Below are 144,179 nucleotides of genomic sequence, written 5' to 3'. Positions count from 1 at the left end.
ATGGACTTTCACAGTAGCCCTGAGGAGCACGTTTAAACCGGAAGCTGCGACCTCCAAGAGAGAAGCCGAAAAGGTCTCTGCTTTCTTTGGCAATCGGAATGCTAAAGAAAGCATTCTTCAGATCGATCACCGAGAACCATGATGCAGAAGCTGGAATCAGAGTCAGTAGCGCCGTGATGTCAGGCACAACAGGGAACTGAGGAATCACAATTTTATTTACCTCCCGTAAATCGATAACAAAACGATAAACAGGTGGTTTAGAAGGATCGGTACGTTTCAGGATAGGCAGGACAGGGCTGTTGCACACGTTTCCCCGAGTCTCCTCAATAACATCCTTCTCGATCAAATCATAGATGATCGCTAACAATGCTCGTTCACCGTCAAGAGAGATACGATACTGGGGAATACGTGGCAATCGCACATTAGATTTCACGTGGACAACATAAGGGGAGATGTCGAGCAGGCCCACGTCATTGGGACCTGTTGCCCACAAAGATGCAGGAAGAGAACTCAATTCCGGTGGAAGCTTATCGAGAGACAAATACATAGGAGAGACAACTCTCTCTCCCAACGTAAGCTTCACTCCCGCGGGAGAACAATACAAAGTCGCATACAAACGTTTTAGCAAATCCAGGCCCAAGAGATTTTCACCACAACCAGTGGTCAAAATCAGCAGAGCTTCAAGCTCACGTGGCCCAATTGTGAGTGGCAATGGGCACGAAACCGGATTGCTAACAGGGGCACCAGAGAATCCAACGGAAACATTTGTTAAGCCAGACAAAGGTGCGCCAGGGAGTTTCGAATGCATGATGGAACTTTTCGCTGCACCAGTGTCCAACAGAAAAGGCTCAACGACGCCCGATGTGGCAACTGCGACGTAAGGCCCTCTCTGATCAACCGGAACTGATACCACTCGCTCTCCTTGTCTACGGCTGTCCTAGTAATTACCGTCGTCAGTTCCCTGATCGACGTAATAATCATCTACATTGTACTGCGCAGATCGTCCTTGCGATGATCCAAGTTGATCAAAACAATTGTTAGAATTCGACGAATTGTCTGAATGATCATTGGGAGCACCACGACCTCTACCACGTGATGTCTGCTGAGAACCACCGCGACCTCCTCTAGATGTGTTACCACTATTTCGCTCATTTAAAGCAGGACAATGGAATTTTAAGTGACCCTCTTGTCTACAATAGGCACACTGATTGTACCCTAACGATGATCTCTGCGAAGAGGAGTCATTTCGCGATTGCGACCTATTAGATTGCGACTGCGATCGATTACGTTGTTGCGACTCATTCTGATTCGAGTGCGGAGGATACGCTTGCTGCAACAATACTTTAGTTTTAAGTTCTTTCGTCTTTTTATCAGCACGGTCGTTCTCTTCTTTCTCCCTATTCTCATAATACTGGGCCGTAGCCAATATTTGAGCAGATGTAGAGACAGCCCACGCACTCTCAGAATTCTTCAGTTTATTGCTCAAGTCGGGCAATAAGTTTGAGACAAATTTATCCACAAACAACCGCTGACCACCCTCAGTACTCATATCCTGACCACTGTGGTCAATGAATGCCTCCTCAAATCTCGTAAAGAAATCGGAGACACTCTCGTCTTTCTTCTGTCTGCAAGCTGACAACTTGTCCCAGTTCACCCTCATAGCGGGCATAAGCGTTTTCATTAAGGTAATGATTCTCTGAGGGAGAGCAGTAATGAGCTGTTCAGGCTTAGCCCCACCAGTTTGTAGTGCGTCTGCCGCAGTAAGAGCAGCCCAATCGCCACCCAATTCGTTTGCATGATCTTCGTGCCGAATCTTAGCCCATACTGGTTGCGGTACAACATTGCCAAACAACATATCTATATCGGCAAGATTCATTATCGTCGCGTCTACAAGCTGCGACAACTCCTTGTAGTACCCTGCGGGATTTTTACGAGGGTCAGGCAAAGATTGCTTTACCTGTAACACTTCCGATCGTTTCCATGGGAGATGTATCCATACTCTCTGGAAATGTGCCAGGACGGGAGGAACGGCAGTAGCATCACCTGGCATCCACACTGGTGGAACTTCACGCATGGGAAACTGACCAGAAGGATCTAACTGTCTCTCAACATCCTCAACGAACAATGCTCGAGGTATTGGAGAGGGACGAAGAGATAACAATTGCTCAACAGCGCGTCGAACATTAGTATCCACTATCATTCCGCTCGAGAACTGAAGCTGTAGATTAGTCAAAGCGGTTAATACATCTTCCGATGCATCAGCCGATATTTGGTCACGTAGAACTTTACACATCTCTTCGAAGACATATCTTTGTGTCGGTATATTGAATTGGCAGAACGTATCAAGCACAGTACGTGGAGGATTTCGAAAAGGGTGCGTCATCCACCCCATCGCCATATTATACAGCGCAGCACGTTCCCTATTACCGGGAAGTTGGCTACGTCTTTGAGGACCGTCCGAACCAGCGGACTCAAGAATAGGTCCAAGAGAATTAAAGAAGCTAGCGGCAACAGAAGGAGTACGACGTCTAGTAGTTGGAGAAGTATACGATAAAGTAGAAACAAGAGAAGGAGTAGAAACAGCAGGAGCAGTAGGCGTAAGTAGAACAGGAGCAGTAGCGGGAGCAGGAGTATGTGGAAGCACAAACGGAGGAGCAGTAGGAACAGCAGCAGGCAAAGGAGCCGGAACAGTCGGAAGAACGGGTACAGGTTGAGGAACAGGTTGGGGAACAGGCACAGGAGCAGGGGCGGGTGAAACCACAGGAGCTGCGGTACCCTGTGCGTACGGAGGAGGTGATTTCATAAGATAGGACATTAAGGGATCCTCAACTAATTCCTCCTTCTTATCCGACTCCGTCGGCAAAGCGGGATAACATTTATCTATAGACATACGCTGAAGCCTATCAAAAACTTCCTTTTCCTTTTCCTCCTTATCACGCTGAAACTGCTCTGCTTTCTTTACGATGGTAGCAACACCATCTCTCTGATTACGTTTAGTCTGTCTGATCTCTTTCTGTCGGGCTTCTTTGCGCCACAACCGAAAGGCATCAAACATGGCCGGCCTTGACTTTTTCTTGAACAATTTAGCCTCGAGGTTATCTAAAATGGGGGTCTCGAAACTACCGTGAGGTGGCCAACTAAGGACACCGTCTTTTTTAGTATAACGAATCCAATATTCATTAAAGGTGATCGGACCTAACCCATGTTTACTGTAAAGCTCATAAGTTGGAGTTCCAACCGGAGGTATCGGACACGAGTCCTCCAGTCGGGAATCCATACCACAACGTCTGAAACAACTGAACAAAGTACTACGACCAGGCATCTTGCACACTAGCCAAGTTTCACAAACGTCAAGGGTTATGGGATTTACCAAGTCCCAGCAAAGAGCGAAAACCCTCGGTTTTTGGCGACTGCAGACGTCAAAGAACACAACAAAGAACCAAGTACTAAGAACCACAAATGCAATGGAACCATGCAACAACTAAGAAACACAACTAAGGACTCTGGGAGCGACCCACGAATACTTAACTCAAAGATCGATGGCGTCACCAGGAAGGCCCGTCAATCGTCTCGCTGTACCAAGGTCTACGCCAGGCGCCAAAACAGGTCTACAGTCAGGGCAGCAGTCCGTCGCAGCCGTCAGGAGGCGGGAATCTTCGCGGGAAAAGTCGTCGGGCCACTTATTTCGACAACAGGATCGATGAAGCGGGGTGCACCTTCCCTCGGAGATTTCACACGAAGTTCCTCGCGATCGTCGGGCTTGGACCGGTACCACTGATGCAGCCCCACGAGGGCGCCAACTGAAGGACTGGGTTATTTAAGACCCAGCGGTGCCAGGGGACAACACCTGAAACCTTCGTGGGTTACCTGTTCCGGCGTACAAATGGCAGAGACACGGGACACTTCCTTCGGCGTCAAAGATTCAAGGTTTATTTACTGCAGGGAACACAGAAGTCACAAGAAGTACAACGGGTGTAAGTTCTGAGAGACTGCTTCAATTTGCCACTGTGGATCGCTCCTTTTTATACACGTTTCTCTCATAGGTTAACATGGTACACAAAGGTTTACAACTTGGTTCCCATAATTATCCCCGAGAGGGGTCGCTTTGATGCATTCAAGGTCCGGAACATAAGCACAGAAACATTTGGCGGTTCCCAACTGTAAAAACCCATCTTCCCACCATTAGTATATTCCAATCGGCAGTAAAACAGATCGAAGAAGGAACAAGAACAGGTGTAGAGGAAGGCAGATACAGTGGGGAGATCGCAAAGGGTGTAAAAAGGGTGGTATCGGGAAACACGAGCTACAGGCATCAAAGAGACGTGCCTAATGAGATGCACGGCTGAGACAATAGTCCGGCACGGCAAGATGAGCCTCGAGCGGGGCCATCTGCCTTACAGTATCATCCCCCTCATCATAAAGACACTTTCAAAGGAAACGTGTCTTCCGCAAGAGTCTTGGGAATCCCAGGGTCGCGAAGCGGACAGCGTCCGTTCGTTGGCTACTTGAGGGCAAGAGACAAAATGGATGCCATATCTAAGATGGAACCCGTGGGTACAGATATATAAACCCACGAAACAAACGAACGGTTTAGGTTAGCACAGCGAAACTGCGCACACCCACTAAACTCGTCATTTGCGGTTCATAGATACCAGACTCAACCATATTCGTGCGAGTCGAAAACACCACTTACGATCGTCACGTAACCTCACCGCCATTTTAGAAAAGTCGTGAAGGATCTGAGTACGGTGTGTGACGGCTGCGTGTTGTTCAGTTACATCATATACATTTAATATTATGTGATGTGCGCGATTGGTATGCGACTCCTGCTCCAGCGCATTCGCGACACATGCACATTACGGTACACGATGCTTGGGGTGGCGGGTCCTGGGTGACATCATATACGTGCTGTGGTGTGCTGGGTGCGCCACTCCCGCAAAAAAATATTATGTTCTAAAATGATATGCATGTGTCTTTAATATACATATTAGGGCAAGATATTATCTAAGATATTCATAAAAATAATATATTGTATTTATAATAAACTTATATTATTTTTAAATATATTTTCGTGAAGTCGCGTCATGTGCGTGCTTCATGAGCGCAGAGTGCACGGATCCCATGTGACCTCAAAAAAAAGATTTCATTCGTTCATAACTTTTCCCACAGTAACTATTGAAGCACCCCACCCATTTTAATCATTCTTGTTGGAGCATCTTTAAAGAGACATGTCTTTTCCTACAGGATCCCTTTATGCATGTTTTCTTTTTTCTTCTTCAAAAATATAAAAAAATGGCATCTGGACAGCAGCAGCAGCTGAAGAAGAATTCTTGCAGGAGGCACCACTTCTACAGAGGTCGTAATCTTTTGTGTGGAAACTCTTCACTTTTCCACCTGGAGAGAAGAACCTAAATGCGAAAAAGGTGACGTGCAAAATTTGTGACCGAGTCCTGTGAAGAGGCAGTGAAAAAAAATACTCTTGTGGCACTGCTTCTATGTACAAGCTTTAAACCCCTCACCTGCTGTGGCAAGTATGTCTGGAGCATCCTCATAAACACCTACAATGGACATTAGGCTAGAATTCGCTTTTCTCGAGCAACACTGCGTGAAGTGTAAGAAACTTATATGCTTCGGTAAGCAGTCGGTGGATGCAGTTTGTGCTGCGCAACACAACCATCGTTAAGTTTTTTTGTTTTTTGTTTTTGGAATGATAAGTAATTCCAAAAGTTTCCTGTTTTATTGGTTCTTCTTTTTTGTAAATTTTTTGGAAAAACACCAACACAAATACAAAATTGTTCAAAAAAATAAAAAAAAATGCAAAAGAAATATAACTATAATTTCAAGGTAATGTGTGAAAGTTTGGTTGAATATATGTATACAGCATGATTGACTGAAAGAATGCATTAATAGTGTATGATGAATTTAAAGGTGAAGATTTATGAGGAAGTGCTGCAGCCTGACACTGAAAGCTCTTTAGCTGCACTGCACTGTGGCACTTCCGAAGCACAGGGATGTGACATATGTACATGAATATGTTGCAACTCTTTGCTTTCCTCTGAAATGCTGCACAAACTGCAGCCATGCAGTGACACAGGCACCCTTGCACCATGGTGCAAGGATGTCTGTGTTGTGCAGAGAGTGCTTAGGTATTGGCAGACTGATACAATAAGAACTTAGGGCCCGATTCACAGAATGAACTTAAGACTAAATCCTAAATTTACTACTTTTTAGTATTCACAGAATGCACTTACTACGTTTGGCATTCACGGAGAGAACTTACAACTTTCGGGCTTCACAGAATTAACTTACTACTTTCGGTATTCACAGAATAAACTTACGACTACTAACTTTATGTCCGCCGCCGTACCGGAATTTACGGCTCTCCGGCAGAATTTACGAATCCGGCCCGCAATTTCCGAAATAGCGCGGGAATTTACGATTCCGGGCCGGAAATTCCGATTCCGGGCCAGAAGATACAAATTTTGGTAGTTGGTCATGTTAGCCAAGGGTAAACACCTGTTCAAGTGCCTACCATCCCCCACCATCGATCAGCTGACACACTGCAGCCAATCCCAGCCCACCAACATGGATAAATGCAGAGCAGACACAAACAAACCCTTTCAGGATGTCACTGAGTGTGTTCGTAGCACTGCCCCTTGCCATGCAGCAAAACTACTTGAGGAGGAGGAAGTGAGCGGAGAGGATTTTCAGGCAGAGGATCAACCTATTTGGAATGACCAGCCAAGATGTAAGGGCCAGGTACCGTTTTCCACCAGAAGTCATCTTGGATATGGTCTGTGAGTGGGAGCAGGAACTTGATTCTGTGACCTGCTGCTCACATGCAATACCAGCATATCTCAAGATCCTCTCTGCTCTCCACTTCTTTGTCACTGGGTCTTTTCAAAGGGTCACCAGTGACCTTGTGGGCATTTCTCAGGTGAGCCAGTTGCGGTGCCTGCATCAGGTACTGAGATGCATCACTGCTAGAGCCCGCAACTACATACAAATGCCCCATACACTGGCCATGAGAAATAATGGCAGCAAGAGATTTTTATCTCCTTGCACAATTCCCATGTCTGCTGAGTGCAATTGACTGCACCCATGTGGCCCTTGAGCCACCCCGCTACATTTCACACATCTTCTGCAACAGACAGAGATGGTATTCCATCAATGTGCAAGCTGTCTGGGATGCCAATGGGAGGTTCATCGATGTGCATGCAGTGTTCCCGGGCAGTACGCATGACAGCTTCATATTCCGCATGTCACCTCTTGCCCGGCGTATGGCTGCAGGAGAATTTGGCAACATGTGGCTAGTGGGTAAGTACCAAGCACTAAAAATGAGAGATATGTGCCATTGAAATGTCTGAATGCCCCCCAATATTCACCATTGTAAAATGAGAATCATGGCCCAACAGACACTGCATGTACAAACGTATAGATCATGTTCTGTGCAAATCAATGAGGGAAATGTTAACAACTGCCCTTTCTTCCCTCCTCAGGCAACGCTGGCTATGCACTCTTCCCACATCTCCTCACCCCTTACAGGCGTGCAAACACTGTACCTCAGCATAGGTACAATAGGGCATACATACGGACTCGAGCCATCATAGAGCGCACTTTTGGGCTGTTGAAGTCGCGATTCAGATGTCTCCACCGTACAGGGGGTGTGCTGCAGTACTCACCAGAAGTCGTGTGCAAGATTACATTAGCCTGTGTGTTTTGCACATCATTGCTTTAACGCATTGCTTACACATGCCTCTGGAACCTCAGCTAGCTCTGAATCTGGGAAACCGGGTCATTGCACATGACCGACGGCAGGGCGTGCAAGTCCTTGATCAGCTCATTGCCACGTTTTTCACATGAGCAACCTGTAGTGTCATGGACAAAATGTGGTTTGCTGTCTGTTGTCAATGATGAAACTTGAATAGACACGACAGTGTCAATAAATCCCACCCTGACTCCATGCAAATCACAGCCGCTGACATTAGTCAAAAGGTGGAGTGAGCCTCTGGTCATGTGCCCATGTCAGCGATCAGTGTCGTAGACATCCCTAAAACCAACCATTCACGCTGCTGACAAACAATACATGTCCTGAGAGACATACCTGGACCTCAAAAGGATGGGTCACCAATTCACAAAAGGTTGCATACTTAGGCCTGTGACCTCAACAGATTTGACTCCACCACAAATGATGGGCCCTTAATGTGAGTGATGATATCATGGGAGAATCAGGCACCATGGGGCAGATTTACAATAACGGTTGCATCCCTGCATATCAGCAGGGATGCCCCAGTTATTGTGCCTCACAGCAGACACCCCTAGCGCCATCATGGATGCGCTGCATTTAGAATGCGGCGCGCCATGGGGCAAGTATAGACAGAAGCGTGACGCATATGCTACCATAAAGGTGAAGCACTGCTGGAGTTGCATTGCAAGCGCAACGCAGCTCCAGCAAGGCAGGCGGTGACCCTATGCCTAACATGCTGCATCAATCCTTACGCCTTCAACAAGCAGGCACAGGGTTCTGACGCAGCATGGCCATTAATGTGACTGAGTGAAATCTATTAGATTTCACTCTGCCACTTTTAGGAGGCGTTCCTGTGCTGGAACCCCCCCTGCGCAGGAACGCTCAACTGTGGCGCAGGGCCTTACAACATGACACATTTCCCAGATGCGTCACGTTGAAAATAACCCACATCATGGCGTTGGCTTTGCGCTGCCGCTGCGTCACAAAAATGACGCAACTGTGGCGCAAATGTGGCATACAGGGCTCGTAAATCTGCCCCCACGTGTCTGTGACATATCCACACTGCTCCACACCAATGTTACGTAACACATCACACAACTCTGATACTGATCACTCAATATGGACTACATGTCCCATAATGCAAAGTATGAGAAAATGAAACTGGGGTCTGATGTTGTGTCAGCCCCCCCTGCCTGTGCAGAAATGTCATGAAATGATCTGTTCCCCCCTAAGATACATATTCATGATTCACACCTGCACTGTCATTTCACTTTTTACTACAACAGAACAACAGGATGGCAGTGGATTTGATTACTGATTGTGGATGGACCATGATGAATTCAAAATGGCTCCAAATACTTCCTGTGATGTATTTCCTGTCTCCCACTTCCTGTATAACATCTCCTGTATGATATAATGTGTTCCGAGTCATTTTCTGAGGATATTACTTTTGTAGATCTTCATTTTTACTATACACCTAAGGACCCCAAGAAAAATTGGCCACGTGAATGTCACTGGCGATCGTGTTTGCGTTTCCGCAATAGTGGGGGTGATGAACGCGGTGAGGGGTGAGGTTGAGCTTGTCTCCTTCGTGTATGTGGGTGTTTTACAGGGTGATCAAGAGGTGCAGGTGCAGACGTTGTCTACACATTTGGTGTCCGTACCTGGACAAGGGCTGGTTGTGCAGGTGATGAAAGTAACTATCCAGAGGTTGGGGGTGTTTGTGCAGGTGGTGGGGGTGGTGGGAGTGACTGTCCAGAGGTTGGTGGTGTTTGTGCAGGTGGTGGGGGTGGGGTGGTGGGAGTGACTGTCCAGAGGTTGGTGGTGTTTGTGCAGGTGGCGGGGTGGTGGGAGTGACTGTCCAGAGGTTGGTGTTGTTTGTGCAGGTGGTGGGGTTGCATGTTCAGGGCGCGGGTGTCTTTGTGTACCTTGGCTGTGGTGCTGTGCAGTTGGTGTTACAGGTGTGTGGATGTGCTGTCCTGCAGGCCGATATGATTGTTCCCCTCCCTGGGTTGGCCGTGAAGGGAGACTTTGGATCTTTATGGCCAAGGCATGGCGTCTTGCACTCTCATCCCTTTGGATGGATATCAGGTCAGTCATATTCCTAGACATTTCCTGCCAAGTGCTATCTATCCTATCCAAAGCTTGGGACATCCTGTCCACCCCCTGAGGGAATTGGACAATGTCCTGCAGGGACCCTGACATGACATAACATTAACATAATTATCAATTAATCAATTTATTAAAATTAATTTCCAATTATATTTTAATTAATTACCTATTAATAATTAATTAACAATTAATTAAAAATAAATACCAATTACTAAATTAACATATTTAATTAATTATAATTAAATTACTTCCCACCCTATTCCCCTATAAACCCACAACCCGCTACAGAATTATATTACACAAAAATTGAACACCATAAATTAATTATTTACAATAAATTATAAAATAAATATACACTTTTCACACATATACTAACATAAAAAACACTTTAAAAATATGGAAATTATTAAAAACTATTATTAACTTACTTACCTTAAATTCGATATTTTTGTGGTCTATATTCTGTCCATTCAATATTTTTGTAGTCTATATTCTGTCCATTCTATATTTTTGTTGTCTATATTCTGTCCATTTGATATTTTGTCCATTCTATATTTTGAATTCGATATTACTGCTATTCTATTCAATATTTTTGTAGTCTATATTCTGTCCATTCGATATTGTGTCCATTCTATATTTTTAATTCGATATTAATGTAAATTGATATTAAAAGCTCCATATTTTGAGTATATACCGAGGATCATGTGATCTGGCTAGGGTACCACCACAAATGACCGCTCACACCATAGCACTGAGGTGTTACACAGAGATGTACATAATATTAGCAAACTCACCAGCTCCAGGCACAACTTGCTGTCCCTTCGCGTTCCCCCCTGGTGTATCCTGCTGCACTTGTCTCCTCATAGTTGTTGTAGACATAGCTGTAGAGGGTAGAAACTACATTCTCACTGATCTGCCTCACCAATTGACAGACAGCCATATGTGACACTCATGGTTTGTATTTTACTTTGTAAACAACAACTGTTGATTCCATGCAGAAGGGGATCTCGATCTCTGTCATGGCTTAGTAATCTAAGCTGGTGACACACCTCATGCCCGATTTACCTGAAGAACAGGTGTGCGACGATTACACAGCTGCAGCGAGGATGTCATGCATCCCCCGAGATGTTGTCCGCTGCAGTGGTCTCATCCTGTCAGCACCTGTGATGAGAAATACATGTCCATATTTTAGTACAACAGATTGTAGCTATGAGCCAACATGTCATTCTCATTAACCATTTGCGGATAATCAAGGACGATGTGCAGCATGTTTACCTTACTGACTTTACATGTGGGCACCTGCTCACAAGCAGCATTTGACAGCTGTTACATCCATGCAACACTGACATCAATAAGATGACACATCAACTGACAAACTTGTAGGAGAAGGTTACTGATATTTCAAGGATGGAGAAATATGACTGTGACTCATCTGCATCACACTGATTTCACCTTACCATTGAGACTAACTTTTATCATGGGTGTAATGTTGTCTGTTAACAAGTCAGAAAGGAGTTCATGTGTGAGATGTGCAGTTGTCAGGGACATGATGTTGCCCATTTGTGCTTCCCTACCCATGAGGTCACACAGCTCATTTTTGAATGAGAGGACACAGATTACTAATGTCCATCCTTTGAGTGTTCTCTGTTCCCATACTCCATTTCCAACATCATGGTACTACTTACATGACAACAGATGGTGTCTTGTGCAGCAGACATCCAAACCTCATATGTCAAACACTCACCTACACATGTGAATACGATAGAAGGGAGGCAAGCAGAAAACAACATTTGGTTATTATCACACATTGCAGATGAGGTGAGAAGCTTTTAGGCTTTCCACCTGCACTGGATTATCGTGTTGCTGTTTAGCCAGTTCATTTTGCAGTTGTAATTGCATGAAGAGTCACCTTAGTAGCCCCTACACCCATCTGAAAGGTACACAACTGGCACCAGTGTGTTTCTCAGCCATACCAATTTCATTTTGATTTAACCATGTACAGTTTGTTAGGGATTCATCCGTTCCGTCACGAGCCTCGGGTGGGCTGTGCTGGTGAAGGAATTGTTCCGTCACGGCCCGCTAACCGCGCCTGCGCGGTGCGAATTCCGCGCCTGCGCTGGACGTTCTGAAGAGCGGGCGGGGCCGTGACGGAACCGTTCCGTCACAAGCACAGCTCACCCGCGGGCCGTGACGGAGCGGTTCCTTCACAAGCAGGGGACCCCCACGCGGCCCCACCTCCCCCTTAGCGTTGCAGCAAAATAGCCGCCGTAGCGAAGGGGTTAAAAGACTGTATCAATGTAGCTGATTAGAGGTCTGCATGCATAGTGCACAGAATATTGTAGCTTTACTAGCTTTACTGGCTAGGCCATTCCTTAGGTACATGACTAGTGACTATAATAATTCCAGTGCTGCAAAGAGAGTACATGTTGAATTGGTATTGGTGGAGTAATATGATAAATAGCTAGTGCTTGAAGGGTGATTGGAGAAATGCATGGGACAGAGAAGAGCGTATCTATAGTATGTAGCTGGTTAAGGGTCTGCATGCATAGTGTACAACATATTGTACCTGCACTTGTATTAGTGGCTATGCCATTCTTTAAGTATATGATTAATAACTGGAGTAATTTGAGGGCTGCAAAGAGAGTACATGGTCAATTTCTAAGTGCTTAGGTTTTGGTGTAGTGATAGGATATGTAGATAGTTCTGGATGGATGAATGGAGAACTATATGGGACAGACCGAAGGACTACTAGACTGTATAGGTACTAACTGATTATTTAAAAGACTGTATCAATGCTGTTGTAGTTGTACTAGTTTTTCTGGCTAGGCCATTCCTTAGGTACATGACTAGTAACTAGAATAATTCCAGTGCTGCAAAGAGAGTACATGTTGAATTTAAAGTGGTTAGGTATTGGCGGAGTGATAGGATACGTAGATTGTGCTGGATGGGTGATTGGAGAAATACTTGGCACAGACAGAAGGATTCCAACACTGCTAAGTATTAACTGGGTATTTAGAAGAGCGTATTATTAGTATGTAGCTTGTTAGAGATCTGCATGCAAAGTGTACAAAACATTGTACCTGTACTTGGTTTAGTGGCTAGGCCATTCCTTAAGTATATGACTAATAACTGGAGTAATTTCTGGGCTGCAAAAAGAGTGCATGCTAAATGTATAAGTTCCTAGGTATTGGCCGAGTGATAGGATACGTACATAGTGCTGGATGGGTGAATGGACAAGTGCATGGGACATACAGAAGGATTCCTAGACTGCAAAGTTACCAACTGAGTATTTAAAAGACTGTATCAATTCTATATAGCTAATTAGAGGTCTGCATGCATAGTGCACAGAATATTGTAGCTGTACTTGTATCGGTGTGTCTATGGTTTCGAGAATGGTAGTCTGTATTTTAGGATGTGAGGAGGTGCATCAGATGATCACATGGATGATGTCATCAGTGATGTAATTTGAGATGTCATCAGTGATGTAATATGTGACGTCATCAGCAGTGCATTGCAGGGAGCGAGTTATAGTTAGCACAACTAACTATAACGGCTGAATTTCTCTTGTTTTGTACGAGTGAAATGTCCAACTAACTATGACGTCCATGAAAACTGTGTTTTTTTCAGTGAATTCCTGAGGCTTTTTAAATGCTAATTTCTAACTATAATGCCTGTGAAACTTGTGTTTTTTTTCAGTGAATTTTATATACATGTACTTAATCTCTTCTCACTCTTACAGGGAAGGAATCAGCACTCAGGTTATAGTTTGGAAGTATTTAATCTGCAAAGGACATGATCCACATGTTTCGGCTCATCCGAACATTGATAACGATAAAAGACGTAATTGTAGCATCCTTATTTAAATGAACAAATGCCTCCAGTTGCCAACATTAATAAAGGACTACATATTACTTTAATCCAAAAAGCTGGCAGCCATATTGGCCTGGTCACGACCTGAAAATTCAGAAATTGAAACAATAAAGAAAAGAAAACAAGTGTTAATATGAACACAATGTCATTTCAGCATAAATTGCTCTGTGACCGTCATACCTGTATGTTCATCAACGTGACTTATTCATAATAAACATACTTAAGATTGTAAACATCAACATAAACAATGGACTACACATTACTTTAAAGTGAAAGGCTATAGGTCATATTAATCTGGGCATGTTGCATATTATATGTAAATTGTAAATGTAAATGTAAATTGATACTTGTATAGCGCACTACTCACCTGCAAGGGTCTCAAAGCGCTTGCACGAATACCGCTGTGGAACCCATCCTGGCTTTCCCTGTGAGGCGTCCACTCCTGGGCCCCCCAAGGTGGAGGCCAAGCATCCTTAGCGTTGTGTGGGCCTTTGTGGAGATTAAGCAAGCTATTGCCCAGAGTTACAGAGTGGGACTTACACAAAAGAAAAGAAAAAAAGGGGTGTTCTTATACACTAAATATCCCTGAATAAAGTTCTAGTGATTATAGTTCCATTCCATTCAGAGCTCATTTGAGGTGTCATGAGTGATGTCATGAGAGATGTAACTGACCATGTCATGAATGATGTAATGTCTGAGGTCATTAGCAGTACATTACGGGGGCGTAAGTTATAGTTAGCTCAGGTAATTAGAACTGCTGAATTTCACTGGTTGTGTATGAGGGAAATATGAGTCTAACTATACCGTTACTGTACTCTTTGTTTTAATCAGCAAATTTCTAGTTTTTTTTAAACCCTAAGTAAGATGCATATCACAATGGATGGTGGGGGTTTGGAAGCAGGGCCTGGCATTGTGCTGCCCAACACCAAGCTTGCTGCTTCTGCCTTCCCTCGTCCTAGCCATCAATTGTACAAGTCCATGTCCCTGCTCCCTTATTACAGCTCTGTGTGGCTGTTGTTCTGCCACTGGCCTTCCGGCCTTCTCTGAACAGTTAGCTTGTGGCACCATCCACCTCCTCCCTATCCTCTGTTGTCTGAATCCATGGACCAGCCTCCTCCCTCCTACCATGCATGGTCTGATGTGCTGCCACAGCCCTCTATTTGGCATGATGTAACAGTCCACACCTCCTGCCCTCCATTGCCCAATTATATGACCATCATTGACCTCCTGCTTAGCCTCTGTGCTTAGCTTGCTGCCCCTAGTCTCTTTCCCCCTGCCCTCCGATGTCTGTGTGCATGCCCCTGCTCCATCCTTTTTGCCCACCATGTTCCATGGACCTGCCACTCCTATCTACTCTGAGTGTTCTGTTGAGCTGCCACTCCCCTCCCACCTGCCTAGCATTGTCAGATGACTATTACCTGTCCCTGCCACTTCCACCCTGCCTGTCCACATTCCATGCCCCTATCCCCTTCCTCTCTTCCTTTATGGTGCATTTTACCGCCACACCCTTCTGCCCTCCCAGGTCTGTTGTGCTCAACTGCTCCTCCTGCCTGCCTGCCTGTTGTGAGGCCCCTTCCCCTGAACTTTCTTGTCTGTGCCCAGGTACTGACCCTCCCTTCTATCCTCCATGGTCCTTTGTGCTTTCCCCTGCACCCTCCTTCTTGTCCATCATAGCCATTGTGCTGCCACTAACCCTTCTGCTTGCCAAGCATGGTCTTCTGTGCTGCCACGGCCCCTCCTACTTTCCCTGTGTGGTCAACTAGCTGCCGTTGACTCCCTCCCACCTTCCCTCCATGGTCTGTGTTTATGCCATTATAGTATCACTGTTGCTCTCCATGGTGTGTCTTGCTTCTAGTGCCCATTCTGCCTCACCTATGTGGTCATCTTTGTGTGTGGGGGCAAAATCCATTCCGCTCGCGGATTTTGCGGATTTTCAGCAATTTCGCGACCATGCGAATCTCACGAAATTGCTGAAAAATCCTCCCCAGAGCGGATTTGCGGATTTTGGCAACACAGTGGCATCTTCGTGGATAAATATGCAGGAAGGATTCATTCTGGCACGATGCTCCTGTCACAACAATTAAACCTCAACAGGAAGGACTTCCAGATATAAATAAAGCTGGTGCCCGAGTTGAAGCTCAAATTCAGTCACGCATTATAATCAGCTCAAACAACTAGTGACGTAGTGAGCATGGTTGAGGCTATGCAGGTGTGCTTCATCCCTATATCTAACCCCTACAATTAGATGTAATCCTTGATGGAGGTCTTTGCATCCACGAGTTTCTTGATCGCAATCCCCGTGTTCTTCCTATGACCTGGAGGCTGCTTCCTTCTCATCTGCTGCTTTGATCGGCCTCTGACCCTTTATAAACAAGAGGTATGTGAACTTGCATAGAATCCCCGCCCGTTTAGCCCTGCTCACCCCACAATAGGGTATGGAACATCTACCCGCCCTTTCCCCCACTGTGATGGACAGCTCACTTGAGGGACCTCGGCGCCTATCGGTGCAGTGACAAAGGTACAGACCACGTGGTCACTGGAAACAACTCTTCTGGCCCTTTGAGCAGCTGTAGTGTAGCAAATGCACTATACATTTACCCAACGAGGTAGCACTTACTGATTAGCCAGTAGAAAGTACTCCAGTTGAATAGAGGTATGGCACAACACAGTGGCCTCTTCGTGGATAAATATGCAGGCATGATTTATTCTGGCACGATGCTCCTGTCACAACAATTAAACCTTAACAGGAAGCACTTCCGGATATAAATAAAGCTGGTGCCCGAGTTGAAGCTCAAATTCAGTCACGCATTATAATCAGCCCGAACAACTAGTGACGTAGTGAGCACGGTCGAGGCTTTGCAGGTGTGCTTCCTCCCTATATCTAACGCCTACAATTAGACGTAAACCTTGATGGAGGTCTTTGCATCCACAAGTTTCTCGAGCACAATCCCTGTGTTCTTCCTGTGACTAGGAGGCTGCTTCCTTCTCATCAGCTGCTATGATCAGTCTCTGACCCTTTATAAACAAGAGGCATGTGAACTTGCATAGAGGCCCGCCTGTTTGGCCCCGCCACACACACACTAGAGTATGCAACGTCTTCCCGCCCTTTCCTCGCTTTCATGGACAGCTCACTAGAGGGACCTCGGCGCCTTTCGGTGCGGTGGCAAAGTTACAGACACCCGTTAGCACATATTTTTGCAAATGGCAAAAAACTCCGCGAGTTAGCGGGAAAATCCGCGAACTCGCGGATTTGTTTGCTATTTCACGTGAATTTGCGGACCGCGAATCCGCAAAATTCACCCATACTTACATCTTGCTGCTCCCGCCCTGCCCCCTTGACCCCAGCCCTCTGTTCCCATGTGCAGACCCACATTCTCGCCCTCCTGGCTTGTCTGTTCTATTGTAATGCCCCTGATCCGTCCCTCCTGCCATTTATGGTCCATTATGCTGCAGTTTTCTCTCTTGTCTGTCCATTTTGGTCAGCTAGCTATCACTGCCTCTTTCCCCTCTATTCTATGTTGTACATGTGCATGGTCCTGTCCCCTCCCTATTGCTTTTTATGGATTGTCATGCTGCACTCCAGTCCCGCCCTATGTGTTGTATTGTGCTGCTGCACCCTTGATGCCTGCCTTGTAGGGTCAGTTTGGTGCAACTCTCCATGTCCCTCCTGTCCTCTGTTACCCAAGTCCATGTCCCTACCCCAATTCCTCCTGCCTTCCATGATTCAATGAACCGTACTTGCTAACACTTTGAACTCGGTAAGAGGGAGTGTTTGAAAGAAAACTGGGGTATTGATTTTACCCTTTGACTTACTTTGAAAAAGAGGAGATTGTCGACAGGAGACAGATCAAATAAAGCCCGTTTGGGCTTAAAAACATTGGACGTTTCCTGGCTGAATCGGGTCTGTTGGCATGCATGGTTGTACTACCACTGCCTCTTCCTTCTGCCCACAATGGTCTAATATATTGCCACAGCCTCTCTTGCCAGTCCTGTATTGTTGGTTTGTTGCCCCTGCCACCCTTTCCACTGCCCTCCATAGTCTGTTGTGCTGCCACTGTCCATGCTGCCTGCCAAGTGTGGTCGAATTGTTGCCTCTGCACCCTTCTACCTGCCTTCAATTTTCAGAGTCCGTGCCCCTGGCCTCTGCCTCTCAACAGTATCCTAATGAACAACTAGATTGCTAACTTTCTATATTTATTACAAACGTGTAGAACGCCTGACTTCATCTTGATGTAATGAAAACTGTAATACCTAGAGCAATTCATTTTGAAATTACATAAATGAGAAGGTCTTATTTGCATTAAAATTATGGTTAGAGGGGGAAGTAATTCCCCTTGAATACTGGGGGTTTCTGGGGGCCAACTAGCCCACCTGGTACCTTCAGTAAGCGCCACGGAGCTGCATTGCAGAGTGTTGTAAAAAAGGGCGTGGCCTCATTACACCTCTCTGCAAGGCAGCCCCCTGGCACATACTGGAGGTTCCTGACCCGCTAGACCTGCTCAGGGGGTCCCACAAGGACCCCCAAGGCCCCCCAAAACATTTTTTGTTGAAAAAATCCTGGGATACGCGTAGGGTACGCTCACCCTGCCGATCCCCCGAAACAAATTAACGCACCACTCCGCAAACGCGCCTCCTGGTGCATTTGGAGAGGGGGGAATTAATTCCCCTTGAATACTGGCGGTCCCTGGGGGCCAAGTAGCCCACCAGGAACCTCCGGTATGCCGCAGGGGCTGCCTTGCAGAGACGTGTAAAGAGGCCGCGCCCCTTTTTACACCTCGCTACAAAGTAGCCCCCTAGCGCATACTGGAGGTTCCTGGTAGGCTAGTTGGCCCCCAGGGACCCCCAGTAATTAAGGGGCATTAGCTCCCCCTTTGCAAACGCTCCAGGGGACTGCCTTGCAGAGACATGTAAAGAGGCCATGTCGCTTTTTACACCTATCTGCAACGCAGCCCCCTGGCACATACTGGACGTTCCTGGTGGGCTAGTTGGCCCCCAGGGACCCCCGGTAATCAGGGGGAATGAGTTCCCCCTCTGCAAATGCACCAAGGGGCTGCCTTGCAGAGATGTGTAAAGAGGCCATGCCCCTTTTACACCACTCTGTAATGCAGTTTTTACACCACTCTGTAATGCAGCCCCCTGGCGCATACTGGAGGTTTCTGGTGGGCTAGTTGGCCCCCAGGGACGCCCAGTATTCAGGGGGAATTAGTTCCCCCTCTGCAAACATACCAGTGGGCACATTTGCAGAGTGGTGCAACCAGTCATCTCAAGCCCCGCCCCCTCCCTGCACTACTCTGCAAACGCGCCCCATGGCACATTTGCAGAGGGGGAAATAATTCCCATTGAATGCTGGGGATCCCTGGGGGCCAAGTAGTCCACCAGGAATGTCCAGTATGCGCCAGGGGACTGCCTTTCAGGCCACGCCCCTTTTTACACCTCTCTGCAAAGCAGCCCCCTGGCGCATACTGGAGGTTCCGGGTGGGCTAGTTGGCCCCCAGGGACCCCCAGTATTCAAGGGGAATTAGTTCCCCCTCTGCTAATGCGCCAGGGGGCTGCCTTGCAGAGACATGTAAAGAGGCCATGCCCTTTTTACACCTCTCTGCAATGCAGTTCCCTGGCACATACTGGAGGCTCCTGGTGGGCTAGTTGGCCCCCGGGGGTCAGTATTCAAGGGGAATTGGTTCCCCCTCTGCAAACGCGTCAGTGGTTACGTTTGTAGAGTGGTGCAATCCGTCACCTCAAGCCCCGTCCCCTCCCTGCACCACTCTGCAAACACACCCCCTGGAACGTTTGCAGAGGGGAAATCATTCCCCTTGAATACTGGGGGTCCCTGGGGCCAAGTAGTCCACCAGGAACCTCAAGAATGCGCCAGGGGGCTGCCTTACAGAGACATGCAAAGAGGCAACACCCCTTTTTACAATTCTCTGCAACACAGCCCCCTAGCGCATACTGGAGGTTCCTGGTGGGCTAGTTGGCCCCCAAGGACCCCCAGTATTCAAGGGGAATTAGTTCCCCCTCTGCAAATGTGCCAAGGAGCTGCCTTGCAGAGACGTGTAAAGAGGCCACGCCCCTTTTTACACCTCTCTGCAATGCAGCTCCCTGACACATACTGGAGGTTCCTGGTGGGCTAGTTGGCCCCCGGGGACCCCCAGTAGTCATAGGGAATTAGTTGCCCCTCTGCAAACGTGCCAGTGGGCGCATTTGCAGAGTGGTGCAATCCCTCACCTCAAGCCCCGCCCCCTCCCTGCACCACTCTGCAAACGCGCCCCTGGCACGTTTGCAGAGGGAAAAATAATTCCCCTTGAATACTGGGGTCCCTGGGGGCCAATTAGTCCACCAAGGAGCCTCCAGTATGCGCCAGGAGGCTGCCTTGCAGAGACGTGTAAAGAGGCCACGCCCCTTTTTACACCTCTCTGCAACGCAGCCCCCTAGAGCATACTGGAGGTTCCTGGTGGGATAGTTGGCCCCCGGGGACCCCCAGTATTTAAGGGGAATTAATTTCCCCTCTGCAAACGTGCCAGTGGGCGCATTTGCAGAGTGGTGCAGTCCCTCACCTCAAGCCCCGCCCCCTCCCTGCACCACTCTGCAAACGCGCCCCTGGCACGTTTGAAGAGGGAAAAATAATTCCCCTTGAATACTGGGGTCCCTGGGGGCAAATTAGTCGACCAAGGAACCTCCAGTATGCGTCAGGGGGCTGCCTTGCAGAGACGTGTAAAGAGGCCACGCCGCTTTTTACACCTCTCTGCAGCGCAGCCCCCTAGAGCATACTGGAGGTTCCTGGTGGGATATTTGGCCCCCAGGGACCCCCAGTATGAAAGGGGAATTAGTTCCCCCTCTGCAAACGCGCCAGGGGGCTGCCTTGCAGAGAGTGTAAAGAGGCCACGCCCCTTTATACACCTCTCTGCAAGGCAGCCCCCTGGCACATACTCGAGGTTTCTGGTGGGCTAGTTGGCCCACAGGGACCCCAGTATTCACGGGAATTTGTTCCCTCTCTGCTAACACGCCAGGGGGCTGCCTTGCAGAGAGTGTAAAGAGGCCATGCCCCTTTTTACACCTCTCTGCAAGGCAGCCCCCTGGCTCATACTGGAGGTTCCTGACAACCCTAGATATGCTATGGGGATCCCACAAGGACCCCCAGTATTCAAGGGGAATTAGTTCCCCCTCTGCAAATGTGCCAGGGGGCTGCCTTGCAGAGACGTGGTACCGCGGCAGTTAGAAGTGAGGTGGCAATCAACGTGGATGGCGCGCCGCAATCCTCCCGAGCAATACGGAAGACAATAGCCCCCCCATTGAGGAAAAAACCAGAGCCGCGGGGGAAGGTAAATACAACCACCGGAGGCGTACAGTGCAGCCCTGTGGTCCCAAAGAGCGCAATCTTGGTTAAAGCGGGTGAAGGTGGCAGCAAGAAAGCTAAAGGCAAAGAAGCAGCGCTGCGTCAACCTACCTTAGTAGAGGTGTCTCTCCGAAGGCTCCAGGACAAGCCGAGGGAAGCACAAACCGCAGCGGTGAGACAGATGCCGGTAAGAGCGCCCTCGAGGACACTGAGGACGCAGTGAACGCCGAGCTCAGGGTTGCTAGGCAACGCTCCAGCCCCGACTCACTCAGCAACTTCGCTCCACTCGGGGAGACACCGGCAGTACAGGCACGGGCCCTTAGCAGAAGAAGCTCTGCTCCAGGCTTGGTAAGCATAGAAGGAGAGGTTGGGCTGTACTCACATGAGATAGGGAAAGTGGACATGCTGGGAGCCATAATGCTGGTTGAAGCAGAGATGAGCACTGCACAAACATCTGGTAATATCTGGGGGAGTAACGTTAGCCTGGCTAATAAGAACACAGTAGTCAGTAGGAAAATCCACGAAGGAATGGAAAATGGAGAAGGAGCTTCAACTGAAGGAGACTGCTTCTTCTCCCCTACCGAGGACACAGAATCAGACCAAATTACTGAGGGAAGTTCTGATGAGCTTACAAGCTCAGGATTTAGCACTTCAGGCAAAGATACTACCCGGAAAAAAAGAAAAAAACAGCAAAATTAAGCAGGCAGCATACTGAGTTACCGGGGGGCACAGGGAAACGTTTAGTCTGGGAATATTCTGCAGTTTCTCAGACGTATCAGGAGGAGGATAATACAATGGAAGCATCCCCCGGGTCTGTAGCGCAACCTGCCCCTTTTGATCTTTTGTTTAATACCCTCAAGCAAATGCAAGCAGAAGCTAGGTCAGAAAGTCGGAGAGCAAGGCAGGCTTCGAAAAAAAAATCCAGAACACGATGAGGAAAATGAACAAGCTATATGATGAAATAGCAGACAGAGTAACAGAAGTTGAGGAATGCACGGGCAAGCTAGAGGATGACGTTGGGAACTGGCAGACTTTCAAGACAACACAGGAAAGATATCTGAGGACTTTCAGTGGATAATGGAAGACTTTGAAAATCGCCAGAGACGTATAATAATAATGTCAGGCTACTGGGTGTGGCGGAAGGGCTAGAAGGGCAAGACATAAGGCATTTCGTTGTAAACTTATTAAGGGGGGCATTCCCGGAGTCTGAGTGGCAGTGGGAGAAGGAGGTACAGCGGACACATAGATTCCCTTTCACGCTGAAGAAGGAGTGTGGAGCGGGGTGGGGTGGTCAGGGGCCTTTGCCTAGGGCGATCCTACTAAATATAGGGAATTTCCTCTTAAGACAGGAAATCATCGACAAAGCTAGACCCGATAGTAGGCGCACATTTGAGGGCACCACCTTTTTCGCCAGGCCAGATTTTTGTCATGTTACAGTGGAAAAAAGGTGGGAGCTCAGGCAGATGATTGCAACATTCCAGGCACAGGGCTCAGAAGCCTATCTCCTCTTTCCCGCTAGGTTGAAAGTAATAACGAAGGGGAAAGCTAGATTGTTCATGTCAGAGATCAAAGCCCAGCAGTTACTAGACGAGCTCAAAAGTCAGAAGGGGGGGTAATGCATTAACGCATTCCTGATGTCTATATAAGAAATGTTTTTTGCTAGTAAGGCTCAAGGGTTATCTTGATCAGGACCAGCGGCAAGGGGGATATCATTGTTTGGTAGGATGTCAGGTGGGAGGAGGGTGCGACTGTCACAATCCAAAAGTGGCCACACATAGGTCATTTGTGACCTATTTGCCAGTAATGGGGGGGAGGGGCCAGAAGGGGTGGGAAGGTTAAGGGGGTTAAAGGGGGAGGTGAAAATGGATCAAATGTTCAATTTTTTTTATTTGTTTCAGCACATTGTAATTGTTATTTGGGTTAGTACAAAGGGTATATGGCATATAAAAACAGTAACTGGAAGCATAGCTGCTGTAGCTACAGTCCGTGTTCATCTAATCTGTTTGTCTCCGCAGGCGTTCTTGATGTATTTTAATGGCTTGTAAGATCACTTCGATTAATGTGTGTGGGCTCAACGATGTTAATAAGAGAGTGAGAGTGGCGGCTCTGCTTAAAACTCTACACTTAGACCTAATATGTTTACAGGAAACCCACATAGAGGGAGCAAATTCATACCTTTTGGGACAACTAGGGTTTACAGTTTTAGCACATAGCAAACAAGGGAGTAAAACTAGAGGGGTAGCGGTTTTGGGTAGAAACAAGGACGTAGTAGTTAAAAGGAAGCAGGAGGATCAATGGGGCAGATGGGCGAAACTGGAAATAGAGTTTAAAGGTGAGAATCTAACGTTGGCAACAATATATGGTTCTACGGAGGACGATCCAGATGTTTTTCAATTTCTGGATGCAGAATTAGCACAATGGCCGGAGCCCATAGTATGTTGTGGTGATTTTAATATACATGACCAAGATAGCTCATTTGTACAAACACAGAGTAATTACGTTGGGAGGAAAAAGAAAGTCCACAGGGCACTCTCGGACATGGTGCTACATAAATCTTTGTGCGACCCGTGGGTCAAGCTACATCCCTATTTGGATGGCAGCACTTTTTTTTCGGCTCCTCACAAAACTATGGTTAGGCTGGATTATTTTTTAATCTCCAACTCCCTATTTCCAGGTTCTAGGATGGTGAAACATCCCTGCATTGTTTCGGATCATAGTCCTTTGGTGTTGACACTAAAGCTGGGCCAATCTCCTAAAAACACTGTGCAATGGACCTTTGAGAGAGCATTGTTAAAAGATCAGGCATATGGAGAATACATGGTAGTATGGATTAAATCTTTTTGGGATATTAGTAGAGGTACAGCACCCCCCGGGGTGGTTTGGGATGCCTTTAAGGCCGGGGTTCGGGGCGAGACACTGAGTTTTGTTCTAGCAAGACAGAAGAAGGAGAAAGCGAGGATAGAGGAAGTACAGCAAAAGTTGCTAAAAGAGGAAGAAGAACTAGCTTTAGCTATACTTCAAAACTACCCACTTGAGCCGCATTTACTTAAAATAGTGGCGCTCAAAGCAGAAGCCATAGAAGGTATTGCAAAGAAAGCAACAGATAATTACCTTGCCAAAAAAGAAAGCACCTACAAGTTAAGCGAAAGGGTGGGGCACATTCTTGCTATATGAACTAGACAGAGATTGGCTACAGCCGATATTAAAGAAATCTTGGATATACATTGTAACCTAGTCACCAATCCTGATTTGGTAAGGGAGGTTTTTAGGAACTTCTACACAGACCTCTATGCCTCAGATAACTTAGGGGGATCGGCGGGTATAGAAGATTATCTAAGAGAAATTTATCCCCCAACCTTGTCCCAAGAAGAAAGAGAGATGTTAGATGCCCCATTACACTTGGAGGAGTTTATAGTGGCTTTAAGCAGTCTACCTTCGGGAAAGGCAGCGGGACCAGACCAACTTCCGGTTGAGTTCTATAAAGTTTTTAAAGAAGCACTCCTGGTGGATATGTTTAACATCATGCTGCAGGCACAAAGGGGGGAATCGAGCCCGGAATCATGGGGTGGGGCAGACATCATTGTAATCTTAAAAAAAGGGAAGCCGCAGTCGGTACCCGGCTCCTATAGGCCGATCACCCTGATGAACTTTGACGTGAAAATGTATTCTAAAATGTTAGCAAAGAGGTTGGAGGGGATCATTGAGAACTTGGTAAGCCTGTCACAGCATGGGTTTATACCAGGTAAAAGTACAACACAGCACGTTAGGGTGGTGGTCACAATGTTTGATGCGGTAGAGGTCCCAGGAGATCCTATGGCTGCCTTGTTTTTAGACGCAGAGAAGGCATTCGATAGGGTCTCCTGGGACTATTTATGGTTAGCTATGGAGTGGTGTGGTATCGGTGAAGGCTTCATAAAAGCTATTCAGGTTTTATATCATGAACCTACCACCAGGATTAGAGTTAATAGGGGACATTCGGCAGTAGTTAAGATCGTCTCAGGAACTAGGCAAGGCTAACCTTCATCGCCGCTGCTGTTTGCGTTGTATCTAGAGCCTTTTCTGCGTAGACTTGAAAGCAATCCTGGGATTACACTAATGAGGGTAAATGGCTGCACGGTGAAAACTCTGGCTTACGCCGACGATGTGGCTATACTAACTCCTAATCCATCATTGGCTATTGTTGAAGTGGAAGCTGAGGCCCAGCTATTTGGACAGGTCTCTGGATACAGCTTTAATAGACCCAAGACTCAAATAATCCAAAATCAACATTCTAGCTGTAATGATATAAGAGTGGTCAGTTCAGCAGTTTATCTTGGGGTGGCAATATCAGCAAACTTAGATTTGGTGGTTGAGAACAATATAGCTCCATTGCTATCCAGGGTCAAGTCGGATTTGGAAAAAAATAATAACCTACATCTTTCTCTAGTGGGTTGTACTAATGTCATAAAAATTATGATCCTGCCTCAGTTTCTCTCTTTTTTTAGGTCTATTCCTTTGTTTTTTTAATCTAAATGGTTCAATGCTTTAGAGATTACCTTGAACAGATTTATTTTGGCCCATGGCAAGACCCGGAGGGCTTATAGATTCATTTCTCTCCCAAGGGAGAGAGGTGGTTGGGGGGCTCCTGATTTTAGACTTTATTATTTGGCTGCAGCTATAAAGTATATGCAGGGATTGATTGGTGGTGGGGGTACTGAGAAAGGAGCTACAACTACGGAAGTGTATATAACAGTTTTGGCAGCAGAGGCAGAAAACTGCTTTCTAAATAGTATTGAATGTGGGTACTATAAGAGGACAAGATTTAAGACGGTTAACGCAGCAATAAAAATCTGGAATTTCTTCTTGGAAAAATCAGGGTTAGGGAGGTAAAATAGATATATTAGGTTATATAAGAACAGATCTTTCCCAACTGCAGTTTTCGCTGATCCAACAATGGCTGGGTGGATGGAAAAGGGGAGTGTACAGATCGGAGACCTGAGAGACTCAGAAGGGATAGTACAATTTTCGGACCTGATATCTAAGTACGGCATCGATAGAAGGGATTTCTTTAAATATTTGCAAGTTAGGAGCTTCCTAAGTAGTAAGCAGGGTGGTCCAGCAGGATACGACAGCAACAAAATCCTAGAGAAGTTCAAGATAGGCGGGGACTGTACGAATACATCATTTTATGCAGTTATGGTAAAGGGGAAAACTGACGATATGGATAAACATAGTAATAAATGGGCTGAGAAACTGGGTGAAGCTCCTGTAAGGTTTGAGGAATCATTGGACCTGGGCCGCACAATCTTGTGCTAAGCTCCTCTACAGTCCCAGCATTATAAAACCCTCTTTTCACTAGATTTTACCCCAGCTAGGATTGCAAAGTGGGGTGGGGTACGACAGGTACTTCCTGCCCTCGCTGTAACTTACCAGAGGCGGATATTATCCATATCTTCGCTACCTGTCCACAACTACATACTTTAATTAGAGATATTGAGCTCTTCCTACATAGGTCACTAGGTATACAAGCAACTTTAACTCTGGCTTGGATATTGATAGGGGTAGACCCAGTGGGGAATAGCTAACAGAAAGAATATATGTTTATGGCTACTGCAGTATATAGGTTGAACGTAGTTAGGGCATAGTTAGATAAACCCCCCCCGCATATGCGCACTTGGCTTGCGTACTTATTGGCCACCTACAATCTGGAGAAATCTATATATGCACGGAAAGGCAGGAGGGGTAGGCTCCAAGGTCTAAAAATTTGGGAACCTATAGATAGTTGGAAAGAGGCTTTGAGGCAGCATTGATTAGGTCTATAGGTACTGCATAGAGGTTAGATTGGTGATAAAGTAAAGTTGTCTTAAACTGTATTTTTTGTTATTAGTATTATCTTTTTATCTTTTGTGTTATCGTTTTTTCTTCCTGCTCCCACTAGATTCTATTACGTTGTAATTTACTGCATTTACTTGATTGTTTATTTCAAGTGTACCAGTAGGAATATGCACTGTTTATATATAGAATTAATGGCTTAAGAACTTAAAATAGACACAAATATGAAATGGAAAATGTACAATGTGTGTATTCGGAAAAAATAAAAATAATTAAAAAAATAAAAATCCTGGGATACGCGTAGGGTGCACACACACTGCCGATCCCCCCCCCCCCCCCCAAAATTAAGGCACCACTCTGCAAACGTGCCCCCTGGCACATTTGCAGAGGAGGAAATAATTCCCCATGAATACTGGGGGTCCCTAGGGGCCAAGTAGCCCACCTGGAACTCGTTTGCAGAGTGGTGCACGCCTGCAATCCACTGCTGATGACGTCACATATTACATCACTCATGACATGGTCAGTGACATCACTCATGACCTCACTGATAACATCTCAAATGACATCACTGATGACTACATCCAGTGAATGTGTGTCTTTCTGATTTTTTTTTATATATGTATATCTAAAGGTCGATGGAAGAATAAATGGGTAAATAAGTGTCTAAATGGATGGGGTTTTTTTGTAAAATCGATTGTATAACTGACTTATTAAGTGTATCTTAGTACATGTATTAGCGAGTTATTTTTAAATATGTAAATATCTGTATCAGTGTTTCACTTTGTCTATAAGTGGCTGCATGGGTTGGTGAGTAGCTACACGAGTGTGTATATGGGTTATTAGTTGGTTTTTTGAGTATTAGTATGAGTGTCTGTATGGTTTGGTGGGGGTATTACTTAACTCATAGATGATTTGAAGACAGCATGTGTGCAGGACTGTATGGGTGGATGAGTGTGTGTATGGCTGTGTTAGTGAGTGAATGCCTGTCTCAATAGTATCTTTATGAGTAACTACATATATTTTAAACTAGTATATGTCAGTATTGATATATAAAAGTGAGTATATGTGAGAGTGAGAGATTGGAAGAGTTCCTTTATATATAAGTGTGTGTTTCTATAAGTGATTGTATGTTTCTGTAGAAGTAAGTGTAGTGGTGTGTGTATAGCTGTATATGCAAGTAAATGGATGTTTGATAGTTTATTTGCATGTGTGTGAGTAACTCTATGGATGAGTATTGGTGTGTAGGAGGATGTATAGGTGTATGAGTACATATGATGAGTGAGTACATGTATGAGTGACTATATAGAACTGTTGGTGAATGAGTGGATGTGTATGTAGATGTTGGAATTACTGAATAGGTTCTTCTAACTGGTATTGGTATCTACATTTTTTTGAACATTTTAGTTCCTATTTTTGAAGGTGTGTATCAAAGGTTATATTACACTGAGAGGAGGTCTGCCACTCTTTCACAATGATGATGTCATCAGTAATGTCATCAGTGATGTCAATTGAGATGCCATCAGTGATGTCATGAGTGATGTCACTCACCATGTCAATAGGGATGTAATATGTGACGTCATCAGCAGTGGATTGTGGGCGCGCTAGTTATAGTTAGCTGAACTAACTATAACGGGGGAATTTCAATGGTTTTGTATGAGTGAAATGTCCAGCTAACTATAACATGTGTGAAACCTATGTTTTTTTTGTGATTATATATATATATATATATATATATATATATATATATATATATATATATTCACTGAAAAAACCATAGGTTATAGACCATATATAGTTAGGAATTCGCATTTACAAAACCTTATTTTACTCACACAAAACCATTGAAATTCCATATATAGTTAGTTGCACTAACTATATATCGCGCACCCGCAATCCACTGCTGATGATGTCACATATTACATCATTCATGACATGGTCAGTGACATCACTGATGACATCACTGATGACATCTCAAATGACATCACTGATGACATCTCAAATGACATCACTGATGACATCACTGATGACATCTCATTTGACATTACTGATCACATCACTGATGATATCATTCATGTGATAATACGATGAACCTCTTCAGACTCTAATATAACCTTAGATACAATCAGTGTAAACAGACACTCACAGACTGTCACTCATCCATGGAGTTACTCACACACCTAGTCAGTCAATCAAAGAATCAATCACACCTCCATTTCCTCAACTATACAGTTATACAAACTTTACTTAATCAAACATATACTAACACATATTAACTCTCTTATACAATCCCTGATACAAGTTCACAATGATCCATACAGCCACTCACACATTCACTGGCTCTTATGCACAGTTATTTATATATGTCAACTCTCACATGAACTGTGTTTTACATATGTACTTACTTTGACATGTAGCAATGTAGCACTGAGATATCCATTCACTCACCAATACACTCATGCACACAGTCAACCGCCCATACAGCTGTTTCCACATGCACTTTTGAAACCATACATCTAGTGAATCAACTGCTCACACATCTATGCACAGAGTCATACACCTCCCAGCCACCCAGACACACACTCAGTATCCCATACAAATACTTGGGCAACCAATCAATAACCCATATAGTTACTCATATAGCTACTTATCAACACATGCAACAGTTTACAGAACAACAGACATAATGATGCACAAATTAAGACAGTTTAGTCACTAACCCATGCACTCAGTGAGACACATTTAATCACTCACTCATACAGTCAGTCATGCACCTACTAAATCCTTCATCCAGACACTTATACATCCACTCATTCTTCAATATGTAAGACATATTTTAACTTTACAGAACCATACAGTCACTGGATGTTGTCATCAGTGATGTCATCAGTGATGTCATTTGAGATGTCATCAGTGATGTCATCAGTGATGTCACTGACCATGTCATGAATGATGTAATATGTGACATCATCAGCAGTGGATTGCGGGTGCGCGATATATAGTTAGTGCAACTAACTATATATGGAATTTCAATGGTTTTGTGTGAGTAAAATAAGGTTTTGTAAATGCGAATTCCTAACTATATATGGTCTATAACCTATGGTTTTTTCAGTGAATTTTCAAGGTTTTGTAACTGCTAATTCCTAACTATATATGGTCTATAACCTACGGTTTTTTCAGTGAATTTTCAAGGTTTTGTAAATGCTAATTCCTAACTATATATGGTCTATAGCCTATGTTTTTTTCAATGAATATATATATATACATACATATATAAACATATATCATCTGTATATCTACATATAAATACAAACATAAATGCATGCATACATATACTTATATGCATTTTAGGGTTGTTAGGGCGTTTTCGTGTGTATTATGTTGCTTTTTTAGGGCTTTTGGGTCAATTAAGTAGGGTTCCCGGAGCCTAGGGCTGAGGGGCCGGTTCAGTTTCGTGCGTATTGGTGTTGGCAAGGTTTTGAGGGATTTTGGCGGTTTTTGGTCGAGATTTGGCCGTTTTATGGCTTTTTTTTGTGTTTGCGGGGGGCGCGTATTCGGGTTGAAATTCGTCCCCGTTCCAGTGGATGGATTGGGCTGATTTTCGGTGAGATGTTAGGGAATAGCTGGAACTAGTGTCCAGCCAAGTTTGAAGCGGATCGGAGCAGTGGAAGTGCTTTAAAGAGCAATTTTTGTGCGGAGTAGCGAATTGTCATGTTATTCAATGGGAGTTTTTGGTGCGCATGGAGAAGGTGAATTTGGGGTGTTCCAGTTGCGCTAGAGGGACGGGGCTTGGGTGAGCTGTAGAGAGATTGGATCGGCAGGTGTGCCGAATTTTTGGGATTTGTTGGCCGAAGGGAAGGGTGTGCTTGGGCAAAGTCGATTTGGTGAAAACGGTGCGTTATTTACATGAAAGTTGAAAAAACACTAATAAAAGCAAAGCTAAAAAGCCACCTCATTACAAACAGAATGGCTTTAACTTAAATGAGGGCGAGATCTATTGCATTTTCAATGCTTGTTTACTTTGGTTCCATCAAGAAGGCATTCAGATGTGTCACACATTTGCCATAAATTCTGAATGTTAGCACTCTAGTTGCACATTAGATCACTGTAGTAAAGCTACTGCTCACCAGGGACGTCTGCTGCTGGTATTCAAAGTGCATGTTTCAGTCTGCATGTCAGAATTTTTTTAATGAAATAGAAGAGGATTTGAGAAGTCACTCAAAATGATCCCTAATTTTTCTTTCTGAAGCACTAATCATACTTTCTATGGCAAAATTAACCCCCTCATGTTGTTCCTTTTTACATTGAGTGTTTTCAGACTTACCACTTCATTCCAATCAAGATGGCTTCTGGTGTGCCATACTTTTGTCATAAGTAAGACTGTTAGCGCTCTAGTTGTTCTTTAGAACACTCTGGGACATTCTGTCATTGGGCTATACTTGGGGTACATCTGGGTGATATTTGGGCTACATTTAGGCTCTTTTGTCTCTGGTGGCCATCTTGCGAGACTATGTCAGAATTTTTTAATGAAATTGAAGAGGGTTTGAGAAGTCACTCAAAATGTGCCCTAATTTTTCTTTCTGCAGCACTAATCATAATTCATATGGCAAAATATACCCCCTCATTTTGTTCCTTTTTAAATTAAATGTTTTAAGAGTTACCACTTTATTCCAATCAAGATGGCTTCAGGTGTGCCATAACTTTGTAATAAGTAGGACTGTTAGCGCTCTAGTTGTTCTTTAGAACACTCTGGGACATTCTGTCATTGGGCTTTACTTGGGCTACATCTGGGTGATATTTGGGCTACATTTGGGCTCTTTTGTCTCTGGTGGCCATTTTGGGAGACTGCATGTCAGAATTTTTTAATGAAATAGAAGAGGATTTGAAAAGTCACTCAAAATGTGCCCTAATTTTTCTTTCTGCAGCACTAATAATAACTTCTATTGCATAATATACCCCCTCATTTTGTTCCTTTTTAAATTAAATGTCTTAAGAGTTACCACTTTATTCCCATCACAATGGCTCCAGGTGTGCTATACCTTTGTAATAAGTAGGACTGTTAGCGCTCTAGTTGTTCTTTAGAACACTCTGGGACATTCTGTCATTGGGCTATACTTGGGCTACATCTGGGTGATATTTGGGCTACATTTGGGCTCTTTTGTCTCTGGTGGCCATTTTGGGAGACTGCATGTCAGAATGTTTTAATGAAATAGAAAAGGATTTGAGAAGTCACTCAAAATGTGCCCTAATTTTTCATTCTGCAGCACTAATCATACTTTCTATGGCAAAATATACCCCCTCATGTTGTTTCTTTTTAAATTAAATGTTTTAAGAGTTACCACTTTATTCCAATCAAGATGGCTTCAGGTGTGCCATACCTTTGTAATAAGTAGGACTGTTAGCGCTCTAGTTGTTCTTTAGAACACTCTGGGACATTCTGTCATTGGGCTATACTTGGGCTACATCTGGGTGATATTTGGGCTACATTTGGGCTCTTTTGTCTCTGGTGGCCATTTTGGGAGACTGCATGTCAGAATGTTTTAATGAAATAGAAAAGGATTTGAGAAGTCACTCAAAATGTGCCCTAATTTTTCATTCTGCAGCACTAATCATACTTTCTATGGCAAAATATACCCCCTCATGTTGTTTCTTTTTAAATTAAATGTTTTAAGATTTACCACTTTATTCCAATCAAGATGGCTTCAGGTGTGCCATACCTTTGTAATAAGTAGGACTGTTAGCGCTCTAGTTGTTCTTTAGAACACTCTAGGAGGCTGCAGTAGAACACAAAGGAATCAACTGACAGTCTCTGTCCTTGTTGGATGTACATGTTTTACTGAGAATGTCAGACTTCATTTTCACATGACTGAGAAAGATAATGTGAATTTACAGAAAATATGCTTTCAGTTTAGCTTATAGATCCCCTTCCAAACCACTGTGGGAAAATCATGAGATATTAGTTTTCTTTCAAACAATATTCATGATATCACAGCAGAAGGTTTTTTCACATGGTAAAATCACCTTAGAACCCACCACAATTCCTAAAACGAGTATGGTACCATCAACAAATGATTTATAATGTAACTAAAGTCCTAAAACCCTCTATTAACTACAATGCTTTTTAATGAGGTGCTATCATGTATATTGGTCCCAAGATGGCTGCCAACACTTCTTGGATGAAGTGCTGACAGCCAATCAGATCAGATGTGTGGTTAGGCTCCGCCCAGATATATATATTTTTTTGAACCTAAATTACTCAAAATCCACTGGAGCACATATATTGAGACCTAGCAAAGGCACATCAGGCTAACAGTCCCTACAATTTTGCCAAGTACCGTGCAAATCCATTCAGCCGTTCGAGCTAAAAGTGAGGCCAACCGCCCTATGGAAATTAACATGGGAAAAATGCGTTTTGGGACCCCCCTTTTTTCTCGGCCCCCCCTTGATGAAACCCCCCCAAATTGTCAGGGGCTGCTCAGAAACAAAATGTTCCATTTTCCTGAAAATTTCAGCCAATTCCGTCCACAAACGCCAAAGTTATTAGACATAGAATTTTCAAAAATCCCATAGAGAAAAAATCCTAACTATATATACCTACTGGCGACCGCCAGTAGGTAATATATATATATATATATATATATATACATACATTTATTACATATACTAGGGATGTGCGGTGTGATTTGGGTTTTCTTCATTATGACTACTGAGATTTTCAAAATAATTTCAATCTTTCTAATGCACAAGGTTTATGAGCCTATTGTACATATGAAAGAAGCTAGTATGATAAAATATCAACAGCTGCATGTGTCTACTGTTTTAAGGGACCAAGATGGGGGTTCACGCATCTACATAGGAGCTCCTCTGGCAAAGTTGTCTGACTAAAAGCACTTTGGATCTAGCTGAGCCCAACTCATTATAGAGAGGCATCAGAGACATCCGTGAATTGTCCTTTTATGTAAGGGGTGCAGAAAGTAACATCCCAATGGGGCTAAAGACATTTTCCTGCTGTGCTCTTTAAATCAGGGACATCAAATCAGTTTGTTGTGTTGTTTTTTTCAGTGTTCTATTATTTGTTAACAAATGGTGTTATAGTTTAGTGTTGTTGTTGTGTTGCACCTCAGTTTTGTTGTCGATGGAGTTCTTATGTTGTTGGGTTATGGTTGTTTTTTCTGCTGTGTTGTGTTGTTTTGTGACCTGTTATGTTTTTGGTGTGTTGTGTTATTGTTTTGTTTCCTGATGGTATTTTATTCTCTGGTGTTATGTAGTTTTTTTACAGACCTCAGTAAATTCTGCTGCTTTTCAAACTAGAAGGTCTTGTGAAAAGTAACTATTTACCATTTTCAATGCTGTATGAGGACACCGTTACTCAGCTAAAATACGTCATGAGATATAAAAACGTGTTAGAAACAGCACCACACAAGCACAGTTTGGAAATGAAAGGACTGTAAATCAGAAGCAGAAATGTCTGCAAGAAATTGCAGAGTGTGATTATTCCGGAAAACGTAGTCTGCTTGGTGCCTTTGATGATAAACTAGTGCATTAATTAAATATTTAACATATTAATTGGATGGGATGAAGTTAATCACTTTTAGCTATGTGCCAAAGGCAAATGACAGCTGAGTTTCTTAATTTTGGGTAATTCACTGTACGCAGATTAACCGTGAGGTGACATTTCTAAGATGATAGCCCATAAAAATGATAGCATGGCCTCCTAAATTAGGTGCTCCTGTCATATGTGTATCCGTTGATTAGTAGTCAGATATCTCCGAAAAAAAAGAATATAGTTATATCTATTGGAAATTGAAATATTTCTATTCCAAGCTAATTCATTGCCTCTAAAGGATCAAACGTGAGGCAATTTCGTTGTAGGATGATGGTGTTTAAAAGGAGGCTTGGAGAGGTAACGTGTATTTTTAATGAGGATGTGGGGCAGTGGTCTTCAAACTTTCTAATGCTGTGCCCCCAGTATAGAAATAAAGAATAATAATTGGACCCCCTTCAGTACTTTTCAAAATTACTGTATTCAATTTGTAATGTTTAAGTATGTCTAGACTCATTTACACATTAGAGTTATGTTAAACCTTTTAAGATTGGCCCATTACAGAGTTGCTGACTTGTGATCATTTGCTTTTAGCTTAAAAAAGCACTGATATCAGCATGATACTACTTTTGACCAGAGCTTTCCCTCCCCCCTCCGCCCCCCATGAGTTAAGGGGGGCCTCCCCCAGTTTGAAGACCCCTGGTGTAGGGAAAGATGTTTATCCAAAGTCAAATGTGTGTCAGGCTTTCGTATTCAAACATTTTCAGTTGAACATTCTGCATGCATATAGTTTACCTATGTAGGTATTATGGAACAGCTGTATGACCCCACTTATTTTTGTTATTTGGCCACAGTTCTCTTGAGAAATGAAATAAGGGATCTATTTTTTGGAGAGAGGGGTATGAGAAGAAGAAGATAAAAATACACCATATAGAATTCCATCTAGCTTCAGGTCTAAATATACTCATTCTTTGAAATAAGTACATGTTTCAGACTTCAGATTTTTGGTTCTCCCGGTTAGTTGTCTGGGTGAGGCATGGAGTGCCATTTTTGGAGAAGAATCTCTAAGTTATTGGGTTAATGGAGATTCAAGTTACCTATAGCAAATGGGGAACTGCGGGCTTAGCAACGGTTAGGTATATGTAAGCAAATGCGGATACACTTATTTAAATATGAACATGCCATCTTTGAATTACTGAATACAGTTAAGTAAAACGCCATTCTCAGTTGGACATTGCAGCACATGGTTATAGGCGCAGAAAGTATGGTAACAAGTTGTGTCTTTGACAATAGTTTAGTTTGTGATTTATTTAATCTACCTGTCCATATCACCTGGGAATACCAAATGAAGGGCATTTTTTGTCAGAAAAACGTTTCTTAGAGGTCTCCTCTTTTTTTATACTTTTTGTAGCTACTATATATGTTCAACATTTGTATTTAATTTCAAACAGTAGATTACCGTAGCCCCGAAGCTGGACAGAACAATGAGGCTGGACATGTGTTGACTTTCCATAGATTTTGGGATATTGATGGCACTCATTGAGATGCCGTAGAATTCAATCAATACAATTAATTTGACTATATGAAGCATTTGGGACAATTAAGAATAGATTGTAGAGCCTGTAAAGAGACTGTTCATTGATTTCGCCATGATGTATTTCATCCCTGTTCCCTAACGTGACTGAGTTGAAATAACATCCTTTTTGGAGAGTGTCTTTATTGTTGTGTTAAAGTAGTCGAAATTGAAAATTCATGTTGCCGCTTATATAAGACTCCCCCCCCAAATTTGTTAACAGAATGTATAAAAAATAAATCCTCTATATTTAGTTGATAACATTTTGCCAGTACACGTGGACTGTGTTGCAAACTGATAGATTTTCTGTTGTTTCCAGTCAAATGAGCAAAATAAGGATATTACCTGTTCTATAGCTTGAATTCATGGTTCCTATGTGAGCTGGAGGAGAGAGAAGGAATAAACCGAGAATAAGAAATAATTGAAATATTAGTCTTACAGAACCTAAGCATAGCTAAACCTTTATGTACATAAACGACAGAAATAAATAATCTGACAGAGTGCATTGAAGCTTATACTGCAGTTCTTGTTTATTTTACTTTATTCATTCATTGTATGGATTCAATGAGCAATACAATAAAATTCAAAATATGAAACAACATTGGCAGAAAATGATATCAACTAATAATGTTAACCCAAATGTTTCTTGTATCTTTTAGAAGTAAGCACAGTGAACATATAACAGAAACAGAGAAACATGACAATTGCATGGGCCATAATAAGTGTGTTCTATTGATATATACATTTTATACTACCAATTATTTTGGAGTGTGGTGTTCCTGGGCCTTTGTGCAGGGTTATCCCCAAACATTTTGCCTTCCTTGTTCTCATTTTCTGACTTTTTTGCTGGCTTTCGGATTCTGGGCAATTTACCACTTCTAATCAGTGCTAAAGTGCATGTGCTCTCTCTGCTAAACATGGTATGATTGGTTTACAGCTGTTTGGTATATTTAATTTACTTGTAAGTCCCTTGTTAAATTGGTATACCATATAACCAGGACCTGTAAATCTAATGCTACTAGTTGGCATGCAGCACTGCTTGTGCTCATCACAGGAGCATTCTTTCAAACCTCTCTCAGGGTTGCCAATGCAGGGCCTGTGTGTGCAATTTACTTCCACTATAACTTGGCATTTAAAACTACTTTCCAAGCCTTAAACTCCCCTTTTATTACACATAGGTCGATCCTAAGGTAGACCTTAGGTAGCCTTGTGTGTGACATGTCCTGGTAGGAATAAACAGCCTTTTAATTTTTTCACTGCTGTGAGGCCTAGTCTTCTCATAGGCTAGCATTGGGAATTTCCCCATATATTTTAAGTGATAATTCCTGATCAGAAAGGAATGACATTACCATGTTTGGTATGTTGAGAATAGTGGTGATTAACCCTGCTTGCTGGTATAGTTGGACTTTACATTATTTTGTTAGAAATTTCGCTTTTAGAAAGTGGGCATTTCTCTGTGCTTATGACACTTTGTGCTTTGCAGACTGACTCTAATGCACATCTGAGCTAGGTGACAGATACCCTTGGTGCATACTTTCCAGACAGCCACCACACAGGAATCGTTGGGTGTGACATGGAATACATCATTTATCCGCACACTGATAGTCTTCCTGGGTTGGGAGAGAGAGAAGTTGTTCAAACTTTACATTTGTATAGGCTGAGTCCTGCCCTCAGACAAAGGGCTGATTTACCCCCTACTGTTCGCCTGGAGCCAGAGCTGGGTTGAAAGGGATTGTTGCACACTTCTAAGGGTTTCTCTGAAGTCACCCCTTGATGAAAGACATTTTTCATTATAGGTACTGGGCCTCTCACCCCTTGTTCTTAGATACTGAGCAGACTTGTAACCAGATGTTGCTGGCTCTACAAACGGTGCATTGTTGTGCTGCCTGGAGAAACCATTTGGACTACTTGCTTTGATGTGCTTGCCTGCTGTCTGCTGGGCTGCTGGAGGGATTGCCTCTCTGCTTAAGTGACTCTAATGTGCCTAACAGCCTGATCCTCATTGTGTGCCCCAGTGTGCTTCAAGGGTATGCTGGCTTCCCCTGGTTCGATCAGAGCTAAAAATTACTCTGATTCGATCAGAGCTAAAAAGTCTTATTATCTTCTGGCAGTGGGACTCTCAGTCCAGACATTACAAGTTCATAAGGTCAGTGCATTTGAGCGCTTTTCCCTGTGAACTGAAGCGTGGAATGCTTTGCTCCCAGTAATTCTACACTTATGAGCACAGCATGGGTTACGCACTCTTTGTGCTTCTAAGGTTGCCAGGGTCAGCATGTGTGGAGAACCTGAATTGGCCTCAGCGTGTGTTGAGTTTCTATTTGGAGAGCTCCATATGTCAATCACTTTGCTCTGTCCAAACACTGACAGCCCTGAGCTTTGATCCTGGCACCAAAGGGGGGAGGGCTACCCCAATATCAATGTGCTCTGTGGGCCACACCCTCCACTCAGGCAGAGCAGGAATGAGTCTCCTTTGTCTGGGCGCATTGCTGAGGCAACGGGCTGTGCTGCAGCCTACAGAGAGACAAATAGCACTACGATCACCAAGGGTCTGGCCCCACGTTGTTATTCACAGAAAGAGTGGGTCCTGACGGGTACAAGAGCCAATCTGATTTAATGAAGGTACTGTATGCAAGCGGACCTGCGAGATCCCCATAGCTGACTGAATTCCTCAGGCAGCTGCACTACATCCACTGGTTTTAGGGGACTGTCAGTGCCTGGTGGGCAGTGGCTCATTACTTGGGGGGAGAGTGTGGTTACCATCCCCGACGGGGATTTCTAACATGGTATTAAGATTACAGTAACATTCCAATAGAAGGGATTATAGTTTGCAGTCATTTAATGTGTTATTTTCAAGTAAGCATATCTCTGATAATCTAAACGTGATTCCTGTTGTTTTGGTCTGGGGGGGGTGGTGACAGCCAGGAAAGTACTATATAACTTATAATAGGAGCACAGGTGCTCCTTTGCCCATGTTTTTCCTGTGATATAGATAATAGCTTCTCACTAAACTGCGTACTGGGGAAATTGCCTGTATGCTACCCACATGTATAGTAATATTAATGGAATGGTTATTTTCTGCAACTATTGGGACATTTTAATACTGCATTCATTGCATTAATTATGAGACTCATGTTGTTTTGGTCTGGTTTTATGTACAATATAATATCTATACCTTTGTATAATCATTTGTGAAGTTTCTTTTGTGGTGTATTCATTGAGTTGCTGGGTAAGTGTGTTGCATAAAAAGTTTTACACATTGCCAGTGATGATAAGCCTGCCTGCTTAGTGCCAAGCTACCAGAAGGTGAACACACGTTATCTTTTGGGGTTAACTTACTTTCCATGGCTAGAGTACATACCATACCCAAACAGAAAGCCCATTTGTAACACACTGGTTAACTGGTTTTGTAAAGCAGATGAAATAGTTTAACCTGTGATATCATGCTACTCGGCAGATGGAACTACCTTTTTCCCACAATTGCAGTTGTTCTCATTTTACACTTCATTGGAAAGTACTCAGGGGCAGATTTACAATGAAAGTGACTCAGTGCATTTCGCAAGCCATTTGGCTGAGCCGCACTGAGTCACTTTCAAAGCACAGGCATGTGACATATTTACGACAGTATGTTGCATCTCTGTGCTTCCCCCTGCACTGGAGCGCAAACTGCAGCCATGCACCGCGCAAGCACCCTTGCACCATGGTGCAAGGATGCCTGTGTTGTGGGGAGATTTTTTTTGTGCTGGAAGGGGCACCTTCCTGCACAAAAACAATCTGTACGGATATTTTCCTCTTTCAATGCATGCAGTAGAATGCAGCACACATTGAAAGAAGAAAAAACGAAGAGGTATGAAAACATTTCACCTCATTGCACCTGATGTATTTCCAGATTTACAATTCCTCGTAAATCTTGAAATGTATCTCGTTCCATGGGTGTTGGGTGGGAACACCCACAGCAACACTCATGAAACGCACCTTTCATGCAAAGTACTGTGTGTACAGGTGCCATATTTACAAGTACGGGAAAGCCATGCAGGTTGGCTTTTCCTGTCCTTGTAAATATGGAGCAGTAAGATACGCCACCAGTACATCACGAAAAGTGACGTACTGGTGGCGCAAGGTGCTTGTAAATCTGCCTCCCAGTATTCATGATTTAGCGTGTACTCGGCATGAAAGGTACAGAGTTCAAGTCCAGTAGGAACAATGCCCTTACAATATCGTTTCCCTATTCCCAAATCAGCATGAAAAACACAGCGAATTGGGCAGTAAGAAAGAGAAAGTAATGAAGGAAAACATGTAGGAATCAGTGCACCCACACCAAGTTCAGTGGTTATTCCCCATTCCTCAAGATTAAATGCATAAAACATTGTTAAGCCTGCACTTACAGAAAGACTGTACTCTGCATTATTAGATACTTCCGGGGGCGGTATTACCCTAGCACTTGTGGTTAGACCCTTGTTTTTGCGGAGTCCTGATCTGGTTTACCCCAAATTAAACTTTCTTAAACGACACACGTGGTTTCGATTCAGAGCCAATGTTGTAGTTTGCGAATTCTTCTGGTAAGCCTAAAATTTTTAACCACCTGCAGTGTGTTCAGGATTTTCCTTGTGCCACCGAACAGAGTATTGCAGTGATCCATCTAATTGCTTATCAAGTTGTTTATCGCTGCTCTTTCATCTTGCAGTGCAGAAGGCTGTATTTTGCTCAGCTTGACAATTGTTGGAAATAAATCATGTCTCTTCTAGAGCATATTTAGCTCCATTTGTTTGGACAAAGACAAATTGGTTTGCGCTGGAACCAAATCATCAATTGAACAGAAAAGCACCCTAAACAAAGCATACGTGTAGGTTATGGTCGAAACTTGATTTTGTGACTGAGTGCGAGATTTCAGCCATTTGGGAGTGAGGAGAGGCTTGCATATAGCAATTGAAAAACAGCTGAAAGAGGTGAACATGTGTCCGATGTGGAGTTCAACAGCACAGGTCACTGAATCACCACATTGCATTGAATTAGATAGCGACAAACTCACACAATGCAAAGACTGTGATTCATCGCAAAATTCGGACTGTGGTCTATTTTGTTGCGTATCATCCAGTAAAGAGCAACTCGCTCTGTATAATGGACAGTCACTTTAAGAACTAGGCCAAGTCTAGTATGTGCAACTGAACGCAATACAGATGCTATGCCGTTTATTTGTGTATGTGTTGCCAATAAATTTGTGATTTATCCCATAAGCATAAAAAACAGTGATGGATGGAATGCTTGCATTAATTTCAGCTATTGGTAATCACTCAGGCTGTATCCCAATCCATCAGTATTCTGTACACCATGCCACCTGAGTTTGGACATAGCTATGTGCAAATCGGGTTGACCCTGCTCCAATGGGACCAGTCAAGTCCGAACAGCCAGGCCAAGTCCTCCCTGAACTGGAACTGAAGCGACCCATGACTGGTTTCGCCCTAGTTATGGGCTCATCAGCTCAGTACAGCTTGGTTCCAGTAACACAAAGTGCATGGGACCAACACTCGCTCGGGCATACCTGTCACACTTAGGATGTCAACTGCAACAACAAAAATGTGATGTGTGGTTGCTGGACTGTTACGGTTGGAGCATGGCCAAGAAAGGCTTGGGTGGAATGGTGGGTGAAAAAACGATGGATTGGGTTGAGGCCCTAGTGATTGCCAGTTGCTGGGATTAATCAACCATACCATATATCACCTTGTTTCAACAAATCTATTCCATTCCAAATATGACACTGTGCTACACCAGTTATAAGTAACTTTTTTGTTCTGGAAATGCAAACAAGTACAACAAACAGTTACAATGGAATAAAGTGTCAAAATGTAGACTGTTCTGTAATTGCAAGTCCCCTTTTCTGACACTGCTAGAGGTAATGACCAAGTAAATGCTATAACAATACTGCACTGCATCCGCATCATACTAAGCACAGTCCTTTTTAAGGTTAATAGACTTAACAAAAATCTCATAATTTGCCTCGAAAAACATCAGAACTTGGCCCAAGGTTTGTATTTTTCATTTTGTCTTCAGGCTTTAGTCTTCAGGCTTTAGCCCTAAAAGATAGCAACATCATGCATGTACACAATGGGATAAGGGAACACAAGGGCCCAGCTTTCCTAAAACTTTTTGCTAGGTTGCATCACAAAAGTGGCACAAACCCAGTGTAAAGTATTGTGGTGCGATTCACTTGCACCATATGGCACACAAATAAAGTGAAAAAGTATGAGAGCACAGTTTAAGTACTGGGATAGTCCCCTTCCACTACAGAACAAATGCTTGACACAATTAATCAACTTCCTCCTAAACAAAATCGTATACATTATTTATATTTAAATTAATCTTATCCAACAAATATTTTCTGTTCTGATTGGAAAAGAGGAATAAATAAATTCATCACATGTCCCTAAACTATATTTCACATTATTCATCATTTCCCAAAGGATTTCCGGTGGTAAAGACAATGAACATCAACATCAACAATAATTTCTGTTTAAAAGAATGTCCAGCTTGAAGTTGTTGACATAGTAGAAGAAAAGCAGCCTCACTGTGTTAGAGCTTCCATAGAGCGGTTTCCAAGCCCTGAGTCGAAGTGTTGCTAAAGAGGATGAGGTTGGATCGAGGGGTCAGAGAACTCTGGGGCAGATTTATGTTAACTGGCGCATCCCGAGGGATGCGCCAGTTAACATGCGCCACAGTGCGCCACAGCTACGCCACCCATGGTGCGCCGCATTTATGATGCGGCGCACCATGGGGCAAAAACGGCACAGATGCGTGACGCATCTGTGCCGGAAATGTGGCGCATTGCTGGAGTTGCGTCGCAAGCGCGACGCAGCTCCAGCAATGCTCTGGGGGGGCCTATTCTTTCAATGCTGCCTCAAGCCTTACGCCTGCTTCAAGCAGGCGCAGGGTTTTGACGCAGCATTGCCCTGAAAGTGACTGAGTGAAATCTCATAGATTTCACTCAGCCACTTTCAGGAGGCGTTCCTGCGCAGGAACGCCCCCCCCCCTGCGCAGGAACGCCTCCTCATGGCGCAGTGCTGTACAACGTGACGCATCTCCTAGATGCGTCACGTTGTAAATAGGGCGCAGGGATGCGCCACGTTTCCGTGCCGTTGCGTCACGCAACGGCGCCGTAAACGTGGCGCAAGCCCTTCATAAATCTGCCCCTAAAAGTATAGAAAATAACATAGCTGTTTCAGAGCAGTTGCAGGTGATTCTCCCACCAATGGAGCTGTGTTGGCACATTGGCCATGTCTTGAAACATCTGTCAGTGGATGTTGTCATTTTTGTAAATAGTATCTTTATTGTGCCTATAGGTCTTTCCAACTTTTCTGGAGCCATAAACATTGGCCTGTCATGAAGCTCTGTTCATCAGTTACCAGAAATAAGTACTGGAGATAGATGTATCCAAAAGTGGCAAAGACAAGTCACCTAGCACTTCCTGGTAGTACACTTCCAGTGTGGTTGGCAGACTAGTGGTGCGAGTGGGAATTGGCCATAAATTCAGGATGGCAGAACAGACACACAGCAGTTAGCCTTGCGGTATGCTGCTCCATCCGTTCTTTGGAAATTTACTGTATTCTACTGTTTTTAAATTGCAGTGTTTTTTTTAAATTGAATACCTGTGTTCTTTTGCCTTTATCTAATCCCTGGTCCATCAGGGCCTTGTTTGCCAATTGTGTGGGGAAAGACGAGCTGGAACCCTTCCTGTTAGTGCTCTTTCTGTCTCGTTAGAGGGCTAGTGGCGCGGGAAGATTGGCCCTACATTCAGGATGGCAGAATGGGCACACAGCGGTTAGCCTTGTGGTATGCTGCTACGTCTGTTCTTTGAAATACATTGCATTGTACTGTTTTTGAATGGCTGCCTTTTTTAAAAATTATTGGCATACCTGTTTCCTCTTGTCTCTGCTTATTCTCTGCTGCCGCCTTGTTTGTCAATTGTGTAGAGGGAAAACAAGTAGGTACTCTTCCTGTTAGTGCACTTCCTGACTGGTTAGCAGGCTAGTGGCAAGGGGGGGGGTGTTGGCCTAAATAATTGTAAGTGGACTGACCATAAGGATGCTGAATTGGTGGCCACAGAATGACTTAATGCATCTATTATTATTGTAGCCCTGCTTAAAGACATTTATATTTGAAGAAAGATGCCCACAGCACCCTGGTTCTCAGAGACACTTAGATTGCTTAGACAGGCTTATCACCGTCAGGAGTGGGCATGGCAGAAATGTAATCATCCTCCAGAAAAAACTGCCTATAAGGCCATCCTTGCTGAATATAAAGTGACCATTATGGTGGAAAAGTCTCTGTATTGTGCTAATGAGCTTGCTTCAACAAAATCATCCGGAGAACTTTTTAAGTTGATTAATCCCTTATCTGCTCCTTTAGTGCCGTCCAGTATAGAGGGCCATAAGGGCGTCTGTGGCCGAATGGCCCATTTCTTCTACTCTAAAGTTGTTCATATGAATAAGAATCTTGACCATTGTAACTCTGAGACTTCTATTTCCTCTCAATTGTATGAGTTAGGTCTATTAAAAACTATGTCCACCAAAGACAGCCCTACCGCCTATCGAGTGTTACACAAAATCAGACAGAATATTATCACCTCAGTGTCAAATCAAGCTCTCCACTTGAACCTTGTTCACCCAATGTGTTGCAACTAGGTTAAGATTATAATTCCCCATCTAACTGAAACCTTGAACAAAGCCATTATATCTGAGTGTTTACCTCAATCTTGGAAAAGGGTGGTGGTGGCCAAGCCTGTGCTCAAAAAGGTGAATTGGGATCCTGCAGAACTAAAGATAATCAGCCCGTCTCCTTGCTGCCTGTCCCCACTAAAATCCTGGAGAAATATCTGAATGTCCAGGTGATAAACTATCTAGAACAATGTCAACTACTGGATGTATCTCAGTTCAGATTCAGGAGCAGCCAAGGGATCGACCTAGACAGCACTAGTATCTACAGTCAATAACATCCATTTCGTGGTGGATGCTGGAGAGGCGGTAGTGCTGGATCTCTTGGACCTATCTGCAGCCTTCAATACACACCATCTCCCCAACCCTCCTTGTTGAGCAGCTCCAGGAACAGGGGGTTACAGACTTGGCACTAAACTGATCTTAGCTGATCAGTGCTGCCCAGTGTTTATAACTCTGCCATGTGGGGTGCCTCAATGTTATTCCCAAAAACAACAAGTGATGGACCGAATGTGGATCAATGTCACACATTCCCCAAGTCAAAAGATCTGGGCCCAAATCCATCGTTTTTTTGCACTCCACACCACCCTCGGTTAGACAATGGCGATATGCAAATCAGCTCTGACCCTGTTGCCCCATGGGAACAGTCCAGTCCGAACTACAAAAGCCATGTCCTTCCCAGAACGGAATCAAGCATCCGAGGACCGGACCGGTTTCGAGGTAACACCTCTCATCAGCCCGGCTAGCTTGACTCCAAGTGGTGTGGAGTGCCTGGGACCCACGTCTGGGCATCCCCAGCGCACTTAGGGCGGCAATTGCAAAAACAACAAGTGATGGACCGAATGTGGATCAATGTCACACATTCCCCCAGTCAAAAGATCTGGGCCCAAATCCATCGTTTTTTTGCACTCCACACCACCCTGGGTTAGACAATGGCGATATGCAAATCAGCTCTGACCCTGTTGCCCCATGGGAACATTCCAGTCCGAACTACAAAAGCCATGTCCTTCCCAGAACGGAATCAAGCATCCGAGGACCGGACCGGTTTCGAGGTAACACCTCTCATCAGCCCGGCTAGCTTGACTCCAAGCTAGCCGGGCTGATGGTGGTGTGGAGTGCAGAAAAACGATGGATTTGGGCCCAGATCTTTGGACTGGGGTGAATGTGTGACATTGATCCACATTCTGTCCATCACCTGTTTTGTTTGCAATTGCCGCCATAAGTGCGCTGGGGATGCTCAGACGTGGGTCCCAGGCACTCCACACCACTGGAATCAAGCTAGCCGGGCTGATGAGAGGTGTTACCTCGAAACCGGTCCGGTCCTCGGATGCTTGATTCCGTTCTGGGAAGGACATGGCTTTTGTAGTTCGGACTGGACTGTTCCCATGGGGCACAGGGTCAGAGCTGATTTGCATATCGCCATTGTCTAACCCAGGGTGGTGTGGAGTGCAAAAAAACGATGGATTTGGGCCCAGATCTTTGGACTGGGGTGAATGTGTGACATTGATCCACATTCTGTCCATCACCTGTTTTGTTTGCAATTGCCGCCATAAGTGCGCTGGGGATGCTCAGACGTGGGTCCCAGGCACTCCACACCACTGGAATCAAGCTAGCCGGGCTGATGAGAGGTGTTACCTCGAAACCGGTCCGGTCCTCGGATGCTTGATTCCGTTCTGGGAAGGACATGGCTTTTGTAGTTCGGACTGGACTGTTCCCATGGGGCACAGGGTCAGAGCTGATTTGCATATCGCCATTGTCTAACCCAGGGTGGTGTGAAGTGCAAAAAAACGATGGATTTGGGCCCAGATCTTTGGACTGGGGTGAATGTGTGACATTGATCCACATTCTGTCCATCACCTGTTTTGTTTGCAATTGCCGCCATAAGTGCACTGGGGATGCTCAGACGTGGGTCCCAGGCACTCCACACCACTGGAATCAAGCTAGCCGGGCTGATGAGAGGTGTTACCTCGAAACCGGTCCGGTCCTCGGATGCTTGATTCCGTTCTGGGAAGGACATGGCTTTTGTAGTTCGGACTGGACTGTTCCCATGGGGCACAGGGTCAGAGCTGATTTGCATATCGCCATTGTCTAACCCAGGGTGGTGTGGAGTGCAAAAAAACGATGGATTTGGGCCCAGATCTTTGGACTGGGGTGAATGTGTGACATTGATCCACATTCTGTCCATCACCTGTTTTGTTGTCAATGTTATTCCTGGCATCCTTCATTTTTCAACTTGTACTTACTCCAACTAACTCAATTAGGAATATTGGAGTGCTGGTCAATCAAAATATATTGTTCGACCTGCAGGTTATGGTTCTGACTTGATTTTTAATAATTAAATCCCTTGTGTTTCCTTTTATTTCTTTTCCAGCATGTAAAGAAGTGGCGTTGGCACTTATTATATCCAGGGTGGAATACTGTAAAAATAAGACTGTACTTGCCAAACTGCAGCTGGCTCAGAATGCTGCAGCCAGATTGATTCTTGATGTCCCCAAATTCGAATCAGTTTCTGAGGGGATTTGGAAACTTCACTGACTTCCAGTGAATAAATGAATCATCTTCACGGCTCTTTGCATCGTTCACAGGAGAACTCAGAAGAAACCTGTCCCAGTTATATACTTCATCTAGACAGGTGTGATTCTCAGGCAGAACTCTTCAACCTGCTCTTTAGAATGGAAAATCGAGGTGGGGATGTAAAGCCTTCCCAGTTGCCGCATCCAAATTGTGGACCTCGTTTTTTAATTCTGTTCCCAGTCTCGAACCTTAAGTTCCATTTCCCGCTGTGCCCCTTAAACGTGTTTTTTGCTCTTCAATAGACAGTCTGGGGGCTACGTTTGTTGCTCATTCTTCTTACCAAGACTAAATGTTATTAGTGCTGATGCCTTCGGGCAACTGTTGCACTTTATAAGTCTGTTTCATTCAGATACATCTGCTAGGATGACAGATGATCTGCTTTCAAGCAGACAAGGAAGTCTTCATTATCTTCATCTCTAAAAAAGATGTTCTCTTACAGTGGAACAAGCACTGACTTTAATGGCTGTAAGAAAATGTTATTAGTTAAGGAGAATGTGGATCTTTCCAAACTAACAAGTCGATTTTATTACATTGTGGATAGTAGTGGGATCCAGAAATGTAGGAGAAGAGGATAGTACCTGCAGAGGATGCTGATGCATTCCATGTAATACGTCCAAACTCCTGGTCAATAAATAAACTTGGGTTCCAATCCTGGTACCTAAAGCATAGAGGGTGTTTTGGACAAAATATTTGGTTTCAAATATCATAGCACATAAATAATGGAAAATAAATTTGCAATACAAAAATATTGTGGCAGAGAATAGTAACTAATCCTATGCTTAAAAAATCTAGAGAAACAAACTTTCAAGGTGAACAGTTTCAGAGTGTTGGTGGTGTTGTAGGGTGCTCCATTTGTAAGAGCTGCTCTCTATCTGACCTTGGCAACTACCCATAGTTCCCTACTACATATATATATATATATATATATATATATATATATATATATATATATATATATATATATATATATATACATATATATATATATATATATATATATTATATATATATATATATATATATATATATATATATATATATATATATATATATATATATATATATATATATATATATATATATATATATATATATGTTAATTTCCATAGGACCTTTAGGCACGGCTACAGCTTTAACCGCTGAACGGATTTACACCAAACTTGTCAAAATGGTAGTGTTTGGTACGCAGATCACGCTTTTGGTTAAATAGTGTAAATCCCTCCAGTGGTTCCTGAGAAAATTAAAAGAGAAAAAAATTATATATCTGTAAGGCGATTTTTCGGAAAAAAACATTTGGGGGGGCCTTGGGGGGCTTCTCTCTTTTATTTTAATCTTTTTATTTTAATATCGATGGTGCCCACCCCTCGTTTTGCCCCCCGAGATCACCGCCGTGGCCTGAGCTGCCTCAAGATGGCCGCCGCCTGGTTGTGGGCGGGGCCGGGAGGACGTGGTTTCTGCTTCTTCCTGCCTGGGGGAAGCCTTCCATGTCCGGTCTCCCTGTCCGGGGAGGAGACCGGGTGATGCTGGCCCGAGGAAGAAGTGTGGGCTGGTGCGGGGCTCTTGGTGCTGAGGGAGCCCCGGGAAAAGAGGAGACGCCACCAGCAGGCCCCCGTGGTGTTGGGAGAGCAGTGGCGTAGGTAGGGTGGTGCGGGGGGTGGGTCCGCCCCGGGCGGCACCATTGTTGAGGCGGCCGCGCGATGTGTTACCACAGTATATCCAGTCAATTATTTGTTTTCCCGGTTACTTGGGTTTTGAGGAATTGCTTTAGGGTGTTTCCCTGGTAAATTACAACAGTAGCAAGTAAGTGACATGAATGGAAGGGCACAGCATGAAAGACCGGAAGTCCCACTATATTATCTGTAACTGCATTGCATTACTATGAACACTGGCGTAGCTTCTATTATCAGAAATGTGCCACGAATCATGTGCATCTTTGCATCGCTCCCATTGGACCTGGAGAACCAAGCAGGCCGCTTCAATAAGCGCCTCAATAAATCCCAAATTAGATGTTCTTCTTTCACCGAGCGCATCCGCAAGAGAAACATATTTGCCTACTGCCAAGGTAAGTGGCAGACATGAGGAATTACCTGCTACTACAATTAAATACCGCAGAGGCGGCTGGTGAAATTAGAATGTGGCGCAGGAGTTAAAGTCGGGAGTGAATGTTGCACGAGCCGACCATCATAAGGAGGGTTTGGGGAGTTCTTCCCCCGGGAAAGTTATGAAAAAAGAGTGAGCAAATGGGCGGCACCATTGTTGAGGAGGCCGCGCGATGTGTTACCACAGTATATCCAGTCAATTATTTGTTTTCCCGGTTACTTGGGTTTTGAGGAATTGCATTAGGGTGTTTCCCTGGTAAATTACAACAGTAGCAACTAAGTGACATGAATGGAAGGGCACAGCATGAAAGACCGGAAGTCCCACTATATTATCTGTAACTGCATTGCATTACTATGAACACTGGCGTAGCTTCTATTATCAGAAATGTGCCACGAATCGTGTGCATCTTTGCATCGCTCCCATTGGACCTGGAGAACCAAGCAGGCCGCTTCAATAAGCGCCTCAATAAATCCCAAATTAGATGTTCTTCTTTCACCGAGCGCATCCGCAAGAGAAACATATTCGCCTACTGCAAAGGTAAGTGGCAGACATGAGGGATTACCTGCTACTACAATTCAATACCGGAGAGGCGGCTGGTGAAAAATAGAATGTGGCGCGGGAGTTAAAGTCGGGAGTGAATGTTGCACGAGCCGACCATCATAAGGAGGGTTTGGGGGGTTCTTCCACCAGGAAAGTTATGAAAAAAGAGTGAGCAAATGGGCGGCACCATTGTTGAGGCGGCCGCGCGATGTGTTCCACAGTATATCCAGTCAATTATTTGTTTTCCCGGTTACTTGGGTTTTGAGGAATTGCATTAGGGTGTTTCCCTGGTAAATTACAACAGTAGCAACTAAGTGACATGAATGGAAGGGCACAGCATGAAAGACCGGAAGTCCCACTATATTATCTGTAACTGCATTGCATTACTATGAACACTGGCGTAGCTTCTATTTTCAGAAATGTGCCACGAATCGTGTGCATCTTTGCATCGCTCCCATTGGACCTGGAGAACCAAGCAGCCCGCTTCGATAAGCGCCTCAATAAATCCAAAATTAGATGTTCTTCTTTCACCGAGTGCATCCGCAAGAGAAACATATTCGCCTACTGCAAAGGTAAGTGGCAGACATGAGGGATTACCTGCTACTACAATTCAATACCGCAGAGGCGGCTGGTGAAATTAGAATGTGGTGCGGGAGTTAAAGTCGGGAGTGAATGTTGCACGAGCCGACCATCATAAGGAGGGTTTGGGGGGTTTTTCCACCGGGAAAGTTATGAAAAAAGAGTGAGCAAATGGTGCATTTTACTACAAATTTGAGAAAGCAAGAACATTCATAAAGCGTTGTGAAAGTGTTGATTTTAAATATTTAAACATGTTGCACTTAGCTATGCAAATAGTACATATATATTGCATGGTCTTTATAAGAACCTGTCTGACATTTTGTTCATATAGTTTAATTATGACATCAGTAAAGACATTTAATGTGATGATGTAGCTGCTCTGTAAAAGCAGTGTTTTTAGAAATAAATATCAAAAACTGAACAAGTTTTTCTTTCCTTTTCCTAAAGAAGGTTCAAATATGTAAAGTTTAAGGAAGTAAATATGGGAAAGGGAATTATTACAACACATATGGTGTTAGCGGGCTTAAGAAGGAGGGAAATTATCAATGCTGGATCGTTCACACTGGTCCCTGTTTTTTTTACCATAAATTACTGCTATTATTTCCAAACACAGCGTCCCCTGTAGTCAGCGCCTGGTGCACTGCCTAAGAGGCAGAAGGTGGAGAGATGCACAAGGAGGAGCCATACACATATATTTGCCTTTGCTTTGTTACAATATGGGCCGGAAAATAAAACGTACTGGGCTTTTTTTTGAAATGTGATTTAGGATTAAAGATGTGCTGACTTTTCACAATTTAAATGAAAATAGAGCAGTGCTTTAATTTAATACCCCCTCTCCCACTTGTGATGAAGTTACATGGAAAGCTTTCAAGTGCTCACCTTCCTTTTTCCCCAAGGGGCAGCAATCTGAGGGATAGCCCCGGGCGCCACAAGCTCTAGCTATGCTCCTATGGGAGAGTCCCGCAGCTGCCAGTGAAGAGGAGAAGGCGAGCCACAGGAGAAGAGCCCTGCCGCACCTGAGGAGTGCCTCCTCCGTACCGGTGAGTACGGGAAAGTACTGTGTGGCCCAGCTGGTCTAGTGGAGTTTCCATGCAGGCTGCAAAGTGAGTGCCCTAGGGCTCGGCCGGTCCAAAAATTGGATCCCGAGGGCTGCTCAGTTGGTCCCACAAGGATATTAACATATTTAAACGTTATCTGCTAATAGAATTAGCATTTTAAAAACCTTGCAAATTCAATCAAAAAAACATAGGTTTCAGGCGTTATTTAGTTAGGAATTAGCATTTTAAAAACCTTGCAAATTCACTGGAAAAAACATAGGTTTCAGGCCTTATATAGTTAGGAATTAGCATTTAAAAAACTTTTGAAATCCACTGAAAAAACCATAGGTTTTAGTCCTTATATAGTTAGGAATTAGCATTTAAAAAACCTTGAAAATTCACTGAAAAAACCATAGGTTTCAGGCCTTATATAGTTAGGAATTAACATATAAAAAATCATTGAAATTGCTCCTATATAGTTAGTTGGATTAACTATATTTGGCCCACCCGCAATCCACTGCTGATGATGTCACATATTACATCATTCATGACATGATCAGTGACATCACTGATGACATCACTGATGACATCTCAAATGACATCACTGATGACATCTCATTTGACATCACTGATGACATCACTGATGACATCACTGATTACATAATGCATGTGATAATACGATGCACCTCCTCACATTCTAATATAACCTTTGATACACCCAGTGTTAAATACAGATTACCATTCTTGAAACCATTGACACACCAATACCAGTTACTACATAGGCACTCACTGATTCCTAGGTCTACTCACACATCCACTCATTCACCCATACAATCACTCATACATACAGTCACTCATCAATGCAACACTATCATATGCCCTCATACACCTATGCAGACACTCGCACACTGCCACTCATCCATGGAGTTACTCACACACCTAGTCAGTCATGAAAGAATCAATCACACTTCCATTTCCTCATCTATATAGTTATACACACAACACCTTACTTATTCAAACATATACTAACACATACTTACTCTCTTATACAATCACTGATACAAGTACACATTGATCTGCACAGAGTCGCGCACCTCCCAGCCAGCCACACACACACTCAGTCTCCCATACAAATACTTGGGCAACCAATCAATAACCCATGCAGCCACTCATATAGCTACTGATCAACGCATGTAGTAGCTTACACAACAACAGACATACTGATACACACATTCACACAGTTTAGTCACTAACCTATGAATTCAGTAAGACACATTTAATCACTCACTCATACAGTCAGTCACGCACCTACTAAATCCTTCATCCAGACACTTATACATCCACTCATTCTTCAATATGTAAAACATATTTAAACTTTACAGAAAAACACAGTCACTGGATGATGTCATCAGTGATGTCATCAGTGATGTCAAATGAGATGTCATCAGTGATGTCATTTGAGATGTCATCAGTGATGTCATCAGTGATGTCACTGACCATGTCATGAATGATGTAATATGTGACATCATCAGCAGTGGATTGCGGGTGCGCCAAATGTAGTTAGTCCAACTAACTATATAGGAGCAATTTCAATGTTTTTTTATATGTTAATTCCTAACTGTATAAGGCCTGAAACCTATGGTTTTTTCAGTGAATTTTCAAGGTTTTTTAAATGCTAATTCCTAACTATAGAAGGCCTAAAACCTATGGTTTTTTCAGTGAATATATATATATTATTCACTGAAAAACCATAGGTTTCACACCAGTTATAGTTAGGAATTAGCATTTAAAAAACCTATTAAATTCACTAAAAAAACCATAGGTTTCACATCAGTTATAGTTAGCTGGAAATTTTACTGACATAAAACCATTGAAATTCAACATTATAGTTAGTTGGACTCACTATAACTTGCGCGTGTAATGCACTGCTGATGACGTCACATATTACATCATTCATGACATGGTCAGTGACATCACTCATGACATCACTGATGACATCATCCTTGTGACAGAGTGACAGACCTCCTTTCACTGTAATGTAACCCATGAAACACATATTGAAAAATATAAATTAATTTTTTTTTAAAAATGGAGATACCCATACCAGTTACAACAACCAATTCAATAATTCCACCATCTATATACACATTCACTCATTCACCAACAGTTCTATATAGTCAATCATACATATATGTGGTGCAACACCTTCAGGTTCAACACGTGCAAGAATGGTCCCTAACGTCCAGCCGGTTTTTGCAGGCATAACATTTTTATGCAAGGACTGTGACGAACTACTCTGTTAAGGGGAGCAGAGCGTTGAACTCATTGCAATAAAGAAACAGGAACACCGATGCTCTCCCCGTCCCTAAATTTTCTCATTTTTTTGCTCCTGTTGAGCATTTTTTGAATCACTGTTTTTGTTTTTCCCCTGTAAAAAATCCCAAAAAAATATAAAATCATTTCAAAAAGTATAAAAAAAATATAAAACAACAAAAACAAAAAAAAGTTCTTTCCAGAACTACCTCCAATTTATAAAAAAATGCTATTTTTTTTTTTAAAAAGTGTCATTCTTTTTCTCAATCGTACGCTCCCCGGTGCGCGTACCGGGCGCTCTCCCCCGGCGCAAATAAAAAAAAAAAATGTTTTTCGTCCGGTACGGCCCTTTTATGACCCCCACATCAAACCTAGGGGGTCAGGGGGGTGTACCCTGCCCCCTTTTGCTCATTTCCCCCTTTGATTTTTACCACCTCAATCCTACCGAGGTACAAGATGGCGGCCGCTGCGGACTGTTTCGAATGTTTACAGACACCCGAGAGCCAATCAGCTTTCCGTACGCAAGTCCCGTGGCGCGCTTTGAACGCTCCCCGGTGCGTGTACCGGGGCGCGGCTCTAGATATATATATTTTTTTAACCTAAATTACTCAAAATCCACTGGAGCACATATCCTGAGACATAGCAAAGGCACATCGGGCTACCAGTCCCTACAATTTTGCCAAATTAGGTGGAAATCCATTCAGCCGTTCGGGCTAAAAGTGAAATCGACCGCCCTATGGAAATTAACATGGGGAAAATGCATTTTGGGACCTCCCTTTTATCTCGGCCCCCGCTTGACGCATCCCCCCCAAACTTTCAGGGAAGGACCGGAGCTCCACGAGGCCACTTTGAGGAAATTTTCAGGCAGATTTGTCAACCGGCGCCAAAGTTATTCCAAATAGAATTTTGAGATTTAACATTGAAAAAAATTCTAACTATAACTACCTACTTGCAGCCCGAAACGCGTTATGCATTTCCTGCTTGAAACTGCTTTGTTTCTGAGCATCCCCTAAAAATTTGGGGGGTGTTCGTCAAGGGGGGGCCGAGAAAAAAGCGGGGTCCCAAAACGCGTTTTTCCAATGTTAATTTCCATAGGGCTGTTGGCCTCACTTTTAGCTCGAACGGCTGAATGGATTTGCATGAAACTTGGCAAAATTGTGGGGACTGTTAGCCCGATGTGCCTTTGCTAGGTCTCAATATATGTGCTCCAGTGGATTTTGATAAATTAACATTCAAAAAAATATATATATCTGATTGGCTCTCCGGTGTCTGTCAACATTCTAAACAGTCCGGAGCGGCTGCCATCTTGTCTCTCGGTAGGATCGAGAGACAAGAGGAGGCCAAAATGAAGGGGGAAATGACCATAAGGGGGCATAGTAGATCCTCCCTGACCCCCTAGGTTTGATGTGGAGGCTTTAAAAGGGATCAGCGGGGCAAAAAAACTTGCGTGGGGAGCGCCCGGTACGCTTTTGTGCAATGGGCGGATTAATCTAAATGATGAGGAGGGGGGGGGGCATCGTTCAAAGCACATCAGCGTGCATAAACACAAAAATGTTTTTATCTACCACGTACTTGACTTATCTTTCTGAGATGCATTGCCTTGTGTTTCGGCAATGGTAGTCTGTTCATTACATAGATCGCCCGAGGGCGGTAGTACAGACCGCGCGTAGGAAAGGGTCAAAAGCCAGGGGTATAGGAGTATGTAACAAGCGAGCCATTTAATTGAAAAAACTAAACGTGACAAACGGTTGCAGGATCAGTGAAGGTTGATTTTATAATTGAAAGTATAACAGGATCAGTTACAATAAAATCGTCCATACGCACACCATGGGCGAGTATTATGGGTAACATTATTTCGAATCTTTATTAATACAATAATCAATAATGAAAAATCGACATCAATAGGGTTGTCCGTATTCCCAGTCAGTACCCTTCCCCGCCCGCCATGTGCACAAAGACCGCATACATCCCCCATAACGTCAAGGCTAAGTAACTAGAACATCATAAGGAGTTGCAAGTCGCTCCCATACTGATGCCATTTTGGTCGAGGCCAGGCAGGTTCAGAGTATAGTTCAATGTCTCCAATAAGTAGCGGCAGGACCAGAATCCCTTTCGGCAGTTCTGGCTTCGTCATTACGAGCACTAGAAAACAAGACATTCTGGGCAATACCACCCTTGACGCAGCCCTTTATTCTACAAGATGGTGTCTTTCAAAAGCCAGGGGTATAGGAGTATGTAACAAGCAAGCCATTTAATTGAAAAAACTAAACGTGACAAACGGTGGCAGGATCAGTGAAGCTTGATTTTTTAATTGAAAGTATAACAGGATCAGTTACAATAAAATCGTCCATACGCACACTATGGGCGAGTATCATGGGTAACATTACTTCGAAGCTTTATTAATGCAATAATCAATAATGAAAAATCAACATCAATAGGGTTGTCCGTATTCCCAGTCAGTACCCTTCCCCGCCTGCATGTGCACAAAGACCGCATACATCCCCCATAACGTCAAGGCTGAGTAACTAGAACGTCATAAGGAGTTGCAAGTCGCTCCCATACTGGCGCCATTTTGGTAGAGGCCAGGCAGGTTCAGAGTATAGTTCAATGTCTCCAATAAGTAGCGGCAGGACCAGAATCCCTTTCGGCAGTTCTGGCTTCATCATTACGAGCCCTAGAAAACAAGACATTCTGGGCAATATCACCCTTGACGCAGCCCTTTATGCTACAAGATGGTGTCTTCCATTCAGAAAATATTGTTGGCAGCATTTTGAAAGGAAAGATAAACGGCCGTTCTCCTAGTGAGTCTCATATTGTTACGTTTATGAAGAATGTTGAAGAGTAGTATGTTGAAAATCTGAAGCCATCGTTCTACAAACGCTCAACCAGCCTTGGATGGAAAAATCCTGAAGAATGTACAAACTGAAAACCAGTTTTTGTCTGCATAGCATCAGCAGCAACACTTGAGTCAGCTTTGTGTGAAGCCGCCATCTTGATCCAATCAATACCGTCCCCCTGCACACATTCCAGGCCACATTGCGAGGGCACCGCAGGACGTGTCTTTAGGTCAAACGGATTGTGGGACAAGGTGCAGAATAGAAGAGCCACCAAAAGGCAAAAAGTTCCGGTGGACCCCGGGAGCCGGCCGCCTATGTCGGGGGCAATCTTAGGCCACACCAGGGCAACAAGACTTGGGGAGGGGGCAGGAGCCAAGCGCCCCCTCCCAGTCCGTGCCACCACACCGCCCCTCGGGGGCCTCTGTCAAGCGGTTCAGGGAGGCACCGCAGGCAGCGGTTCTTCAGATCAGTGGCTCTCACCAGCAAGGCTCCCCTCCGTTAGCAGCGATCGTTGGCGCTGTGGTTGCGGCCGGAGGCCCCGCCTAGTCAACGCCCTGGCTTCTCCATGTCGTAGATCGCAAGAGTGGGCGCAACTCTGCTGGCCGAGCAAGGAATATCGTCCCCCTGCACACATTCAGGGACCAGGCCACATTGCGAGGGTACCGCAGGAAGTGTCTTCAGGTCAAACGGATTGTGGGACAAGGTGCAGAATAGAAGAGCCACCAAAAGGCAAAAAGTTCCGCTGACCCTGGGAGCCGGCCGCCTATGTCGGGGGCGATCTTTGGCCACACCAGGGCAACAAGACTTGGGGAGGGGGCAGGAACCAAGCGCCCCCTCCCAGTCCGCGCCACCACACCTCCCCTCGGGGGCCTCCGTCAAGCGGGTCAGGGAGGCACCGCAGGTAGCGGTTCTTCAGATCACAACAGAGTCTCATGCTCGATCGATTGAGTTGGCCGAATCAGGCAACAAGAAGGTGTGGGAGGGGGGCACCTCTTGCTCAACCACCACCTGAGGAGGGGGTACTCTCTTCCTAGGAGGTGGTGGTGGTGGTGGGGATGCACCAGCTGAAGCTACAACACTTGCTATTGCTAAGTGATGAAAAAAGGTCTTCCTTTCACAAAGATGAAAGTCAGAGTGAGGAAACAAGGAGGGGTTTTCATCATTTGGGAGAAAAAATAGTTCTAAACCAATGAAAAGTGTTATTTTTAGGTCACATGACCTAGCCTTACATCATTAGGAACCCAAAAGTGAAATGAACCAATGAAAAGTTTTATTAACAAGTCACATGACCTGTTATGCTTACGTTATGCACTCCGCGCTGCGCCCCGGATCGCTTCCGGGAAGCTGCGCTTCTCGCCTCGCGCACCGGAGCACTTCCGGGTGCGCTGACACGGCGCGTCATATGACAGAAGGGACAGGCAACAAGAACCATCAGTCAAAGTGGGGAGGGCAAGTTCTTCTCTACCGGGTCACGTTGGGGCTCCACCGGAACTGATCGAATTGGTAGTCTACAGTGTTTCTGAATGTTTCAGACTGAAGCTGGGGTCAGCATGAGAGCATTCCGTGGCTACGTCGTGGCCATTCCGCGTGTAATCATGGCAGTCGCTCCCCACCGGAAGTCTGCGGGAGTCGGGGGCCCCGGGGACTCTTGTAGAATCTTCAAGGCTGAGGAGACGCTTTTGGGAATGGGGCCCATGCCCTAGCAGTCAAGCGTCCGAGTTCCAGGGTTGCCCAGAGCCATCCTTGCAGGCCAGGCCCAAGTCTGTGGAGCCGACCGCCATTTCCTGAGCTCCGTGGCAGCCACCTGTCGCTATACCGCAAGAGTGGGTGCAATTCAGCCGGATGGCGGGTGAGACACTGTAATAGCAAGAGCAGGCGTAATTCAGCTGGCCGAGCGAGGCTCTGTGCCACAGGAGCGGGCGCAACTCAGCTTGTCGAGTGAAGCGCTGGGGTGTAGCTGAGAAACCTCCACCTGGGGAGGTGGGGGAGGCTCGTTCGCGCCGCCTCTCTCTTCCAGTGCACCCCACGCCGTCTCCTGGCGCAGGTATATGTGATGGTTGGACCAGGGCACCGCAGGACGTATCTTCAGGTCAAACGGATTGTGGGACAAGGTCTAGAATGGAAGAGGCATCAAAAGGCAACAAGTTCCGCCTGACCCTGGGAGCCGGCCGCCTATGTCGGGGGCGATCTCAGGCCATACCAGGGCAACAAGACTTGGGGAGGGGGCAGGAGCCAAGCGCCCCATCCGAGTCCGCGCCACCACACCGCCCCTCGGGGGCCTCCGTCAAGCGGCTCAGGGATGCACCGCAGGCAGCTGTTCTTCAGATCAGTTGTTCTCACCGGCAAGGCTCCCCTCCGTCAGCAGCGATCGTTGGCGCTGTGGCTGCGGCCCTGCCTAGTCAACGCCCCGGCCTCTCCATCTCGTAGGCCGCAGAGTAGTCGGGTAGAAATCCGGGAACAGCGGCATGCATTTGGATCGATGTTGCAGCAGGCTGCCATGTAAATAGTTATTTAATAAAACGTTTTACCCTGTTACTTTGCTGGTGTGTTGTATATATTTATAATATTTGCATAGGGTTTGTCGTTATTTTGGGCGGGGTGGGCGGCGGAGCCGAGCTGTCTTGCAGCCATCATGGCGTCGAGCTCAGTTCCTCTCACTAGTTTCATATTTCTCATGAGGGGTTGTTCCTAATGTTCCTATTTAGCGAGGTCAAAAAGAGATCCCATAAGTGGCCTACTGATTTTGCTTGATTCCTTTTGTTTTTTCTAACGATTTTTCACTATCTGCAAAGACTAAAAAGAGTATTGGGACTCTGTGCTTGTTTGTAAATAGAGAATGAACCAAAGAGAACCAATTCCAAAACAGTAAATGCTTGGATAACAATCAATCCAATGGAGAGGGAAGCAGGCACGACGGATTACACAGGGTCAAAGGCCTGCGTTACCTACCCTTCACTATCTGCAAAGAGAGAATACTCCTAAAAGAAAAGAGGGTGGGGGGGCAGCGTTCAAAGCACATCAGCGTGCATAAACACAAAAATGTTTTTACCTACCACGTACTTGACATTTTAAAGCTTTTGATATTTGCTATTAAAAAACCATTGAAATTCACTGAAAAAACCATAGGTTATAGACCATATATAGTTAGGAATTAGCATTTACAAAACCTTGAAAATTCACTGAAAAAACCATGGGTTATAGACCATATATAGTTAGGAATTAGCATTTACAAAACCTTATTTTACTCACACAAAACCATTGAAATTCCATATATAGTTAGTTGCACTAACTATATATCGCGCACCCGCAATCCACTGCTGATGATGTCACATATTACATCATTCATGACATGGTCAGTGACATCACTGATGACATCTCAAATGACATCCCTGATTACATCACTGATGATATCTCAAATGATATATATATATATATATATATATATATATATATATATATATATATATATATATATATATATATATATATATATATATATATATATATATATATATATATATTCACTGAAAAAACCATAGGTTATAGACCATATATAGTTAGGGATTAGCATTTACAAAACCTTAATTTACTCGCACAAAACCATAGAAATTCGCATATATAGTTAGTTGCAATAACTATATATCGCGCACCCGCAATCCACTGCTGATGATGTCACATATTACATCATTCATGACATGGTCAGTGACATCACTGATGACATCACTGATGACATCATCCAGTGACTGTAAGTTTCTGTAAAGGTAAAATATGTCTTACATATTGAAGGATGAGTGGATGTATAAGTGTCTGGATGAAGGATTTAGTAGGTGCATGACTGACTGTATGAGTAAATGATTAAATGTGTCTCACTGAGTGCATGGGTTAGTGACTAAACTGTCTGAATGTGTGCATCAGTATGTCTGTTGTTGTGTAAGCTGCTGCATGTGTTGATCAGTAGCTATATGAGTGGCTATATGGGTTATTGATTGGTTGCCCAAGTATTTGAATGGGAGGCTGAGTGTGTGTGTGGGTGGCTGGGAGGTGTGTGACTCTGTGCATAGATGTGTAAGCAGTTGATTCACTAGGTGTATGAGTTCAAGAGTGCATGTGGAAACAGCTATATGGGCAGTTGACTGTCTGCCTGGGTGTGTTGGTGAGTGAATGGATATCTCAGTGCTACATGTGCAAGTAAGTACATATGTAAAACACAGTACATGTGAGAGTTGACATATATAAATAACTGTGCATAAGAGCCAGTGAATGTGTGAGTGGCTGTATGGATCATTGTGAGCTTGTATCAGCGATTGTATAAGAGAGTAAATAAGTGTTAGTATATGTTTGAATAAGTAAGGTGTGTATAACTGTATAGTTGAGGAAATGGAGGTGTGATTCATTCTTTGCATGACTGACTAGGTGTGTGAGTAACACCATGGATGAGTGACAGTCTGTGAGTGTCTGTTTACACTGATTGTATCTAAGGTTATATTAGAGTCTGAAGAGGTTCATCATATTATCACATGAATGATATCATCAGTGATGTGATCAGTAATGTCACATGAGATGTCATCAGTGATGTCATCAGTGATGTCATTTGAGATGTCATCAGTGATGTCATCAGTGATGTCATTTGAGATGTCATCAGTGATGTCATCAGTGATGTCACTGACCATGTCATGAATGATGTAATATGTGACATCATCAGCAGTGGATTGCGGGTGAACGATATATAGTTATTGCAACTAACTATATATGCGAATTTCTATGGTTTTGTGCGAGTAAATTAAGGTTTTGTAAATGCTAATCCATAACTATATATAGTCTATAACCTATGGTTTTTTCAGTGAATTTCAATGGTTTTTTAATAGCAAATATGAAAAGCTGTAAAATGTCAAGTACGTGGTAGGTAAAAACATTTCCGTATTTATGCACGCTGATGTGCTTTGAACGCTGCCCCCCCTCCTCTTTTCTTTTAAAAATTGGAAGAAACAAAAAGTATTCCCTTCCATAAATAACCCAAGACTTTTATTTTGTTAAGGCAAGGGAACGAAATAGAGAATAAACTATAGTTGGTCACCATAGGGTTTAAAGAAGGAATGGTTCTTCACCAGATTAGATATTTTCCCAGACCCTCATTCTCCAATGTGATGAACTAGGCTAAAAATCTTCTGGTGCCTGCACCCTGTCACAGAATATCACCCTAAAACATGGAATCTCCCAAACACCAGATTGAGTTGAACCCCACAGTAAGCCTTATTTCTTCAGGGCCTCAGAATTTCTTTTGCTTTGCTCATGGAAATTGTGGGATATTGGAGAGATAAGGTGTCACCATTAAGAAAGGGTAGTATTTAAATTTGCATATCAATTATGTTAAACCTTTTAGACATATGATATGCTAGCTTGAACTTATGCTTTACATTTTAAGCCGAATTCAACAGCTTAAGTAAGTAGGTTTTCGTAGTTGTAACTTTAAAGGGTGATCTAGCAAGTTGTAAAGATTTTCTAAAACAGTGGAGCGTATTTAGTTTTTTAATGTACATGTTTATGAAACGATTACACAAATGAAACATTTGTGAGTTTTAAATTTCCGACGAAGTATAATTCACCAATAGCTTTCTCTGTAGATGTTTTTCCATTAACAATCCCAGTTCCATCACCCGCCCAGGATATCACTACTGTTAGTTGTCATTGTTGCTTCTGTTGTAATAAAAAATGTTTTAAGGTGTTTACTGTTTTTGTTGCGATGTATATATTTATAAGTTATTAAAGTGTTATAATCCTACTAATTTTTTATCGATTATTGCTCTTTGAGATATTCCCTGTCTAAAAAAAGAGAAGAATAGGAATATTCTCTCTCCCTTTGCAGATAGTGAAGGATAGGTAATGCAGACTTTTGTCCCCCGTTGTAATCCGTCATGCCTGTTTTTCTCCCCACTGATTGATTGATTGGCTGGACATTTATTGTTCAAGGAATAGTTCTTTCGAGGTATTCTCTGTTTGCAAATAACGTGGAATAGAAATATTCTGTCTAGTCTTTGCAAGTAGTAAAGGGTGGGTAATGCGGACCTTTGTCCCCCGTTGTAATCTGTGATGCCCATCTACTCCCCACTGATTGATAAACTAGTTCCACCCGGACCATTTATTAGAGGTACATCATCTGGCTCAACCGGAGGGTACCCCTAATAAAGAAGACATATGTAAAATACGAAGTAATCACTGTATCCTGTTAAACAGAAACTTTAGCATGAAACACACTTCAAAAGGAAGGGAAAGAAATCGAACAAAATCAGTAGGCCACTGATGAGTTTTTGACTTCGCTAGAAATAAGAAACATGAAAGTGGTGAGAGAAGCCAAGCTTGACGTTACGGCAGCCACGAGGTAGCTAGGCTCCGCCACCCCCCCACTGCTCCAAGCATGTCTGTCCCACCGCCCGCCACGCCCAATAACGGTAACATGAAATAGATACAAATCAGCAGATACCTACCCCCATTCCGGAAACTCCCGAAGTGCAACAGGTTCGCGGCTACGCCCATCCGGAAGACGAGGCCTTCGGCACGTGTAGGGCGAGTCCTGCTGGCAGCCGTCGGCCGGGGAGGTCGTTGCGTAAGGTGGGCCAGGAGAGGAGCCGAGGCCGACGGGATCCCTCTTCTTTTTTCAATAATGGCTGCGACAACGGGGGGGATGTCTTGCACATGCCACTGACCCCCCCCCCCTGGGCCAGGAGAGGAGCCGAGGCCGACGGGATCCCTCTTCTTTCTTCAATAATGTCTGCGACAACGGGGGGGATGTCTTGCACATGCCACCGACACCGCCCCCTGGGCCAGGAGAGGAGCCGAGGCCGACGGGATCCCTCTTCTTTCTTCAATAATTGCTGCGACAATGGGGGGGGATGTCTTGCACATGCACCGACCCCCCCCTCCTATCTCCTGGTCTGGCCCCGGCTTGGTATGAGCTCCCCGTTCGGTCCTGAAGCGGCGCCCTGCAGGCCACGGGGGAGGATGTCTTGCCTCTGCCTCCGACCCCCCCCTCTTATCGCCTGGTCCGGACATCACGGATATCAACGTCAGGTGTCGGCGTGGGGTGCGCTGGGAGGGAGAGGTGGCGCGAACGAGCCTCTCCCACCCCCCCAGGTGGGGGCCCCTCAGCTGCACCCCTAACGCTCCACTCACCCAACAAAAGGTCTCGTCCACTATTGCGAGGCAATGATGCTCCGCTCACCCAGCGGGGGTCTTGTCCACTGTTGCGGTGCAACGGCGCTTCTAGTTTCCTGCGTCCAGAAACGTTCTCCTCAACTTTGAAGATTCTATAAGAGCCACGGGGGCCCCCGAACCCCGATGGGGAATGACTGCCATGATCACCCACGGAACGACCACGACGTAGCCGCGGGACGTTGGCGCGCTCATGCCGGCGCCGGTCTCAGTCTTGAAATGACCAAAATCCTGCAAGACTACCAACTTGATCAGTTCCGGTGAGACACCAGTATGACCCGGTAGGAGAGATTGTTGCCTCCCACCCCACTTTGACTGATGGTTCATGTCGCCAGTCCCCTCTGCTACCCTTCAACGAAAACTTTTGGACTGCCGAAAGAGGTCCCGGTCCAACCACGAGTTGGTGGAGACATTTTGACTATACTTGGACCTTCCTGACCTCACCCAAAATGGCGCCGGTACAAATGAAACTCTCAACTCCTTGTTGTGCCCCGATTGCTCAGCTTTGATATCATGAGATATGTATGCAGTTTTTAGCACATGAATTGATATGGGATAAGACTGATTATATGTTCGGACAATGAATTGATCCGGGATGGGTATTGATTATACGTTCGAACAATGAATTGACATGGGACGGGTACTGATTACACGTTCGGACAATGAATTGATATTAAGTTCTAATGCATCATTGAATACTGTATTTATTGAAGGTTCAAATTGTCGACACTATTGGTACTTGCTCACAATGAATTATCGATATGATTTTGTTGCACTTGCCGCACTTTTTACTATGAAATCAACGACCACTGACTCTGTTATGTTTTCCACAAATAAATACCTCCCCCCCACATTTAAAGTTCCAGCCTGCTCCGTGGCCGGCCCAGGGGGTTGTAGGCCCGTATTTGTGCACCAACATTTTTATTAAAGGTTTTTGAAAAAGCAAACGTAGTTGTAACGCGTAGATTGGTAAGTTTCGAATAAATGGCCACTGTTTCCGATTTAAAAATTTTTTTTTTCAAAAAAAGCAGGTGAAATGAAGCAGCTCGATTAGTTAAGGGTTAAAAAGTATAGTACGCAGAAACATTGCAAATATGAATGGTCCAGGTTTGTTGTATGTGTTTTTCATTTTTGTACAGCATAAAGCAATCGATAAAGATCCTGGTATTTAGCCTCTACTTTATATGCTACCTGTATCAGGGAAGTTGTTTTAAATGCCCCTAAGCCACCCCGAAGGAATGTCACCTGGCCCCCCTAGTAGGAACGAAAACGACCCCGTACCACTGTAGGTTATCTCTCTTCCTCAAAGGAGAGCACGAGCTCGCCCCCACTTTTCACCGACTGCCCTTTGTTTTGACCCTCCCCTGCACACGATCCGTAATGCCACACTTGGGCGACCTATGCTATCCGCAGGCCTCCGATAATTTTCTCTCCCACATTACCGGTCCCCCCTGGGCTTAAACGCCGAGATGGTAGGGACTGCATCCCGTGGAGACAGGCCGAGTATGTAGTAAGTAAAAGCCTTTTCGGGTTTATGCGCGCTGATGTGTTTTAAACGCTGCCCCCGCCCCTTCTTTTTCCCTCTTTTCTGCAGGTCACTTCGGAACGTCGATTATAGTACGGAAAAATGGTGACTTAACGGCCGATGGGATGAGAAAAAGGGTTTGAATATGGTGCCTATACACGACAAGCAAACAATGACTATGTCTCTCTCTGAACCCAGCGCTTGGGAGGGCAGCCTGAAGCAGAAACTTGACGGGTTATTACAGGATGACAAAATATGACTTCGCTTGGCACCCCGAATAATACAACCTAGAATGACTTGCACCAATGAATAAATTCCTACGTTTAACTAAATAGGGAAAGTTTAAGGAATATTCCGAGGTAAGGTTTACCCAAGTACCCTCCGTCTGGAGGACTAGGAATGTTGCCAATGTTTAAGATTTACCACCTCCTTCTCGCACCCTCATAGACATGAAAGTCAAAGCTGCCCCATTGTTCTCCCGACTGACACCTACCGTTGCCTCAGCCTGGAAACCCATTCGCTAAAAATGATTCGAAGATCCCCCCTGAGTATTAGCCCGACCAGGTTAGTTCCCGACCAATTGGCAAAGGTGTAAGTATTTGCAACCAAAGCCACCAGCGAAGGCAGCCGACGATAAGAGAGAAGAAAAAGGTAAAAAGAGCTCAGCCCCTAGATGAATTAAGTAGGATGCTAAGGATGCGCAGCATGCAGGAAGAGATCTTTTTGGCCAGCAACTGTTCTATGTTTTGTCTTGGATTTTTGTATATAATACATGTACTGTCTCTCCCCGCCCGAGTTTGTGTGTATGTATGTCTGTTTTGAAATGACAGGCTCTCCTCATGAGAAATAAAACTCTGTTCTTGTGTTCCTGCTCCCAGCGCCCGTCTCTTTATTTGGTAACCGTTCAAGCTGGGAACTAAGTGGCGTCTTGTGCCAGCAGCCTGGGCATCGGTTGTAATCTGGGCTGAATTTTCCTCAGCACGGGGTGTGATTCTCAGGGAAGAGCAGCGCATATGGGAGGAGGTTAATGGCCCATGCATGAGAGAGAGCGCGTGTGTGACCAGTGCGTGGGGGAGATGCTTGCGAAAGTGGCGAGCCATGCTGAGGATCGGCGGCGTGCAGAGAGTGGGTCTGGTCAAGGCATCTAAAATGGCTGCTGTACACGACAAAAGTGTGGCATTGTTAAAAAACAGTCAAATGATGAGGATAGAAAAACTAACCTCTAGACTGGGCACCGAATTCACAATGAAAAACAACGTGATTAACATTTCTTCTAAACCACTTACCAATATGCAGCTGGCAGTATTGAACAAAGGCACTACATTCGTTCCAACCTACAGATCTAACGCTGGAGAGACTGAAATCACTCTTTTTAAGTTCTTCAGAAACTTAAAATTAAGATATTTCTTCAAAGACATGAGTCAAACGACTGTTATTCCTACATGGGACCACAAATTCAAACCACCAAGTACATTTTGCGCACCTATCACGCACAAGACCCTAGAGGCATTTGAAAGATCAGTAATGTCGGATATTCAAAAAATTCCTTTCAATAAACCTCAGAGAAACAATTTGAATCCTAAAGAATGGAATACTCTTAAAAATCTAAGCTATGACAAATATTTAACCTTCCAGAAAGCAGACAAGTGCGGCGCCCTTATAGTAATGGACACGGAATTTTACACTTCAAGTGTAAACAATCATGTGAATGATCAAGGAATCTATTTGCCATTAACCTCAGATCCTACACAGGAGTATCAAAAGGTTCTTCACCAAATTTTGGATCATGCTTTAACTATGAAATGGATAAGCCAAAAAACTCACGCTTTCTTCCATTTAAAATATCCTAGGAGACCGCAACTCTACATGTTGCCCAAGATACATAAGGACCCCATTAGACGACCATTTAGACCCATTGTCTCGACCTGTGGATCTATCTCAGAACCAGTGGGCAAATTTGTGGACAAATATTTACAACCTCTCGTCCAAAAGAGTGAGACACACATTAAGGACACGACTGACTTCTTGAACATGCTGGGCAAAGTAAATTTGTTACAAGGCAAGACATACTGGTTATGTACCATAGACGTGGTGGCACTGTATACCTCCATCCCGCACAGGGAAGGTATTGAAGCACTCGAATGGAGCCTATTACACAGCGATTTGGAGGAACACCAAAGAATCTTGATATTAGAATTGATGCAGTTTGCCCTGTATCATAGCTATTTCGAATGGAACGGACAATTTTTCAATCAAACTAACAGCACATCAATGGGTTTTGGGGGGGCCCCCTCATATGCTAATATTTTTATGCAAAAATTTGAAAGGGACAACATCCTGAAGAATGAAACTTGGACTGAAGGTCTCATCATGTTTAAGCGGTTCATTGATGACATTTTCTTGATCTGGTGTGGAGCGAAAGAAAAATTGGAAGACAATATCAAGATTCTCAACTGTCTAAACGAAAGGATAAAGTTCACATATACCATTTCCAAAGACACCATATCGTACCTAGATGTGCAAATCACTATATGTAACCAGGAAATCAACACAAAAGTGTTCCACAAGCCTACTGACAGAAATTCGTGTCTTCTCTTGCATTTGCCTGTATCTCAATATATAAGACTCAAGAGAATTACATCCAATGAAGATCAAGCGAGAGAGTCTATTTCGCAACAAACTGTGAGGTATAAACAGAGGGGATATCCTAATGATATTCTCATACAAGCCATGATGAAAGTAGACAAAATGAAAAGGATTGATTTACTGTCATTCAAAACCAAACAAATCACAGAAAAAACTGTATGTGTACTCAAATATTCATCTGACTCAGGAAAGATCAAAAGAGCAATTAATAAACATTGGCATTTGGTACAATCAGAACCTGATTTAAAGGATCTATATAATGAGCGTATCATGTTTGCATATCAAAGATCGAAAAATCTTAAAGAACTGCTCAATACTCCTGTCATGGAGAAGAAAATATGGAAAGGAATGTCCAAATGTTTTAACTGCACCCACTGCAACAACGTTATCAGTGGTAAAACATTGATGCATCCCACCAAAGGTTTTTCCATTGAACTACAACACTCAAGTACGTGTGATACTGCAAATTGTATATATCTAATCAAATGCCCTTGTGGTAAGATATACATCGGGCAAACGGAACGCAAATTCAAAGTCCGCATCACGGAGCACAAAAGTAATATCAGGCTCAACAACCTTAAGTCATCAGTGGCTTGTCACTGGAAAGAGATGAATCATCAAATATCCCAACTAAAGTTCATGGTGGTTGAGGTAATCCATCAGCGTCCTGACATGGATCCTATAAAACAAAGACTGAAAGCTGAGTTCTATTGGATCAAAAAACTTAATTCTACCCATCCTGTGGGTTTAAATGATCGTATTGAACATTCGTGGGTTTTATAACATACTTATCCATTGCATTGACTTTCGCTATATCCTGCTCCCCACTTACTCATTCCTTTGTTGATTTCTTGTATTCATTCTGTACATGCTGTTGAGCCAATTTCATCATTCATATGTATTTTCCTTTATTGATGCGCATTCCGCTATGTCTTATTTCTGTTGCTTATATTTTTGCTCCTTTACTTCGCTTTTGTATTTCTGCGCTATATGTTTTGAAGTCATCATACTCGTCTCACGTGACCGGGGAACCACTACTCCATTGGTTGTGGTCGCGGTCACGTGATTGAGTTTGCACCCTATTAGATTCCTTGTAGCTAGCATGTTTACAATTCCTTGAATCCACGGAAGCGCGGACGCGTGTATTTGCTCGTAAGTGTTCATTGTTGACTGCTTTAAATGCGTAAATGTAAATAACTAGCGGATTTTTGGGTTCTTTTAACACTTTGGTGGAGTATCTTTCTGCTCATAGATTGGTTTTACTTTTTGATTCGAAGCATATCGGCAACTTTCTCTTGGTACGTTGGCAATTTTCAATGAGCACGACTTTTTTCTATTTTCCGTTTCTTAACCGGCGATTGTGAGTTCATGGCATGCAGCTTTTTTCAGTTGATTATCCTTGAGAGTGACTAACTTTGGTCCTGTTTGATTTCCATTTGTTACAGACCCCTGACGAAGGGTCATGGTTTTTGTACGACCCGAAATGCATTGGGTGTTGTCACCAAGTGGATTAATGTACTAAACAAAGTTCGACATAAGATGACTATTATGTTGATTAATTGAACAATATAACGTTGGAAGAGATCTATGATTTAAAATTCAGAGGAACTGAATAAATACTTATGAACTTCTAATAGAAAACGTTGTTTTTCATTGTGAATTCGGTGCCCAGTCTAGAGGTTAGTTTTTCTATCCTCATCATTTGACTGTTTCATTAAGGCACGTTTGGGCTACGTGCGACGACGAGGGCACCCACCTGAACCCTTTTCAAATTTGGATTTACACACTTATTGAGTGCTCAGGATAACATTGTCTCTTGATACAGCATTGTTAAAAAAGCAAGATGGCGCAGACAATGTTTATCAATATGGATTAATTTATAACAATTATTTTTAACAATATATTTACTCGCACTGACAAAATGGCGGTCAACACTTCCTGATTTCCTTCGAATCGAATGTTAACAGACGTCACGATCGGTGGCGTGCAGAGAGTGGGTCTGGTCAAGGCATCTAAAATGGCTGCCGTGCACGACAAAAGTGTGCCATTGGAAAAAAAGCAAGATGGCGCAGACAATGTTTATCAATACGGATTAATTTATAACAATTATTTTTAACAATATATTTACTCGCAGTGTCAAAATGGCGGTCAACACTTCCTGATTTCCTTCGAATCGAACGTTAACAGATGTCGCGCAGCAAAAAAAAAAAAAACGCTCACGCGCAGCCGCTGGAAGACAAGTATCAACATATATGAGCCTCCTTAACCACCCTCAGAAAACATAGGGGGTCAGGATACGTCTCCCGTACCCCCTTATACCCATTTCTCACATTGTTTTTCCTCCATCTTGTAATTTAATTAAATCGAAACACAAAATGGCAAATTCCCGTTTCGCTACCAGTTTGCGACCCGGTTCGCGAACCGGGAAGCGCTTCTACCGCGAAAAATCTAATTTTTTTTATTTGCCCCACGGGACCCTTTAATAACCCCAACATCATTCCTAGGGGTTCAAGAGGGGTCTAACTTGCCCCCTTTCATTAAATTCCCCCTTCGTTTTTCTCCTCCTCTTGTCTCTCGATCCTACCGAGAGACAAGATGGCGGCCGCACCGGACTGTTTAGAATGTTGACAGACACCGGAGAGCCAATCAGCTTCGCAAAGCTCCGTTACGCGAAAAGTACGCTATCTGGAGCGCTATCCGGGACGCTGTCACAGATATATCTGTTTTTTTAAACGTTAATTTCTCAAAATCCACTGGAGCACATATATTGAGACCCCGCAAAGGCACATCGGGCTAACAGTCCCTACAATTTTGCCAAGTTTTGTGTAAATCCATTCAGCCGTTCGAGCTAAAAGTGAGGCCAAACGCCCTATGGAAAAATGAATGGGAAAACGCGTTTTGGGACCCCCCTTTTTTCCCAACCCCCCCTTGACGAAACCCCCCCCAAATTTTAAGGGGCTGCTCAGAAACAAAATGTGCCATTTTCCTGAAAATTTCAGCCGATTCCGTCCACAAACGCCAAAGTTATTAGACATAGAATTTTCAAAAGTTCCATATAGAAAAAATCCTAACTATATATACCTACTGGCAACCGCCAGTAGGTAATATATATATATATATATATATATATATATATATATATATATATATATATATATATATATATATATATATATATATATATATATATATATATATATATATATATATAACATATATATATATACATGTGTGTGTGTGTGTGTGTGTGTATATATATATATATATATTCATTCACTGAAAAAACAGAGGTTTCAAGGATGTTATAGTTAGGCTGGTATAGTTAGGCTGTTATTTTACTTGTACAAAACCAGAGAAAGTGGGTAGTTATAGTTAGCTGAGCTAACTATAACTCCAGCCCCAAAATGCACTGCTGATGACATCACATAATATATCACCCATGACATGGTAAGTGACATCACTGATGACATCTCAAATGGCATCACTGATGAAATCATCCACTTAATCTGTGATGCACCTCCTCACACCCTAATGTGCCTTTGATACACCCACTCTAAAATAGAGACTTCCATTCTCGAAACCATATACATACCAATACCAGTTGGTATATACCCACTCACTGATTGATAGGTGTACATAAATCCACTCACTCACCCATACAGTCACTCATTCATGCAGTCGCTCATCTATAGTCACTGATAAATGCAGTCATATACCCATACAGACCCACACACACTGCCACTCACCCTTGAAGTTACCCATACAACTAGTCAGTCAAACAAATAATTAATCACATTGCCATTTACTCACCTATACAGTTATACACACAACACCTCCATTATTCATACAGATACTAACACATGCTCTACTATACAATCACTGACACAAGCACACACTCATTCATAAAGTCACTCTCACAATCCTCACTCTAACATATAGTCACTGATATACTCCAACAGTTACATATGCTGCCTTTCACATATGTAGTTACTCAGAATTTACCACTGAGATATCCAAACACTCACAAACACAGACATGCATGCATAGACTCACTCACCCATACAGTCCCTTGCACTTGCCCTCATGAACCAATATACCCAGGGAATCACCCACTCACACATCCATGCAGGGAGTCACAAACACAGGTACTCAAGCACCCATACCGGTTCTCAGACAACTAACCATTAACCCATATAGACACTCATGTAGCTACTCACCAGCCCATGCAGCCAGTTACACACCAACTGCCATTCACACAGATTACTCATTCACTCATGCATTCACCATGACATGTTCAATCACCCACTTATACAATCAGTCGAGCACTCACTAAATCATCCATTCAGACACTCATACACCCACTCATTCATTAATACACCTTGGCATAAATATATATATATATATTATATATATATATATACACTGAAAAAAACCATAGGTTTCACACCAGTTATAGTTAGCTGGAAATTTTACCCGCATAAAACCATTGAAATTCCCATGTTATAGTTAGTTGGACTCACTATAACTTGCGCGTGCAATGCACTGCTGATGACGTCACATATTACATCACTCATGACATGGTCAGTGACATCAATCATTACATCACTGATGAGATCATCCAGTGAATGTGTGTATTTAAAAAAAAATATTTGTTTTATATGTATATGTAAAAGTTGCTTGAATAAGTGTTTAAATAAGAGTTTACATGGATGTTTTTTTAAAAAAAAATTGATTGGTTAACTGGCTTATTAAGTGTATCTAAGTGAATACATCTATTAACAAGTAATGTTTAAATATTTAAATATATGTATTTGTGTTTCACTTTGTGTATAAGTGGCTGCATGGGTTGGTGATTAGCTACATGTGTGTGTATATGGGTTATTAGATGTTTGTTTTAATATCATTATGAGTGTCTATATGGTTTGGTGGGGGTATTCCTTAGCACATAGATGCATGAGTGACTGACTCTCTGCTTGTATGTGTTTTGAAGACAGCATATGTGCAGGACTGTATGGGTGGATGAGTGTGTATATGTGTGTGTTAGTGAGTGAATGACTGTCTCACTAGAGTGTTTATCAGTAACTACATATGACTTAATCTAATATATGTTAATATTGATGTATATAAGTGAGTAAATGTGAGAGTTAGGGATTGTAGGAGTTCCTGTTTAAATAAGTATGTTTTTCTATAAATGATTGTTTCAGAGAGTAAGTATGTATAAGTTTCCTTAGAAGTAAGGTGGTAGTGTGTGTATAGCTGTATATGCAAATAAATGGATGTTCAATAGTTTATTTGCATGTGTGAGTATATGTGAGAGTATCTTTTGGATGACTGTCGGTGTGTAACAGGATGTATAGGTGTATCACTACATATGATGAGTGAGTATATGTATGAGTGACTATATAGAACAGTTGGTCAATGAGTGGATGTGTATATAGATGGTGGAATTATTGAATTGGTTGTTGTAACTGGTATGGGTATCTTCATTTAAAAAAAAAATAATAATTTCTATTTTGGAATATGTGTTTCCAGGATTAAATTACAGTGAAATGAGATCTGTCACTCTGTCACAAGGATGGTCTCATCAGTGATGTCATGAGTGATGTCACTGACCATGTCATGAGTGATGTAATATGTGACGTCATCAGCAGTGCATTGCACGCGCAAGTTATAGTGAGTCCAACTAACTATAACGTGGGAATTTCAATGGTTTTATGCGAGTAAAATTTCCAGCTAACTATAACTGGTGTGAAACCTATGGTTTTTTCAGTGTATTTAATAGTTTTTTTAATACTAATTTCTAACTGTAACTGGTGTGAAACCTATGTTTTTTTCAGTGAATTTCAATGGTTTTTTAATAGCAAATATTTATAGGTATAAAAAGTGTAACAAATTTTATATTGTATAAATATGTTAATTTATTTATTTATTTTTTAAAATTTTTGACCCCGAAGCGCTCCCGGGGCGCGTACCGGTGAACGCACCGGTAAGCGCAATGTTACAACACGCCCCGGGGCGCGTACCGGTGAGCGTCCCGATAGCGCTATTGCCGCGAACGAAAACTACATTGTGACGTATCGCGTAGCCGCCACGCCATGCCTTGCGTCATAAGACACGTATCGCGTAGCCGTGAGATGCGTCTTATGACGCACCGCGTAAGTGCCCGAGCGTATATGATCGTGCAACATAAGCGCCCGACGTGCTTACGGTACGCGGCCCGGGACGCGCGTAGCGTAAGCGCGTCAAGCCATGTGACTTTAAAATAACACTTTTCATTGGTTCAGAACTTTTTTTTTTCAAAATTTTGAGAAACCCACCCATTTCTCTCACTATTGATTTGCACTTGGCGAGAGCAAGAGGTGTTCTGTGTATTATCTTCTCATAATTTTCCTGATCTACAGCAATGGCTGCAAGGGAGTCATCCAGCAGTGATTCAGATGTTTTTTTGCCTGAGGACCCTCCTCTCCAGAAAAAAAAGAACCACTTCATCTGGAAATTTTATGATATCCCTGAAGGGCAAAAAAAAGTTAATGCTGGTAAAGTAACCTGCAAAATATGTGGCAGTATTTTATCCAGAGGCAATCCTCAAAAGAAATATAGCTTTGGAAATGCCAATTTAATTAGGCATGTCAAAAGAAGACACCAAAAAAATTATTCCAGGGAGAGTGTCAGGGAGCTAGCACGGAATTTACAAAGAGATGGCGGCAGCACCTCCACTGGCGGAGCAACACCTTCAGGAACAGCACGTGGAAGAATGGTCCCTAACGTGCAGCCGGTCTTTGCAGGCATTAAATTTCTATGCGTGGACTGTGACGAACTGCTCTGTTATTGGGAGCAGAGCGTTAAACTCATTGCTATAAAGAGACAGGAACACCGCTGTTCTCCCAGTCCCTAAATTTTCACATTTTTTTGCACCTGTTGAGCAGTTTTTGAATCCCTGTTTTTGTTTTTCCCCTGAAATAAATCCCCCAAAAATATAAAATCGTTTTAAAAAGTATAAAAAAAATATAAAACAACAAAAACAACAAAAAAAGTTCTTTTCAGAACTACCTCCAATTTATAAAAAAAATGCTATTTAAAAAAAAAAAAAGTGTCATTCTTTTTTCTCCATGGTACGCTCCCCAGTACGCGTACCGGGCGCTCCCCCCGCGAAAATCGAAAAAAAAAAAATTATTTGTCCTACGGGACCCTTTTATGGCCCCCACATCAAACCTAGGGGGTCAGGGGGGGTGTACCCTGCCCCCTTTTGCACATTTCCCACTTTGATTTTTGCCACCTCTTGTGTCTCAATCCTACCGAGACAAAAGATGGTGGCCGCTGCGGACTGTTTCGAATGTTTACAGACACCCGTGAGCCAATCAGCTTTCCGCGCGCAAGTCGCGTGTCCCGCCCGGTGCACTCCCCCGGTGCGCGCCTATAGATATGTATATTTTTTTTAACCTAAATTACTCAAAATCCACTGGAGCACATATCTTGAGACATAGCAAAGGCACATCGGGCTACCAGTCCCTACAATTTTGCCAAGTTTGGTGGAAATCCATTCTGCCGTTCTGGCTAAAAGTGAGGTTGACCGCCCTACGGAAATTAACATGGGAAAAACATGTTTTGTAACCCCCCCTTTTATCTCGGCCCCCGCTTGACGAATCCCCCCGAAATTTTCAGGGACAGACCGGAGCTCCACGAGGCAAATTTGAGGACATTTTCAGGCAGATTCGTCAACCGGCGCCATAGTTATTCACAAAAGAATTTTGAGATTTTGCATTGAAAAAAATCCTAACTATAACTACCTACTGGCGACCGCCAGTAGGTAATATATATGAATATATATATATATATATATATATATATATATATATATATATATATATATATATATATATATATATATATATATATATATATATATCAAGAGCAATGCGCCAAGCGCTTAGGGAGGGCTACCAATGACTCATCTGACCATCCAGCCTTATTCTTTGTCCCGATGTCCTCACAGCCTCCCTCACTGTTTTAGGAAGAAGTCCGACGCGTTTGTTGGAGTGGTTGATGACGTTGTGCAGCCAGGCTTGCTGGTTGCTGTAGTTCAGTTGTCGGTGAGTCTGTAGTTCGCCTTGAGTAGGTGTGCAATCAATGTTATTTTAGTCAAATTGTTTGTTTCCTTAAGTTGCAGGTTGGGGGGGTGGGTTGCGAGGTCATTGTAATTGCAGTGATGTGTCACGCTGTCAACGCGGGGATTCGTGTCCCTGCTGCAGTCTTCACCGGCTTCTGCATTCCAGATGGTCGGCAAAGCGGAGCCCCTCCCCCGGTTATGGCTAACCGTGGAAAATGTCAAGAGCAATGCGCCAAGCGCTTAGGGAGGGCTACCCATGACTCATCTGACCATCCAGCCTTATTCTTTGTCCCGATGTCCTCACAGCCTCCCTCACTGTTTTAGGAAGAAGTCCGACGCGTTTCGGGGCAGACACGCCCCTTCTTCATGGACGTTTCTAACACATTGCACAGCAGTTCACTAACTGATTGAAACGCATTGTGAAGACTGCAGCAGGGACACGAATCCCCGCGTTGACAGCGTGACACATCACTGCAATTACAATGACCTCGCAACCCACCCCCCCAACCTGCAACTCAAGGAAACAAACAATTTGACTAAAATAACATTGATTGCACACCTACTCAAGGCGAACTACAGACTCACCGACAACTGAACTACAGCAACCAGCAAGCCTGGCTGCACAACGTCATCAGCCACTCCCACTTAGGGCGGCCTGGGTTGGAACAAAATGCGTTTCAATCAGTTGGTGAACTGCTGTGCAATGTGTTAGAAACGTCCATGAAGAAGGGGCGTGTCTGCCCCGAAATGCGTCGGACTTCTTCCTAAAACAGTGAGGGAGGCTGTGAGGACATCGGGACAAAGAATAAGGCTGGATGGTCAGATGAGTCATGGGTAGCCCTCCCTAAGCGCTTGGCGCATTGCTCTTGATATATATATATATATATATATATATATATATATATATATATATATATATATATATATATATATATATATATATATATATATATATATATATATATAAAACATTGTTAAACTTTTTAGAAACACTCCCCAACCACCTAATCCGGAATCATCCGCTACGGGGAGATGCTAAGGATTAGAAGAATCTGTAGCACAGATGCTGCCTGCCTATTAGCACAAAATGAGAGTAAAGCAAGATTCTTACAGAGAGGCTATACAGAAAGTGTGGTGTCAAAAGCAATGGAAAGGGCCAACAAAGCAGGAATATTTCCATCTGCGCAAGCGGATGTAGGGACAGTATACAAAATGACAAATGATGTAGGGTGTCAGCCAAGACTTATTTTGGGATATAGTTGCCAACATAGGCAAATACAAAATATTGTCAAGAAAAACTGGCACATAATCACAGGGGACCCTGTGATTGGAAGAACTATGGCAACCTTTCCTGCAATCACATATAGCCGTGCCCGGTCCATGAGTGACATGTTGGTCAAGAGCAGTCCAGAGATATCGATCCGTGACAACTGGCTAGGCAAAAGCAAGGGTTTCTTAAAATGTGCTGTGTGTAAAGTGTGTACCATAGGGAAGAACAAAACCACATACAGTTCTCCATTTAGTGAGACAGAGATCCCTATTTCAAAGAAGAAAACCTGCAAGTCAGATCACGTTATCTATGTTTTGGAATGCGTTTGTGGACTGTGCTACGTTGGTAGCACTAAGCTACAAGTCCACAAGCGCATATTGCAACATATGAGGGCAGTAACTAATAAAGATGAAGCCTACCCTGTAGCGAGGCATGTTAATTTGTGCCACAAGGGGGATGTAAACTGCCTAAAGTATTTTGCAATAGATATGGTACAGCCTTTAAGAAGAGGGGGTAACAGAGAGGCACGATTAAGAGTGTTAGAAACCCGCTACATTCTGGAGCTCTGGGCCAGGGACAGACTGATTTGCATATAGCCAGGTTCTGAGCTAGGATGGGGCAGTGAGATAAATAACGGTGATGGATCAAGCCCTGATCTTTGGACTGGGTAAGAGTGGTCTGTTTAACTCAGACACTCTGTTCATCACCACCCCCTTTTGTAAAACATTCTGGAGCTCGACACCAAGACACCGTATGGCCTCAATGCGACAGAGGATTTATACACCTGTTTACAACTGGAATAACACCATAAGACAAGTGATATGAATCTGTTGTCAGGTGCAGTAGCCCTATAAGACTATCAGGGACATGAAAGTCGTCGAAACTAGCGCTGCCAGGTTTTTAAAACAGTATTAATTTAATCACAATACCAAGAGTAAACCACACTATTTCTTTTCATAGTGCAGGAATAACACAAAAAGCCCAGCAGTATAGAAGCAGTGATCCGAGAAATTAATGGCAATGCCCACTTGGGCAGTATTATTTAATCCTCTTCAAGTACTACAATCCACAGTGAAACAAGGCCAGTTAAGCAACATGCACTTTATCTCTGCCAACCTTGCACAGTAGTTTTCCCTTTGTTTGACAAATTTACTTGTATAATAGTTCTAAGGGAATGTGTACATATTTGATAAATAATATAAATTAATGTTGGTGTATATAAATGTTGAAACTGTTATTGCAATTTTGCACATATTTATATATTTATTTTAAATATGTATTATATTTATTGTGAATTTTGCACATCTCTGTGGAGTACAATGCAATGAGGAAATGACTAATAATGTAAAAACGAATGCAAATTGTAAAGAAGGGTTTTTTGTCAAACAGTTCGGATTAGGATGAAGTATTTTGTTTATTTCTATAGGCTTGGAAACATGTGACTTTGCCTGCACTACAAATCACGAGGTGAAATTCGACCATGTCATGTGATCAAGGGCTCCAGGGCCCGAAACGCGTCATGGCGGACGAGAGGGTGCACAGAATAAAATAAGCGCTTAATTCAACCTGAATGGGTCCGGTTCGTTATTGGTCTCCAGTCTTTTTTGGGGCGGATGGCGAAGTTCCAGTCATATATATATATATATATATATATATACATATATATATATATATATATATATATATATATATCATTGTTAAACTTTTGAGAAACACTCAGTCACTGGATGATGTCATCAGTGATGTCAGTTGAGATGTCATCAGTGATGTCATGAGTGATGTCACTGACCATGTCATGAGTGATGTAATATGTGAAGTCATCAGCAGGGCATTGCGGGGCGTAAGTTATAGTTAGCTGAGCTAACTATAACGGCCGCATTTCTCTGATTTTGCATGAGGGAAATGTTAGCCTAGCTATAACATCCCTGAAACCTGTGTTTTTTTCAGTGAATTTATACGCTTTTTTAAATGCTAATTTCTAACTATGCCTACATAGGTAGGACATGTGCAGAAAGAGAAGAAAAGGTGCAGAAAGAAGAAAGAGAAGTTCAGAAAGATGGAAGAGAGGTGCAGAAAGAGGAAGAAAGGTGCAAAAAGAAGCAAGAAAGATGCAGCAAGAGACAACATAAGTCCAGAAAGAGGAAAACAGGTGGAGAAAGAAGCAAGAGAAGTGAAAAAAGAACCAACAAAGGTGCAGAAAGAGGCCTACCTTACAAAAGACCCATACTATGTAGCATAATCACTAATCTTTCTTTCGGTTGAGGAGGAGGTTATAGACCGTTGGCTTACTGGGAAACAGCTTTCTGAGCTGAATTCAAATACTCAAAACACACTTACCCAATATAAAACAGGGAGTGAACTTCTTGATGCTAAAAAAGGGAAAGCTGTCGGACCTGATTCAATTCCAAAGGAAGTCTATGTTTAAATGTCTGAAGAACTCATTCCTGTTTGGTTGAAAATATTTAATGAAATCCTTGGAGGCATTTGCCCTTTATCTGACTCATGGAGAGATGCTCTCATTACACTGATACTGAAACCAGGGAAGGATCCAACTAAGTGTCAATCTTACAGGCCGATATCACTGCTAAACTGTTAATTACAAGATCTTTGCAGGGATTATGAATACTCCGCTCTCTAAGTTTGTGGGGCTGATAGGTAATGAAGACCAAAAGGGATTTCTCCTGGGTAGGCAGATGCTGGATTTGGTGTACACCTTAATAGGAGCGGTTGACTTGGCAACTGCACATAGTGTCCCTCTTTCAATCATCTCCGTCGATGCAGCAAAAGCCTTTGATCGAGCTAACTGATACTATTTGAAGTGCGCCTTAAAGGCTTCTGGCTTTTGCAGTCTTTTTAGGGGGGTTCTCAGGAGAATCTATGAAGCTCCAAGGCCCCAGATCCTGGTTAACTGCAGCGATCACAATAGAACGTGGTACTAGGCAGGGGTGTCCATTGTCTCCTATTCTTTTCTATTTGTATATTGAGCCTTTGGCTCAGAGCTTAAGGCAAAATGAAAAGATCACCCCCTTTGCTGTAAATGGATTCACAAGATTCACAAGAAAATGAGCACTATACGCTGATGATTTGATTTGCCTTTCATCAAACGTTAATCCTGCTCTAGCTGAGTTACTCATGGAAGTGGAGGTTTTTGGGAGGTTATCTGGCTAAGAGGTTAATAACGATAAAACTGAGATCATGGTCTGGAATATAGTAGATCAAGGAGTGAGGTTCTCCAAGGAGTTAAGATACCTTGGTGTAATATTAACTCAAAATCTCAGAGATACTTCTAAAACTAATCTCGATAGAGTCTCAAAAGAGGTGGATGTTTTACTGAAGAGGTGGCAGAATATCCCACTATCCATTTACGGGCGGGTCAACCTGGTTAAAATGTGTGTTCTCCCCAAATAATCTTATCTTTTAATAATATCCCTTTGGACTTCAATAAAGCTGAACTACTGAAAACACAGGGCAAGATCTCTTCATGTATCTGGGCAGGCAAAGGGATCAGGTTGTCTAAACGCTCACAATGGTGGTATGAGTCTACCGGACTTCCAGTTGAAGTGTTGGGCATACCAATTAAAAGATTGCAGGATGCTGCTTCTCAGGCCAGACACTTCCCTGATTGGCAGTATGTTTAAAGCTATGTTGGGGAATGTAGAGGAAGTAGGCTTTATGTATAAATTCGGTGCCCCCAAGTTTTTTAAAATAGTTGGGCTAAGGTACTGTTTGTGGCGTCCAAATTGTGGTTGGATTGTTGGGTCTGTTTGGGGCTGTCCTCCTATAGTGAATGGGCTCCAGTTTGGGACTCCCCAGAGACACCGGAGTGCCTTTTGGATGCTCTGGCTTTGCCTCTAAAGGGTGCAGGTGTCACATACTGGAAAGACGTTCTAGCTGGCAATAATTGTCTCCCCTGGGATGTCTGGAGGAATCTCACCAATGGTACCCTCTCCAGATTTAAGTTCCACCAAATTTCATCTTGGTGTAAGAGCCAACACTAGTCATCCTTAGAGGATAACCTTGGTGGAACTCAGTAAGATACTACAGAGATCTAGATCAGAAAGTTAATGCATATAGAGAGAATATATCTAGGGCTATTTTGTATTTTGGAACATGCTAGGTCATTTGATCCTGATTGAGGTATTTTATAGGGTCCAATGATTTTACCTCTTGGTCAGTTCACAATGTGTACTACGGGTGGTTCTCGTAAGAAGATTAGCTGAGTTTGGAAACCCCAAGTTATCAGCAGCACGGGGGGATTAACCCAAGAGGTTGCTATAGCTATGGAGGTCATATGAGAACAAAAAAAACATCCTTCACCCAAGATGTCTTAAACCTCACTTTTCTCTTGAAGGTTCACTATTAATGGACTGCTCAGAATGTTAACCCTACCAAATATAAGACAGCCATCCCAAGCTAACACTGTTGTAAATCTGACCAAGTTTGTGAAGGTATGCATGCATGTCTCTGCTTTTACCTTGTGACATGTTGCATTAAAAATGAACATACAAATACTTGAATACCTGTGTTTCAAACAGCATACTCTGTAAATTTGTGTACGAAAAGGTGCATATATTTGTTTCTACTCATAATACAGGGCACATGGGTATTCAATTGTATATTTGAGGGGCTCTATAACACCTATATATATACATAAGAAATGTCTGCTTCTGCAACCGAATGACAGAAGAGAACTAAGAAGACTTGACCACCTTTAGGAGAAGTTACCCACTTTGTAAACTACCATCTTCAGCTGCATAACACATGTGAGAATACAAAGAGAAGTAGACATATACCTCAGTCACAAGAACACGTAGCCCTTTAAACTTGACAGCTTGTACTTCCCATTTGAGTACAGAAAGAGGAAAGAAAAGATCAGAAAGAATCAAGAGAGCTGCAGAAACAGGGAATAGAGGTGCAAAAAGAGGAAACAGGGGTATAGACAGAGGAAAGAGAGATGCAGAAAAAGGGAAGAGAGTTACAGAAAGAGGCAAGAGGGGTGCAGAAATTTACAAGAGAGGTGCAGAAAGAAGCAAGAGCAGTACAAAAAGAACCAACAGAGGTGAAGAAAGAGGCAAGAGGGGTACAGAAAGAGGCAAGAGGGATATGGAAAGAAGCAAAAGAGGTGGAGAAAGAGGCAAGAGGGGTACAGACAGAGGCAAGAAATGTATAGAAAGAAAGAAGAGGGGTGCAGAAACACACAAGAGGGGAGTAAAATCTGCAAAAGAGGTACAGAAAAAAGCAAGATCAGTGCAGAAAGAACCAACTGAGGTGGTGAAAGAGGCAGGAGGGGGACAGACAGAGGCAAGAGGGGTACAGAAAGAGTCAGCAGGGGTGAAGAAATTAGCAAAATATGTGTAGAAAGAAGCAAGAGCAGTGCAGAAAGAACCAACATAGGTGTAGAAACAGACAAGAGTGGTGCAGAAAGAGGTAAGAGAACTGTAGAAAGAGGCAAGAGAGGTACATACAAGGGAACAGGGGTGCCGATAGAGGCAAGAGAGGTACAGAAAGTAGGTAGAAGGATGCAGAAATAGGGAAGAGAGGTACAGAAAAAGCAAGAGAGGTGGGAAAGAAGCAAGAGAAGTACAAAAAGAAGCAACTGATGTACAGAAAGGGACAAGAGGGGTTCAGAAAGAGGCAAGAGAAGTGGAGAAAGAAGCAACAGAGGTGTAGAAGGAGGCAAGAGATTTGAAGAAAGAAGCAAGAGAGGTTGTAAAAGAAGATAGAAAAGTACAGAAAGTAGCAACAGATGTGTAGAGAGAGCAAAGAGGGGTGAAGAAAGAGGAAAGAGAAGTGCAGAAAGAAGCAACAGAGATGCAGAAAGGGGGAAGAGGATGGAGAAAGAGGCAAGAGGGGTGCAGAAACGGACAAAAGAAGTACAGAAAGAAGCAACAGAGGTGCAGAAGGAGGCACGAAAACTGCAGAAAGAGGCAAAATAGTTGAAGAAACAGGCAAAAGAAAGGTGCAGAAAAGGGAACAAAGGAACAGAAAGAGGCAAGAGAGGCACAAAAGGAAGATAGAGAAGTGCAGAAAGAAGCAACAGAGGTGTAGACAGGGGGAAGAGTGGTGGAGAAGGGACAAGGGTGTATAAAGAGGTCAGAGGAGTGTAGAAAGATGCACGGGGTGTTGAATAAGGTAAAAGAGTTGCACACAGAGGGAAGAAGGGTCCAGAAAGAAGAAAAAGGGGTGCTGAAAGAAGCAAGAGGGGTGAAGAAAGATGGATGAGGGGTGGAGAAAGAGTCAAGAGAAGTACAGAAAGAAGAAACAGAGAAGGGAAAAGGGGGAAGAGGGGTAGAGCAAAAGGCAAGAGGGATACAGAAAGAAGCAAGAGAAATGCAGAAAGACACAAAGGAAGTGCGGAAAGAAGCAACAGAGTTGGAGAAAGAGGCAAGAGGAATGCACAAAGAGGGAAGAGGAGTGCAGAAAGAGGCTTCAGGGGTACAGAAAGAAGCAAGAGAGGTGCAGAAAGAAGCAAGAGAAGTACAGAAAGAGGCAACAAAGGAACACAGAAAAGAGGGAAGAGGAATGGAGAAAGAGACGAGGGGTGTAGAGAGAAGCATGTGAGGTACAGAAAGAAACAAATAAAGTGCAGAAAGAAAGGACAGAGGTGCAAAAAAGGTCAAGAGGGGTGCAGAATGAGAATTGTGAGGTGTAGAAAGAAGCAAGAAAGGTGCCGCACAAGCAAGAAAAGTGCATAAAGAAGCAAAAGAGGTGCAGAAAGACAGATGAGTGGTAGAGAAAGAGGCAAGGGTTGCAATAGGAATCAAGAGAGCTACAGAAAGAAACAAAAGAAGTACAGAAAGAAAGAACACAGGTGTAGAAATAGGCAAGAGGGTTGCAGAAAAAGGGAAGAAGGGTGCAGAAAGAGGCAAAAGTGGTGCGGATTTATTGAGCGCACGTACACCCGTGGGTTTCATGGCGCTGAGTGAGGAAGGCGGATAATACTGAGGCGCTTAGCCAGCCGCTTGCACGAATAGCCAGGTTTTCAAAGATTTTCTGAAGCTGATAAGATCTTTACAGCTTCGGAGTGCCAGAAGCAAAGAGTTCCAGAATTTTAGGGCAAGATGGGAGAAGCTGCAACCACCCAGCCGTTTGTGTCTAAAGGACGAGGTGGTGAACATAAGGTGGTGGGCAGAGCGGAGACAGCGACTGGGGTTGTATTTAGTGAGCCGACTGCTGATAAATTATGGGCAGTTGCCGTGCATGGCTCTAAATGCCAAGCAGCCAGTTTTGAAAGACACCCTGTGGGTCAGCGGAAGCCAATGGATTTGAGCAAGGCAAGGGCTGGCCGAAGACCACTTAGGGAGTTTAAATATCAGTCTGGCTGTTTGATTTTTGACCATTTGGAGCCTTTTTAGTAAACCAGCAGGAAGGCTGAGATAGATGGAGTTAGAGAAGTCCAGCCGTGAGAGTATCAGAGCCATTACCACCTGGATCAGGGCAGAGTGAGTAAGCAAATGAGCGATCTTCCTTATTTTCCGTAGCTGGTAGACACTGGAAGAGATCACAGCGCCCACCTGCCTGCGAAGCGAGAGGTCGGCCTCAATGATAATCCCCAAGCTTTTCACAGAGGAGGAGGGGACTGGGGGAGGCCCGAGTTCGGGTGGCCAAAATTGCGGGCCCCCGCGGGTTTTACTATTTCCAGGCAGGACCAACTCGGGTTAAGTTTCAAATAATTGATTTCCATCCAACGCTGGATATGGAGTAAGGTGGCCTGAAACTCACTAACAGCATTGGAGGAGCTAAGGGAAAAAATGATCTGGAGGTCATCAGCATAATTGAATAATGTGATGATTCTAGTTTTGAGAGAGTGAATAAGAGGTCTGAGGTAGATATTGAAAAGCAGTGGGGACAAAGAGGAGCCCTGCGGGACCCCACAGGTAGAAGGAAGTTTGGGAGCAGTGAATTCTCCAAGCCTGACTGCCTGGGTGTGGCCTGTAAGGAAAGATTTGATCCATTCTAAAGTAGCTCCTCTAAGCCGGCCTGCTGGACACGGTTGAGAAGGATGGTGTGGTCAACACATCCAGGAGCACCAGCGCTTGATGTTCACCTCTGTCTGCGTTAACCCTCATGGTATCCATGACCGCTAAGATCACAGCCTCTATGGAATGTGCCGGGCGAAAACCCGCTTGATTTGGTTCTAAGAACTCTGACCGTTCAATGAAGTCGGACATACAGCTGGTCACATGGGCTTCAAAGACTTTAGCAAGGAAGGGTAAAACGGGAATAGGACGGTAGTTGATAGGGTTACTGGGGTCCGCCTCAGGCTTCTTTAGGAGGGGGACAACTGTGGCATTTTTGAAAGCGCTTGGGACCATACCTTGTGACAGGGACTCATTAAGAAAAGAAAGTACACTCTGAGGCAAGGTGAAAAATATGTCTTTGGCGACAAACGAGGGCAGCAGTCGTCTGGGGAGCCTGATTTGACACGGGTCAAGAGTGCTACTAAGGTTTTGAAACAGATCGGTTGGAGCGGATCTAGGGTAAATTGGTTACTGGCAATGTCTTGTGGAGGTTCCCAGTTAGAGGTGTTAGGAAGAGTAGCTTTAATGGCAGAAATATTATCGCAAAAAAAGTGATTTAAAGAGTTACAAAGTTCTTGAGTCAGCGAGATTCTGGTGTCATTGCACAAGTTGTTAAAAATTTAAAAAATTACTTTAGAGTTGTTGGGGACATTGAGTAATTTGGAGGAAAGGTAAGCTGCTTTAGTTGAAAGCATAGGAGTTTTGTTCTCCCTACAAGAACTGACAAAAAGTTCCCTGTCTTTAGTAGAGTAGGTGGATCTCCATTTCCTCTCAGTGTGGCGCAGTTCAAGTTTTTGTTGCTTAAGATCCTGAGAGAACCACCTGTGTGCCTCCGAGCGGCGGGCGCGAGCAAATTTCACTATGGGGCATGAGTGTCACTTGTAAATAAAAGTCAGTTGGCAAATTTTCCATACATAGAGTTGACATTGCCACAAAGAGAGGGAACGGAGTTCTCCAGAGTTTTGATAAAGTCAGATCTATTTAAAGAGTTCCACTTCCTAGATTCTCCACCCGCTAGTGTCGTTGTTTCTGTACAGATTGAAGATGCGATGGTAAATTGTATCAGTGATGATCTGACCAGATGCAGGGGTGGATGACTAGGGTGGGTATTGAGTGGTTATAGGTCCATACATGGTCCAAAATGTGACCCCCTTTTTGAGTGGGGGCAAGGACCTGTTGGGCAAGTTTGAGGTTTGATAAGAGTTCGGACAACTCAGCCGACTGCAGACCTCCAGAAGCATCATTGAACCAGTAATTCATGTCCCCAACCAAGAGCACCTTGTCGGGGTTAATCACCAATGCAGCCGGAAAAGTGGGCACTGACTTGGGAGGGTGGTAAATCAAAACCAGCACCAGGGATCCCGACTCCATGTTAAGTTGTATAACCGAGTGCCAGAGGGGCTAAGGTCGTGAATTTGAGGGTTTTATTGATAATGGCAGCCACTCCTCCACCCGCCTTCCCAGGTGCCCGATTCGTCATCAGTATGTAATAATCAGCCGGGAGAACGGCTAAGATGTCGGGCAGAGAATCATGTGTGATCCTAGTCTCGGTGAGAAGGAGGACATCTGGTTTCTCTGACATAAGTAGCAAAAAGATGTCTAACTGGTGTTTTACCAGAGATCGCGTGTTGAGGTAGGTGAGACGAATAAAGGTATCGGTACAGTCAGTGCTAGATGTGGGTGCCGGAGAAGGAAAACCGGTGACAGTAGGAGTATCGCACTCAGTGTAAGGGATAGCAATACCATTAATTTTTATACGATCTAAAGTGATGGGTGCTAAAAGAGGGCAAAGTTCCAATATAGGCCTCAGTAATTTTAATGCCTCAGAAGAATAAATAACAACTTGACCAGAGTCTGTGGCCCCAGGGCCCGGTCAAGCATGGACGGGCACAGACGGGCTTGCCTTTGGCGCGCCGCTGGCGTGCCCGCTGCGCGCATCCGCTACGCGATCTGAAAGGGGGGCATTTTTTATGCTCCCATGGGACAGGGAAAGGCAAATCCGAGGTGGGCATGGCAGTGGGCGTGTCCCTCTCCCACCGGTCCGCCCTCTCCACAAACAGCAAGCAGCTGCGGGAGACCAGGGCCGGAGCAGGAGGCAAACGGCGAGAGAGAGAACAGAGTAAAAGTATTTCGCAAGTAAGAAAAACGATAATATAAAAGCACAACGATTATTTAAAAACACAACAACGCTTGGCAATAGCCTGCAGTAGCGCGGATTTCAGCTCTTCATCATTCGCGCGTTGAATACCTTTTGTAGGTTTGAGGCAGGGGGCGTGTCTCGCTCTCACCGGTCCGCCCTCCCCACAAACAGCAAGCAGCTGTGGGGGACCGGGGCCGGAGCGGAAGGCAAGCGGCGAGAGAGAGAACAGAGTATTTCGCAAGTAAGCAAAACGATATTTTAAAAGCTCAACGATTATTTAAAAACACAACAACGTGTGGTAATAGCCTGCAGTAGCGCGGATTTCAGCTCTTCATCATAAAGAAGCAACAGAGATGCAGAAAGCGGGAAGTGGTGTGGAGAAAGAGGCACAAGGGATACAGAAATAAAGCAGGAGAGGTGCAAAAGGAAACAAAAGAAGTACAAAGAGAAGGAACAGAGGTGACGACAGAGGCAAGAGGGGAGAAAGGAAGAGGGATGCAGAAAAAAGCATGAGGAGTAAAGAAAGAAGGAAGAGAGGTGCAGAAAGAAGCAAGAGAAGTGTGGAAAGAAGCAACATAGGTACAGAAAGTGGGATGAGGGCTTGAGAAAGAGGCAAGAGAAGTGCAGAAAGAAGCAACAGAAATGCAAAAAGGGAAACAGGGGTGGAGAAAGTGGCAAGAGGGGTGCAGAAAGAAGGAAGAGAGGTGCAGAAAGAGGAAAGAGGGTGCAGAAGGAAGCAAGAAAGCTGCAGAAATAAACAAAAGAAGTACAGAAAGAAGGAACAGAGGAGCAGAAAGAGGCAAGAGGGGTGCAGAAAGAGGGAAGAGGGGTAAGAAAGAGTCAAAAAGGGTGCAGAAAGAAGCAAGAGAGGTGCAGAAAGAAACAAAGGGATCACAGAAAGAAGGAACGGATGTAGAGAAAGAGGGGTGGAGAAAGAGGCAAGAGAAATGCAGAAAGAGCAACACAGATGCAGAAAATTGAGAGAGGGGTAGAGAACGAGGCAAGAAGAAAGCAGAAAGAGCAAGCGAGGTGCTAAAGAAACAAAAGAAGTTCAAAAATGAGGAGTGAGGGACGAGCGATGCATAACGAGGCACAAGAGGTGCAGAAGAAAGGAACAGAGGTGCTGAAAGAGGCAAGATGGGTGCATAAAGAGCCATAAGAAGTGCAGAAAGAAGCAAGAGAGTTGTAGAAACAGAGGTGCAGAAAGAGACAAGGGGAACAAAAAAAGAAAGAGGGGTCCAGAAAGAGGCACAAGGGTTGCAGAAAGAAGCAAGAGAATTGCAGAAAGAAGCAAGAGCAGTGCAGAAAGAAGAAACATAGGTGCGAAAAGAGGGATGAGGGGTGGAGAAAGAGGCAAAATAAGTGTCGAAAGAAGCAACAGACATGCAAAAAGGGGGAACAGGAGAGGAGAAATTGGAAAGAGGGGTGTAGAAAGAAGCAAGATAGGTGTAGAAATAAACAAAAGAAGTGCAGAGAGAAGGAACAGAGGTGCAAAAAGAGGCAAGAAGGGGATGGGAAAAGTGAAGAGGGGTGTATAAATAAGCACAAGTGGAACAGAAAGAAGCAGGAGAGGTGCAGAGAGATGGATGAGGGGTGGAGAAAGAGGCAAGGGGGTGCAGAAGGAAGCAAGAGAGCTACAGAAGGAAACAAAAAAAGTACAGAAAGAAGGAACAGAGGTGCAGAAAGAAGAAACAGAAGTGTAGAAAGACATAAGAGAGGTGCAGAAAAATGGAAGAAGGGTACAGAAAGAGGCAAAAGTGGTGCAGAAAGAAGTAAGAGAAGTGCAGAAAGAAGCAACAGAAATGCAAAAAAAGCGAAGTGGGGTAGAGAAAGAGGGTTACAGAAAGAAGTAATAGAGGTGCAGAAAGACACAAAATAAGTGCACAAAGAAGCAAAAGAGGTGCAGAAAGAGGCAAGATGGGTGCAAAAAGAGGCAAAAGAAGTACAGAAAGAAGCAACAGAGATGCAGACAGGGGGAAGAGGGTGGAGATAGAGGCAAGATGAGTGCAGAAAGAAGCAAGAGAGTTGCAGAAAGTAACAAAAAAGGAGAAACAGAGGTGCAGAAAGAGGCAAGGGGACCAGATAAATAAAAGAGGGGTGCAGAAAGAAGGATGAGGGGTGGAGAAAGATAAGTGTAGAAAGAAGCAACAGAGATGCAATAAGGGGGAACAGGAGTGGAGAAATTGGAAAGAGGGGTGCAGAAAGAAGCAAGATAAGTGCAGAAAGAAGGAACAGAGGTGCAGAAAGAGGGGTACAGAAAGAGGGATGCAAAAAGAAGCATGAGTGGTGTAGAAAGACTCTAAAGAGGTTCAGAAAGAAGCAAGAGGCATGCAAAAAGATGCAAGAGGTGTCCAGAAAGAGCGAGGAAGGGTGCAGAAAGAGTCACAAGGGGTGCAGAAAGAAGCAAGAGAGGTGCAGATAGAAGCAAGAGAAGGCAGAAAGAAGCAACAGAGGTACAACACGAGGGAAAAGGGGTACAGAAAGTTGCAGGAGGGATGCAGAAAGAAGCAAGAGAGGTGCAGAAAGAGGCAAGAGAAGTGCAGAAAGAGGCAATAGAGGTCCACAAACAGAGGAAAGGGCGCAGAAAGAGGCAAGAGGGATGCAGAAAGAAGTAAAAGAGGTGCAGAAAGAAGCAAGAAAAATGCAGACAGAAGCAATAGAGATGCAGAAAGAGGAGTGAAATACAGAAAGAAGGAATAGAGATGTAGAAAATCCAAGAAGTTGCAGAAAGAGGCGAGAGGTGCAGAAAGAGGGACAAAGGATGCAGAAAGAGTCACAACGGGTACAGAAATAAGTGCAAACAGTGCAGAAAGAAGCAAGAGAGCCTAAAGAAAGAAGCAAGAGAAGTGCAGAAAGAGGCAACAAAGGAACACAAAGAGGGAAGAGGAGTGGGGAAAGAGACGAGGGGTGTAGAGAGAAGCAAGTGAGGTACAGAAAGAAACAAATAAAGTGCAGAAAGAAAGAACAGAGATGCAAAAAAGGGCAGGAGGGGTGCAGAAAGAGGGAAGAGGGGTGCGAATTGAGGCAGGTGAGGTGCAGAACGAAGAAAGGTGCAGAACAAGCAAGAAAAGTGCATAAAGAAGCAAAAGAGGTGCAGAAAGACAGATGAGGGGTGGAGAAAGAGGCAAGGGTTGCAATAGGAAGCAGAGAGCTACAGAAAGAAACAAAAGAAGTACAGAAAGAAAGAACACAGGTGTAGAAATAGGCAAGAGGGTCACAGAAAAAGGGAAGAAGGGTGTAGAAAGAGGCAAATGTGGTAAGGAAAGAATGCAGAAAGGGGGAAGTGGGTGGAGAAAGAGGGTTATAGAAAGAAGTAATTGAGGTGCAGAAACAAACAGAAGAAGTGCACAAAGAAGCAACAGAGGTGCAGAAAGAGGCACAATGGGTGCAGAAAGAGGCAAGAGAAGTACAGAAAGAAGCAACAGAGATGCAGACAGGGGGAAGAGGATTGGGAAAAGAGGCAAGAGGAGTGCAGAAAGAAGCATGACAGTTGCAGAAAGAAACAAAAGAAGTCAAGAAAAAAGAAACAGAGGTGCAGTAAGAGGCAAGGGGGAGCAGAAAAAAGAAAGAGGGGTCCAGAAAGAGGCACAACGGTTGCAGAAAGAATTAAGAGATGTGCAGAAAGAAGCAAGAGAAGTGCAAAAAGAAGAAACAGAGGTGCAGAAAGAGAGATGAGGGTTGGAGAAAGATGCAAAGTAAGTGTAGAAAAAATCAACAGAGATGCAAAAATGGGGAACAGGAGTGGAGAAATAGGCAAGAGGGGTGCAGAAAGAAGCGAGATAGGTGCAGAAAGAAACAAAAGTAGTACAGAAAGAAGGAACAGAGGTGCAGAAAGAGGGATATAGAAAGAGGGTGCAGAAAGAAGCACAAGTGGTGTAGAAAGAATCAAGAGAGGTTCAGAAAGATGTTAGAGGGGTACAGAAAGAGGCACGAAGGGTAGAAAATAAGCAAGAGATATGCAGAACGAAACAAAAGAAGTGCAGAATGAAGGAACAGATGTGCAGAATAAAGGAACAGAGGTGCAGAAAGAGGGAAGAGGGGTACACAAAAAGGGAAGAAGAGTACAGAAAGAGGCAAAATAGGTGCAGAAAGAAGCAAGAGAGGGGCATAAAGAAGCAAGAACAGTGTGGAAAGAAGCAACAGTGGTGAAGAAAGTGAGATGGTTGTAAAAAAAGGCAAGAGAAGTCCAGAAAGAAGCAACAGCGATGCAAAAATGGGACAGGGGTGGAGAAAGTGGCAAGAGGGGTGCAGAAAGAAGCAAAGGAGGTGAAGAAAAAAACAAAAGTGCAGAAATTAGGAAGAAAGGTGCAAAAAGAGGTATGAGGGGTACCGAAAGAGGGAAGAGGTGCAGAAATAAGCACAAGTAGTGCAGAAAGAAGCAAGCGAGGTGCAGAAAGAAGAAGAAGAGTACAGAAAGAAACAACAGAGGTTCAGAAAGAGGGAAGCGGGTGGAGAAAGAGGCAAGGGGATGCACAAAGAAGCAAGAGAGCTACAGAAAGAAACAAAAGAAGTGCAGAACAAAGGAACAAAGGTGCATAAAAAAGGAACAGATGTGCAGAAAGAGGCATGGGGTGCAGAAGGAAGCAGGAGAGAAGGACCTGAGGTACAGAAAGAGTCAAGAGGGATGCAGAAAGAGGAAATACGGGTGTGAAAGAGGCAAAAGTGGTGCCGAAAGAAGCAAGAAAGGTACAGAAGGAAGCAACAGAGATGCCGAAAAAGGGGAGAGAAGTGGAGAAAGAGACAAGGTGCAGAAAGAGGGTAGGAGGGTGCAAAAAGAGATAATAGGGGTGCAGAAAGAATCAAGAGAGGTACAGAAAAAAGAAAGAACAGTGCATAGAGAAGCAGCAGAGGTGCAGAAAGAGGCAAGAGGGGTGTAGTAGATGTAAGAGAAGTGCAGAAAGAAGCAAAAGAGGTGCAGAAAGTGGCAAGAGAAGTGCAGAAAGAGGCAAGAGAGGTGCACAAACAGAGAAAAGGGCACATAAAGACGCAAGAGGGATGCAGAAAGAAGCAAGAGAGGTGCAGAAGGAAGCAACAGAGATGCCGAAAGAGGGGAGAGGAGTGGAGAAAGAGACAAGAGAAGTGCAGAAAACAGGAGCAACAGAGATGCAGAAAGAGGTAAGAGGGATGAAGAAAGAAGCATGAGGGGTGCAGAAAGAAGCAACAGAGGAGCAGAAAGAGGCAACAGAAATGCAGAAGCAGGCAAGAGAGGTGCATAAACAGGCAGGAAAGGTGCAAAAAGAAATAATGGGGTGCAGAAAGAATCAAGAGAGGTACAGAAAAAATAAAGAACAGTGCATAAAGAAGCAACAGAGGTGCAGAAAGAGGCAAGAGGGGTGTAGTAGAGGTAAGAGAAGTGCAGAAAGAAGCAACAGAGGTGCAAAAAGAGCAAGAGAAGTACAGAAAGAGGCAAGCAAGGTTGAGAAACAAGCAGGAGAGGAGCAGAAAAAGGGAACAGGGATAGAGAAAGAGGCAAGAGAGGTGCAGTAAGAGGGATGAAGGGTGTAGAAAGAGTCGCAAGGGGTGCAGAAAGAAGCAAGAGAGGTGCAGAAAGAAGCTAGAGAAGGACAGAAAGAAGCAACAGAGGTTTAAAAAGAAGAAAGAGTGTTACAGAAAGACGCAGGAGAGATGCAGAAAGAAGCAAGAGAGGTGCAGAAAGAGGTAAGAGAAGTGCAGAAAGAGGCCATAGAGGTGCACAAACAGAGAAAAGGGCACTTAAAGATGCAAGAGGGATGCAGAAAGAAGCAAGAGAGGTGCAGAAAGAAGCTGGATAAGTGCAGAAAGAAGCAACAGAGATGCAGAAAGAGGAGAGAAATACATAAAGAAGCAATAGAGATGCAGAAAGAGGCAAGAAGTTGCAGAAAGAGGCAAGAGAGTTGCAGAAAGGGGGATTAAGGATGCAGAAAGAGTCACGACGGGTGCAGAAAGAAGCAAGAGAGGTGTAGAAAGAAACAAGAGAAGTGCAGAAAGAGGCAGCAAAGGAACACAAAGAGAGAAGAGGGGTGGAGATAGAGACAAGAGGGGTGCAGAGAGTAGCAAGAGAGGTGCGGAAAGAAACAAATAAAGTGCTGAAAGAAAGAACAGAGGTTCAGAAAGGGGTAAGAGGTGTGCAGGATGAGGGGTGCAGAAAGAGGCAGGAGGGGTGCAGAAAGAAGCAAGTAAGGTGCAGAACAAGCAATAAAAATACAGAAACAACAAAAGAGGTGCAGAAAGACGGATGAGGGGTGGAGACAAGGCAAGGGTTGCAGGAGGAAGCAAGAGAGCTACAGAAAGAAAGAATATAAGTGCAGAAAGAAGGAACAGAGATCAGAAAGAAAGAACAGAGATGTAGAAAGAGGCAAGAGGGGTGCAGAAAAAGGGAAGAAGAGTGCAGAAAGAGGCAAACGTGGTGCAGAAATAAGCAATAGCAGTGCAGAAAGAAGCAACAGAAATGCAGAATGGGGGAAGTGGGGAAGAGACAGAAGGTTATTGAAAGAAGTAATAGAGGTACAGAAAGAAACAAGAGAAGTGCACAAAGAAGCAATAGAGGTGCAGAAAGAGGCATGATGGGTGCAGAAAGTGGCAAGAGAAGTACAGAAAGAAGCAACAGAGATGTTGACAGGGGGAAGAGGAGTGGAGAAAAGGCATGAGGAGTGCCTTAAGAAGCAAGAGAGTTGCAGAAAGAAACAAAAGAAGTCAAGAAAGAAGAAACATAAGTGCAGAAAGAGGCAAGGGAGAGCAGAAAAAAAGAAAGAGGGGTCCGGAAAGAGGCACAAGAGCTGCCGAAAGAAGCAAGAGAGGTGCAGAAAGAAGCAAGAGAAGTGCAGACAAAAGAAACAGAGGTGCTGAAATAGGGATGAGGGGTGGAGAAAGATGCAAGATAAGTGTAGAAAAAATCAACAGAGATGCAAAAAAGTGGAACAGGAGTGGAGAAATTTGCAAGAGGGGTGCAGAAAGAAGCGAGATAGTTACAGAAAGAAACAAAAGAAGTGCAGAAAGAAGGAACAGAGGTGCAGAAAGAGGGGTGTAGAAATAGAGAAGAGGGGTGCAGAAAGAAGCACAAGTGATGTAGAAAGAATCAAGAGAAGATCAGAAAGAAGCAAGAGGCGTGCAAAAAGATGGGAGAGGGGTGCAGAAAGAGTTACGAAGGGTGCAAAATAAGCAAGAGATGTGCAGAAAGAAACAAAAAAAGTGCACAAAAAAGAAACAGAGGTACAGAAAGAAGGAACGGAGGTGCATAAAGAGGCAAGAGGGGTGCAGAAAAAGGGAAGAAGGGTACAGAAATAGGCAAAAGAGGTTCAGAAAGAAGCAAGAGGGGGCAGAAAGAAGCAAGAATGGTGTGGAAAGAAGCAACAGTGGTGCAGAAAGAGTAGAAAAAGAGGCAAGAGGAGTGCAGAAAGAAGCAACAGAGATGAAAAAAAGGGGCAGGGTGTAGAACGTGGAAAGAGGGGTGCAGAACGAAGCAAGAGAGGTGAAGAAGAAACAAAAGAAGTGCAGAAAGAAGGAAGAAAGGTGTAGAAAGAGGAAAGAGGGCTAAAGATAGAAGGAAGGGGTGCAGAAATAAGTACAAGTGGTGCAGAAAGAAGTAAGAGAAGTGCAGAAAGAGGAATAGTGCAGAAAGAAGCAACAGCGGTGCAGAAAGAGGGGGGAGGGGTGGAGAAAGAGGCAAGGGGGTACAGAAAGAAGCAAGAGAGCTGCAGAAAGAAACAAAAGAAGTGTAAAGGGGTGCAGAAAAAGGGAAGAAGAGTCAAGAAAGAGGTAAAAGTCGTCCTGAAGGATGCAAGAGAGGGGCAGAAAAAAACCAAAAGAAGTGAAGGGATGCAGAAAGAGGCAAGAGGGTGTGAAAGAGGCACCAGGGGTGCAAACAGAAGCAAGAGAGGTGCAGAACGAAGCAACAGAGGTCCCGAAAGAGGGGGGAGGAATGGAGAAAGAGATAAGAGAAATGCAGAACAAAGCAACAGAGATTCAGAAAGTAGTAAGAGGGTACGTGCTCCATCTACTCTGCCTCTTACCTGGACCCAGCCGTGAGGGGAACGGCTTGCTCTACTCCCGGGTGTGCTGTGAGGGGAACGGCTTGCATCCCTCGCTTTCTTGTTTGTCGCCGTGTTGGGCTCGGCTTCTAGGAGGAACCACACTGCCCACAGTCCTTTGCCTGGAGCACCCCGGTGACACCACAACAGCAACGCCTCTCCCCTGTCAAAAATGCTCCCACCCCACGCAACGCAGGATGCGCTCCAACTACTCTGCCGCTTACCTGGACCCAGCCGTGAGGGGAACGGCTTGCTCTACTCCCGGGTGTGCCGTGAGGGGAATGGCTTGCATCCCCCGCTTTCTTGTTTGCTGACATCACCATGAGAGGAACAGCTGCTAGGAGGAACCACACTGCCCACTGTCCTTTCCCTGTCGCGGCGCGGTGATGCCACAACAGCGACGCCTCTCCCCTGTCAAAAGCGCTCCCGCCCCACGCAACGCGGGACCCGTCCTTGCCCTTTATCGCCCGGAAGAGGCTGTGCTGGGCCCCTCCCTAACTTCTGGAATTTTGGGATCTTTTCTACATGCTGAATTTAAGGTACTGTGAGTTTTATTAAAAGCCTTTGTAGGCCCGACTGTTGCTGTATTTACTTTTACTATTTCTGTGATGGCCCCATCTATTCCTGCTCTACGTGCTCAAGGGAAATGTGTCTGTGCAGCAAAGCGCTCTGCTTTTAAGGCCAATCCACCTTCACCATCAGTGCCCACAGCAATTGACTTAATGCTTCAAAAGGCGATAGGAGTCATCACTTCTGAAATTGAACAGACAGAAAGGCGCCTCTCAATTACGCCCGATTGTTTTTCACCGGCATCACCTCTTTTAACTGATTTAAAAAACTCTCCTGAACAGAATGTGTGTCAAAATTTGGTTCAATCAATCAATCAATCAATCAATCAAGCATTTATATAGCGCACTATTCACCCAGAGGGTCTCAAGGCGCTTGGGGAGGGGGGTCCGCTACTGCTCGAACAGCCAGGTCTTGAGTTGCTTCCTGAAGGCGAGGTGGTCTTGGGTCAGGCGGAGGTGGGTCGGGAGGGAGTTCCAAGTCTTGGCGGCCAGGTAGGAGAAGGACCTTCCTCCTGTGTTGACTCTTCGGATGCGGGGGTCGGCGGCGAGGACATGGCTGGTCGATCGAAGCTGACGTGTGGGAGTGTAGAAGTTGAGGCGGCTGTTGAGGTATCTTGGGCCTTGGTTGTGTAGGGCTTTGTGTACGTGGGTGAAGAGACGGAAGGTGATTCTCTTGTTGACCGGGAGCCAGTGCAGGTCTCTCAGGTGTCCGGAGATGTGGCTGTGTCGGGGGATGTCGAGGATGAGTCTTGCTGAGGTGTTCTGGATCCGCTGGAGTCTCTTCTGGAGTTTGGCAGTGGTTCCGGCATAGCTGGAGTTGCCGTAGTCCAGTCGGCTGGTGACGAGGGCCTGGGTAACCGTCTTTCTGGTCTCGGTGGGGATCCACCGGAAGATCTTACGTAGCATGCGCAGGATGTTGAAGCACGACGAGGACACGGCGTTGAATTGTCTGGTCATGAAGAGGGAGGAGTCCAGGATGAAGCCCAGGTTGCGTGCGTGGTCTGTCAGTTTGGGTGCGCTGCCCAGGGCAGGGGACCACCAGGAGTCGTCCCAGGCGGAGGGCGAGGAGCCCAGGATGAGGACCTCCGTCTTGTCCGAGTTCAGCTTCAGGCGGCTGTTCATCATCCACTCGGCTACGTCTGTCATCCCTTCGTGTAGGTTGGCTCTGGCGGTGGCGGGGTCGTTGGTGAGGGAGAGGATCAGCTGGGTGTCATCGGCGTAAGAGATGATGTTGAGGTTGTGTTGGCGTGCGATGGCCGCAAGGGGGCTCATGTAGACATTGAAGAGGGTGGGGCTGAGAGAGGATCCTTGAGGAATGCCGCAGATGACTTCGGTGGCTTGGCGGGGTGGCCCGCTTCTACGAGATCGGAGTTGTGGGGGCTGTAGATACGGTCCTGAAGGCGGGGAGTTTGGTGCCCAGCATTTGTTCAGTGCAACTGGGGGCGACGACTCGTCTCTACTCCTTCTCCCCCTCCCCCCTCCCCCCGGACCTGGTGGCAGTGAGACGGACGGCGCTGGTCCTTCTGATCCTTGGAGTTGCGGGCATTGTGGTGGCACTCTGTCGCGATCATTGCTGAGACGCACGTCCCACTGGACAGTAGTTGTCGGGACTTGGCGAGGCCCTCTGCCCGTGCAGGGGCGACAGAGCGACCTAAGATGGCGGCTGCTGGGGGAGCGACCACCACGGAGCAGGGCCAGGAGGAGGTGGCCGCACTATCCAAAGTCGGACGAGGGCCCCCCGCCGATGGTGGACCAGGAGCAGAGGCTACACCGACGCCTAGATGCCATACTGGATGCTATCACCTCGACCAAGGAGGCATTGCAGCAGGACATTGCGCAGGTCGCTACGGGGCTGGGGCTCCTGCGAGCGGATCACGCCAAGTTGGCGGATAAGGTGAAGGACCATGAACAGCTCTTATTGGACCTGAAACCGGCGGTGGTGACCGCGGAACATAAGATAACAGACATCCTGACCCGGCTGGACATGTTGGAACGACAAGCGGAGGATGCCGAAAGCCGCAACAGAAGGAACAACGTGCGGGTCGTAGGCCTGCCGGAACGGATTGAGGGGGAGGATGCGGTGGCCTACATGGAGGAATGGTTCCGGACTGTGGTGGCACCGGAGGGACTTACTTCCTTCTTTACGTTGGAACGAGCCCACAGGGTGCCGGCTCGCCCACCAGCGCTTAGCCGCCCCCCCGACCGATGGTGGTGAGGCTCCTTTATTATAAGGACTGGGACCTCCTAATTCAGAGAGCTGGGCTTCGGGCCCGTATGAGGTGGAAAACTGCAGGGTCACGATCTTCCCGGATTACACTCAGGCGGTTCAGAAGAATAGGGCATCGTTTCTGGCAGTGAAAAAGGAACTGAGGGAGGAGGGCATCCAGTACTCCTTGCTCTTCCCGGCCAAGCTGCGGATAATCCTGGATGGGGCCACGCACTTTTTTCAGACCCCGGATGAAGCGTGGCTGTGGTTGGAATCGTACAGAGCTGGCACGGACGGAAATCACAAAAGTCGGCGAGATCGGCCTAAACCGCCTCAGGTCCGGCAGTCCCAAAGGATCCGCTCCCGCAATAGGCGCCAGCGAGAGAAACGGGAGGCCCAAATGGCTGCGGACAAGAGAGAGGTGCTTGTAGCGACGGCGGCCATTACGAGATCGCAGCCGGAGAGTGAACTGGCAGCGATGGACTCTGGCGACGACGGCGGCAGGACCGGTGAGGACCTTTCGGAGGCGGAGAGTTCGAAGGGGCCGGTGGTCACCCCCCAGACGTCTGATGAGATTTTTCATGGCTGATTTTCATTGGGACTTGGACACGGTTTTGTGGTAGGGTGGCATCCTGCTGGAGCTGGGTGGGTAGCGGGGCAGGGTGCCGCGTGGGCATGGCGGGATGGAGAGCGCGGGGCGCGGGCTCCGCTTGCCGGGGTCGGCAATAACTCACCCCCCCAGGGCCCTTAAGGCCTTCTGTGGTGGCGACCACAGGTTAGTCTGATGTGTGTTTGGTTTAAGGTTTGGATCGGGGCTGACACCGGGTTTGTGGGCTCTGTCCTGAGGAGTGGGGTTTGGGGAGTTTTCTTTTCAATAGTTTGTTCTGGGGGGGGGCAACTGCTATGGTGTGGTTATTGACGGGCTGCATTTGAACTGGATCGCTCTATGCTGGTATGGGGACGTTACCTAACTTGAAATGCCTGACGTGGAATGTCCGAGGGATGCGAACTATGGTCAAACGCCGCAAAGTGCATGCGTATTTGGTGAGGAGGGGGGTTCAGGTCGCCATGTTGCGGGAGACTCATTTAACGAAACAGGAATGCACCGCACTACAGAAGAGATGGTGGGGTCAGGTTTTTGGCACCACTTACTCAGCGTTTGCTAGAGGGGTACTGATATGGGTGAGGGCGGGGATACCGTTTCAGGTGCTGAATCAAGTGGTGGATCCCGAGGGCAGATATGTGGCGGTGGAGGGGAGGTTATATGGTCGGGACGTGGTTCTCAGCTGTGTGTATGCTCCAAATGTTGACCAGGCCCGCTTTTTCGATGGTTTATCCGGGTCCTTGGCCTCCCTCCTAGCGGGTCCTGTGATTTTGGGGGGGGACTTCAATTCGATCACGGATGTGGCCTTAGACAGATCTCACCCTCCCCTTGTTGACTCCCCGGTACGTAAGCTAGCCATGCATAGGAAGGATTGGCAGGATAGGTGGGGGCTGCTGGATGTGTGGCGGGAACAACACAGGAATGTTAGGGACTACTCCTTTTTTTCAGCGCTCCATGCTCTACATGTTAGAATTGATTCGGTATTGTGTAGCGGGTCCCTAGCCCCATTGGTCTCTCATACGGAGTATCTGGCCAGAACCATCTTGGATCACAATCCTCTGCTGGTGCATGTCCAATGGCAGCGGGAGCGCTCTGCGATTCCAACATGGCGGCTCCGGCCCGACACGCTGGAGGACTCGGTGTTCAGTGATGCAGTCCAACAGGGCATTGATCAGTATTTCAGTGAGAATGAGGGTACAGCTACATGCAGGTCCACTGAATGGGATGCGATGAAAGTGGTGGTGAGAGGTGTATGCTTGGGTAGGTTTTCGAATGCTCGACTGACGGTGCTGAATGCGCTTGCCAGTGCGGAGGAGGAACTGAGGGAACTGGAGCGGCGTAGGCCGACCCGACCGGAATTGCAGGCACGGTTGATAGAGGCAAAGGAGGTGGTAGCCACCGAAACGGAACGGTTACGGAGCTATGACTACAGACAATACGCCATTAGAGCGCATGCCGAAAGGGATAAGGTGGGTACGCTCCTGGCCAGGCTTGCTAATCCCGAACTCAGAGGCTGCCCGGTCCTAAGCATCAAAAATGCACAGGGGGAAACGGTGTATTCCCAATCGGCGGTGCTGCAGTGCTTTCGGGCCTTTTATGCGGAGCTGTATGAGAGTCAGCTGGGAGTAGAGGCCCACGAAATCGCGGCGTATCTGGAGTCAGGGCAGCTTCCGGTTCTTGACGATGATGATGCAAAATAATTAGGTGGGCCTATCACGCTGGCAGAGATCAGGACGGCCATTAAGCACATGGCGCGGAATAAAACGCCCGATGTGGATGGCCTACCAATAGAGTTCTATCATATTTACAACAAGGGGTGGTGAGGGACAGAGTCTCTGAATTAAGCAGAAAACTCTCACCCAGTCAAGAGATCAGGGCTAGATCCAACACCGTTTTTTAGCTCACTGCACCATTCCAGTTTCAGAACCTGGCTGTATGCAAATTAGTCTGTTCCTGTCCCAGTGCATGATGGGAACAGGGCAAACCAAACTACAAAAGCCAATTCTTACACTGGGAAGGAAACAAGCTCCCGGGGACCGGTTTCTGGCATTACAGCCGTCTTCGGCCCGGTTTGCTTGAATCCTGATGGTGCAATGAGCAAGGGACTCACATCTGAGTATACCCTTCCACGCTTAGGGTGGACAAAAATATTTACAACAAGGGGTGGTGAGGGACAGAGTCTCTGAATTAAGCAGAAAACTCTCACCCAGTCAAGAGATCAGGGCTAGATCCAACACCGTTTTTTAGCTCACTGCACCATTCCAGTTTCAGAACCTGGCTGTATGCAAATTAGTCTGTTCCTGTCCCAGTGCATGATGGGAACAGGGCAAACCAAACTACAAAAGCCAATTCTTACACTGGGAAGGAAACAAGCTCCCGGGGACCGGTTTCTGGCATTACAGCCGTCTTCGGCCCGGTTTGCTTGAATCCTGATGGTGCAATGAGCAAGGGACTCACATCTGAGTATACCCTTCCACGCTTAGGGTGGACAAAAATATTTACAACAAGGGGTGGTGAGGGACAGAGTCTCTGAATTAAGCAGAAAACTCTCACCCAGTCAAGAGATCAGGGCTAGATCCAACACCGTTTTTTAGCTCACTGCACCATTCCAGTTTCAGAACCTGGCTGTATGCAAATTAGTCTGTTCCTGTCCCAGTGCATGATGGGAACAGGGCAAACCAAACTACAAAAGCCAATTCTTACACTGGGAAGGAAACAAGCTCCCGGGGACCGGTTTCTGGCATTACAGCCGTCTTCGGCCCGGTTTGCTTGAATCCTGATGGTGCAATGAGCAAGGGACTCACATCTGAGTATACCCTTCCACGCTTAGGGTGGACAAAAATATTTACAACAAGGGGTGGTGAGGGACAGAGTCTCTGAATTAAGCAGAAAACTCTCACCCAGTCAAGAGATCAGGGCTAGATCCAACACCGTTTTTTAGCTCACTGCACCATTCCAGTTTCAGAACCTGGCTGTATGCAAATTAGTCTGTTCCTGTCCCAGTGCATGATGGGAACAGGGCAAACCAAACTACAAAAGCCAATTCTTACACTGGGAAGGAAACAAGCTCCCGGGGACCGGTTTCTGGCATTACAGCCGTCTTCGGCCCGGTTTGCTTGAATCCTGATGGTGCAATGAGCAAGGGACTCACATCTGAGTATACCCTTCCACGCTTAGGGTGGACAGAAATATTTACAACAAGGGGTGGTGAGGGACAGAGTCTCTGAATTAAGCAGAAAACTCTCACCCAGTCAAGAGATCAGGGCTAGATCCAACACCGTTTTTTAGCTCACTGCACCATTCCAGTTTCAGAACCTGGCTGTATGCAAATTAGTCTGTTCCTGTCCCAGTGCATGATGGGAACAGGGCAAACCAAACTACAAAAGCCAATTCTTACACTGGGAAGGAAACAAGCTCCCGGGGACCGGTTTCTGGCATTACAGCCGTCTTCGGCCCGGTTTGCTTGAATCCTGATGGTGCAATGAGCAAGGGACTCACATCTGAGTATACCCTTCCACGCTTAGGGTGGACAAAAATATTTACAACAAGGGGTGGTGAGGGACAGAGTCTCTGAATTAAGCAGAAAACTCTCACCCAGTCAAGAGATCAGGGCTAGATCCAACACCGTTTTTTAGCTCACTGCACCATTCCAGTTTCAGAACCTGGCTGTATGCAAATTAGTCTGTTCCTGTCCCAGTGCATGATGGGAACAGGGCAAACCAAACTGCAAAAGCCAATTCTTACACTGGGAAGGAAACAAGCTCCCGGGGACCGGTTTCTGGCATTACAGCCGTCTTCGGCCCGGTTTGCTTGAATCCTGATGGTGCAATGAGCAAGGGACTCACATCTGAGTATACCCTTCCACGCTTAGGTTGGACAAAAATATTTACAACAAGGGGTGGTGAGGGACAGAGTCTCTGAATTAAGCAGAAAACTCTCACCCAGTCAAGAGATCAGGGCTAGATCCAACACCGTTTTTTAGCTCACTGCACCATTCCAGTTTCAGAACCTGGCTGTATGCAAATTAGTCTGTTCCTGTCCCAGTGCATGATGGGAACAGGGCAAACCAAACTACAAAAGCCAATTCTTACACTGGGAAGGAAACAAGCTCCCGGGGACCGCTTTCTGGCATTACAGCCGTCTTCGGCCCGGTTTGCTTGAATCCTGATGGTGCAATGAGCAAGGGACTCACATCTGAGTATACCCTTCCACGCTTAGGGTGGACAAAAATATTTACAACAAGGGGTGGTGAGGGACAGAGTCTCTGAATTAAGCAGAAAACTCTCACCCAGTCAAGAGATCAGGGCTAGATCCAACACCGTTTTTTAGCTCACTGCACCATTCCAGTTTCAGAACCTGGCTGTATGCAAATTAGTCTGTTCCTGTCCCAGTGCATGATGGGAACAGGGCAAACCAAACTACAAAAGCCAATTCTTACACTGGGAAGGAAACAAGCTCCCGGGGACCGGTTTCTGGCATTACAGCCGTCTTCGGCCCGGTTTGCTTGAATCCTGATGGTGCAATGAGCAAGGGACTCACATCTGAGTATACCCTTCCACGCTTAGGGTGGACAAAAATATTTACAACAAGGGGTGGTGAGGGACAGAGTCTCTGAATTAAGCAGAAAACTCTCACCCAGTCAAGAGATCAGGGCTAGATCCAACACCGTTTTTTAGCTCACTGCACCATTCCAGTTTCAGAACCTGGCTGTATGCAAATTAGTCTGTTCCTGTCCCAGTGCATGATGGGAACAGGGCAAACCAAACTACAAAAGCCAATTCTTACACTGGGAAGGAAACAAGCTCCCGGGGACCGGTTTCTGGCATTACAGCCGTCTTCGGCCCGGTTTGCTTGAATCCTGATGGTGCAATGAGCAAGGGACTCACATCTGAGTATACCCTTCCACGCTTAGGGTGGACAAAAATATTTACAACAAGGGGTGGTGAGGGACAGAGTCTCTGAATTAAGCAGAAAACTCTCACCCAGTCAAGAGATCAGGGCTAGATCCAACACCGTTTTTTAGCTCACTGCACCATTCCAGTTTCAGAACCTGGCTGTATGCAAATTAGTCTGTTCCTGTCCCAGTGCATGATGGGAACAGGGCAAACCAAACTACAAAAGCCAATTCTTACACTGGGAAGGAAACAAGCTCCCGGGGACCGGTTTCTGGCATTACAGCCGTCTTCGGCCCGGTTTGCTTGAATCCTGATGGTGCAATGAGCAAGGGACTCACATCTGAGTATACCCTTCCACGCTTAGGGTGGACAAAAATATTTACAACAAGGGGTGGTGAGGGACAGAGTCTCTGAATTAAGCAGAAAACTCTCACCCAGTCAAGAGATCAGGGCTAGATCCAACACCGTTTTTTAGCTCACTGCACCATTCCAGTTTCAGAACCTGGCTGTATGCAAATTAGTCTGTTCCTGTCCCAGTGCATGATGGGAACAGGGCAAACCAAACTACAAAAGCCAATTCTTACACTGGGAAGGAAACAAGCTCCCGGGGACCGGTTTCTGGCATTACAGCCGTCTTCGGCCCGGTTTGCTTGAATCCTGATGGTGCAATGAGCAAGGGACTCACATCTGAGTATACCCTTCCACGCTTAGGGTGGACAAAAATATTTACAACAAGGGGTGGTGAGGGACAGAGTCTCTGAATTAAGCAGAAAACTCTCACCCAGTCAAGAGATCAGGGCTAGATCCAACACCGTTTTTTAGCTCACTGCACCATTCCAGTTTCAGAACCTGGCTGTATGCAAATTAGTCTGTTCCTGTCCCAGTGCATGATGGGAACAGGGCAAACCAAACTACAAAAGCCAATTCTTACACTGGGAAGGAAACAAGCTCCCGGGGACCGGTTTCTGGCATTACAGCCGTCTTCGGCCCGGTTTGCTTGAATCCTGATGGTGCAATGAGCAAGGGACTCACATCTGAGTATACCCTTCCACGCTTAGGGTGGACAAAAATATTTACAACAAGGGGTGGTGAGGGACAGAGTCTCTGAATTAAGCAGAAAACTCTCACCCAGTCAAGAGATCAGGGCTAGATCCAACACCGTTTTTTAGCTGCCACTATAGGTGTGGCAGGGTATACTCAGACATGAGTCCCTTTCTCACTGCTCCATCAGGATTCAAGCAAGCCGGGCCGAAGAAGGCTGAAATGCCAGAAACCGGTCCCCGGTAGCTTGTCTCCTTTCTGGTGAAGAATTGGCTTGGTAGTTTAGTCTGCCCTGTTCCCATGATGCACTGGGCCAGGGACAGACTGATTTGCATATAGCCAGGTTCTGAGCTGGGATGGGGCAGTGAGATAAATAACGGTGATGGATCAAGCCCTGATCTTTGGACTGGGTAAGAGTGGTCTGCTTAACTCAGACACTCTGTTCATCACCACCCCCTTTTCTAAATCGTTTTTGGCCACTATAGGTGTGGCAGGGTATACTCAGACATGAGTCTCTTTCTCACTGCTCCATCAGGATTCAAGCAAGCCGGGCCGAAGAAGGCTGAAATGCCAGAAACCGGTCCCCGGTAGCTTGTCTCCTTTCTGGTGAAGAATTGGCTTGGTAGTTTAGTCTGCCCTGTTCCCATGATGCACTGGGCCAGGGACAGACTGATTTGCATATAGCCAGGTTCTGAGCTGGGATGGGGCAGTGAGATAAATAACGGTGATGGATCAAGCCCTGATCTTTGGACTGGGTAAGAGTGGTCTGCTTAACTCAGACACTCTGTTCATCACCACCCCCTTTTCTAAATCGTTTTTGGCCTCTATAGGTATGGCAGGGTATACTCAGACATGAGTCCCTTTCTCACTGCTCCATCAGGATTCAAGCAAGCCGGGCCGAAGAAGGCTGAAATGCCAGAAACCGGTCCCCGATAGCTTGTCTCCTTTCTGGTGAAGAATTGGCTTGGTAGTTTAGTCTGCCCTGTTCCCATGATGCACTGGGCCAGGGACAGACTGATTTGCATATAGCCAGGTTCTGAGCTGGGATGGGGCAGTGAGATAAATAACGGTGATGGATCAAGCCCTGATCTTTGGACTGGGTAAGAGTGGTCTGCTTAACTCAGACACTCTGTTCATCACCACCCCCTTTTCTAAATCGTTTTTGGCCACTATAGGTGTGGCAGGGTATACTCAGACATGAGTCCCTTTCTCACTGCTCCATCAGGATTCAAGCAAGCCGGGCCGAAGAAGGCTGAAATGCCAGAAACCGGTCCCCGGTAGCTTGTCTCCTTTCTGGTGAAGAATTGGCTTGGTAGTTTAGTCTGCCCTGTTCCCATGATGCACTGGGCCAGGGACAGACTGATTTGCATATAGCCAGGTTCTGAGCTGGGATGGGGCAGTGAGATAAATAACGGTGATGGATCAAGCCCTGATCTTTGGACTGGGTAAGAGTGGTCTGCTTAACTCAGACACTCTGTTCATCACCACCCCCTTTTCTAAATAGAGTTCTATCAGCAGTACGTTGACAGTTTGGCGCCCAGACTGCTGGTGGTGTATACGGAGGCTTACAGGTTGGGGGGTCTGCCCGGGTCAATGAGGGAAGCACTGATAGTGCCGTTGCTAAAACCTGGCAGGGAAGCGACTGATGTGAGGTCCTACAGGCCATTGTCCATGCTGACGGTGGACTACAAGATATTGAGCCGGATCTTGGCCACCAGGTTGGCCCCACACATGACTGGCCTGGTGCACAGGGACCAGGCGGGGTTTATCCCCACGAGAAGTACGGCGTCAAATATCCGTCGCCTGGTTGGGATACTGGATGGTACAGTGGATACGGATGGTGCCCAGGCGGTGTTGTCTGTAGACATTGAGAAGGCTTTTGATAGTTTGGAATGGGTCTATCTGGATGAAGTGCTAGTGAGGTTTGGTATTGGTGAAGGGTTCCGCAGGTGGACGAAGGTGCTGTATTCCTCAGCAACGGCGCGAGTACGCCTGGGCAATTTGGTGTCCGCGTCTTATCCAGTTGGTAGGGGAACGCGACAGGGGTGCTCCCTTTCCCATCTTTTGTTCGCACTGGCGATGGAACCCTTGGCGGTGCGTGCCAGGTCGGGAGACGGGTATGCAGGGATTGCAAGCGGTGGGCGGCTGCACCACATCTCACTGTACGCGGATGACCTGCTGCTATATATGGAGGACACGGAACGGGCTCTGCAAGGGGCGATGGCAATGCTGTCTGAGTTTGGCCGGTTGTCGGGCCTCAGGGTTAACTGGGCAAAGACCTGTGTCTTTCCGCTTCGAGCGGATTCACCTTGCCCCGCACGTGACCTGGGGGTGGTTTGGGAGCCATCTTGCTTTACTTATTTGGGAGTCCGTATCTACCACGAGGCCGCGGACCTATTAGAGGGCAATATTGGATGGTGCGTACGGGCGCTGAGAGGCTGTATGTCCTTTTGGGCATCCCTTACCCTGACGGTGTTAGGTAGGATTGCTCTGTTGAAAATGGTAGCGCTCCCACAACTCCTGTATTATTTTCGAACGCTGCCCATTTGGATTCCTCAGAGGATCTTCCGGGACTTGCGGACGATGGTTATTGACTTCCTTTGGGGGCATGGCTGCCGTAGAGTGGCACTGAACACGTTGCTTCGCCCCAAGATTGAGGGGGGGATGGCCGTCCCTGATTTCGAGTTGTATTACCTGGCGGCGCAGCTACAGGTTCTTACACAGCATGTGGCTAGGGTGTTTAGAGGGCCGTAGTGCGACCGCGAGTTGGGGATACAACGCCATGTCCTGGCCTATATCGTTATGCAGCAGAAACTGGGGTTGCGAGGCCTCACTATGGAGGAGCGGATGCTCAGGTCATGCTGGCAGAGGAGTCTGAGGAGGACGAAGGTGACCCGACCGTATGCACCGGAGATACCGATAGGCATGTTGACTGCACTGCCGCATGGGGGCGATTGGTCCCCACTGTCGGAATGGGAGGAGTTGGGACTGCAAGTGGTAGGGGACCTGTATGTTGATGGGACCTTGGTGCCCTTCGGGGTACTACAGGAACAGTTTGGGCTGGCGGAGGGGAGCTACCTCTTGCATGCGGCAGTGGTGGCGGCCATTCAGAAGCACTGGAGAGGGGGGCTCATTGAACCGGACACGACTATGGCATGCCAGTACGTAGTGATGGCCGCTGGCACCTTTAAGGCGGTGACCTGCCTCCATAATAGGATGCTGCATGAGGGGCTGGAACCGCTCCTGGGGCTGAAAGCGAAATGGGAGGCGAGCATAGGTAGGCCCATTCCGGACAAGGTGTGGAGCCATATTCTTAAGCGTACGTGGAAGGGCACGAGGAACGCGCGCTTCCAGCAGGTGCATTTCTTTGTATTACATAGGGCCTACTTGACTCCGGAGAAGATCAAACGGTACTTCCAGGTGCAGGAGGCGCGGTGTCCGAGGTGTTTGGCGTCGGAGGCGGATATGGATCACCTGCTCTGGGGCTGTCCGAAATTAGAGGCTTACTGGATGGAGATAGGGGAACTTCTCAATGCAGTGACCGACAGGGAAGTGGAGTTTGATATGGCGGCGTGCTTGTTGCTCTGGTTCCCACACACCAAACGCACTAAGGTGACAAGTAAGTTTATTGACCTAGGGCTGATACTGGCGCAGCGAGAGATTACCTGGCACTGGAAGTCCAGGGAGGGACCGTCTGTGAGGAGATGGACGAATGACTTGCTGAGGTGGTCCGAGTGCGAGAGTGTGCTCCGAATGAGGCAGGCTGTCAAGCTTGATAATAAAAAGAACTTAGAATCTGCGCGTGCATGGGAATTGATAGTGCAGGCTTTGAGTGATTCATTGGTGGAAGATGAGGACTGAATGGATAGGACTCGAGGACACCGCGAGGCGTACGGGTACGGAGGTATCAGCGGATCTGTAACGGGACCCATGCAAGAGTCAGGAACATGGCACACACCATTAGCGGTTGCAGATGGGGTGGGACTAGGGGCTGTTTAGGGGTTGTTGGGGGTGGGCTAGGAGCCGGGAGGCAGATTGGATACGGCAGCGATTTTGGATTGGGACTGCTTTCTGGGTCTGTGGAGCGTGGGTGGATAGCGGGGGACGGCAGGGAGCATGGGGCGGACATGACGAGGCCCTTGTAGGGAACGGGGAACGGGACTGCAGCGGCTCCGTAGCACAGGAATGTTGGACTAGGATGGCTGATGTTGGGGACAGGTTAGGGGTTGGGGGGGTAAAATGCAGATACGGAAAGCGATTTCGACCATTGTCCCTCAGGGACGCTCACCATGATGTCTTGCTACTAACTGGGACACTGTGCCGCCCGGCCTCCGGGATGCGGGCTGAATGGCTGTGTATGATCTAAGCTCTTACGATTGATGCGGGGGGACACCATGAGTGTACTGGTTGAGCAATTGTATGCAATGGTTTCTAATTCTGCAATAAAAACAAATTAAAAAAAAAAAAAAATGACTCCGGTGGCTTCTGATCTGAACGGGGGGAGGCGGACTCTCTGAGTTCTTCCGGCGAGGAAGGAGATGATCCATTCTAGAGCCTTCTCCTGGATTCCGGCGTTGCAGAGGCGCTGCACTAGGGTGCGGTGGCAGACAGTGTTAAATGCCGCGGAGAGGTCCAAGAGGATGAGGGCCGCTGTTTCCCCGTTGTCGAGCAGGGTTCGGATGTCATCAGTGGCGGCGATGAGGGCGGTCTCGGTGCTGTGGTTGGCCCGGAAGCCAGACTGCGAGCGGTCGAGGGATCTGTTCATCTCGAGGAAGGCGGCCAGCTGCTTGTTGACGGTCTTCTCGATGACTTTGGCAGGAAACGGGAGGAGCGAGATGGGGCGGTAATTTTTGAGTTCGGTGGGGTCCGCTGATGGTTTCTTCAGTACAGCGCTGAGTTCGGCGTGCTTCCAGCTCTCCGGGAAGGTGGCGGTGTCGAAGGAGGTGTTAAAGATGTCCCGCAGGTGGGGTGTGATGACAGCGTCGGCCTTGTTGAAGACGTGGTGCGGGCAGGGGTCGGTTGGAGATCCGGAGTGGATGGAGTTCATTGTGCGACGGGTTTCTTCGGTGTTGATCGGGGTCCAGGCGCGGAGGGTGGTGGCGGGGGTGCAGGTGCGGTCGTGGGGTGCGTTGGCTGTGTGATGAAGCTGTTGTGTATGTCTGCAATCTTGTTGTGGAAGTAGGAGGCGAGGGAGTTGCAGAGGTCTTGTGATGGGGTGATGTCGTTGTTTCCGGCGTTGGGGTTGGAGAGCTCTTTGACGATGTTGAAGAGTTCCTTGCTGTTGTGTGCGTTGTTGTCCAGTCGTGCCTTGAATGCGGTTTTCTTGGTGGTGTGGATCAGTTGGTGGTGTTTTCGAGTGGCGAGCTTGAGGGTGGTCATGTTGTCTGGTGTTGGGTCTCGGCGCCAGGCTCTCTCGAGGGCTTGGCAGTTCTTCTTGGAGCTCTTGAGTTCGTCGGTGAACCATGGTGCTTTCTTACTGCCGAGTCTGCTGGGCGGGGTCCTCAGGGGGGCGAGGTCGTCTGTGCAGTTGCTGATCCACTTCGTGAGGTTGTTGGCGGCCTGGCTGGGGTTCGCTGAGCAGGCGGAGGGGTCCTGGCTCAGGGATGCGGCGAGCTGGTCGGCTGTGATCCTGTTCCAGCTTCTGCGTGCAACCTGTTGCTGGTGGTGGTGGATCGTGTTCTTTTTGAAGCTGAAGTGGATGCAGCTGTGGTCAGTCCAGTGGAGTCCGGTGGCGTGGCTGAAGGCGATGTCCTTGCTGGATGAGAAGACGGGGTCGAGTGTGTGTCCGGCGTAGTGGGTGGGGGTGGTCACCAGCTGCTTGAGACGAGGTTGGCGAGGTTGTCCAGCAGGGTGGTGGTGTTGCGGTCATTGTTGTTCTCCAGGTGGAAGTTGAGGTCCCCGAGGAGGATGTAGTCAGCAGAGGGGAAGTCGGCGATGTCTTCGCTGAATTGTGTGCGTGGTCCCGGGGGTCTGTAGATGAGGGTGCCTCTGAGGGTGGTCTTGGGGTCGGTGTGGATCTGGAAGTGCAGGTGTTCGGCGGTTGCGAGGGTGGGGGTGTCGTCGGTGTTGGTCGTGATGCGGATGGTGTTCCTGTGGATGATGGCGATGCCTCCGCCGGTCTGATTGCCGCGGTCCCTCCGGGTGATCTTGTATCCGTCCGAGATGGCTATGGCGATGTCGGGTACTGAGGAGGCGTTCATCCATGTTTCCGTGAGGAAGGCGACGTCTGGTGATGTTATGTCGAGTAGGTTCCAGAGCTCTACGTCGTGTCTGTGGATGGAGCGGGTGTTGAGCAGGATGCACTTCAGGTGGTTGCTGCTGGAGCTCGGCTTGGTGGGTGCGGGTGCAGTGCAGGACCAGATGCAGGAGAACTTGCAGGAGTGGCAGCTGAAGGGTCCGTGGGTGCGTCTCGGGGTGGCTCGGTAGCATCCGGGGATTCGACCAACGTTGAGTGCGTAGAGTTCGGTGGCGTCATAGGTCCGGCGGGTGGGCTGGTGTTTGCGGGGGCCAGGGGTCCGGGCGCTGGGCGCGGGCCAGGCGCAGACGTGCGCAGATGGGCTTATCTTTGGCGCGCCTTCGGCGCACAATCGGCGTGCCCGCTGCGCGTCAACGCTGCGCGTCAACGCTGCGCGTCATACGGTCGCCATTTATGGCGAAGTGCGAGGGAGGGAGGAGCAGCTGGGAGGCGGGAGCGGGGAGGGCACAGAAGGAAAAGGGGGCATGTCCGCTCTCACGGTGGCGGGAAGCGGGGCGGGTGGGCGCTGGGGGCACTACAGGCAAAAACAGCACAGGGGGGCACACAAACACAAAAATAGGGGCAGAATGCCTAAATAAGGCAACAAGGAAACAGATAATGACAAAGAATACACAGGTAACGCAGGAGACCACACTGAGCGACGGTGAGGGGTGTGGTCAGCAGGCAGACTCAGCGAGGCTGAGGGCAGCGGCAGGTGGGGAGCACACGCTACAGCTGGTGGCCGTGCAGCACCGGGGTGTCTTAAGAATAGGTCACACTCACCTGTGCCGCACGGTCGCCATTTATGGCCAAGTGCGAGGGAGGGAGGAGCAGCTGGGAGGCGGGAGTAGGGAGGGCACAGAAGGAAAAGGGGGCGTGTCCGCTCTCACGGCGGCAGGAAGCGGGGCGGGTGGGCACTACAGGCAAAAACAGCACAGGGGGGCACACAAACACACAAAATAGGGGCAGAATGCCTAAATAAGGCAACAAGGAAACAGATAATTACAAAGAATACACAGGTAACGCAGGAGACCACACCGAGCGACGGCGGGGGGCGTGGTCAGCAGGCAGGCTCAGCGAGGCTGAGGGCAGCGGCAGGCGGGGAGCACACGCTACAGCTGGTGGCCGTGCGGCGCGGGGGTGTCCTAAGAATAGGTCACACTCACCTGTGCCGCACAGTCGCCATTTATGGCCAAGTGTGAGGGAGGGAGGAGCAGCTGGGAGGCGGGGAGGGCACATAAGGAAAAGGGGGCGTGTCCGCTCTCCCAGTGGCGGGAAGCTGGGCGGGTGGGCGCTGGGGGCACTACAGGCAAAAACAGCACGGGGGGGCACACAAACACAAAAAATAGGGGCAGAATGCCTAAATAAGGCAACAAGGAAACAGATAATTACAAAGAATACACAGGTAACGCAGGAGACCACACCGAGTGACGGCGGGGGGCGTGGTCAGCAGGCAGATTCAGCGAGGCTGAGGGCAGTTGCAGGCGGGGAGCACACGCTACAGCTGGTGGCCGTGCGGCGCGGGGGTGTCCTAAGAATAGGTTCCATCTAGTAATGAACGTATGACTTTGCCAAGCATTGAGCCTAGATCTGAGGGTTTCTTCCTCCCTGCCCGTATACCAAGGAAAAGGATCCTGGGCAGTAACAGGGGCCCCAAAGGGAAAAATCAAGGGGAGGGCCCGTTTGAGGTCTTGAGACGCCAGTTATTAGTGGTACTCCTTAGTCTAGCCACTACTAATTCGACTGGTAGTTTACTGAATGTTGGGCCTTCTATTCCCCAGGACCCACTTTTTAGTTTGTCTTCCCAGCCACCCAAAGCTGGTAAATTTCCCCCCCAAAAAGGTTCCTCCTAACCATGAGGTTAGTAATACAATTGTCAGTGGAGGGTCGCCAGCCTGCGACCTAGGGTCTGCCCGACTACCTTTACCCCAAGGGCTGCAGGAGAGTAATTCTAAGTTGCTGAAGCCGTCCATTGCTCGCAATATTCAATCTGGTAAAAATATAACTGTAGTGATCTAAGTATTTTGCAATATGCTGAGGGAATTGCAGGGGGTGGAGGTGGTGAAAGTCAGCAATCCTCTCACCCTATAATTAATCTCCCCCCTGAGGCTGTTCCCTATGTAATTATTTTGGCGGGAATACCGGAATTGAAGAAAGGCCGCAAAGAATCCCACCTAGAACTTCGCAATAAGATTCTGTTCTGGCTGGCGAAAAATAAGCAGTTTCCGTATGATAAGGCAGGTGATATCTTGTTGGTTAGGAGGGTTGCATGGGTGGGCCCCACACAGTAGTCTATTGGTGGGGATTGTGTGATTATCAATTTTAGACATCCAGAAATCACCAAAAGACTAGTGATACAATCCTTGTTCCCAATGGATCTTCACACGCCCATTAGAGCCCTTACCCTAGATTTTTCTATCCAGGTTCCCGGAGGGTGGGTTTCCCCCAGCCCTTAATTGATAATGATAGACGGGTAAGAATTTTTATAACACACCAACCACTTTGCATCAAAACCTACATCTTTATAGAATCCCTGTATCTAACTGGTTTGCCCCATTGGAGGATGTTGATTGACTAGGAGGGCGGAAGGCTCTAAATACTGTTTGATTTCCACCCAGGCCCCCTGATCAACCCTCCATTAAGGGTCCGATCCTTAGTAACCCAGGGTCTAGAATCAGTCCTCATACTGGGGACCCTGCTTCAAATCTGGTCGAACCAGGGTGAGATCAACTGAAGGTCACTTTCAGCCAACCCTTGCTTCTCCCATTTGGCGACACAAGGTAAAGGAAACTATCAATTCTGATAGTGAAAATAGTATTAGCACTTCCGTTGGGCAAGTTGTGGGTACTAAGATCACATCTGAAAATGAAATTGTGGTGGAAACATTTCTATCTTGTCCTGGAATGTGGCAGGGCTCTCTAATAAAGTGTCCTGCCCCGATTGGGGATTTTTTGTACATAAGTGTGATGTTTGTCTCCTTCAGGAGACTTGGTCCAGGGAAAACTTCTTTAGGCCGGGATTTTTGTCAGTTAATAATCTGGCTTCGATTGGTGAAAGGGGTAGACCGTTCGGGGCCTGACCATTCTCATTGGTTCCCATTTGGGATGTACAGTGACGCAATTAGATTCCTCCTCGCCAGACCTTCAATGCATTAAACTCTCCTTTTTGTCCAAATTTAGTGTGATCCTTATTAACGTTTATTCTCGACCTACTAGGCTGGGCAAAGAATTGTTAACTTTGGATACCCTAGATAATCTTATCTATTCGGTCAAGGGGGAGAGCACTATGATTGTTGCAGGGGATTATAGTGGTCGATATGAACCTCTCCTGGGCATGATTGAACACATTACCAATATTGAGTACTCTCTATGGTCCATCCCAGATCTGCAATTATCCCTGATTAAGGCATGGAGTCCATTAGTTCTCCAAATGAATTTCATCACTATGGCCCATTCCCTGAGAGCCTGTAATGACCGCACTAAATCTCATCTTGAGGGTAATAATACTTTTAATCGCCCAGGCCAGTCCTCTCATATTGATTACATCCTGGTGGATGTCAGCACCTGGTCCAAGGTCATTGATTTTGTGGTCTTCCCTCACCACGACAGTGACCACAATGCCCTGGTACTTGATCTAGGCCTTCCCGATAAGAGTTTAAACTTTGGTGTAAGAGCGGTTAATCTAGAGACTCCTCTATTATCCAATGATAGAAGAAGACTAAAATGGCCAATGGTGAAAAGATCGCCTGAACTAATGAGTTCCCTTTACCAAGTTGTTCATTGGGCACTCGAAGAACTAAGTGTTCTCCTAGAACAGGGGCAGGAAGTGTCTCCCAATCAAATTTATAATATTCATACAGGTCTAGTGACCTATGGTTAAATCAAGGAATAATAGGAAGGACACTACATGGTATGATTCCGATTGTAGGAAAGCCAAGGGGGCACTCTTGGATGCAATTAAAGCCATTAATAGACCATTATTAAAAACCAAGAGGCTTGAGTATAAGAAAGTGCAGTCCGAGGCCAAACAGAACTAGGAGAATACTAAATGGGCCACCATAAAAAATGCACTTAGGGGCAGGGATATGAGGGAATTCTGGATTATAGTCCGTTCTGGTAGCAAGGATGGTCAAAAGGTTGATGTCTCAAATTTTGCACCGGAGAGGTGGGTTGAACATTACCAGAAGTTATATGCCCCTCCTGTTGAAGAAATTCCTCTAATTGAACCTCCTGAACAGCTCCAACTACAGAATTTGGTGTTGAACAGCAATCCGGATATTCCCCCTGTAGTTTGTTCTAACAACGGAATTATTGAGACCAAAATATCAATGAAGGAGCTTGAGCTTGCAATTAACAGGCTCCCAGCAGGCAAGGTGCCTGGCCCGGACAAAATCCCAGTCGACCTTTAGAAAGACCAAACTGGGATCTGGGTCCCTCATCTCTACATGCTGTTCAATACTATACTTCAGGGCTCCAAATTACCTGTTGCCTGGGTAGGAGCTGAGATCATATCCGGTGTTCCACAAAGGCTCTCCACTTCTTCCGGTTAATTACCGTCCGATCAGCCTGATCGATGTAAGTCAAAAACTATTCTCACTTATCATTCTCGTTTGGCTTCAGAAGTGGATGGAGGAACAGCAAATTCTTAGCCCCTTTCAGGCCGGTTTTAGGGAAAAAACATCCACGGTCGACCAGTTATTAAGGCTCCAACTACTTTACTGGAAAACCGTGAGAGTGGAGGGTTGTAGCCTCCACTTAATTTTCATCGACCTAAAAACGGCCTTTGATCTGGTGCCCCGTAAAACTCTTTGGGTCGTTTTGGAGGATATGGGGGTCCCAGCATATCTCCTTAGCATCATTAGAAATTTGATTGGTTATGTACGGAGTTATGTGTAAAAACTTACAGGTAATCACGGCCATTTTGTTATTGCAGTGTCTGAGGTACATTTGAGAGATTTTTGGTTTACAATATCTGGTGTGTGAATCACACTGTACTAAATCTTCAGCAGCATTTTAAAACGTAAGTAGTTAAATTATAAGGGCAACTATGTTGTATAATTTAAGTTAATAAGAAAAATGTTTTCTAATGTGGAAGTTTCTCACTCTCCCTCTCTTTCTCTCTCTCTCACTGTCTCCCTTTCTCTCCACCACTGTTCTTTTTCCTTCCTCTCTTAAAAAAAAAACCTTTCTGTTTCACTTACTCCTTTTTCTTTTCTCTTAATATGCTTTTTTTTCTCACTCTCCTTTCCTCACCTTCATATCTCTTCCATCATTTCACTATAAGTGCCATAGAAACTCTTTCAGTAGCATTTAGTAATCATTTCAGAAAAACTCTGACAAAATAATTTGCTTGGTTGATGTGTTTGAAAATATGAGAATACATGTAGTCACATAGTCAGTCAGGTCATTTTATAAGTATACATTCTTATGAATAAATTTAAGTGATATAAAGTACTTGTGAAAAGTTTCTGTATAATAATTTGAAAGAATAAAATTTGTAAAAAAGCTAATGTTATATTATCTATTATGGACATGTATGAGTTTGAGGAATCATGTGTGGAGATTTTGGACAAAGAAATTCCAGACCAAATAATGTTCGAAGTGCTATTAGATTTTGAAAATTCAGAAAAATTAATTGATATTTAAAAATTAAAAATTATTTGAGAAACTATTCTTCTTTAATTGTATTCGTTGAGCTAATAGCCAATTGATTGTGGTAAAAACTGAGTCTTACATTATAGTGTGCAACATTTTTCTTTTTTTTATTCAACTAAGATCACAGTGTGAGTGAGACTTTATTTTACAAAATGGTGGTAGAATAATTTGTTTAGTTGAAGTGTTTACAATTAATGCAAAGCATGTAGTCATGGTTTGAGTCAGACCTGGGAGATCTGAATAAATTGCTTACCAAGTGTCTCTGTAGCATGTAGTAATGATGTGAGTGAATTTTAATGCATACATTCTCATTTCCACCTTGAGCCCCAAAACTCCCTGAACACCACTGCTCTGTCCTAAACCTAAAACAGTACTCCCAGCAAGACTCTCTTTCACTGCAATAATTATTTTTCTGAATTGCAAGGCATACTTTGATGTGTCTAAGATCACAGTGTTCCTTGCTCTCTATCTCTTTCCCTCTGTGTCCTTTACCCTTGATTTCCTAACGTCTCTGTTTCTACCACTCCTTCTCTCTCCAACACTCGCTTTCCCTCTGTGTTCATTTTTAACCTCTTCTGTCATTCTCCTTCCCTCATCTTTATACCCCTTCCCTAACTGTTATTATCCTTTACTTATAGTCACTCCCCTTTCCCCACTACACTTCTTCCTGTCTGTATGTCAGACCCCTTTTTTTGTTGCATTCTTTCACTCACTGTCCCTCACTCTGCTTCCCTAATTGAAATCCTTACTCCCCTTCTTTCACTCTAGTTTCCTAACTCTATCCATCCCCTCACTTCACTTATCTCTCCCACACTCCCCATCTCTAACTTTACCTTACCCTTCTTTTCTTATCTTCATACCCCTTTTCTCACCATCACTGCAGTTCTCTTACGTCAACCCACTTTACCCTGCTCTACTTCTTCCTCTCAATCTAACTCCTCTTTCCTGTCTCCATCCCCTGCTCCCCTTCTCTCACTCCCCCTCCCTCACTCTCCTTTCCTTACTGCCATTCCCTTACTCTTACAATCTCCTTATCTTTATTCCCTACCCTTAGTCCCTTCTTTCAGTCACTCTTTGACTCCCCTTTCCTCACTCACCATACTACCCTTTCCACACTCATTCTATTAGTCCGTTCCTCCCCTCCCCTACAGTCATAGCAGTCATTCATATATACTCTACTCATTCATTCAAAAAAAGTATGACACAGTGTGTAAGAGATTTAGCTCTTCATTGAGAAGTGCAGTGAGTTCTGAAAAGAACTGTTTTTTTGTCTTTTTCGTTTTGTAGTTTTTTTGGAGTTATTTATCAATTTTATATATTTTTTAACAAAAAAAGTTACCTGTAAAGTGCTCAATAGGAACAAAAAAAAAATTAAATGAAACAAATTATTGCCGGGAGCATTGGTGGTTGCGAATTTTCAGCTCCATTAAATCCAGACTTTGCTCTCCGTAGCAAAGTACTTCATAGCATTTGTTACAACGGAGATGCACTTCCTTGAAAAGTGGCCGAATGTTAGAAGCAGATTCATTTGATTTCTTGGCAGGTGGCTGGTGTTGCTGCACATCTGAGTCAGAGGAGGAGGAATCCTGTTGTCTGTCTGCCATCCTTTGAATTCAGAAACAAAAAACCAAAGGAGGAACACAGCAGTAAAGGTGCTTCTTCCAAGAAAGCGAAAGAAATAGTGAGGAAAGTGGGTGGGGTTTTTGAAGATTCTGGAAAAGAAACTACTAATAACCAATCAAAAGTGCTGTTTTAGAGTCACATGACTTTGTTTTCAAGTCACATGTCTTGACGTGCACGCAAGGTGCTCGAACGCATCGCAAATAAATGACATTTTACCCGTTTTTCGTAAAACATGAAAAGGAAGCAGAGAAGAGACTCCCTGACCCCCTAGGCTTTCTCGGGGGTCCCTGAAGGACCCCGAAGGCCGAAAAAAAAAATTTTTTTTTACAAAAAAATCGCGAAGTGCGCGCACTCTGCTCGCACCCCATAGCCGTCATTTTGTGTAATTTCCAAATAAATGAAGATTTGCCCTTCTTGGCTCGTAGGCGATATTCCAAGTGGGAATTAGATGAAGATGATGTTGAATCTTGTCTCTCCCTGTTCCCATGATGCACTGGGCCAGGGACAGACTAATTTGCATGTAGCCAGGTTCTGAGCTGGGATGGTGCAGTGAGCTAAAAAACGGTGATGGATCAAGCCCTGATCTGTTGACTGGGTACGAGTATTCTGTTTAATTCAGATGCGCTGTCTATCACCACCTCCTTTTCTGAATCTTGTCTCTCTGCCATCCTGGTGATATTTCTGCTCCTAGGTCCAAAAGGGTCCTTCTTCCACAAGAATATAGCAAATAGTGAGGGAAGTGGGTGGGGTTTTTGAAGATTCCAGAATAGAAACTACTATAAACCAATGAAAAGTGTTGTTTTTGAGTCACATGATTTGATGTGCGCGCACGTAGCGCGCACGGCATTTCAAAATGGCGTTTCACTCGATTATTATAAAAGTTTCAAAACATAAAAAGGAGGCAAGGAACAGACTCCCTGACCCTCTAGGTTTTCTCAGGGGGTCCCTTAAAGACCCCGACGGCCCAAAAAAGCATTTTTTAAAAAATAATAGTGAGGTGCGTGCACGGTGCTCGCATCCCTGAGGCAGACGAGAATTCAAAACAAAAGTGGAAAACATGACAAGGGGGCAGGGTATAGACTTCCTGACCCCCTAGCCCTTCTCAGGGGGTCCTTCAAGGACCTCGGAGATGAAAAAAACTTGTTTTGTACAAAAAAAAACTTGTGGGTGCGCGCACAGGTTATAGTTAGGAATTAGCATTTAAAAAATCTTGCAAATTCACTGAAAAAAACCTAGGTTTCACATGCGTTATAGTTAGGAATTAGCATTTAAAAAACCTTGCAAATTCACAGAAAAAAACATAGGTTTCACATATGTTATAGTTAGCTGGTCATTTTACTCATACAAAACCTTTGAGATTCCCCCGTTATAGTTAGTTCAGGTAACTATAACTTGCGTGCCCGCAATGCACTGCTGATGACATCACATATTACATCACTCATGACGTGGTCAGTGACATCACTCATGACATCACTGATGACATCTCAAATTACATCACTGATAACATCATCCTTGTGAAAGAGAGGCAAACCTCCTCTCACTCTAATACACACATTCAAAAATAGAAACAAAAATGTTCAAGAAAATGGAGATACCAATACCAGTTACAACAACCTATTCCAACATCTACTTCCATATCCACTACTATCAATAGTTCTATATAGTCACTCATACATGTACTCAATCGTCATATGTACTCATATACCTATACATTCTGTTACACACTGATACTCATCCATAGAGTTACTTACACACATACTAACACATGCAAATAAACTCCTTTTACTCGCATATACAGCTATACACACAAACATACACATAGTGACTCCCTTATACGATCACTTATAGAAACACAAACTTGGTTATACAGGAACTCTTCAAATCTCTAACTCTCTTATATACTCACTGATATACACCAATACTCACAGATAGTAGTTTAACACATATGTACTTAGTCATGAAGATAGTATTGAGACAGTCATCCACTCACTAACACACCTATACACACACTCATCCATGCATACAGTCCTGCACACATGCTGTCTTCAAAACACATATAAACAGTGAGTCACTCATTAACGCATCTATGTGCTAAGTAATATCCCCCACCAAACCATATAAACAATCAGACACTCATACTAATACTCAAAAAACTAACTAATAACCTATATAGACACTCATTTAGTTACTCACAAACCCATGCAGCCATTTATTCAAAAAATGTGTGAGACTGATACATATATTTACATATTTAAACATTACTCACTAACCCATGTATTCACTAAGATACAATTAATCAGTCAGTTATACAATCAATTTTACAAAAAAGTAATCCATTTAGACACTTACTTACCAATTTATTCTTCCATCGACCTTTAGAAATACAAATATAAAAAATATTTATTTTTCAGAAAGACACACATCCAGTGGATGATGTCATCAGTGATGTCATTTGAGATGTCATCAGTGATGTCATGAGTGTTGTTACTGACCATGTCATGAGTGATGTAATATGTGATGTCATCAGCAGTGCATTGCGGGCACGCAAGTTATAGTTAGCTGAACTAACTATAACGGGGGAATTTCAAAGGTTTTGTGTGAGTAAAATGACCATGGTTTTTTCTGTGAATTTGCAAGGTTTTTTAAATGCTAATTCCTAACTATAACGTGTGTGAAACCTATGTTTTTTTCAGTGAAAATATATATATATATATATATATATATGAAAACAAATCCCAGCCGCTCTCGACACGGCTTCTGTTGGGTGCAGACCTCTTTCTCCCTCCAACTCCTTAATCCAGGAATTAGGACTTAGGACGCCATCGCACGTAGTAAAGTGAGCAGTGCAGTTTCAATGTTCTGCCATTTGACAAGCAAGTGCTCTCCCTATATATATATATATTCACAGAAAAAAACCATAGGTTATAGTGGATATATAGTTAGGAATTTGCATTTACAAAACCTTGAAAATTCAATGAAAAAACCATAGGTTATAGGCCATATATAGTTAGGAATTAGCATTTACAAAACCTTATTTTACTCGCATAAAACCATTGAAATTCCATATATAGTTAGCTAACTATAAGCGCTAACTATATATCGCGCACCCGCAATCCACTGCTGATGATGTCACATATTACATCATTCATGACATGGTCAGTGACATCACTGATGACATCACTGATGACATCTCAAATGACATCACTGATGACATCACTGATGACAACATCCAGTGATTGTATGTGTCTGTAAAGTTTAAATATGTTTCACATATTGAAGAATGAGTGGATGTATAAGTGTCTGGATGAAGAATTTAGTAGGTGCATGACTGACTGTATGAGTGAGTGATTAAATGTGTCTCACTGAGTACATGGGTTAGTGACTAAACTGTCTTAATTCGTGCATCAGTATGTTTGATGTTGTGTAAGCTGCTGCATGTGTTGATCAGTAGCTATAAGAGTGGCCATATGGGTTATTGATTGGTTGCCCAAATATTTGAATGGGAGGCTGAGTGTGTGTGTGGGTGGCTGGGAGGTGCGTGACTCTGTGCATAGATGTGTAAGCAGTTGATTCACTAGGAGTATGAGTTCAAGAGTGCATGTGGAAACAGCTATATGGGCGGTTGACTGTGCATGGGTGTGTTGGTGAGTGAATGGATTTCTCATTGCTACATGTGCAAGTAAGTACGTATGTAAAACACAATACATATGAGAGTTGAGATATATAAATAACTGAACATAAGAGCCAGTGAATGTGTGAGTGGCTGTATCGATCACTGTGAGCTTGTATCAGGGATTATATAAGAGAGTAAATATGTGTTATTATATGTTTGAATAAGTAAGATGTGTATAACTGTATAGTTGAGGAAATGGAGGTGTGATTGATTCTTTGCATGACTGACTAGGTGTGTGAGTAACTCCATGGATGAGTGACAGTCTGTGAGTGTCTGTTTATACTGAGTGTATGTAAGGTTATATTAGAGTCTGAAGAGGTTCATTGTATTATCACATGAGTGATGTGATCAGTGATGACAAATGAGATGTCATCAGTGATGTCATTTGAGTTGTCATCAGTGATGTCATTTGAGATGTCATCATTGATATCATTTGAGTTGTCATCAGTGATGTCATTTGAGATGTCATCAGTGATGTCATCAGTGATGTCACTGACCATGTCATGAATGATGTAATATGTGACATCATCAGCAGTGGATTGCGGGTGCGCGATATATAGTTAGCGCTTATAGTTAGCTAACTATATATGGAATTTCAATGGTTTTATGCGAGTAAAATAAGGTTTTGTAAATGCTAATTCCTAACTATATATGGCCTATAACCTATGGTTTTTTCATTGAATTTTCAAGGTTTTGTAAATGCAAATTCCTAACTATATATCCACTATAACCTATGGTTTTTTCTGTGAATTTCATTGGTTTTTTAATAGCAAATATGAAAAGCTTTAAAATGTCAAGTACGTGATAGATAAAAACATTTTCGTATTTATGCACGCTGATGTGCTTTGAACGCTGCCCCCCCCTCCCCTCCGTTGTAATCCGTCGTACCTCCTTGTCTCTCCATTTGATTGATTGTTGTCCAAGCATTTACTGTTTTAGAATTGGTTCTCTTTGGATCATTCTCTATTTACAAACAAGCACAAAGTCGCAATACTCTGTTTAGTCTTTGCAGATAGTGAAAAATCGTGTAAAAAAAATAAAAGTAATCGAGCAAAATCAGTAGGCCACTAATTGGATCTCTTTTTGACCTCGCTAAAATAGAAATATTAGGAACAACCCTTCTTGAGAAATACGAAAATAGTGACATGAACTGAGCTCCACACCATGAGGGCTGCAAGACAGCTCGGCTCCATCACCCATCCCGCACAAAATAATGACAAACCCTATGCAAATATTAAAAATATAGACAACACACCAGCAAAGAAACAGGGTAAAACATTTTATTAAAAAACTATTTACATAACGTTGGTTTATAAGATGATGTCAGTAGTGGACCGATGTGTGAATAGATCGAAAACAGCACAAGGCTCCAAGATCCGGATAGCAAGCTCCTGGATGTTGGGTGCCATAGTTTAGAGTTCTGAATTTCAGCCTTTTTCAATGCCTGTGCTTTGTTGAATCAAAATGGCGGCTTGACACAAAGCTGACTCAAGCGTTGCTACTGATGCTATGCAGACCAAAACTGGTTTTCAGTTTGTACATTTTTCTAGATTTTTCAATCCAAGTTTGGTTGACTTTGTAGAACGATGGCTTCAGATTTTCAACATACGGTGTGGTGGCGCTGACTGGGAGGGGGCGCTTCGCTCCTGCCCCCTCCCCAAGTAAGATTTTCATACGTGAAAGTACGTTAATGGTTTTGGTCCCTGAGATGCTTCGATGTCACTACCATTCTCAAATAGCATAAGTTCTAGATGTTGGGTGCCATAGTTAAGAGTTCTGAGCAGCGCTTGTAACACTGTCTGAAGCTTATTTCCACCTACTGCAGCTTCACTATTCTCAAAGTAAGTGAGTGTCGTTTGTGGACCTGACTGCATTAGAAAACAATGTAATATGTTACCTTCCTAAACAGCTTGACGGAGGCCCCTGAGGGACGCTGTGATGGCCATGGACTCGGAGAAGACGCTTGGCTCCGACACCCTCCCCAAGTCTTATAGCACTGGTGTAGCCTGAGATCGCCCCCGACATAGGCGGCCGGCTCCCGGGGTCCGGCGGTACTTTTTGCCTTTTGATGACTCTTCAATTCTGGACCTTGTCCCACAATCCGTTTGACCTGAAGACAAGCTGTAGTGGGGCGCCCCTTTATCGTTTTAGTTGCCATTCCGCCCGCTTTTGCTACACTGTGCCTCTTCCGCCATTCAGCTGTTTTCCGCCCGCTCTTGCGACTACAGCGTCTCGCTCACCATGTAGTTGAGATGCGCCCGCTCTTGCGGTGCAGCGATAGGCGGCTGCCACAGGACTCTCAAAATGGCGGCCGGCTCTTCGGTTTTGGGCCTGGTCCACTAAAATGGCCCTGGGACACCTTGGAACTCGGACGCTTGTCTGCTAGGGCTTGGGTCCCATTCTCGAAAAGCGTCCCCTCAGCCGTGAAGATTCTACAAAAGTCTTGGGGGCCTCCGACTCCCGCAGGCTTCTGGTGGGGAGCGGCTGCCATGATTGCTCGTGGAATGGCCACGACGGAGCTACGAGATGGTAGTGGTCTCATGCTGACGCCAGCTTTAGTGTGAAACATCCAGAAACACTGTAGACTACCAATTCGATCAGTTCCGGTAGCGCCCCAACATGACCCGGAAGAGAAGAACTTGCCCTCCCCTCTTTGACTGATGGTTCTTGTTGCCTGTCCCCTCTGTTGTCATTTAACAGAACTTTTTGGACTGCTGAAAGGGGTTGTGTTCTGAACGCTGGTTGGTGGAGACATTTAGACTATATTCTTGACCTACGTTGTCGCGTAATGCGTTTTATGACACGCCGCGTTAGCGCACCCGGAAGTGATCCGAGGCGCGGCGCGCAGCGCGTAACGTAAGCATAACAGGTCATGTGACTTGTTAATAAAACTTTTCATTGGTTCATTTTACTTTTGTTAATTTAATGATGAAAAGCTTGGTCTTATGACCTAAAAATTACGCTTTTTATTATTTTCGAACAATATTTTTTTTTCAAACATATGTTATAATATTCCAGGCTAATGTACTTTCCCGGAAAATTTACAACTGTCTTGCAAGTAAAATATATTCCTTTTTCGAGAAAAAGGGCGTTTCTTCCTTCCATGACGGAGCCGTTGAGTAAAAGAGATTCGGCCTGCTGTCTTAGTCGCCGATACGCCTGATTATCAGATTCTTATCGATCACTTTATGTTGCAGACATGAAAAACACAACTGCCCTTGACCATTTATCTTTACTGCGTTCCTACATATTATACCTTTTATCCGTCATGTAATTGGACTGCTTTATTTCACTTGCCTTTTACTGATTCCAAAACAATCACTAAAAGTAAAAACTTTACAAATGAAAATACTACTACCGTGTTTTGTTTTAAAAACCTTTATTGTGAAAATGTCAGTATACAAATACGGGCCTATAACCACGTGGGCCGGCCACGGAGCAAACTCAAATCGTATATGATGAGGAGACATTTACACTGTAGAAGAACGTAACGAGCGGGCCATTAGGTGACAAGAACAAAGGTGTCTAACAGTTGCGGAATCGGTGGACGTACATTTTGTAATTAAAATACGACAGGGCCACTTACAATAACATTTTCTAGATATACATTTGCGGGCAAAGAGTTACGAGTCCCATTTATACCGGCGCCATTTTGGGCGAGGCCGGGCAGGTCCAAGATATAGTCAAAATGTCTCCACCAACCATCGGCCAGACCAGAACCCCTTTCGGCCCTTTATGTTACAAGATGGTGTCTTCTATTCAGAAAATATTGGTGGCAGCATTTTGAAAGGAAACAGAAACAGCCGTTCTCCTAGTGAGTTTCACATTGTTACATTTAGGAAGAATGTTGAAGAGTAGTATGTGGAAAATCTGAAGCCATTTTTCTACAAACTCTCAATCAGACTTAGATGGAAAAAAAACCTGAAGAATGTACAAACTGAAAACCAATTTTTGTCTGTATAGCACCAACAGTAACGCTTGAGTCAGCTTTGTGTCAAGCCGCCATTTTCATTCAATCAATAGCGTCCCCCTGCACACATTCAGGGACCTGGTCGTGTCTTTAGATGAAACGCATTGTAGGAAAAGAAGCAGAAAGGAAAAGGAAAAAATTTCCGCCGGACCTAGTGAAGCTGCAGCAGGTGCAAATAAGCTTCAGACAGTCTTACAAGCACTGCTCAGAACTCTCAACTGAGGCACTCAACATCCAGGACTTGCCATTCGGATCTTAGCGCCTTGTATTTTTGTTTTGTTCTTGATGGAGGGGAAACAACAAAAAACAGGCATTGAAAACGGCTCAACTGGAGCAAAAAAAAAATTACTTCTTGGGTGCATTAGGGCATTTATGATTTTCGAATGCCGTATTCATCAGGTTGATGCTCATGTTGCCATAGGACAGCATAGCACCACAGTGTATACAAGTTAACTTCATATGTTCAGATGAGGCAGGTGGCATATTTAGCATTCACCTTCTTTGATCCAGGAGGGATGGAGAAAAACTGCCAGATGAAACTTGAAACTTGGCCATCCAGATCTCGGCGCGTTCGACTCACTGTACCGCAACAGTGACCGCAATTCAGCTGGACACGCCGTCTTTCGGCGCAGCATTGTAGGATGGCCACACCAGTGCGGCAATTTGCTGGACACCACCTCGGTGCCATCCAGATCTCGGCGCGTTCATTCATTCAATAGCGTCCCCCTGCACACATTCAGGGACCTGGTCGTGTCTTCAGAAGAAACGCATTGTAGGAAAAGAAGCACAAAGGAAAAGGCAACAATTTCCGCCGGACCTAGTGAAGCTGCAGCAGGTGCAAATAAGCTTCAGACAGTTCTACAAGCACTTCTCAGAAATCTCAACTGAGGCACTCAACATCCAGGACTTGCCATTCGGATCTTGGCGCCTTGTGCTGGTTCCGACCTATTCACACATCGGTCCGCTACTGACATCACCTCATAAGCCAACGGGGCACCCCACGCCGACTTCCGGCGCAGCATTGTAGGATGGCCACACCAGTACGGCAATTTGCTGGACACCACCTCGGCGCCATCCGGATCTCGGCGCGTTCGAGTCACTGTACCGCAACAGTGACCGCAATTCAGCTGGACACGCCGTCTTTCGGCGCAGCATTGTAGGATGGCCACACCAGTGCGGCAATTTGCTGGACACCACCTCGGTGCCATCCGGATCTCGGCGCGTTGTGCTGCCTTCGGCCTATTCGCACATCGGTCCGCTACTGACGCCGCCTCACGTGCCAACGGATTTTCTACGCTTTTTGTAGCCCTATGTCGCATAACAGGTCATGTGACTTGTTTATAAAACTTTTCATTGGTTCATTTTACTTTTGGTTTCCTAAAGATGGAAGGCTTGGTCATATGACCTAAAAATAACACTTTTCATTGGTTTAGAACATTTTTTTTTCCCAAACGATGAAAGCCCCACCTTGTTTCTGGATCATTCAGACTGAAGCTGGCGTCAGCATGAGAGCACCACCATCTCGTGGCTCCGTCGTGGTCATTCCGCGAGCAATCATGGCAGCCGCTCCCCACCGGAAGCCTGCGGGAGTCGGGGGCCCCCAAGACTTTTATACAATCTTCACGGCTGAGGGGACGCTTTTCGAGAATGGAGCCCAAGCCCTAGCAGGCAAGCGTCCGACTTCCAAGGTGTCCCAGGGCCATTTCAGTGGACCAGGCCCAAAACCGAAGAGCCGTCCGCCATTTTGACAGCCATGTGGCAGCCGCCTATCGCTGCACTGCAAGAGTGGGAGCAACTCCACAACATGGTGAGCGAGACGCTGTGGCCGCAAGAGCGAGCGCAACTCAGCTAGATGGCCGCCACCTGGGGAGACCCGTTCACGACGCCTCCCCCCCCCCCCCCCCGGGCCGCCGCACGCCAATTTTCGGAGCAGCATTGTAGGATACCAAAACCAGTGCGGCAGTTTACTGGACATCACCTGGGTGCCTGTCGTACATGTTGTGTCAGCCATGTGACACTGGACACAGACCGCTACTGACGAGGCCTCCCCCCGCACCACCCGGGACGCCCCACGCTGTTTTTCTGTGCTGCATTGTAGGATCCCTAAACCAGTGCGGCACCCAGGCGACATCACCTGGGTGCCGTCCAGAACTCTGCACGTTGTGCTGCCTTGGGACTATTCGCACAACAGACCGCTACTGACGAGGCCTCCCCCCGCCCCACCCGGGACGCCCCACGCCAATTTTCGGAGCAGCATTGTAGGATCCCTAAACCAGTGCGGCACCCAGGCGACATCACCTGGGTGCCGTCCAGAACTCTGCACGTTGTGCTGCCTTGGGACTATTCGCACAAAAGACAGCTTCTAACCATTGTTGCTTTTTGTGTTAATAAATGTTTAAATGTTTTTAGTTTTTGTTCTGTTCATTATCGTTAAAAGTTAATAAAGTTTTATAACCTTAATTTGTTGGAGTGTTATCTATTTTTTGTAAAACGGGTGAATGGGGCCTTGAATCGGGTTATTGTCATGTGTGGGCTTTGGAAGTGTGCTGCTGCAGGATCGGACATTTCAAACTCAAATGCACGTTCTTTTTCTTACCTTTCCGAAGCATGGAGCGCAATAGCAAGCAGAGAAAGGGTGATGCACGTGTTGAACACTACCTGACCTGGCAAGTTGCTGGCAGTGCCCCCCCGCCCGCTCCTGAAAGAGGGCACACACACACCGCCGCCCCGAGTACTTCAGAAATCTTTAAAAGACCATGCGCTTGTTCATGAGGCTTAAATGGTTTATCACCTCTTCTAGAACCCCTACATCGACCCTCTGACGTTTCATGGAAAAATTACCATGTAACACAATACCAAGCCCTATCAGCTGAAACCCCCAAGGAATCGTGGGGCATATTAGCAAGGGGGTTTATCTCCCCTTTTTTGGCTTTAAAAACCATGAAAGCGGAGATAAAATTATTTCCCTATTATCAAGCTGTCGCTAACACCAGTTAGTGACACCTAAAAGGAGATAGCGACCATCTTGGGCCCGGCTTTGCATGTCAGTGATACTTATCACTAATGACATGCAAAGTGGCGTGCCAAGATGTTAGCGACTGGAAACAGTCCCTAACATCGCTACCTTCTATTACCAACTTTTGGAGATATTCGCACTAAGCGCGAATATCTCCAAAAGCTAACACCTGCCCTGAGCAGGTTTTAGCCATGTTATCCAATGGGAGGTGGATAACATGGCTAAGAGCATTAGGTCGATAATACATGAATATCGCTGACTTTTCTGCGATAATAGCAAGGTTTATCTGCGATAAAAATCGCCGATGTGCGGCGATAATTTTTGTCTCTAAACAAGTTATAGACAAAAATTATCGCTAGTTGTTAGTAATATGCCCCCGGGTTTTTGCTTGCAGAAATCGGGAGGCGGGAGACTAGCACTGAAATCAGTACTCACACGCCTGAATCAGGAGGATTGGCATGTCTGAATTCTCTACAGCTGGGGCCATAAACTACATCCGCAGGGGTAGGTGATAGCCTGGGACCAGCCTGGCATCTAAAATGGCTGCCGTGCACGACAAAATTGTGGCATTCGAAAAAAGGCAAGATGGCGCAGCCGCTGGAAGAGATGTATCAACATATATCAGCCTCCTCAGCCACCCTCAGGAAACATAGGGGATTAGGATACGTCTCCCGCACCCCCTTATACCTAGTAATTTAATTTACGAAGCACAAAATGGCGAATTCCCGTTTCGCTACCAGTTTGCGGCCCAGTTCGCGGCCCGTGAAGCGCTTCTACCGTGAAAAATCATTTTTTTTTTATTTTCCCCACGGGACCCTTTAATAACCCCAACAACATTCCTAGGGGGTCAAGAGGGGGATACCTTGCCCCCTTTCATTAAATTCCCCCTTAGTTTTTCACCTTTTCTTCTCTCTCGATCCTACCGAGAGACAAGATGGCGGCCGCTCCGGACTGTCACGCAGCAAAAAAAAAAAAAAAGCTCACGCACAGCCGCTGGAAGAGATGTATCAACATATATCAGCCTCCTCACCCACCCTCAGGAAACATAGGGGATTAGGATACGTCTCCCGTACCCACTTATAACTAGTAATTTAATTTACGAAGCACAAAATGGCGAATTCCCGTTTCGCTACCAGTTTGCGGCCCAGTTCGCGGCCCGTGAAGCGCTTCTACCGTGAAAAATCATTTTTTTTTTCTTTTCCCCACGGGTCCCTTTAATAACCCCAACAGCATTCCTAGGGGGTCAAAAGGGGGATACCTTGCCCCCTTTCATTAAATTCACCCTTCGTTTTTCACCTCTTCTTCTCTCTCGATCCTACCGAGAGACAAGATGGCGGCCGCTCCGGACTGTTTAGAATGTTGACAGACACCGGAGAGCCAATCAGCTTTCTGCGCGCAAAGTTCCGATAAGCGAAAAGTAAGCGGACCGGATCGCTGCCCAGAGCGCTGTTACAGATATATATCTTGATTTAAACGTTAATTTCTCAAAAACTACTGGAGCACATATATTGAGACCTAGCAAAGGCACATCGGGCTAACAGTCCCTACAATTTTGCCAAGTTTCGTGCAAATCCATTCAGCCGTTCGAGCTAAAAGTGAGTCCAACCGCCCTATGGAAAACTCAATGCAAAAAACGCGTTTTGGGACCCCCCTTTTTTCTCAGCCCCCCCTTGACGAAACCCCACCAAATTTTCAGGAGCTGCTCAGAAACAAAATGTGCCATTTTCCTGAAAATTTCAGCCGATTCCATCCACAAACGCCAAAGTTATTAGACATAGAATTTTCAAAAGTCCCATAGGGAATTAATCCTAACTATATATACCTACTGGCGATAGCCAGTAGGTAATATACACATATATATATATATATATATATATATATATATATATATATATATATATATATATATATATATATATATATATATATATTACCTACTGGCGGTCGCCAGTAGGTATATATAGTTAGGATTTTTTTGAATAGGGATTTCTGAAAATTCTATGTTGAATAACTTTGGCGTTGATGGACGGAATTGGCTGAAATTTTCAGGAAAATGGCACATTGTGTTTCTGAGCGTCCTCTGAAAGTTTGGGGGGGTTTCGTCAAGCGGGGGCTGAGAAAAAAGGGGGGTCCCAAAACGTGATTTTAACATTGAGTTTTCCATAGGGCGGTTGGACTCACTTTTAGCCCGAACGGCTGAATGGATTTCCACCAAACTTGGCAAAATTGTAGGGACTGGTACCCCGATGTGCCTTTGCTATGTCTCAAGATATATGCTCCAGTGGTTTTTCCGAAAATTAACTTTGAAAAATATATATTGGGCTACATTGGGCTATATATATGTTAGAGCCCAAATGTAGCCCAATGTAGCCCAATGTAGCCCAATGCAGCCCAATGTAGCCCAAAGATGGCCAACAGAGACAAAAAAAACAAATGTAGCCCAAAAATCAGCCAGATGTAGCCCAACTATAGCCCAATGACAGAATGTCCCAGAGTGTCCTAAAGAACAACTAGAGCGCTAACAGTCTTACTTATGATAAAAGTATGGCACACCTGAAGTCATCTTGATTGCAATAAAGTGTTAACACTTAAAACATTTAATTTGCAAAGGAACAAAATGAGGGGGTTCATTTTGCCATAGAAATTATGATTATTGCTGAAGAAAGAAAAATTAGGGCACATTTTGAGTGACTTCTCAAATCCTCTTATATTTCATTAACCCCTTCGAAGCTAATGACGAACTGGGCTCGTCATGGCGCTTACCTGCCGTGCGCGGATGACAAGGCCAGCTCGTCATGAATAATGGTGATTTTGGCTCTTCAGCGCAGGACGGGAAAATGCCTAGCAGCCATGTGGTTAAAAAAATTCTGATATGCAGTCTCCCAAGATGGCCACCAGAGACAAAAGAGCCCAAATGTAGCCCAAATATCAGCCAGATGTAGCCCAACTATGGAAAGGGGCGACCATTCGGTCCCCCCGAACGTATGGCAGAGTACCACGATCCCCCCGGGAAGCCATCTTGGGCGGGAGGCGAGTCTCGGCTGGTATGCCCGAAGCGGCGTAGCCGGGGCGCGCCTTTTCCCGCCCTAGAGTGGGTTGGCCTAGACACGAACGCGGCTGGCCACGCCTTTGGGCAGGCAGGGGCGGGTTTACGCCCGCCCTGAAGATGGATAAAAGGAGAAGTAAGACCAGAAGGCATCCTCTTGTTCCTGTGCTCTGAAGCTGCACCTCCTCGCTGCACGTGAGCTCGAGACGGAACGAAGAGCCAATTTTGAGCGTTGTAATCGTTCTTGTTTGTTTTTCAGATACTCTGTCGGAGAATGCCGAAGAAGGCGGGAAAGCGAATGACTACCGACCAGATGCTGCGTGTTCTCATGAAAGAGATGACCGACCTAAAGAGGCGAATGGATAAAGACGAGGAAGGGGGGCCGAAACGTCCTTTGGCGGGAGCAGCCCCGGGAGGAAAAGGCAAGAGGCCCAGGAGGGGAGCAACTGGGGGAGACATCCCGGGTCCCAGTACCCCGCTCGAAGCACCCACTCCCGTGCCGGAAGAAGGGAACCCGATTCCCGTAGTGGTCACTCCCGTGTCCGGGGAAGATATGCCGCCCGAACTGGCAGCACAATTAGCAGCATGGTTGGGTAAAGGTAGCGAGGGCGCCGCGGCTGTCGACGCGCAGGTCTTGATGAAGCAACTGCGTGAAACTCGGGAAGCAGCGAAGGTATCCACGCCGGCTGCGGCAGTAGAGAAGTCACAGGGGACTGGTTCAGTCGCAGAGACAGCGTCCGGTTCAGGTAAGCGGCCATTGCCGATTGCGAGGGATGAGTCAGCACCCTCTCGAAGGGAAAAGTTGGGTCAGCATGTCCCTGTAGCTATTAAAGAAAAGATATGGGCAGGGGAGTATGTAAACATCTTCTCGTTGCTTACTGATCATTATGAGATGGAGCATGTTAAGGGCCAGAAAGACCTCATGCATCCGAGTGTTTGGCGCGCAAAGATGGCCGCCTTTAAGGTAAATGAAAACATTGGCAATTGGGGCAAAGCGTGGGGGATATTTACATCGATCTTGGGGGAACGAAGGCCCGAATTGCTACCCGAATTGCCGATTTATCAGTCACGGATCATGGGGTACTCTGTATCACACGAGGGTAATCATTGGTTCTGCTATGATAATCTGTTCAGAAAGGCAAAAGAACACGATAAGAATTTAACTTGGGATTGTTATGATTCTGTGTCCTGGTCCAAGATGGAGGATACTGGTATGTTGAGATTGCCATTGGTAGGGAGTAGCGTTGGCTAACCCTCCCGCCAATATGCGGGGACTCCCTTTCGATCAGGTACGGGTACCGACAGTCACTCGAGGCCTACCGGCCATACAGGTAAAAGGGGGGTCTGTTGGAACTTTAACAGGGGTAAATGCACTAGGCCCCAGGGGTCGTGCAAATTTAGACACGAATGTAGTGGGTGTGGGCAATCATCCCATCCTGAGTCCACGTGCAGAGCCAAAACGGGTGATAACGGGGGTAGAGGAAGCGCCAAACAGGTCTAACATAGTCCGAGGGGCGCCTTTACCTACCCCGATTGATACCTTGGCAATGATTCCCTGGCTCAGCGAATACCCGGATCGTACCTCCGCTGGGGTGTTACGAAACGGTTTTTCATATGGTTTCCGCATCCCAGTGGGGGACTTTCAAGGAATAGTGAAATGTAAGAATCAGATATCGGTCTTGCAGCATACGACCGTGGTACAGGAAAAGATCCGGAAGGAGGTTACTCGAGGTCGAGTCGCCGGTCCGTTTAGTGTACCCCCGGTTGCTAACTTTGTTTGTTCTCCTTTAGGGGTGGTCCCCAAGAAGGACCCGGGGGAGTTTCGGCTGATACATAATTTATCAGCCCCACGTGGTGCTTCCGTAAACGAAGCGATAGACCCGGAAGTGTGTTCGGTGCGGTACGCATCCTTCGATGAGGTCGTAGCCATTTTGAATCGCCTGGGGCCCGGTGCGCTGATGGCTAAATCTGATATCGAGTCAGCGTTCCGGTTGCTCCCGGTACACCCAGACGATCAGCGTCTCCTAGGTTTCATGTTTCAGGGTCATTATTACATGGATAGGTGTATGCCGATGGGGTGCTCTATATCTTGTGCCTATTTCGAGAAATTCAGTAGTTTCCTACAATGGGTCTTCACAAAGAAGACGGGTTTCCAACGTGTGATGCATTATCTTGATGATTTTTTGTTCCTGGGGGCAGCCGGGGATCCGGAATGCGGGCAGGCTTTGGCTGCATTTTGTGTCTTAATGAATCAGTTTGGCGTGCCATTGGCACCAGGTAAGACTGTTGGTCCTTCGACTTGCCTCGAGTTTCTGGGGATCGAGTTGGACTCCGGAGAAGGTTGTTTCCGTTTACCAGGTGACAAAGTGTTAAGGTTCAGGTCATCCCTGCAAATGTGTATAAGTGAATCTAAGGTTAAGCTGCATCAATTACAGCAGTTAGTGGGACAGTTGAATTTTGCCCTGAGAGTTATACCAATGGCCCGACCCTTTTCCCGCTCGATCGCTCAAGCCATGGTCGGCCTGAAGGAGGGCCATCATCGCACAAGGCTCTCGGCAGAGGTCCGCCAGGACATGCGCATTTGGTTGGCATTTCTGGTGGATTTCAATGGTCGAGTCGTCTGGAGCAAACCGGCCGTGTCCTCTGAGGAGCTGGGGCTGTGGACAGATTCGGCAGGGAGCATAGGTTTTGGTGCCATTTTTGGCACTCGATGGTCTGCACAAAAGTGGCCGGCATGGTGGCATGACAGTGGACTGACAAGTAACATTGCTTTCCTGGAACTTTTCCCCATTTTTGTGGCCCTGAGAACATGGCCCGAAGGGTTCAGAGATCACTCTGTGGTATTCTGGTCTGACAACATGACCGTGGTTGAGTGTATCAATAGCCAGGCAGCACGATGCAAATGGATTTTGAGGCTGCTCAAGGAAATCGTATTACTGTGTATGCAATTGAATGTGCTATTCAAGGCAAGACATGTCCCTGGGGTAATGAACCAGGCGGCTGATGCCCTTTCTCGTTTTCGTATGCAGGCCTTCTGGGGTTTTCTTCCCACAGCGGACCCGGAGCCGGCACCCTTTCCCGAAGCTCTCTGGTCTCTCGGTGCCCCGAACTTCGTAACCTCGTGGGAGAGAGTTTAGCACCCAGGACAAGGAAGGCATATGAAGGGGCGTTCCGGTCCTATTTTGCCTTCTTGGGGACTGCTAGAGAGGAACTTTGGGGTCAGGAGGAATGGGTAGTGAACTTTCTGATGTCTTTACATCTGGCTGGGAAATCGGTGGCCACGGCCCAGAGGCATCGTGCTGCCATTTCCTTTGTTGCTAGGGCTCATGGGATCCAGGACCCGACAGCGTCTTTCGTAGTACAAAAAGCGCTACGTGGGTGGCAACGCCTTGAGGGTCGCAGAGTAGATGAAAGGCGCCCGATAGGTTTGGATAGGTTGGCCCAGTTATTATCCAGACTCCCTGCAACTTGTTCATCTCAGTTTGAGACAGTGTTATTCCGAGCCGCTTTTACGCTGGCATTTCATGGGGCTATGCGGGTAAGCGAATTAGTGGCAAGGAACAAGCAGGATGTGACGGGAGGGCTGTGCGCAGAGCACGTACAGATCAGAGGGGAGACAATGACTGTCTCGTTTGTGAAGTCCAAGACCGATCAGAGTGGGATGGGTGACTGCATAATCATACGCAGGATTCCCGGGTCCTCCATGTGCCCGGTGAAGTGTTTAGAGGATTATTTAACACGAAGGGTGGCATCATGGGGGGGGGACCTTGTTGAGACACGCTGACGCCACCCCACTGACAAGGTTTCAGTTTCAGCGGGTGCTTGCGATGTCGATTACAGCTGCGGGCTTGAACCCGGGCGAGTTTGGGACCCATTCCTTTCGGATAGGGGCTGCTACAGAGGCTACAGCCAGGGGTCTGAATGTGGAACAAGTTAAACGGGTGGGGCGTTGGTCCTCCAATTGTTATAAGAGGTATGTGCGTTTGCACATGTTGTGAAGCTGTAATGATGTACTCACGCTTCTTGTTTGTTTGGTTTTCAGTTACGCAAGCCTACGAGGCGGGGCGGACTATGCAGTCGACCCAACACCGGGCCAGCGGGCAGACATCACCGGCTGTGAAAAGGGAGGTGTGGGTCGTGGGCCACTCATACGTGAGGCGTGCCGCGGACGTATTCAAGACAGGTGACATGATTCACGTGGCTGGGGAATACGGGTACAGTGTGTCCTTCTACGGAAGGGGCGGTCTCTGTATTGACCAGTTTCAATCGTTTTTCGAGGGTTTGCTAGGGCGGATGAGGTCACCGCCGTCTGTAGTCATAGTACATCTTGGGGACAATGATTTGGTCACCACTGGTAGACGACTTCTCCTTGAGGCAATGCTTTCCACTGTAAGTTGGTTAGCAAGGAGAGTTCCAGGGTGCACGATTGCGTGGTCCCATATGATCCCACGAAAAGTGTGGCGGGGGGCTTTTTCTGTTTCAGCTTTGAATCATTCTGTAAGGAAAATTAATAACAAAGTGAGTAGGTTGTTCCGTTCCAGTACACTGCATTCTATTTCGCATGGTTGTATTAATGGGGACAGTATGTATTTGAGGGATGGTGTGCATTTGTCTCGGGTGGGGAATGAGTTACTCATAGGAGACTTCGTAGCTTGGCTAAAGACGTTAAAACATGACCTTTAGGTAGAAGTGTTGTGGGGGGTCCGGATAGCCGGTCAACTATCCGGTCCTGTGGCGGTAAGGTCATGATCGGTGAGCACTAATTGGAAGATCCCTATGAGTGGGCGTCACCCATTACGGATGGGAGCGCGCGGGGGAGGTGGCCATTGGCCCCTCAACAGGGAGGCGGTCCCTTCTAAGGATGGGTCGCCGAAAGGAAAGGAAAGGCGGTCAAGACCCCTTCCTGGGTAGGAGGGGTTACAGCCCCCTCCTGGGGAATTTCCCGAGCCAGGACGTCTGCGACGGCAGATGTGGTAAGTTGTGTGGGGTTTGGGGGGGGGTCTACGCTACCTTCTAGATACCTCACACGAGTCCTCGTACGACCTTTAAGTGGCGTTGAGTTTTATTGGGGCCCCCGTCAAGTCAAGGGAAATTGGTAAGTTGCACTTGAGGTACGCCTCTGTGCCGCCCCTCACAAGTGAGGGGGATATCTCTGGGTTAGGGATCTTGACACCGGTTACGACCTTGCCGTTGGCCCTTAAACGTTAGGATGTACAATTTCAAAATTTCAAGTAAATGTTTTGTAGGATGTTAGTTCGGCTAGGAGGACCTTTGTATTAGAGAATATGTTAAGGTTAGCCAAACATCGCAATGTGGTTATGAAATTGTACATAATATGAAACTGTTAATTTTGTTTTGATTTTGTTTCATATTTTAATAAATACGGCCGGGAGGGTCACTCCCTCCCGTCTTCCAAAAACTTCAGAATTGTTTCCGGTTTCCCATCCTTGGGGATTTGTGTTGAGAGGGGGTGGCGGGTATCTCAGCCATATGGAAAGGGGCGACCATTCGGTCCCCCCGAACGTATGGCAGAGTACCACGATCCCCCCGGGAAGCCATCTTGGGCGGGAGGCGCGTCTCGGCTGGTATGCCCGAAGCGGCGTAGCCGGGGCGCGCCTTTTCCCGCCCTAGAGTGGGTTGGCCTAGACACGAACGCGGCTGGCCACGCCTTTGGGCAGGCAGGGGCGGGTTTACGCCCGCCCTGAAGATGGATAAAAGGAGAAGTAAGACCAGAAGGCATCCTCTTGTTCCTGTGCTCTGAAGCTGCACCTCCTCGCTGCACGTGAGCTCGAGACGGAACGAAGAGCCAATTTTGACCCACCCACCAGCCCCTGAAGACAGCGATTGGTTTTGAATAAAGTTTGATGTTAAATCTGATTTTTTCGTTTGCAGGTTGTCATATTATCGTGATGACTTTGAGTATGCAATAAAGAATGGTCGATTGGTGTTATGTTTCGCAAATAAAGTAATTCTGCTTTAGTGTCCCTGAGTAAGCATGCATTTAATAAAGTTGTTGTTGCTACTGTCTTTTAGAATTAGTCATTTGTAATTTAGTTAGCATTGTCGTATTTATTTTGGTCGGGCGGTAAGGTCATGATCGGTGAGCACTAATTGGAAGATCCCTATGAGTGGGCGTCACCCATTACGGATGGGAGCGCGCGGGGGAGGTGGCCATTGGCCCCTCAACGGGGAGGCGGTCCCTTCTAAGGATGGGTCGCCGAAAGGAAAGGAAAGGCGGTCAAGACCCCTTCCTGGGTAGGAGGGGTTACAGCCCCCTCCTGGGGAATTTCCCGGGGCCAGGACGTCTGCGACGGCAGATGTGGTAAGTTGTGTGGGGTTTGGGGGGGGTCTACGCTACCTTCTAGATACCTCACACGAGTCCTCGTACGACCTTTAAGTGGCGTCGAGTTTTATTGGGGCCCCCGTCAAGTCAAGGGAAATTGGTAAGTTGCACTTGAGGTACGCCTCTGTGCCGCCCCTCACAAGTGAGGGGGATATCTCTGGGTTAGGGATCTTGACACCGGTTACGACCTTGCCGTTGGCCCTTAAACGTTAGGATGTACAATTTCAAAATTTCAAGTAAATGTTTTGTAGGATGTAAGTTCGGCTAGGAGGACCTTTGTATTAGAGAATATGTTAAGGTTAGCCAAACATCGCAATGTGGTTATGAAATTGTACATAATATGAAACTGTTAATTTTGTTTTGATTTTGTTTCATATTTTAATAAATACGGCCGGGAGGGTCACTCCCTCCCGTCTTCCAAAAACTTCAGAATTGTTTCCGGTTTCCCATCCTTGGGGATTTGTGTTGAGAGGGGGTGGCGGGTATCTCAGCCATATAGCCCAATGACAGAATGTCCCAGAGTGTTCTAAAGAACAACTAGAACGCTAACAGTCTTACTTTTGACAAAAGTATGGCACATCTGAAGTCATCTTGATTGGAATAAAGTGGTAACACTTAATACATTTAATTTGAAAAGGAACAAAATGAGGGGTTTCATTTTTCCATAGAGTTATTCAACATAGAATTTTCAGAAATCCCTATTCAAAAAAATCCTAACTATATATACCTACTGGCGACCGCCAGTAGGTAATTATATATATATATATATATATATATATATATATATATATATATATATATACATATATATATATATATACGTCATCAGCAGTGCATTGCGGGCGCACGAGTTATAGTTAGCTGAAGTAACTATAACGGGGGAATTTCATTGGTTTTATATGAGTAAAATGTCCAGTTAACTATAACATGTGTTAAACCTATGGTTTTTTCAGTGAATTTCATAGGTTTTGTAAATGCTACTTCCTAACTATAACGTGTGTAAAACCTTTGGTTTTTTCAGTGAATTTCATAGGTTTTTTGAATGCTACTTCCTAACTATAACGGGTTTAAAACCTATGGTTTTTTCAGTGAATATATATATACTCAGCCCTTTATTTAAAATGGAGTATCTCCATACAAGCTACACATCATGGTAGCCAGCCCCCTTTCAATCGGGTGGCCGACTTAATACGCACGTGTCATCATGTGCGTCACAAAGCGTAATTGCCCTGGCTAACAGAGGGCCCGCTTTGAGATGTTGTAGCGCTAAACTCGCCCCAATGCAGCGAATCCCCATGACTCACACTGTAAATTGTGTTGGCTTAAACTTAGTAGAACTACATGTCCCAGCATGCCCCAAAACTTAGGGGCGTGCCCTACAGGCATAATTGCATTAAAACAATGAAGGGACTACACAAATTGGCTACCGTGAACACGAACTACGGTTCGAAACGCGTAGGTGTTTTGTCACGTTTTGAATAATAAAACTGCAAACTGAAAACCAAGGCGAGTGCGGCGATTTTTTGGTAAAAATATATATATATATATATATATATATATATATATATATATATATATATATATATAAATTTCTATGGCAAAATGAAACCCCTCATTTTGTTCCTTTTCAAATTAAATGTATTAAGTGTTACCTTTTTATTCCAATCAAGATGACTTCAGGTGTGCCTTACTTTTGTCATAAGTAAGACGGTTAGTGTTCTAGTTGTTCTTTAGAACACTCTGGGACATTTTGTCATTGGGCTATAGTTGGGCTACATCTGGCTGATATTTGGGCTACATTTGGGCTCTTTTGTCTCTGGTGGCCATCTTGGGAGACTGCATATCAGAATTTTTTTAATGAAATATAAGAGGATTTGAGAAGTCACTCAAAATGTGCCCTAATCAAATCATAATTTCTATGGCAAAATGAACCCCCTCTTTTTGTTCCTTTGCAAATTAAATGTTTTAAGTGTTAACACTTTATTCCAATCAAGATGACTTCAGGTGTGCTATACGTTTGTCATAAGTAAGACTGTTAGCGCTCTAGTTGTTCTTTAGAACACTCTGGGACATTCTGTAATTGGGCTATAGTTGGGCTACATCTGGCTGATATTTGGGCTACATTTGTTTTTTTTGTCTCTGGTGGCCATCTTTGGGCTACATTGGGCTACATTTGGGCTCTAACATATATATAGCCCAATGTAGCCCAATATATATTTTTCAAAGTTAATTTTCTCAGCAACTACTGAACAGATTTACACCATTCAAAGAAAAGCATAATCTGCGAGCGGACTCTACCTTTCTGCCAAATTTCTTATAAATCCATTCAGCCGTTCGAGCTGTAGCCGTGGAAACTAGGTCCTAACTACTGTCATTGGGCTATAGTTGGGCTACATCTGGCTGATATTTGGGCTACATTTGGGCTCTTTTGTCTCATTTTTTTAATGAAATATAAGAGGATTTGAGAAGTCACTCAAAATGTGCCCTAATTATTCTTTCTTCAGCACTAATCATAATTTCTATGGCAAAATGAACCCCCTCATTTTTTTCCTTTGCAAATTAAATGTTTTAAGTGTTAACACTTTATTCAAATCAAGATGACTTCAGGTGTGCCACACTTTTGTCATAAGTAAGACTGTTAGCGCTCTAGTTGTTCTTTAGAACACTCTGGGACATTCTGTCATTGGGCTATAGTTGGGCTACATCTGGCTGATATTTGGGCTACATTTGTTTTTTTTTGTCTCTGGTGGCCATCTTTGGGCTACATTGGGCTACATTGGGCTACACTGGGCTACATTTGGGCTCTAAATATATATAGCTCAATGTAGCCCAATATATATTTTTTCAAAGTTAATTTTCTAAGCAACTACTGAACAGATTTACACCATTCAAAGGAAAGCGTAATCTGCGAGCCGGACTCTACCTTTCTACCAAATTTCTTATAAATCCATTCAGCCGTTCGAGCTGTAGCCGTGTCTAAACGTCCTATGGAAAATAACATGGGGAAAACATGTTTTGGGACCCCCTTTTATCTCAGCCCCCACTTGACGAATCCCCCCCAAACTTTCAGGGAAGGAGCAGAGCGGAGCAGGCCATCATCTTTGAGAAATTCGCAAAGATTCGTCCACCGGCACCAAAGTTAATCTCAATAGAATGTTGCGGATTTCCTATGGAAACTAGGTCCTAACTACTGTCATTGGGCTATAGTTGGGCTACATCTGGCTGATATTTGGGCTACATTTGTTTTTTTTGTCTCTGGTGGCCATCTTTGGGCTACATTTTGCTATATTGGGCTACATTGGGCTACATTTGGGCTCTAGATATATATAGCCCAATGTAGCCCAATATATATTTTTTCAAAGTTAATTTTTTCAGCCACTACTGAACAGATTTACACCATTCAAAGAAAAGCGTAATCTGCGACCCAGACTCTACCTTTCTACCAAATTTCTTATAAATCCATTCAGCCGTTCGAGCTGTAGCCGTGTCTAAACGTCCTAAGGAAAATAACATGGGGAAAACACGTTTTGGGACCCCCTTTTATCTCAGCCCCCACTTGACGAATCCCCCCCAAACTTTCAGGGAAGGAGCGGAGCGGAGCAGGCCATCTTCTTTGAGAAATTCGCAAAGCTTCGTCCACCAGCGCCAAAGTTATTCTCAATAGAATGTTGCGGATTTCCTATGGAAACTAGGTCCTAACTATAACTACCTACTGGCGAAGTAGGTTATATATATATATATATATATATATATATATATATATATATATATATATATATATATATATATATACATATATATAACATCTCGAAGTTTGCCCTTTTGAATGAAGCTCCACGGCCACAGCTTTAACATCCAGCAATTTATTCCGGATAACAACAACAGCCTGCTAACCAAAACAGTGTCCTCTAAAATCAAATGCCCAACGCGTTTCGTGCTTCGTGAGCACTTGGTCACGGGCTGTTTTTTTGCGCAATCCCACAGTCAATTACCTAGCACCTGTGTTCAAATAACGCTGGCCTCAGTGGGCGTGACAACAGGCAATGTCTGCTGGTCTTCGTAGTGCTAGGTTTGTATAACTCCAGTGAGTGGCTCGTGGGGTGCAGAATAAACAACCAATAATACCTCAGTGGGTTGAAAACAAAGTCTTGGACTTGCCGGGCTGCCATGTAATGTCCTTTTCCCTGCTTCTGTGGCCCTCCAGAATGCTGGCGTGTTTAAGCACCAACGGAGATCCGCAGCGCGGCTTCGTTCGCGACCAGGCTTGGCCGCATAGAATAACATCTCGAAGTTTGCCCTTTTGAATAAAGCTAATATATATATATATATATTACCTACTGGCGGTCGCCAGTAGGCATATATAGTAAGGATTCTTTTTTAAATAGGGATTTCTTAAAATTCTATGTTGAATAACTTTGGCGTTGATGGACGGAATTGGCTGACATTTTCAGGAAAATGGCACATTTCTTTTCTGAGCGTCCCCTGAAAGTTTGGTGGGGTTTCGTCAAGCGGGGGCCGAGAAAAAAGGGGGGGTCAAAAACATTTTTTTAAGATTGAGTTTGCCATAGGGCGGTTGGACTCACTTTTAGCTCGAACGGCTGAATGGATTTCTATGAAACTTGGCAAAATTGTAGAGACTGTTTGCCCGATGTGCCTTTGCTAGGTCTCAAGATATGTGCTCCAGTGGATTTGGAGAAATTAACATTCAAAAAAAGTATATATATCTGTGACAGCGTCCCGGTTAGCGCCCCGGTTCACGTACCAGATGCGTAATGGAACTTCGCGAGGAGAAGTGGATTGGCTCTCCGGTGACTGTCAACATTCTAAACAGTCCGGAGCGGCCGCCATCTTGTCTCTCGGTAGGATCGAGAGACAAGAGGTGGAAATAAACGAAGGGGGAAATGAATGAAAGGGGGCAAGGTAGACCCCTCCTGACCCCCTAGGATTGATGTGGGGGCTATTAAAGGGCCCCGCAGGGCAAAAAAATGTAAAAAAATGTTTCTATTTTTTGCGGTGGAAGCGCTACCCGGTACGCGAACCAGGTAGCTCACCGGTAGCGTAACGGGAGTCCCCCATCTTGTGTTTTGGACTAATTTAGTCACAAGACGGAGGATAAACAATGTTGGGAATGGGTATAAGGGGGCACGGGAGACATATCCTTACCCCCTAGGTTTTCTGAGGGTGGCTGAGGAGGCCCATATATGTAAAAAAACAGCCTTTTTTTTCAAATTTTTGCACGGTTAGAGCCCGGTCCGCACACCGGCTAGCGTTCCGGAAAGCGTAACAAGGGGAAAACCAAGGGAAACAGTAAAATAATATTGGTGGGTTATCCTGGAGGTGACGCACCTCACCAACGCTATAATTGATTGGATGCCACCTCTCCATGTGGCGGTGCATAGTATAGTTTCCAAAACTATACTTTTTGTCTGTGCCTCGGGACAGAACTGCATCGCAATGAGGCCTGTCACCAGCCGGGCATTGAACTTTTTTTGCCCTCGAGGGTAAGAAAAAAATTGCCATATAAAATGGTCTAAGCGGTGGGATTGCCGGGGCTCTTCACGCAAGAACTGCCTCGGCTCTACCTCCTCTTCCTCTTCTTCTTCCTCTTCCTCTGGGTTTGGAAGGAACTTTGCAGGTGGTCCTTCCTTCCTAGGTGGTTGTGGTGGTGGTGGGGGTCCACCAGCTGCAGCTACTACAGATGCCATGACTGAACAAGCA

The sequence above is a fragment of the Lissotriton vulgaris genome, chromosome 4_1 (assembly GCF_964263255.1).
Source record: "Lissotriton vulgaris chromosome 4_1, aLisVul1.2, whole genome shotgun sequence".
Lineage (NCBI taxonomy): Eukaryota > Metazoa > Chordata > Amphibia > Caudata > Salamandridae > Lissotriton > Lissotriton vulgaris.
The sequence above is the reverse complement of the archived record's forward strand: the minus strand, read 5'-3'. Positions refer to the sequence as shown.